The sequence below is a fragment of the Zalophus californianus genome, chromosome 7 (assembly GCF_009762305.2).
Source record: "Zalophus californianus isolate mZalCal1 chromosome 7, mZalCal1.pri.v2, whole genome shotgun sequence".
Lineage (NCBI taxonomy): Eukaryota > Metazoa > Chordata > Mammalia > Carnivora > Otariidae > Zalophus > Zalophus californianus.
In genome coordinates this window covers 61150439-61294617 of record NC_045601.1, presented here as the reverse complement: position 1 = coordinate 61294617, position 144179 = coordinate 61150439, and the positions used below count along the sequence as shown (strand labels likewise).

At 38.5% G+C, this 144179-nt stretch overlaps 1 protein-coding gene across 1 annotated transcript; it reads right to left on the bottom strand.

The window, feature by feature from the left end:
* Positions 1 to 24202: 24202 nt before the first annotated feature.
* On the bottom strand, positions 24203 to 103617 carry FBXL4 (F-box and leucine rich repeat protein 4). Its single transcript, XM_027602465.1, has 9 exons — positions 103483 to 103617; positions 87388 to 87504; positions 86150 to 86733; positions 77092 to 77437; positions 68593 to 68837; positions 61372 to 61585; positions 39518 to 39589; positions 36117 to 36429; positions 24203 to 24765 (listed from the first exon to the last, which is right to left on the bottom strand). Exons 3-9 carry the CDS (start codon positions 86659 to 86661, stop codon positions 24602 to 24604), a joined length of 1866 nt encoding a protein of 621 aa, XP_027458266.1. The 5' UTR covers positions 86662 to 86733; positions 87388 to 87504; positions 103483 to 103617; the 3' UTR covers positions 24203 to 24601.
* Positions 103618 to 144179: the final 40562 nt, after the last annotated feature.

Sequence of the window (144179 nt, the reverse complement as noted above, 5' to 3'; positions counted from 1 at the left end):
AGACGCGTTTGTTCTTTATTATTTCCCTCCCACCCGCGCGGCCGCGTCTCCAAGGCCCGCCGCCCCCGCCCCAGCCTGAGCCCCAGATGCGCGCCCCGCACTGGCCGAGTCCAAGCAGACGGGGATCCGAAACCCGCTTCTACGCCGCCTCGCTGGCCTCCTGCCCCGCTAGTTGCCTGGGTGCGATTACTTTTAAAAGACGCCCTTAAGCATATTTTCCGTGAATCTGTTTCTTGAGCTTTAATGTTACTATTAATTGATAAGATCAGCTCATCAAACATACTATTTCGATAGGGAATTGTAATTAAAACCTTAATCCTGTTTGAGACTTTTTTTCTTTTAAATTCCTTTTTCTTATGGAAGGGGTGCAAAGTTCACTATAAAAGTATTATAACAGGGAGATTAATTCGTTATCTAAATAACAATCTTTGCTATTGATCCAACGTACTTTCCTCCACCTTTTGTGTTGGTCGAGGAGACCCTTAGAAAAGAGACTATGACAAAGCAGAAGATTTGGACCGAGTTCCGCAGACTCGGATCGACTTGGCAAAACAAGGGGTCCGCGGCCCTCCTCCCTTAAACACAATCTGAAGAAGCTTCCGAGGTGGAGGTGGGTCTCGGCCCGCCCGGCGACACCGCGGGGAAGCGCCGCTCCAGAGCCGCGGGACGGGGAGCCGGGCCTCCTCCGCGCTCCTCTCCCTTGGCAAAAGGAGATCTGCTCAGTTTCTAGGTAAATATTCCACCGGTTCTGCTTTTACTGTTAATATTTAAACTCGGATTATCCCGTCTCGAAATGCGCGTTCCTAACCTTTGCCGGTGGCTGGGATGTAATAAACCCAGGCGGGGCCGGGCGGTTCAGCCTCTCCGGGTCTCGGCCGCAGCCTCCCGCCCCCCGCCCCCACCCCGCCCCGCCAGCCCCCGCCCTCCGCCCCTCGCCGCCCGCCGCCCGCGGCGAAAGCCGCGCGGGAATGAAATCAGCGCCTCCCGGCAGCTGACGGCTGAGCATCCAGGACGCTCGCAGGCAGAGGGAGGCCGCCCTTTATCCCGGCTGAAGAGTCCTCGGGGGCTGCAGGCGGAGTTGGGCAACCCCGCAGCGCCCTGGGAGGAGAGAGAGCCCCGGTTCCCGGTGGCGGCAGCCCCCAAATAGGGGTGGGGGGGCGAGGAAGTTGGGCGGGGTAGCCGGTATGTTTGTGGGGAGCAGATCCACTCCTAATCTATCTCCCTCGTCACACGCCCCTTTAAAAGAGGTCGTGGCCCCAGTTTGAGAAGAAGCCCAAGAATTTCTGAAGCGAAGAGGAGCGTCTGCGTTCCTTATCCGTCAGCTCAGTGGTCTGAGATTGTCTTCTTTTCTAAGAGCTTTCCCCCATTCACACCCTCCTTCTTTCCTTCCAACAAAGTCTTCTTCCACCACGCACAGACTTGTTATGTAACAAAGTCTCCCCGGCGAGTTTAACTGGAGAATAAAGGACACCCCAGCCCCACCCCTCCTTTCCTCTCCCTTCCCTCCTTCCTCCCTCTTTTCTTCCCCCAGTGCATCTGTTCTCCAGGACTTCAGTCCTCGCACCTTGCACAACACGGCCGCAGGCCTTAGCCGAGTAGAACTTTGGCGCCCCACAGTGGAATCAGCTCGGAATTACTCTCGATTTTACAGCCTCCTGATCTGCTCAAATGTTTTGTTTCAGATCCAATTGTCTTCCCCTCCTCTTCCTCTCCCTCCTTGCTCTACATTCTTTCCCTCAACTCCCAGCCAAATACTTATGAAGGTGCCTTTATACATATGACTCATACAAAGGTTTCTAAACATCCGGTTCTAGGTAGTTCCTGAGTAGGGATTTGAAACACTTCATCTGGAAAGATCATACATTTTATAACAGAAAGCCTCCCCCCCAAAAGATAAGAAAGAATTGCTCCCCAACCCTTGGCCCAGATGTGTCTGGACTTTGGCAAGTCTTCAGTTTCTCAGAGAAGCCCTGGCCCTTTAGGAGCATCAAGACCAGAATACCAGATTAGAAGCAATGGTTAATAATAAATAGGATACTTCGTCAGGGAAAAGGGTGCTCAGTAAATGCTATTTTAATTCAGCCCAGGTTACACCTGTGGCTTCTTTCTATACAGTAGGTTTGTTCAGTCTTAGGTTTCAAAAAGTGAGTTTCTAGCTAGCTGTTGCTTGAACAGAGACCTATCCATGGAAGAGCTTTCCAGAATAGGGACCCCCCCACCCCAAAGAAATACCTACTAAAAGCATCAATTCAGCATATGGAGCTGAATTTTGCTTCCTTCAGAGCCCAGGGGATTAGTCCTTCTCCCACACGATAGGCCATTCTCACCATGAACGGTGATTTCTCCCTCTGCTTTTATCCCAAGTATCAGGATGAGAAGGGAGAAGGGAACAAGGACCCCCGACAGCTCGCAGCAGTGCTCATGGAGCTGGAAATGGGCCTGCAGTCAGAACACCTGCGTTCGTGGACCCGCTCTGCACTTACGTGTGAGCAACCAAGGAGAAGTCAGTAGACACCTCCAAATCTCAGTTGTTCTCTTTTGCAGAATGTGGATAATACCACTTCTTTCTTTCCAACAGGATTTAAGTAAGGCTCAAATGAAATAATGTACCCAAAAGCCTATAAAGTGCAAGACCAATATGAAGTTCCGTTGTCACCAGCTCCCCTGTAGGCCTCTGCTGTGACTGTCCAGCAAAAGATGCTTTTAGCTTAAAAATAATGACGCAGCCTTGTGTCTATCAGCATGGAGAAAGAAAAAAAAATGCAGGAGTACCCATCTGAATTGCATTATCGAGGAAAGGACCCAGTGATTCTGATTAGCTTTAAATCGGGCTACGACGGCACCGGGTTTTTGTTGTTGTTGTATTTAGGATGTTCAGGTTCGGGCTTGTGGTGAAAGCCATCATTAGGCCTCCAGTGCCCCACAACAGTAATCCCAGCGCTTGTAGCTCCGCTGTGATGCCAGGACCAGCCCAGTACTCCAGCAAACCACTGCCCCCCTCCCCGTTTTTGTTTTTTGTTTTTTGTTTTTTAACATCTTACAACCTCTTGACATTTATAGCATCCTTCTCTGGGTGTCATTTATAGCAGCCTGCATTAGTCAAGAAGAGAAGACTGGGACCATATACTTAAAACCGGTCACACATACACATAAAGCAGCCACAGCAACTAGAGCACCAACCACCAGCAGGTTCTCTTGAATAGATACAGGCCTCCCACCTGTGGAGAGTTCCAGTGGTCGCGGGCCACATCCAGTCACTGAACTTGGAAAATAAAGACAGTTTGGATCCGAAAGGCTCTCTGCTATACCCGGGAGTTCCCCGGAGGGGCGCTGTGGCGGAAGCCGGTCCTGCACTCTGGGGTACCCTTCGCCACTCAGACGATCCCAGCCCACAGGAAGCGTCCTTCCACCGCCCCGAAGTTCCTTCCGCCGCCGGTCCGGGGTCCCTCGGCCACTTAGGCGTAGGAGGAGTGGCCCCCGCCAGTCCCTCACTTTGCCCGCGTCCGGAGGCCTTCTTGGGGCGCCCAGCCGGCCCGGGGTAGAGGGAGAGGTTCTGGGCGTTTTCCCGCCCGCGCGGAAGCCTCGGGCCCGGGTGTCCCTGCGGGGGGCAAGGGGGGGGGGTCCCTGAGCTGGCGACCCGAAGGCGTGGGAGCGCTCCGGGCGTCCGAAGTACCGGCGGAGCAAGGGTTTCGCCCCGGGCCGCTTCTGGGCTGCCGCCCGCCTTTTCTTCTTGTTGGCAACGCGGCGCAGCCGGGGCGTGCCAGGGCCAAGTTTTACACTGTCTCTCAGGAGTTGTGGGGAAGCAGGAGGAGGTCGCTGGCCTGCGGGGTGACCATCGGGTCACCCCCGGGACCCGGCAAAGACACCTCGCGAAGACGAGGACGTGGCCCGGCCGGGAAATGACCTGCGCCTTACGTCCTCCGCCCTGTGGCCCCAGCAGTGCTCCCAGGGCTCTCCCCTCGATGGTTACCTTCTGAACGCCTGGAGGCCCCTGAGGCGTCCCCTGTCCCGGCTCACGGGGGTGGGGAGAGAGAGGCGGCCGAGGCTGCCCAAGGCCCCGGAGGGCAGCGGGCTTTGCCGGCGAAGAAGGGAAGTGAGGCGGCACCAAGACGACCCGGATCCTGCCTATCCGGCCTGAGCCAAAGACTGAACCCTGGGTGCACCTTCACCTGGTTGTCGGAAGAGCCAAACCACTAGCCCAAGAACAGCAGGACTTCTTCCAAATGCGTGGAGTCCCTGAGCCAAGATGTGTTCTGGCACTGCTCCCTGCAACAAGGCGTTGATCATGCAGGCACATGAAAACACACGCATTTCCAAAAGGATAGACCCATGTTCAATCCACTACGATTCTTAGAATAATCGAAGTTGGAGGGGAAAGGTAATTTAGCAATCTTTTTTTTTTCTTTTCTTTTCTTTTTCTTTTTTTTTTTTTTTTTTTTTTGAGAGAGGGTGCTTTGGCAGAAAGAAGGAAGTGGAGTGGGCACTCTAGGTAAGGAGGCGGCCGGCACAGGGCGAGGCCGGGGAAGCAGGAAAAGGCAGAGGGTGCGCAGGTTTGGTCGGCGGGGCCTGAGAACAGGAGCCCGCGCCACCGCGAGCAGGCTGCTAAAGGGGCCTGCGTACAGAGTTAATTGGTAGAGGATCCTGAAGAAGTTTTAATTAGATTCAAAAGGCAATTAAGAGCCATTGTAGAGGAGTGATCCGATGAAAATAATGCTTCAGAAAGGAAGAGAGTTGGCGCGGTGCATCAGATAGATGGGAGAGGATGAAAAGCAGAGAGGTTAGCGAGGGGGCTGCGGGGGGTAGTCCGGACTCCAAGTTGTCGCGGAAGGCGGAGACCGACAGGCAGATGATGGGGCTGACATGGCTGTGGGCACTGAAAGGAGAGAGAAAGAAATTGCCAGCCCATGATTACATTCTTGGGGAATCAGATGGACAAGAAGAGAGAGCCGGGAACAAAGAAATTGTGTTCAGTTTGAGATGTACTCCTTTCGCTAGTCTCTCTCTCTCCTCTCTCTCCTCTCTCTCTCTCACACACACACACACACAGTATCACAAAGTCATCAGGGTAGCAGGTTTTTCAGCAACACTTATCTATTTGTTGAACCTACCTCTAAGGCTAAGCTGGTTAAACAAACTTAATTTCAATAAAGGACATTTTTATTAAGCACCTATCAGATGCGAAACCCTTTCCTAAATGACGTCTCTGTAACTGAGCTGGAAAGAATAGGAAGGGAGAGAAAACGAACATATATCAGAGGTCACAAATTTTTCATACACAGAAGGTGCCAAGCATATGGAGAAACCTTTATAGACCGGGTTCCTGTAACTTCCCGGAGCAAGGCCTGTGAAAGCCATGTCGCTTCCTTTTTTTCATGTATTTTCTATCACATATTTTCATCCAAATCTTAACTTGCTTCCACGGGAGTTAAAGAAAGAAGTCTTCTTTTGAAAAAATTTAGTTACACGTGAAATGTTCCTTATTTAAAATGTCAAGTGTCTAAATCAGTGAGGGGTTAGATTGGGGGATACTATCTTTGTTTATATTTAATGCTACTTTACAATAAAAGTGCTCAAACCCCTCTCCAAGATTTCCTAGCCTTCAAAAAACTAGGAATGGTATACTGGATCACTATGAGTTCGGAAGAAAGGAAGGCAATTTGAATAGAGGGCAGCAGAACATGAGTCTGCCAATATTCCCTTGAATGTGATGTAAAGTCACTGAGAGGGCCTGCTTTAAAAGACAGAGTGTGAACTGACTTCATATAATTTCTTTTACTCTTTCGTATACCATAGACAGTCAACCTACATTGCTTTTACTTTCCACTTCCCGTGTAAATCAAGCTCACCAGATGTCCTTGATTTTTTTCCTTGGACGCTCCATTTCTCAGAAAAGAACTTTTCACCTGAAAGTGTTTGTTATTAATGAATATTTGGGGGAATCCTAGGAAAAAAATGAGAAACTATTTTCTGCCATATTTGTCAGAATAAGATTTAATCCTAATTTGTTAAGGGAATTAAAGTTTCTAGAGTCCTTCCCCAAGCATTTCTTCAGACGTAAACGTTCTACCCCCAGCCCACACCACCCTCTGAAACATACTGCAAAATGCATCCTGTAAAAATCTCTCAGGGGCAATGAAGTGGACAGGTTCTGAGTTAGAGGATGTGCGTGTCGAGTAGAAGAGCTGCCTGTGCTGCCTGCCTTTCTTCTCTGTCTGTCATCAGCACAGCTAATTTGGAAAGAAGAGAAAGAGCTACTTTAAAATAGTACAGCATGGGGGCTGAGTTATCAGAGTTATCTGTATAGTAAAGCAACGTTTTAGAAACCAATTAAACAAGTATTTCTGAGTCTCAGGTGGCGTAGATTTGAATGGCATCTTAATCAGATGATATAGAATTCTCTTCATAATTTTGCAGTATTTTATGTAGAAAGATCAAAGAAATGTATCACAAATACCCGTATACCTACCGCACTCTTTGAGAAAGTGAACATTGTCAGTACGTTACTTACTCCTCAGATATGGCTCCCTCGTAGCTTCCCTCTCTTCTCCACCAGAGGTAACTACTATCCTGAATTTAGTGTTTTCCACCCGTTAATTTCTTTATATTTTTATGCATATATATTTTATTCTTTTTAAGATTTTATTTTTAAGTAATCTCTATACCCAATGTGGGGCTCAAACTCATGACCTCAAGATCAAGAGTCATGTGCTCCACCAACTGAGCCAACCACATGCCCCAACATATATTTTTATTCTTAAAGAGTTTTTCATGTTTTAAAATTTTGTATAAATGATTTAAAACTTTTGAATAAACCACTTTGTAGAAAAAATGTTAAAGATCTCAAATGCAAAAGACGGGCATCTTTGGATGCACTGCTATCCTTTTCAGACTTACATAATGCAATATATTGGTTCAAAGGCCTGTAGGGCTATTCTAAACCAGTTACGCTTTCAAAAATTGAAGCTCTATAGGACATTGTAAAAGGCAGAATGGATAGCAATTGCAATATTTATGTTTTGCCTTTTTCAATAAGCAAAACCTATATATTTTACAAATAATCAGCTTAGTTGTATATATAAGCCAAATACTACCATATGTGTGTACTTAGAAATACTTGTATATCTAATACTTGCCACCTCAGAAATATTTATTTCCCAATGGAAGCATTATTTTTTCACTTTGAGTACTTTTATAAGTATCAAATGGTTCAAGAAGGATTCCACTTACATGTATCAAGAGAATTTGGATGTGAAAAGGTAGTTTTTTTCTCCAATTATGAATAAAAATGACAGGTTGTTTCCAGAGATAGTCCCAACACTAGCCCCCATCCCGCACACCTTCTGCCATGAGGTTTTGCCATTCTCTCATCGCATGGTGGAGTTAGACCACCTACCGCAAGTCCTATCTAAGCTGGGCTGGCCCTGGCTTTGATTAAGAAAATGTGGCCATGGAATCGACTCTACATGGCTTGCAAAACCAAGATTTAAGAGTCCGTGTCACTTCTATTTTTGAACTCTTGGAACCCCCGAGGGGACAGGAGAGATGAGGCACTTCAGCCAACAACCTGGCTGAACCCAAGCCCAGCCAGTCAGCTAGCTGAATGCAGCCACAGGTGACTACAGGCAAGAACAGAAGGATTGGCCAAACAATCCAGAGCCATGAGAAATAATAAATCATTATTGTTTCAAGTGCTACATTTTGAGGGAACTACAATGAAGCAATAAATAATTGAAAGAAAGAGTAATATGAGAATGGGCTTGTGCTATAGGTCTAGCATATTTGCGCTGTAAGGTGAAGTCACAAAAAAATGCTCACAAAAGGAAGTCTTACCAGTTCTGCATCTTAGTGAAACTAAATATCTAAAAATTCTTAGGGTGCCGTTTCTGCCCAACTCACAGTCCTCTGAGGCGTGTCAATTGTGAGCAAAAGAGACTTTACCCTAGATGAAAATTTTCAAATAACCAGTCCAAATGGCACTGCACGTATGGCCAAGTGTGTGGGGAACCCTGAACTCCTCTGCTGGTGTCAGTAGGATTTATAATTGCTGCAAGGAGTTTATAAACTGAGTACACAAATCCATACCAATTTCCAGGACGACAGAAGCATCTGAATTTTATGTGTAAACTGACTCAGACTTAGTTGGAGGAGAACCCAAAGGTAAGAAGAGTAATACAAGAAAACAATTTAGCAGAGTTTAAGACGAGCAGATGTGATCTGGCAGAAGAAGTGGGCTGATACTTTATAGAGGGAACAACCGGAAAAGGCAAAGGAAACTTGCCCTTTAGAGGAAATGGGTGGGAGGAGTGGTCTCTTGAAAGAATATTTTTTTCAGAATACTAGTATTTGGCTATTAGAACTCTTCCATTTGCAAGTCATTGAAACTAAATAAAGCAGGCTTAACCACCCCCACAAAAAAAATACAATAAAACAAAACAAAAAGAAAACAAGGAATTTATTAGATCATGCAACATAAAACTTCTGAAATGACTTGACGCAGAGGGACAAATGACATCAGCAGGTCTGAGTCGGGCTCTCTACATCTCCTGGCAGGTGAACTCATTCTGGTGACCAAACCTGCTGGCTTGATGATCAAAGTTAGGTTTGTATTCTGTACTACAAAGAGCCTAATCTTGAAGACGCCAAGAATTAGTCTTATTACTCATTCTTTTAAAACAGGCAGTGTGTGGTGTGCGCACTTGCGGGCGCGTGCGTGTTAAAAGAGCTGCAATGCTCTGATTGGTTAGTCCAGAGTTCACATGCCAACTTCTAAAACTAAGGAACCAACTCAATCTAAACCATATATCCCTAGTCTGAGAGGGGTGCTTTCCCAAAGAAAGTCAGGGTGGTGGTGCAAGAAAGGTTAAAATGTAGCATGAACAGGAAAAATAGGAATGAAGAAAAATAAAGTGTCTACTATAATCAATGTACTTTTAATACAGTAATGCTTATATTTTAAACATCTCTAGGCTAAGACCTAAAAGTAAGGGTACTTGCAGAACTCTTTTCTATCTTGACTTAGCTACTTAAAAAAAAATGGGTTATATCATTATTTAAGTGAGTTACAAAAGTGAATGTTATCAGTCTCTTAACCTACAGTTTCCCTATTTCTTACTGTAGAGGTAATAGATTTTTCTAGGAAGCTACTCTTAGAAGATTAAAAGATTTCATCTAAAAATATGTTCTTATTTGAAATTCCACAACATTCTTAACGAAAAAATATTATCTGCATAATTACATTAAATGGCTTCTGGAATACATTACCACTAATGATGCTAATAGAGTTAGTCCAGATGCAAACTATAAAAACATCCATTATCTTTTGTCCTTGAAGGAACTTCAAAAATTGCTTTTTTTCTTGTAGCAAGTCTACTAATGCTATAGTCTAATTTCTTGTATGTTGTTTTGTAAACTGTTCTACAGACTCTTGATATCTCACAGAAGCTTCTGAAATGATTCAGAAAATATAGCCCATAATTTTTTACTTTTTTTCTGTGGTTCAATTTCATATGTAATTGATTTAAAGAATGTAGTAGCCAACATATTTAAATCTGATTCTTATTTGTCTTCTTAGTTTGTATTCAGCCTATAGATATTAGGTAGGACCATACACAACAAAAACATTTTCTACTATTTTATAAGAAAAAAATTAAGTTACCATTATTGGTAATACATAAAGTTGAAAATAGATTTCATTGTGCACCAGTGTTAACTTATAGAATTTACAAAAAAAAATGTCTGCGGGGATAAAGTAACCGAAATATTCTGGGTCTTAAGTTCATAAAAAAGCAAAAGTCATACAAAAATGATGCTTATGTAAAAATACTTATTTGTGAGATAGGCAAGTGCATAGTGATAGAAAAACCTATACATTTAAAGCTCAGTGAATGACTAGATCTCTCCAATAAAGTATATATATTACAAACTGCTGCTAGCTTTAAATGATCATATGACATGGTCATTACTATGTATACAATGCTTTGAATCCAGTTAATAAAATGTCTTTATTTTCTCCTGTATAATTAGTAGGTCACAAGCTCTTTTGGCCTTGTTGGGAAGTGTATTAGTCAGAGTCCTACGGAGAAATGGAACCAACAGGATATGTATATATGTATGTATATATGTATAAATATTTATACAATAGTAAAAGGAGTTGGCTCATGGAATTATTGAGGTTGGCAAATCCAAAATCTGCAGGGAATGCTGACAAGGTAAGAGACCCAAGAGAACCAGTGTTCTAGTTTGAGTCCAAAGACAGTTTGCTGTAGAACCAGGAAAAGCTAATGTTGCAGAGAAAGCCCAAAGGCAGCATGCTGGAGAAATTCTCTCTTGCTTGGGGGAGGCCAAGCTTTTTGTTCTATTTAGGCCTTCAACTGACTAGATAAGGCCCACTTCCATTATAGAGGGCATTTTGCTTTACTCGAAGTCCACTAATTTAAATGTTAATCTCATCCAAACACAAAGAATACACCTAGAATGTTTGATCAAATATCTGGGCACCTGGTGGTGCCAAGTTGACACATAAAATTAGCCATCACACGTGTACCCCTTCTAACCTTGGCATCCATACACATGTTCTGAAACTGTACTTAATCTCCAAATAAAAAAATAAGGTCACAATTCCACCTAACATGATACAATTATCCTGCATTCAACCAAAAACCCACTAACGTTTTCCCCAGAAGAAAACGCGTAGTCCTTAGATGATGTTTACTTTTCTTGATATCTTGTAATATAAATGCTATGATGTAAAATTAACAATACTTAGATACTATGATATAAAGTCAATACATCTTATATTAAATGATAAGGAGATGAGAGAGAGACAAAAACAGTTACTCTCTATAAATATGCACGCAAACATATTCATAATGAAAGAGCAAGTACTCATGACAGTTACAGTCCTTACTTCTGTAACTGGTCATGTGGTCATAGCCGGTATTCATGACTACCTCCCTCCACTACCCATTGGTATTCCCTTAGCCTTTAGCAAGCACCTCTGCTGGTCTTGATTATTCAGGTGGTGAGGTGACTCAAACCTTCATTCCTGACAGTGTTCTGGCACATAGGGCATTTCTAGGCACCAGACCAGGCAGTAAGTAACAATTAGGGAAATCTAGACCAGGGAGGGGAAAATGTCCAAATAAGTGGACTGCTTTAATGTGGTCTAATCGTTTCTTTTTTTAAAAAGATTTTATTTATTTGAGAGAGAGAGAGAGAGTGTGTACACAAGTGGGGGGAGGGGCAGACGGGGAGGGAGAGGGAGAGAGAATCTCTCAAGTAGACTCCACATTGAGTGTGGAGCCCGATGCAGGGCTGGATCTCATGACGCCGGGGTCATGACCTGAGCTGAAATCAAGTTGGATGCTTAACCGACTGAGCCACCCAAGCGCCCCTGGTCTAATCTTATTTTACTAAAAATGTTGTAAACATTGCAACAGCTATTTTTTTTCTTCAGTTTTCAAAGTGCTTTGGGCTGATTGTCTCAATAATCTCAGTTCTGTCCCAGTCAGGCTTTTATCTTTATTTTTATTTATTTTATTTATTTTATTTATTTTAAAGTAAGCTCTATGCCCAGTGTGGGGCTAGAACTCAAAACCCTGAGATCAAGAGTCACACACTCTGTGGACTGAGCCAGCCAGGCACCCTAGTCAGGCATATTTTTATGGCATAAATTCTTCCACCAATAGATATGCTGGTTTTAGAGGGCATGTATCAGAGGATGCTGAGAAATAAATTCTCTCTTTAGTTTGTTTTTTAATCAAGAAGATTTCGAGTCTTCCGAGGAAAGTGTGAATGCTATTACACATTCATTTATCTATCCCATATATGTATCACATGAAGATAAGTGCTCAGTTTTATGAGAGTGTAAATCTGGGGCCTTTCACCAGCATTGAATTCATAGTTGGAGTTTCCTATTTCAATTAAGTAATTAAAACTTGCTGAAGTGAAATATCATCTTTAAATTGCCATAATTCAAAATAAAGTATCACACATAATTAAAAAATAGACTAGAAAAAGATGGAAAGAAGAGACTTTGCAAAAGGGATGATAAATCTAAAAGTAATAAATTAAAATGACTTTCAAAATAGATGGGAAATTAAGAGAAAATAAAACTGCCTTTAAAAACATTGCCTATTTTATAAAACTTGGGTCTTAATAGTCTTGCCTTAAACTGGAGACAGGCCAAGCTGTGTATAATCCCCAAAATTTGGGGATTCAACCAATACTTACTGAGTCCCTACTCTGTGCCAGGTATTAGTCTCATTCCCAGGACACAGAGCAGTGAACAAAACAAGGCCCTTGTTCTTATTGAGATAAAAATTATAGAGGGGTGGATACCAATCGACACATAGTCTGTCAAATAGTCATAGGTGTTCCAAACAAAAATGTAGGGTACAAAGCCTAGTGACTGATGGGTGGGGGAGAATATGCTGCTCTATCAGATTGTCAAATAAGGGGCTCTGTGCGCAGGCAGTATCGGAGCGGAGCCCGGAGGAAAGCGAGCTCCGGAGCGGGGAAGAGGCTCAGGGAAGAGCCTTGCAGCAAGGAGCAGGTGCAGAGGCGAGGGCGGCAGTTGCGGAGAGAAGAGCGTAGAGGATAAGGGTTTGGGTTTTTATTCTGGAGAGTTTTAAGCAGAGAAATGACATATGTGAGTATGTTTTAAAAGCAGTTTGTGGGGGCACCTGGGTGGCTCAGTCGTTAAGCGTCTGCCTTCGGGTCCTGGGATCGAGCCCCGCATCGGGCTCCCTGCTCCGCCGGAAGCCTGCTTCTCCCTCTCCCACTCACCCTGCTTGTGTTCCCTCTCTCGCCGTCTCTCTCTGTCAAATAAATAAAATCTTAAAAAAAAAAATAAAAATAAAAGCAGTTTGTGAACGTGGAGATGAGATTGTGAGGAAACAAGGGGAGAAGCAGGGAGACTGGATGTCACCAGTTAACAGTAGTTGTAATTTTGTAGTATTTCAATCTGAGGCAGATCTACCCTGTGGATTTGGAGAATCTAGTACTAATCAAAGCACGTTCACTTCAAAGGAATATTAAGACATTTGGTTTCCACGTTTCTAAAATTTACATATGAACATAATTCCATCACTTACAGAGGTCCAATATACTAAGCATGGTTTTTTAAAAAAGTTAAATTTACGAAGACAAAATACAACCTCCAAATAAGGAATGTGTAATTGAGAAGCATGGTATTAACTATTTTAAATTATTATAGCATATAATATCCCAGCATATGGGGGCTTATCAATATCATTATTATTATTATCAATATAACTTATAGAGTCTGTACTGCTTAGACTACTTTGGACACCTGGAGTGTTTGTTAGAAATGTGGTTTTCTGGGTTCTGTCTAGGCTTGTTATCTCCAGGGGCTTGGGGGCTAGAAATTTACATTTTAAACAAGCGCCCAGATGATTCTTACATATAATGATGTTTAAACTGGCAAATCTCAGAGTAATGGAAGAATATCAGTTTGAATATTAAGATTAAAAACAAGGAGAGTGGGGGGCCTGGGTGGCTCAGTTGGTTAAGCGACTGCCTTCGGCTCAGGTCATGATCCCGGAGTCCCAGGATCGAGTCCCGCATCGGGCTCCCTGCTCAGCAGGGAGTCTGCTTCTCCCTCTGACCCTCTTCCCTCTCGTGCTCTCTATCTCTCATTCTCTCTCTCTCAAATAAATAAATAAAATCTTAAAAAAAAAACAAGGAGAGTTGTCCTTTGCTACTTCATCTCAAATCCTTTTTTTAATAGGGTGGGATATGAATAGAAGAAAATTAAGATTCTATTGCTCTGCCATAATTCTAGGAAAAACGAGTTAAACTATAATAAAAATTGCAGAAGGATATGCTTTGTTAATTAGATGACAATAAAAAAACATTAGAATGAGAGCTTTATAGTAAGAATGACCTCAGGAAGCTTGTGGAACAACTTTCTTATTTTACACATGAGGAAATTGAGAGGCAGAAGAGTTAAATAACAGCCACAAAGTAGCACAGTCCAGACTGTGGATTCCTCAGGACTCTTGCTTTCTTTCCATTGTTTCCATGACTACACCATCAATTAGCTAGGGCCACTTCAATGAGTTTATCATATTTTTTATTTCCTACAGAATTAGGTGATAGTGATATTTGGGGAAATCTTTTCATTTTCCAAAGGATGAAATACAAAGAATGAGGATCCTTCTAAAAATTCTGAACCTAAACCAATGTATCATACCTTCCTTTTTTAAAAAATTATTTCCTTTTATATTATTTTGACATACTTTGGCTACTTATAGTGAGCTCAATTATTTGTGGGAAATTGTGGTACCTGGGGTATTATTGTTCAGAATTAGTTGTTTCCAATACCTTTGGCTATGACTTATCATGGCTCCCTGGAAGAAGAGTGGTCTTGTTGCCTGATGACTGGGCTTGGCCACATGCCTTGCTTTGGCCAACAGAATGTGAGCAGATGTAATGCTTAGTATGTCCAGCTGGACACTATGAGATGCGTTTCACATCGCTGCCAGTTCTCTTCCATCAACGCCCTTTGCCACTAGAAGGGCATATCCCGGTTAGGGTCTTCTCTTTCAGTCTGGGTCCTGGGTGGAGCCGCCCTGCGCCTGAACCACGTCTTGGAGGACAGCTATGGGAACCAACCCACGGTAGCTAACGTGTCACGTGAGTGAGAAATAGATGTTATTGGAAGCCACTGATACTTTTGAGGTTGTTATTCACTGTAGCCTGATAAAGGCTAGTACATAAATGCTTCCAAATCTGGACCAACAATCCGGTTCCCGAGGCAGAAAGATATCAAAAGTAAAAATTCTGAGGTTCCAAGAATCTCTGTGATAAAAAAGTGTACATATCTTATCGATGTGCCTGCATATACATTAGTGATAGAATGTTTTTATGCAGTTTAGAGTTCAGTATGTGATAGGTACATATTTGAGTTATGGTCATTTGTGTTTGGAAAATAGGTGTAATGAATCTCCATGACAATTTCATAACGTAAAATTGCACCAACATGCAGAAAGGAAATGTCATAATTTATCTGGGGATATAATTTTCGAAGTCCATGGAAATATGGGGGAATGTTTTTTTAAAAATTATAATCCCACAAACACACAATGCTCTATCAATTTACATGACTGATGTCAGATTTACATCAGTAAAAATAATTTGCTTCTCATAATTTTGCAAAGTTTTTCTTCTTAGTATTCTTAATTCTTCTCCTAGTAACCATTTGATAATAGCTTAGGAACATTTATTTTAACTTTATTCTTTCAATGTAGTCAGTGGCAAGGAAGAATTTCATTGATTTTGAAGGACCGCTTGACCACAGATAATACCACCTCTGCGGGAAAACCAGCGATAGCTTCTGATGCCTGTTTTTCATCTGGCAGCAGTGAGCTGTGGCCGGTTCACAACAACTCAAAAGAACAGTGTGTGCATCTCATCCCAACTCAGCATTGAGTGACTTCACCTTGAAAGCTTGAAATCAGTCACACTGGGAGTATTTATATGACAAAAACTGGAAAGCACTACAGATCAGGGCTTTTCTCCCCCACCAGAGAGTCGGTGGTTAAACATTTATCAAAAGGCTTAAAAAGTCACCTTCTTTAACATTTGGTACTTTAATGTTCAGAACATCAAAAAAATAGATGGCCTAGTTTGATTTCTGAGGGAGGATTTACAGCTACTGAGTTAAAACCGAAGCTAGTGGCTGGTGACAGAGGTTTAGGACTGTCGGTGCCAAGGAATCAGGCCTAATGATGCTCCGGGAATGCCCTTGCACTCAGACTCTGGGCCATGGTCAAAATGGTGAACCGAGAGTAGGACATGACCCCTGACTTTGGTGAGGAGTGTCTATAGAAAGGGGATCAGAAGATATTTTGAAAGACAGAAGCAGAACAGTTGTCGAATCGTCTAATATTTTTTCTCTTTTCTGTGTAGCTACACATGGTCAGACACACTGCTGACAGATGCTAAGGAAACATATGCTGGAAACACACATTTTCAGATCTTGCCATTTTACGAATATTTCTGATTATAAGGACTTATGAATATTTATTTTAGGTTTTACTGGGTGGAATTATTTTTAGGACTTTTAAGCAAAGGAAACAGGGCTTCAACACTATCAATTCTTTATTTGGGGTATCTGTCAGCAAAAACATCTCAAATAAAAACAATGGTGTGCCGGAATCTGTGTTGGTATTAGTACTTCTCGAGCTTTTGTGGTTGTAATCTTAGCAGCAATTTACAAATATTCTATAGAAAGCACTGCAGAAGCATAACTTCTCACTAAAAAAAAATTAACAAAATTAAACACATACTTACTTGAGACTGAAATGTGTATGTGTTTATTTTTTTTTCTAAGATTTTATTTATTTGAGATAGTGAGAGAGAGAGATCACAAGCGGGGGGGGGGTGGGGAAGGGTAGAGGGAGAGGCAGAAGCAGGCTCCCCACTGAGCAGGGAGCCCGATGCGGGGCTCCATCCCAGGACCCTGGGACCATGACCTGAACCGAAGGCAGACGCTTAACCGACTGAGCCACCCAGGCGCCCCTGTAGTGAATTTTTTTTTTTTAAGATTTTATTTATTTTGAGAGAGAGAAAGCACGCAAGTCAGGGGAGGGGCAGAGAGAGAGAGGGAGAGAGAATGTCAAGCCGACACCCCATTGAGCACGGAGCTTCATGCTGGGCTCCCTCCCACAACCCTGAGATCATGACCTGAGCTGGAATCAAGAGTGGGGTAACCGACTGGGCCACCCAGGCGCCCCTGTGGTGAATACTTTTTATAAGACACCATATAATACTGCTTAGTAGCACTTTCTTTTTATTTTATTTTATTTTATTATTTTATGTTAGGAACCATTCATTACATCATTAGCTTTTGATGTAGTGTTCCATGATTCATTGTTTGCTTAGTAGCACTTTCTTAAACTGTGCCCTGAGAAACTATAGTTTCCAAGAAATGTTGACAGAAAAGTATTCCACAGAAAAGTGGGAAACACCACAAGCCTTACCTCATCTCACCTTCCAGTAGATATTAAAGGTTCTGAAGTAAAGAAAGGTCCAGTAGTAAAGAAATCTCCCTAACTGTGCTGAATCCATGGTACCCCATGCTTAGCTCACCATTGATTTTTTTTTCTTGGCACATAACCACTTTTTAAAATTGCTCTGTGATTATTTATATGCATTCTGTAAACCTGGTCCCCCCCACCCTAATATGTGCCTAGCACAAAGATCTCCACATATATTTGTTGTCCATATACATTATCAATTAAGTAGATGGATGAATGGGTCTTATCTTGTGTTATTCTTTCTATTCTAGCTCACCAAAAATAGTTTGGGCACAACAAGAACTATAGAACCTGGGAACTAATTAGTAATGAAGGGATTGGCTTTTACAGAAACCAAATGCCACAGTACATGATACCTTATAAGTAAACTCTGTGTCAAACTCTGGTTTAAGTAACAAACCAAACAAACTTTGAGTAAATAAATCTGAATTGGGGGAATTACTGAGAAAGGAGAGAAAAGTAAATAACAGCGTGAATGCAGTCTGCAGTTTAATTGAAGACCCGTGTAATTTTAGAGTTTAAAAGGAGCTGATGTCATTTCATAACATGAGGATGGATTGTGAGCGGTTAGCACATAGATGATGGTTCATCTACCAGGCTTATTCTCGTCTAATTTCATAGAGGCTGTGACACAAACCTATTTACCCAAATCTTCCATTATATTCAGCAGTGTCCTGAAATGATCAATTTTGAAAGTGAGCTAATGAGATACTCAAGTTATCGTATTATTCTGAAGTACAGGATAATACAAACAATAAAAATCATTAGACATTGAATAGCATTTTTATACAAATAAAATTTAAAACATCTCCGTTATTGTCTGCACAGATTCTCATTTGTAACAGAAAGAGCTGTTTTATCTTTGGTGTAATCTACTCAATTTATCTGATCATATGACTGCTTTGCTTTTAAATTTTTCCTTAAAAATTTTATAGCTAAGATTGCACCAATTTACTTCGCCAAATACACTGATAAAAATCTTCCTTCCTCTGAAAATGTTAATTTCAACATAATTACCTTTTCCCTTTCAAAATGTAATAAACCATTAATAGTATTCCTACGTACAAAAATTTAAGCCCAAAATTCAGACCTATAGGCAAAAATCTTAAATACACTTTCTGCTGTACCAAAGGAAAAATCTTGGCTTCTATCCACATTTATAAAATATATATAGTAAATCATGATCTCTGATTAATTTATCTTTTACCTTTTGACTGGTTGCTATTGCTGTCAATCATCATCTCATTTGCTTATTGACATTAATGTACTGCTAGAGAACGAGGCTGCAAGGATAAAAATCACAGCTGCTAGAATAGTTTTTTAGCAATAGCTAACATTCTGTTAAGGGTCACTGACAAAATTTTCAGAATAGCTGAAAAGAAAAGTTCTTCTGAAGTATTAATTTAGTATTAAATGTGCTAAGAGAGGAGGAAACTAGATATAACACTGAAAAACGTGTGATAAATGGCTTTGAAGATGAAAGTTACTGTGTCAGAAATAGGTGTCCTTTAATACCGTAAAGTAAAAAATGAAAAGTCAAATATTCATTATTAATTTACATGATAACCAAATGAAATTTATATTTGGTTTTATATCTCTGTTAGTATTACTATACTTGTAAATATGAGTTTCCAGTCTTTAGTTAATTTCTGGGAAACACCAAAAAAAAAAAAAAAAACACTTCTTTAAAGAAATCACTTTTTCTTTGCTACATACTGGCCCCAAATTAATCAACCCACAAGAAAGGAAGAAGAATATTAGCTGTCTAAATGTTTTTCCATATTTTGTGTATTTTTAGGGTCTTATTTCAGGGCAGTTTAAATTAAGAGGTTCCTTTACTTAATGCTCACAGATTTAGAGATGTATTTTAATGTTACTAGTCACTGGGAAGATAATTTATCTTACCAAAATGCTAATAAATATTAAAAAACTTAAGCCAGTTGACAATATTAATAATGATGGGCCATTTGGCTTCAAATTTTAATGGATAGTCTACATATTTTCTTGTGTTAAGGGAACCCTTATACACTGCTGGTGGGAATGTAAGTTGGTACAGCCATTATGAAAAAAATATGGAGGTTTCTCAAAAACTTAAAAATATGATCAGCAATCATATGATCATATGATCCAGCATATGATCCAGCAATCCCACTGCTGGGTATATATCCCAAGAAAATGAAATCAGGATCTCAAAGAGATATCTGCACTCCCACAATCATTTCCATATTATTCATAATAGCCAAGCTATGGAAACAACGTAAATATCTGTCAACAGATGAATGGATAAAGAAAATGTGGGATGTGTGTCTTTATATATATATGATAGATGATATATATATATGATATATGATTTATATCATAACATATATAACACACACATAATATGGAATAGTATTCAGCCTTGAAAAGAAGGAAATACTGCCATTTGCAACAACATGGAAGCACCTGGAGGACACTCTGCTGAGTAAAACAAACCAGACACAGAAAGATAAATACTGCATGATCTCACTTATGTGTGGGATCTAAAATAAACAAATTCATAGAAGTAGAGTATAATGGTTACCAGGGACTGGGGGAAGGGGAAATGGTACAAGGTTTTGGTTATGCAAGATGAATAGGTTCTGAAGATCTAATGTACAACAATGTGAATATGGTTGACAATACTTACTGTGTACTTGAAATGTGCTCAATTGTCACCACCAAAAAAAAAAAAAAAGGTGGTAACTATCTAAAGAGAGACATTATTTAGCTTGACTATGGTAATGACTTCACAATGTATATCAAATAATCACACTGTACACCTTCAATATATACAACTCTTAGTTGCCAAATATACCTTAATAAAAAAGAAAAAATCCAAAATTCTCTCGTTACGGTAAAAATTTTTGTTTTTTCTAAGTCAATAAAAACTGTTCTTCATATTAAAATCTAAATGGTAAAGTGAGAAAGATAAAGGCGGAGAACAGGTTTGAGTGGTGTATAAAATTAGGAATGGGCAAACCTGAGCTTAGTAATGATTTGGGAATATCCAAGAACAAGGGTCAAAGATTTGGTCCACTAGCCAAATTCAGACCGCACTTGAAAATGGCTTTAACATTTTCTCATGGTAAAAACAAAAATTAATCAAAGGAAGAAGGGTATTTTTTGACACATGAAAATTACATGAAACAAAACTTCCAGTGTCCATAAGCAAATAGAGTTTTATTGGAATGAGGCCACATTTGTGTGCTACGGTTGCTTCCACACCCCAGTGGAAGGGGTGAGTGGCCACGGCGGAGACCTACGGTGCTCTCAGTGTACACATTACAAATGGCAGGGATGCAGTTATAACTCTCCGCATTCTGAATGCCACATATATTGCCATATCGCAATGTTTTCTTATTACCAGTGGACACCCATGATGCCAGAACAAAAAGGAAAAGGAAAAAAAGAAATGTGGACTCCAAGTTTCCTGTGTTTAAGGCACAGGTGCAGTATGGATAATTTGGTTACCACAGTAGATGGCAAAGCATTGTGTTTAACATGGAATGACACTGTAGCTGTTCTGGAAGAATACTATACATACAATGGAATTATCAGATGAAGTACTCATCACAGTGGCCAGAAAAATTAGGAATTTTGAAACAATCTCATTACTCATTACAGAATTTCTTTCAATAAAAAAAATGAAAATAAAGCTGCAGCCAAAGTAAGCTTCTGAGTGGTTCATTCATTAGCCCTGCAAGGAAAGCCTTTTACCAATGGTGAGTTAATTAAATTGTTTTTGATTCATCAGCTACAGAGAAGTGTCCAAAGTAAACTTGCTTAAACTATTTAATTAGGCTTTTGGCAAGAACAGTGGCTTGAAGAATTGAGAACATTGGGAACAGCATCAACAGTCAGTAAAAAAATGAGGCACATGATTCGGAGTGGTTTTCCCTGGCTCTTGCTGAGTCAACAGATGTTACTGCTACGGCGTCATTCTTCTTGTTTATCGGATACGTCAGTGCTGAGGTTGAAGTGACTGGAGAGTGAGTTTCTATGAATAGTCTGTGTGGAGCAACTACAGACAAGAGTATTTTCTCAGAAGTTAAGAAAATAGGACTTCGGGGCAACCTGAGGTAGAATCTGCTAAGATGTGTCATATTTGATGGTCAAAATATGTGGGGAGCAAAAAAAGGCTTAGTTGGTCAAATTTAGAAAACTTGTGAAAATGTAAAGTGTTCAAAACATATACAAATAACTGGTTATTTACTGTTATTATTTATGGCAGCTATTTGTGGAATACATGTGACTTGACCTTGTGTTAATGACCTTGCCCTCAGCAGTGAATGTCACTGAACCATCCTCAGCTGTCATCTGTCAGCTACAGAAGCTGAATATCCTGATCTGTCCTACCACACTGCAGTCTGTTGACTTAACAGTGGTAGTTTTATCCTGAGTTTTTGAGTTCAGAGCGGTTATTGCAATTTTTCTGGACCAGAAGAAATACCCTGAACCACTAGTACAGAACACTGAATGGCTTTGGACTGTAGCTTTTGTTGCAGACTTGATCCTGTTTTGTAATGAATTCGAGCTAAAACTGAAACACGGCAAAACAACAGGAACGGTTATTCCCACTGTAGGTGGGATTCAGGAAAAGGCTTCTCCAGATTTAAAGAGCACTCTGGGGAGTAGTGCTTTTCAAAAGGTGGCCCTCAGACCAGCAGCATCAGTGACTGCTCATTAAAATGCAAATTCTACTGAATCAGAAGCTCTGGAGGTAAAGCCAGCAAAACAGTGTTCATATGTGAAACATACACTAAAGTAATTTTGATGACAACTAATGTAATCTGAATCACAAAGTAACCCCAAGCAGCTTTATATATTTCCTGTGCTATCAAAAGTTAAGACATGAAGCAGACTCTCCACTTTCACACGGAACTGCAGCATACATTTTCTGAGCTGAAACCACAGGTCCAGCAGTGGGTTTTTTTGGACCCTGATGCAAATATAAAGGAAATTTCCATTTTTCAAATCCATTCAATTGTGCAATTGAGCTCCACCCAACCTTCAACTGGAAGTGATTAATCTGCAAGGTAATAGCATGCTAAAAGGAAAATACCAAGAGAAGAAATAATCTAATAGAATTCTATCAATGCCTTCCAAGGGATAAATATGCCCAGTGAAAATATTCTCATGGATTAACATATGTACTTGGCAATACTTATCTGTATGAAAAGATATTCTCAAAGACAAAATATGTAAAATCATACTAGAGAGCAACATTAACAGATGAATACTTAAAATCAATTTTGATGACAGGAAATAGTAACTTTGAATCCCCACTAAGTGAAATATTATCCTCCCCAAGAGTATTTCATTCCTCCTGTTGGTAGAAAACCGTATCACAAAAAAATGGTTCTCAATTACTACGTTTTGAATTCTGGCAATAAAAATTTTGTGGAAATTCATGTCTCTATCATTTTATAATACCCATACGATTTTGCCTCAGAGTCCATTACAGGAAATATGTGCGGACCCATGCACCACTAGGGATCACCCTAGACACTTACAACACGGGTTGAAAGCACTGTCCCTAAAGCCAGATGTCCGAGGCTGTATAATGGCGCTGCCACTAGCAGTGATGTGGACATGCATACATTCTTCCATCTTTCTTTGCCTCAGTTTCCTCAACCGTAAGTGGGAGTGAGTAATGGTATCTATCTTACAGCATTGTGGTGAAGATGCACTGGCTTAGGAAACACAGAGCACACAGAGCGTCTGGCACAAAGTAAGCACTAACTCCATGCCAGTTGCTAATTCAAGATAAAAGTACTACTTCACCCAGTTGGTAACTTATAAATCTCATCCTCCTAAAAGTTTCACCAGATAAAACATTTAAAATGTCTACATATATTTGTGAGTGAAAAGAAAATCCGAGTGCTTGAAGGTAACAAGGTAGGTCAACCCAGCCCTTTCCCAACGCCCCTTGTTTCCACCATGAAACGGAAGATAGAATGGGTCATACACATGACAGCAATCCTCATACCGATGGTTTCTTACATGGAGGAGACTGTATTACGATTTTAATATTTCAAATGTCACAATATTACATTCTTTATATTCTATAAAAGAATAAGCACAGTACTACTAGTAGTAATAATTTATAACCGTTATATTTTTAAAGTTTGACATATTATATGGCCTAACTCAGTAATATATTCTTACTCATTCAATAAATATTTATTGAATGCCTAATATTTGTCATATGTATAAATTCACTAGCTTAACTACTTTGAGGGGGAAAATGCTTTCATATACATATTGTTGAGAATACCCTCAAAAATTGCCTAGAGTCATATATTAATCATGTTAATTTTTTTAGCTGAATGTGTTTCTTCTTAAATGACTACAAGAAATTCTAGAGTAATGCTGTCTGATATAACCACTAGCTTCAGGAGACTACTGAACACTGGAGATATGGCTAACACAACTGAGGTACTGAATTTTTAATTACATTTCAGTTAACTACAATTAAATAAAATAGCCACACATGGTTAGTGGCTGCCATATTGGACAGCAGAGTTCTACAGGATTATTCTAGGATGTGCAGAAGTTGGAATTTAACATTTTGCTCTATGTGGGAAAATAAATTTTGTTACACCATATACTTAGTATTAGTTTGCTACTCAAAACAGCCTTGTCTTTTCATGCCACAGAATATTTTGTTTACTTTTTTAGCAGCAGAATTAAATCAATTCACTATTTAACAAAACAATGTTGTTTGTTTTTCCTCCACTGTAACAGATTTCTAATTATTTAAGGTGCTAGGGCACAGAAAAAAAATATATATATATACATAAATGAAATCCACATATATTTCATAAGTCTTAAACCTCTCCCTATGGCAAATTTTTAAGGCATCTGCTTAACAGTTGAAAAGCTATTTTCTTTAGCAGTTTACCTCTGTTCTTGATCATGCTCGTATTTTAGGTATGATCCACTAGTAAAATAGGTAAGTATGTCACAGTAAAAATGGAAAAACTAAAATTTTCAAGTCAAAGAGTTAATGAATCAGCTTAAAAAATAACCACAGCATGATTAGTTTCTCCAACTAACTCTGGAAATTCTGTATATACCCAAACAAAACACTGGCCAGGTCATAAGGCTTATTAATAAGACATCCTTACATGGAGGTGTGAAAAATTAATTTTATTTTTAAATATCACGATACTTTCTGGTTCAACATGTTCCTTTAAAAATGTTAAAAGGTTTCCATATTACTCATTTATTACACATGTAATTACTGACTGAAGAATAATATTACTGATTAACATAAGGCAAAAATAATGCGAGCCACTCACATACTCTTCAAGGAAAGTGCTTGCAATATTTTATGAAAACACTTGTTTACATTTTTACTTGATTTAATGGACAATTTCATATTTTTCTTCAAAATCTACAAATGCCTTAATGGAACATTAAGACATTCCCACCATTGTAAGAACTAAACAAAACCAACCCTAAAATAAAACCCTACAAAAGCACATTGATTTTATTACAGAACACATATTAAGTCACTGCGTAAAGCTCTTTTTTATGAACACTTTTGGAAAGCTCACATTGAGTTCCAGCACAGCTCTATTATCAATCTGTGAACAGAAGGACACATCAAGCAAGGAAAGATCTTTACAAGATTCCAGAAGTTTTCTTAAGGATGCTGGACTTACCATTCTTGTTCCTGTTAAAGCAAAACAAAACACCGTAAATCTCATATTTATATAAAGTCCTGATAAAAAGCCCCTTTACTATTTATTGTTTAAAATGCACTTAAAATAAATTGCCTTTTAAAAGGAAAAAGCATTTCTTTAAACCGAAGACATACTGCAATAATCCTGTAAAAAAATACAAACTGAATTTTCCTAGCCAATTTGGCATCTAGGACCTGGATTTTGTCAATATTCTACCCACTATCTTCATTTCTACCTCCAACTCCTTCTGGTCAGCTCCTCCAGACCTTCCTATTTCTGTCACCCAAGTTTTTCTCAACCCGTGAGTCAAATCAGACAGCAATGCTTATAGTGATCCCCCCTCATATTCCATGCAATGCAATTACTGAGCAACCACCCTTGGAGAAACTTCTGTGTCAGGCACTAGAGATGCAAAGGTGAGTAAGACATGTGTCTGCCGTAAGGAGCTCACTGACCAAAGTTGCAAACAAGTAACTACAATACAATTGGTAAGTTTGACAGTAAGTGGTGGGTACAAAATGGCATGACTGGAAGTCAGACCATGGATGCTGGATACTGTGTAGCCCACGTTAAATGTGAAGACACTACAGGACGTTCAGATAGAAGCTCAATTACATACATTATGAAAAGCACTTGCTACCTAGCAGGTACTCAATAAATACCAAATATCATTAGGCTTTAGGACATCGTCTGTTGTAAAACAAACCTTGCTTTAACTACAGGTTTTCTAGGGAGAAAAAAAAAAATCACAATCCTATCACATATACACTCCTACGGTTAGGGGGACCGAAGTATCTGCAAAGTTAACCTAATGCCTTTTTCCCTGAGAAATCCTTTTGACTCCCTTCCCTGCCACGGGCCCCAGAGGTAGCAGCTATACTGCCACATTGACTTTGGCTGCCCCCCAGATTCTCCTGGGAATTCAGAATGGGGATTCAGTACAACCTTCAGTGTCCATAAATCTCTCTCGAACTAAAGACACGAAAAACTGATTGGGGCTGTTAGATTTAGCCATGTGTACCTAGAGAGACAGAGATGGCCAGCATGACAAGAAAAGAACAAGGCAAAGCCAAAGGGAGAAGCATACATAAGAGTATCTGTGAGTTTACAGGGGCAGAGGGGGGAGGCGGCTGGTGCCTGAGCATGAAGGACAGGAAAAGAAAGAAAAAAGAAAAAACAGCTTTCTTGCCTTTTGATGGTTTTCTAGTCTCTCCTGAGGTCTGACCATAGCTAGCTCCTACCTATGGATCTCAGAGAGACACCTCTATCTTCATCATCATTTTCTTTCCCCTATATATACGTTAGCTTGAGTGGTTTCTGTTACACAAGCTCAGAGAACCTCAGCTGAGACACCCAGCTATGTGGTGTTTTTCACCTATGCATTTTCTATTTGGTCATTAGAGTATGAGTTTCCTGATAAATTAGAAGTTCCTGAAAGCCTAAGAGAATGTCAGGGAAGGCAGTCGGGAGATTGAAAATTGACCTAGGCTAGGGCGCCCTGTCTTATGCTTGCAGACGCCATGTGCTTTTGTTTTTTTATCCACTTATGACACAGCTATGTTCTCAAGCTCGCTCCTTCAGGGCTGGGGCAGCATCTACCTTGTTCAGTGACCCAGCTCCAGTGTTGGCAACAATGCCTGACACAGTATATGTTCAATAAGTGTGTAATAAATGAAAGAATGAAGGCTGGTGTTTAATTTCCCAATACCATCACCCGGGTTTAGACCCTTATTAGATGGACTACCGCAGCTAATCTCCCTGATTTTGATCTCCTCCAATTCACCTACCACTTGTTTCTAGATTAATATCCCTAAAAAGCTCTAAATATATCACTCATCCCCTGAGTTAAAACCTGATAATAGCTCTTCCTTGTTTAATTCTGTGCAGATTCCTCATCCCAGTGTTCAAAACTCTCCATGAAAGCCTCCATTATACTAACGTTCTAAGTCAAATTAGATTGTCTATCCTCTGAAGATACTCTGTATTTTTAACTCTGATGCTTTTGTTTCATGCTATTCATTCTGCTTAAAATGCTCTCCTCCCCCTATTTCCTATTCACTTTTCAAGGATACTTTTCAAATACCTATTAACCTTTTTAATTAAACTTTTTCTTATTTTTCTAATCATATGTACTCTCTTTTGAGCCCCAAAATGGACTTGCTTCTGGCTTGCATTTAAGTTCTTTATATCCTGTTTTACTTTTTTTCTTTTTTTGGTCACGTTATAAACTCTCTGAAGGTAGGGACTGTACCTTGCTCAGCTTTGTACTGATCAGTAAGCATTTTCGGTATGAAGAAGGTATGCCACCTAACGTTCATACATGCCAATCACAGAATGACAAAATAATCACTGTCAGCTTGGGGTTTAACTAAGAATTTTTTTTTTTTTTTAGTGGATTCAAACACTTAAGGATAAAAGGAAACCATAAAACAACAATAAAAATGAAAATATAGCATTAGTGGTTTAGGAGCATAGACTGATTCAAATTCAAATTTCCTTACTAGCCATGAGATCCTGGGCAAATCACACAATTTGTTTCAGCCTGTTTCCACTTCTGTGGCTATAATATACCTCATAGAGTTGTTGTGAGGGTTAAATCGGTTAATATAGGCTCACAACAGTATAAAGCACACAGTAACATTGCTGCTAACATTATTATTATCAATATTTGTACTGTGTTCTTCATATTTGAAATAAGATGTTCTAATAAATACATAGGCATGTATGGCCCTGTTTCACCTCTAATTTGTCTTGGCCTAATAATGATACTACCTTGCTCTTCTTTTCTGAGTGTAGTTGACACACAATGTTACATTAACTTCAGGTATACAAGGTAGTGATTCAACAAGTTTATATGTTACGCTACATTCACCACAACCGTAGCTCCCAACTGTTGCCATGCAATGCTACAATAGCATTGACTAGATCCTTCTATGGTGCCTTTTAGTCCCATGACTTACTCATTCCATAACCGGAAGCCTGTGTCTCCCACTCCCCTTCACACATTCTGCCCATCCCTCCACCACCCTTTCCTCTGGCAACCATTAGTTTGTTCTCTATAGGTCCGATTCTTTTTGTTTATTCATTTGTTGCTGTTGTTGTTTTAAGATTTCACTTATGAGTGAAATAATGTTATTTATCTTTCTCAGTGTGACATGTCACTTAGCATAATACCCTCCATGTTGTCATAATTGGCACAATCGCATCCTTTTTTATGGCTGTGTAATATTCCATTGCATATCTATGTACCATATTTTCCTCATCCATTTTTACTGATAGACACTTAGGTTGCTTCCATATCTTGGCTACTATAAATAATGCTACAATGAACATAGGGGTGCATATATCTTTTCGAATTTGTGGTGGTGTTTTTTTTAATAAACACCCAATAGTGGAATTACTGGAACATACAGTAATTTTATTTTTAATTTTCTGAGCCACTTCCATACTGTTTTCCCCAGTGGTTGTACCAATTTACATTCCCACCACGAGGGTTCCTTTATCTCCACATCCTCACCAACATTTATTTCTTGTGTTTTTTATTTTAGCCATTCTAGTTAAGTGTAAGGTGGTATCTCATTGTGGTTTTGATTTGCATTTCCCTGATGATTAGTGATGTTGAACACTTTTCATGTGTCTGTTGGCTATCTGCATGTCTGAACACTTTTCATGTGTCTGTTGGCTATCTGCATGTCTTCTTTGAAAAAATGTCTATTCAGGTGCCCTACCCTTTTTTTAATCATATTGTTTCCTTGGATTTTTAAGTTCTTTATGTAGTTTGGATATTAAGCCCTTACAGGATATATCATTTGAAAGTATCTTCTCCCATTCAGTAGGTTGTCTTTTTGCTTTGTTGATGGCTTATTTTGCTGTGCAAAAGCTTTTTATCTTGATCTAGTCCCAATAGTTTATTTTTGTTTTTGTTTCCCTTGCCTTAGGAGACATATCTAGAAAAATCTTGCTACAGCTGATGTTAGAGAAATTCCTGCCTGTGGTCTCTTCTAGGACTTTTGTGATTTCAGGTTTCACATTTAGGTCTTTTTTTTTTACTTTAAATTTTTTTATTGTTATGTTAATCACCATACATTACATCATTAGTTTTTGATGTAGTGTTCCAGGATTCATTGTTTATGCATAACACCCAGTGCTCCACGCAGAATGTGCCCTCTTTAATACCCATCACCAGGCTAACCCATCCCCCCACCCCCCTCCCCTCTAGAACCCTCAGTTTGTTTCTCAGAGTCCATCGTCTCTCATGGTCTTTAATCCATTTGGGTTTATTTTTGTGTAGGGTATTAAAAGGTGGTCTGGTTTTATTATTTCACATGTAGCTGTCCAGTTTTCCCAGCACCATTTGTTGAAGAGACTGTCTTTTCCCATTGTATAATCTTGCCTCTTTTGTTATAAATTAATTGACTATATAGTCGTGTGTTTATTTCTGGGCTCTCTATTCTGTTCCATTGATCTATGTGTTTATTTTTGTGCCAGTAACATACTGTTTTGATTACCACAGCTTTGTAGTATATCTTGAAATCTAGAATTTTGATACCTCCAGCTTTGTTCTTTCTCAAGATTGCTTTAGCTATTTGAGGGTTTTTGTGATTCCATACAAATTTTAATACTATTTGTTCTAGTTTTGTGAAAAATGCCGTTTGTATTTTGAAGGGGATTGCACTGAATCTGTAGATTGACTTGGGAAATATGGACATTGTAATTATACTAATTCTTCCAATTCATGAGCATGGAGTATCTTTCCATTTATTTGTGTCATCTTCAATTTCTTTCATCAGTGCTTTATAGTTTTCAAGCACAGTTTTTTCACCATTTTTGTTGTTTATTCCTAGGTGTTTTATTCGTTTTGGTGCAACTGTCAATGGTGTTGTTTCTTAATTTGTCTTTCTGCTACTTCATTATTGGTATATGGAAATGCTACTCATTTCTGGGTACTAATTTTATATCCTACAACTTTACTGAATTCATGTATTACTTCTAATAGTTTTTTGGTGGAATCTTTAGGATTTTCTATGTATAGGATCATGTCATCTGCAAATAGTGAGGGTTTAACTTCTTCACTAATATCAGTTCCTGTTATTTCTTATCTGATTGCTATGCCCAGGACTTCCAGTACTATGTTGAATAAACGTGGTGAGAGTGGACATCCTGGTCTTCTTCCTGGTCTCAGAGGAAAATCTCCAGTTTTTTAATTATTGAGTATGATGTTGGCTGTGGGTTTTTCATATTGGCCTTTATTACACTGAGGTATGGTCCCCTCTTAATTATTACTATTATGTTGAGGTAAGTTCATTCCACTTTGTTGTTTTTATCATAAATGGATGTTGAATTTTGTCAAATGCTTTTTCTGAATCTACTGAGATAATCAGATGATTTTTATCCATTTCTTCTAGGTGGTTCAGTTTGTTGGCATATAAGTTTTCACGGTATTCTCTTATAATCTTTTTATTTCTGTTCTGTCAGTTGTTACTTCTCTTTATTTCTGATTTTATTTCTCTTCTATTTTTGATAAGTCTGGCTATGGGTTCATTGATTTATCTCAAAGAATCAGCTCTTGGTTTCAGTTTTTTTTTTTTTTTTTTTTTTTAGTTTCTATATCATTTATTTCTGCTCTGACCTTTCTTCTATTTCTTCTACTCACCTTGGGCTTTGTTTTCTAGTTCCTTTAGGTGTAAGGTTAGATTATTTGAGATTTCTCTTGTTTCTTGAAGTAGGCCTGTATCACTAAAATTTCCCTTAGAACTGCTTTTGCTGCATCCCAAAGATTTTGGACCATTAGGTTTTCATTTTCATTTATCTCCATTTTTTTTTATTTCTTTTGATTGCTTCAGTGACCCATTCATTGGTTGTTTAGTATCATGCTGTTTAGTCTTCAGGTGATTGCATCTTTTCTGTTTTTTTTTCTTGTGATTTATTTCTAGTTTCATACCGTTGTGATTGGAAAAGATGGAAAAGATGCATGGTATGACTTTAATCTTCTCAAATTTTTTGAGGCTTGTTTTGTGGCCTAATATGTGATCTGTTCTGGAGAATGTTCCATGTGCAATAAATATATATATTGTTTTTTTCAGATGGAATGTTCTCTATATATCTGTTATGTCCAGCTAGTCCAATGTGTCATTCAAAGACATTATTTCCTTGTTGATTTTCTGCCTGGATGATCTATCCATTGATATAAGTGGAATGTTAAAGGCTGCTACTATTACTGTATTACCACCAATTTCTCTCTTTATGTCCACTGATATTTGCTCTATGTATTTAGGTGCTCCAGTGTTGGGTGCATAGATATTTACAAGTGTTACATCTTCTTGTTGGATCGATCCCTTTCTCATTATGTGATGCCCTGTCTCTTGTTATAGTCATTGTTTTAAAGTCTGTTTTGTCTGATATAAGTATTGCTACCCTTTCCTTTTTTTTTTTTTTTTCCACTTCCATTTGCATGGTGAATGTTTCTCCATCCCATCACTTTCAGTGTATGTGTCTTTAGGTCTGAGGTGAGTCTGTTGTAGTCAGCATAAAGATGAGTCTGGTTTTTTTTTGTTTTTTTTTTTTTGTTTTTTATCCATTCTCCCTCCATTGGAGGTTTTGGCCATTTATGTTTACATTTAAAGTAATTATTGATAGGCATGCACTTATTGCCATATTATTATTTGTTTTCTGGTTGTTTTTGTAGTTCTTCTCTGTTCCTTTCTTCCTTTGCTCTCTTTCCTTATGATTGATGAGTTTCTACAGTGTTATGTTTGGTTTTCTTTCTCTTTATTTTTTGTGTATCTATTATAGGTTTGGATTTGTGGTTACCATGAGGTTCATGTATAGCATCCTAAGTATATAGCAGTCTATATTAATTTCATGATCTTTAAGTTCACATTCTAAAAACTAAACAGAAAAATAAAAAAAAACCTTTTTCTTTTTCCTCCTGTTTTATGAATATGTTGTCCTATTTTACAACTTTTTACTCATAACTTTCTTATGTCTAATTATGGCCATTTCTTTTCCACCAAAGAAGTCCCTTTAACATTTCTTGAAAATCTGGCTTAGTGGTAATAAACTCCTTTATTTTTTTGTTTGTCTGGGAAACTCTATCTCTCCTTCAAATACGAATGACAACCTTTCTGAGTATTCTTGGTTATAGGTGTCTTCCTTGCAGCACTTTGAATGTATCATGTCATATCCTTCTGGCCTGCAAAGTTTCTGCTGAATTAATCAGCTGATAGTCTTGTAGGTTTTCCCTTGTAGGCAACTTTTTGTCTCTCTTTTGCTTTTAAGATTCTCTCCTTATTATTAACCTTTGACATTTTAATTATTATGTGTTGTAGTGTGGACCTCCTTGGATTCATCTTGTTTGGAACTCTATTCGATGTGGATGTCTGCTTCCTTCCCTAGGTTAGGGAAGTTTTCAGCTATTATTTCTTCAAATAAGTTTTTTACCCCTTTCTCTCTCTTCTTCTGGGACCCCTATAAGCAAATGTTTTTTGCTTGATGTGGTCCAAGAGATCTCTTAATCTATCCTCATTTTTAAAAAAATTCTTTTCTCTTTTCAATGTCCATTTTGGGTGCTTTCCATTACCCTGTCTTCCAGATCTCTGATAAATTCTTCTGCATCTGCTAATCTATTGATTCCCTCTAGCGTGTTTTTTACTTCAGTTATTGGATTCTTCAACCCTGACTGGTTGTTTATATTTTGTATCTCTTTACTGAAGGTCTCACTGGGTTTTTCCACTCTTCTTTCCAGCCTAGTTATCTTTATGATTATTACTTTACATTCTTTTTCAGGCCTACTGTTTATTCCTGTTTCACTTAGTTCTTTTCCTGAGTTTTTTTTTTTTTTTCCTCTTTCTTTTGGAACATATTCCTCTGTCTCCCTATTTTGCTTGACTTTCTGTGTTTGTTTCTACAGATTAGGCTGAAGAGCTGCTTCTCCTAAATTTGAAGGAATGGTCTTGTGTTTGGTCATTCCCTATGTAGACTGTGCTTCACTTTTGCTGGCTGGCTGGAGCTGCAGCTGGCATAGGCTGGGGGGTCCTGGTACTTTCCACATAGTGAGTGCTCTGTCAGGATAGTTAAACTGAAGTGGATGCAGACCAGGGTGCCCAAAGGTTCTATGCACTGAGGGCACCCTAGCAGGACAGCTGAAGCTGAAATGGGTGCAAGCCAGGGTGTCCCAGGGTGCTCTATGCAGGGGGTGCCCTGGCTAAGTGGCTGAAACTGATGCGGTGTGCAGGTCAGGAGGTCCCTGAGCTCTCTGCACAGAGGGTACCCTAGCAGGATAGCTGAAACTAAAGTGGGTGCAAGCCAGGGGGATGTGGGGCTCCACACATAGAGGGCACCTTGGAAGGAGAGCTGAAGCAGAAATGGATATAAACTAGGGGTGTTCCTGGATTCTTCACACACAGGGTGCTCTGAATGGTGGCTGTAGTTGAGATGGAGTGTAGGCTGGGAGGTCCTGTGGCATTCCACGGAGGGGGCATCTTGGCAGGACAACTAAAACTAAAATGTGGTCCCTGGGCCCTCCACACAAAACATGCTCTGGCAGGACAGCTGAAACTGAATTGGGTGCAAGTTGGGTTGTCTCATGGTGTTCCATGAGGCAGGTGCCCCGGTGGGTGGTTGGAGCTGAGGCTGGCAAGGGTGGAAGTGTTCCAGGGTGCTCCACATAGGGGGCGTCCTGGGATGAAATCAATGCAGGCATGGGCCTAGGGTACCCAGGGTGCTCCACACAGGAAGCACCCTGGCAGGGTGGCTGGATCTGAAGCAGACGTCAGCCAAAATGGTCTGAAGTACTCTGCCCTGGTGGTGTCCTAGAAGTCATCTGAAGCCAAAGCAGTGTGGTCCTGGCGTGTTTTGGAGTGTTTTGCACCTGAGTCACCTTGGTGTGAAGGTTGGGGCCGTAGTGAGAACTAACCAGGGGTGTCCTGGTGTGCACCACTTTGTGACCACCTTGGTAGGACAGCTGGGGCTGGTGTGGACTAAGGGCCCAGGGCTCACTGAGGCACCAGGCCAGTTAGGGTGCCCAGACTATGCAGTGGTCTGTGCTTTCAAGGTGGAGGGGGAGTGCGGACCATGTCCATCAGCCCTGCCCACTCTGAGAGCATCCTAGCAGGGCCCCCTCCCCACTGTTTGGTGGAGTTCTAGCGCCAACTCTTTTATATACTAGTTGTTCTTTTAGACCACAGCTTTCTAGAGAAAGAAAATAATAATAAAAATAAAAATAAATGAGAAAAGAAAAAAACATAAAAATGAAAACAAAAACAGAAACAAACAAGACAAAAAAAAAAAACACACAGCTTATTTTCTATGCCCCAGCACCACCGCCCCCAAGGTGTGGGCTTGTGGACCCTGGTCTCACTGAGGTCGCCAGTTCACTGTGATGACCAGAATCACTGGTGTCCAGATTCTGCTGGGGTCTAGGCTTTTAAGGTGGGGTTAGAACATAAACCGTGTTGTTCTCCAGTCCCTCCAACCCAGAGAGTAAGCCCTCAGCTCCAGCGCAGTTTGACAGGGTTCATGTTGTCTCTTTTATATGCCAGTTGCTCTTCTACACTGAGGCTTTCTCTGTCCAAGGACAGAGAGACCTGTTCCCGTCCCTCAGTACTCCCCCTCCCCACTGCTGTTGGCATTGTTGGGGGGGGAGGGGGGGGTTCCTTCTGTTACTGTGTTTCAGTTGTTCTTGCTGTTCTATCTCTGGCCTTGCAGAAGCTGTTCAGTCAACCCTCAGTTCTTCAGGATGAACTGTTCTATAAATAGGTATTAACTGCTGTGTTCCATGGAGGTAAGTTGAGGGTCTTCCTATGTTGCCATCTTGGACTGGAGCTGTCCATATATCCTTGCTCTTATGTTTAGGAAAGTCACAAATGTCTTCAAAAAGAAGCCATTATACTTCTTACCTATTTTTCTTTTATGTCTCTGTCAAGTAATTCATACATTTGTTGGCCACAGTTAGGCCACCTGACCACCAAACCCATTGTTCACCACAATTGTGCTTTTGTTTTAGATCAGTGTTACCGACTCTTTGCGGTTCTGTAGCATCTCTTTCAGATGCTGGCTACTCTTCATCTCTACTGTATGAGGTTTTGAGGGGGAGAGTTGTAATACAGGTATTAACCAACAATACCACCAATCCTCTGAAGCGAAGCCTAGTGCAATTAGTGATCTAGTTTTAAAGGCCCTGGCCACCTTTCCTCATTCATTCTCATTTTCTTGAACTTCCCCAAATATTTCTCTTATAAAAGGTCTAGACTAATTCAAGGTGGAAGGTGGGTAGGATGGAAAAGAAATAAGCAAGAAAAGCAGTTGTGATGGGATGGAAAGGCAGTACTCACTATGCTGGGGCCCCAAACCTGGCATTGAACCACCTTCTGCCATATGCTAATTGCTGGGCTCCAGTCCTCCTTCTATGAAAGACAATGATATCCAATTCCCTGAGCTATGAAGAATGAAGAAAATACAACATAGATGAAGTAGCTAGCCCAAAGTATACATGCAACAGGCAAGAATTCCTCCCTCAGTTTTTAGGCAAGAATTTCTGCCTAAAAGGAGCTTGAACAAGTAACATGCAACCATATAAGCAACAACCACAAATGTGTCATAAATCTGGACTGTGCATTTTCAAGGAAACCACAAACTCAGATGCTGAAAATCTTCAGGCTTTCCTGTTGTCGAATGTTTAATTAACAGGAAAGGATATAATTAGCACTTTATGAGCTAACCTACTAACACTCATAGATTAACAGAGAACACAGTCCAAGTGTTATGTGAGTTCACAAAGTACCAACCGTATGGGCAGTTATAACTCTGGTGTTGCCAGCAACACCTCATAGGGCTCCCAGTTGATGGACTGCAGTATGGACACAAGGAATCCCAGAACTGGGAAGGATTTTCAATAGATCTGCCTTGGGGTAGAACTATTCCTAAAATCCAGAATTATCAGGGATGAAGATTTGGCAATATTCCTTAATCACGAGTTTAACATCAAGAAGCTTTATGTGTGTGTGTGTGTGTGTGTGTATGTGTAATTCATTATACAAATGGATTTCTTTTCTGTCTTTAATAAAAATGGAGAACATAGCTCATATAAATTCTCACTCTTCTTACTAGACCAAGAATTAGTGTTTATTTATAAGAGCTTTCTGATAGGTTCAACTACAAAATTCTGTTATTATCCTTATTATTCTCTGTGTCAATTGGCCTATCTTGCACTTCCTCAAACCAAGCAGTCTTATCAGGACAAAATTTTATTGTATCCAAGAAGTGTTTTTTTTTTTCCTTGCAACAAGTCTGAGATTCGCTTCCACATCAAGGCTTTAAAACAAATTTATATACTGGGCCTTACCTAGTATGTCCAGTTGCCGTAACCTGGTACAATTACATGCCAGTTCTTCAATGTCCGTGTCACACACAGACCTGTTAGCTGTGAGGAAGAGTTTTTGCAAGTTGGGGAGCTGGCGTGCCAGTCTGGCGAAACACCCGGTACCACTCTGCAGTGTAGGGCACCAGCCAAGGTCGAGTTCCTCCAGTAGCGGGCAGCCAGAAGCCAGTTCCGCAATCCCGTTCTCAGTAATATTCTTGCATCTCCACAGATCCAGAGTGCGGAGTTTTTTACACTTGGCTCCTATCATGCTGGCTATCACATCATAGTCTTCAATCTGGAAATCAAATCATTCCAGTCACTTACATATTACACTCAGAAATACAAACTGTGTAGAACAAGTTAAAAAGTTCCTTTTATTTAAGTTAAAACATTCTTAATCATCTCCTATTGTTTGCTTCCACGTAAACAGACCCACATTCTTGTTAATACAAATCTACCCACTTGTCTTACGGATCTGCCACTGTTTCATAAAACCGCAAGAATAATCACTTACTTAAAAATGCATTTAACAGAACTCCAGACAGAGGACTTCGTGAATTAAATCCCAAAGCAGTATGAAATCCTCAGTCCCTCATAAAGAATGTGAGGATTCTGTGTTGTTCTTGTATGCCTTCCATTTTGACCTTGCTCTGCTACTTGTTGACAGGGCTTAGTTTCTTCTATTTTATATATAATTCATCAACTTTCGTGGGTATAGAAGATCTCCCTGACAAAGATGTGCACTTCATCGGGCTCTAAAATAGTATGTGAATATGCTGAGAGTACTAATAATGATACTGGTCTGGAGTGAAATGAGGCACTTGGGGACTGAATATACAACACGAAAATAACTTAGATCATGATATGTTAGTGCCAGTTACTGCACTGTCCACAGTTTACTTCCTGATCACAGGATAATCCCCCACCAGACAAGAATTAAACATTTCAGTTCATGGGCTTTGAAATGCTTTCATAATGTTTCTTTGAACAGCTTTCTTTTAAGAGTTTCATTGGTTTTATAATCAGGTGCCAAAATGATCACCAGAAGTCAAAAGGAAACGAAAGAGCTAACACTTCCAATCATTATTTCCTTTTGTTCATTTGTTTCTTCGTATTTTCAACTACTGTGTGCCAGCACCACTCCAGAGGCTAGGAGCAACAGTGAACCAAAACACAAAGACTTTGTTCACATTTTTGGAAAAGACATACAAATGAGCAAAATAAATTTAGAGAGTGATAAGTGGTATGAAAATAATAAAACAGGGTGCTCAGAGTGTCAGGTGTTGTGGAACTGGGGGGAAGGAGGGAGGGAGGGAGGGAGGGAGTGGTGATTGCTGGGATTTCCAGGAATGAACCTGGTGCATTCAAGGAACAGAAATAGGACCGGGTGTGGCCCAAGGGGAGTGAGGAGCCTCAAGGGGTGTAAGGAGAGAGGCGGTGAGGGCCAGGCCATGAAATCAATGGAGGGTTTAAAACAAATATGATCTACATTAAAACAAAAACCCCTCTGGTTTCTGTCTGGAGGATGGTCTATGGTGGGTAAGAATAGAGAGAGGAAGCCCATCGAAGAGGCCTGCATGAGCTTGGTGTAGAGAGACAAAGGCTTGGATCAAGTTTGCAGCGGTGGAACTGGAGAAATGGACAGATTTGGGGCTATATTTTGAGTCAGAACTAAGGCCTCATGGTTTAGATGTAGTCATGATGATTTCTAAGGTTCTGGTCTTCAGGAACTGTGTGTGGGAGAATCACGCAGGAGACCATGAGAAACAGATTTGGGGGGAATATAACTACTTAAGTGAGTATACCCCAACTATACAAACCTGTAGCTTTGAAAATTAGTGCAGCCAATTAACTTCTTTACAAAGAAGTACTGTTAAAAACTTTCACAAACCCATGATTCTGATTGCTATTATTTTGATAGTCAAAACTAAAATCAAGGGGCGCCTGGGTGGCTCAGGCGGTTAAGCGTCTGCCTTCGGCTCAGGTCATGATCCCGGGGTCCTGGGATCGAGACCCGCAATGGGCTCCCCGCTCTGCGGGAAGCCTGCTTCTCCCTCTCCCACTCCCCCTAGCTTGTGTTCCCTCTCTTGCTGTCTCTCTCTGTCAAATAAAGAAATAAAATCTTTAAAAAAAAAAACAACTAAAATCAAATGAATCATCCTGCCCTCTGGTCAACTGACAGAAAAGCAACTGAAATAAACATGGTATTAAAGTGTCAACAAAGATCTGTCTGTGTTACTGTTCCAGTGAACCCTGAATCTGCTGTGAAATGTGAGCAGTATTTCTATGACAGGTGCGGAATGTTCTGGCCACAACGTTCGTAACGGGATCAGCAATATTAGTATGTTTGAACTTCAATGTCAAGTCCTTAAAACTTAATTTCCTGGCAAACAAATATCAATAGCAACCACATTTTACTGATAACTACATACTTTAATTTAAAAATAGCCTACTGGGGTGCCTAGGTGGTGCAGTCGGTTAAGCGTCTGACTCTTGGTTTCACCTCAGGTCATGATCTCAGGGTCGTGGGATCAAGCCCCATGTCGGGCTCCATGCTGAGCATGGAGTCTGCTAAAGTTGTTTCTCCCTCTCCCTCTGCCTTTCCCAGCATTGCTGGCTCTCTCCCTCTCCCTCTCAAACAAATAAATAAATCTCTAAAAAATAAAACAAATAGATAAAAATAGCCTATTTATCTTAATGCTTAAGAAAAGTCATGCTTAAGTAGCATTTTCTACAGTATTTCATATATTAATAGAAGTACTATGGAACCATCGGTTTCGTAGTCAGGTAAAGCTGGAAAACACTGGCTTACACAAGGCACAGTTTCTTTGTTGCAGGACATACCACTGAAAACTCCAGGAGGAAGATAGAGTAGCATCATTTCCTAATTTTGACCAGGAATCCCTACGTCACTGTCCCCCAATACACATCCTTCCTTAATTGAGTATCTTTTAGGACTAATATTCCATGGGTCAATTTGAAAATGCTGACCTAAGATACAGGAAATAATTTCACAACTTAAAAACTACAATTAGCTTTGTGACAACCTTACAGCACTACTGGCATGTGGGTATGACTGATCTCTTATTTTGTAAAGAAATCCAGAGCAGTAAATAGCTTGTCTGAAATAACATCTGGCTTGAGGCAGAACCAAACTCTTTGCCACGCACACTTCTTTCCTTGCTCTCACAGATAAATAATGTCGATGTTTCAAAGACATTCTCTCCAATTTAAGAAAAATGTTTGAAAGCGGGGGACAGAGTAGTTCACCGTAAACCTGAAGAGCTGCGGGTGAGTGTGGAGTGGGCAGGTCAGGCTAACATTCCCCCATGGGAAGAAAAAGAGAACAAGCGATGGAGCAGAAAGAATTTTCAAATACTTACCATTACACAACTGCCCAAACTCAGGTGCTGAAGCTCTGAACAGAAGTTCAAAACACTGAGCAGCGCTGTTTGCTGCCATCGGGGACCACATTGGCGGCAAATATGGAAAGTGAAAGAGAAGAGGTCAATTAGACATTAGAGGCTGTCACTGCTTTTCCTGAAAGAGAGCTCAAAACCCAGGTTACAGACACCACAAATGCCATTTAATGAGTCCCCAGGTGCTCCCACCATTGATTGGCTTGAAGTCAAGGTAATCATTACTAGTTTCCATGTGAGTCGCTGCTTGGTATTCAGTTTTGCATGCCCTACCGATACCTATGTTCCCTGTGACCTCTCAGCCCATCTCCCAAAGGTATGCAATTTGAAAGTCTGGTTAAGACTGAACAATAAGAAAAGCTAAACAGCCCCTCCCTCAAAAAAAAAAAAAAAAAAAAGAAAGGAAAAAAAAAAAGCCAAAACCCAGAGAGGGCTGGTGACACTCTAAAGAACAGCGGCAGCTCTGACATTCACTGATCAGCTGCCGCCTGATGGAGCTGCCAATAGAGTCACCCTAAATCAGGATCGAGCTGGTGACTTTAATGTCAAAGGATTCTCTCTGCTGACAATGATACCAACAACCATTGAGTACCTGTCACTAGCAACATGCTGACTGGAACATATATAATGTGCACTTTCTAGTCATGTTCCTGCCATTTAAGTCCATCTATTCTGTGCAATGAAAATGGTCTCACCACTAAAGAAACCCAAAGGATGCTGGACTGCTACATAATCATGGGACCTAAAATCTCTCTAGTCCTAATTGCCTTTGATGAAATGCCTGCCATGAAACATTATAAGAAACAAATAATGCAAAGCATTTAAATTTCATTAGAAATTTAATTTTTTTTGATTCCATAAATTGAGAAAAAAAACCTACTCAAATTTATGTGGCAAAATTTCTTTCTAAACATTTTAACTCAATCCTATCTAATTAAATGACAATGAGACTGGACCACCTCTGTTTAATTTGTTCCAAGTGTTCAGAAACTGAAAAATGTCAGTTGGGGAAAGGATGAAGAATGTGTCAATGACAATACAAAACATGAGTTCAAACCCAGATAAGATTCTCATTGAGAAAATAATGAACTATTTCAGATAAAATAAACTTAGATAAGGCAAAAATAAAATAATAGGCCCAGAACAAAACTAGACTTAAGGTTAACTGTTTCACTGTTGGGTATTTCTTTAAATTTAAGCAAAAAAATAAAAGTTTATATTGGTTTTATGATTTTATGCTTAAGTTTCAACACCACTTATCACATTTATAAGACAATCCTATGTAGCTCTCAGAATGTTGGCATTAAGAAGAGACCTATGAGGATTATTTAATTTTCAGATTCTCTATAATACTCAGCTATTTTAACTTATTAATAGATGGGAAAACAACATTAGGTTTGTTTTATTAAAATACCAGATCCTTATGACAAAGTTGTTTGATAAGATTTTCCCATGAGCAAGATCAGAACATATTAGAGAATTTTTACAGATAAATCCACATATTTTTGTGGATTACGAATCATAAAAAAAAATACACATACTTCACTGAAGGAACTTGCTGGTAATTTATTTTTAAACTATTTACAATGGTAAATATCAAGTATACAGACAAGTACAGAATCCAATATAATGAATACCCATGTAGCTGCAACTCAGATTTATTAAATCTTAACATTTTGCTTTCTTTGCTTACTCTTCTCTATTTGTGAATCCCTCCAACCATTCACATACTTCCTTAGAGGTAACCTTTATCATGACTTGGTGTTTAAAAACCTGCTTAAAAATTATACAATTTTATTATAAATTACAGATCTATAAATAGAATATTGTTCTACATGGTTTCTATACAAAGGATATTATATAAATATACATAGACTTTTGCATCTTCCTCAGACGTGTTTGTGAGGAATTTGGTCATGTTGATACAGCTTTAGTTCACTGAGTTTTTAACTGCTGTATACTATTCCATTATGCAAATATATTACAAAATACACTGTCATTTGATGAATATTTAGTTGGTTTATAAGTTTTACCATAACAAAGAATGTTAAAATAACCATTCTTATATGTGCTTCCTTGTACATTTTATTGAAGAGTATTTCTCTAGCGCACATACCAGAGGAAGAATGTCTAGATTTTTAGTATGCTTTGACTGTATTCGATTTTGCAAAATAGCTTTCCCGAGCACCTGCATCCATTCATGCTCCCACCAGCAATGCAAGAGTGCTGGGTCCCCATGTCTTTGCCAACAGAGTCTTTTCATCCTTTTTAACGTCTGCTATCTGATGAGCATGGAATGGTATAATATGCATTAGTGTGATTACTAGTCAGGTTGAAGATCTTTCCATATGTTTATGGGCCACTCATATTTCTTGCCCCATAAATTGCTTAATCATATCCTTTGCTGATTTTTTCCATTAGGTAATTTCTTCTTTCTTGACTTGTAGGAATTTTTTTTCTATGCTGGATACCAATCTTTGCTAGCTGTAGCCATTACAAATACCTTCTCTAAATGTGAGATTTGTCCTCTGCTTTGTTTATAGAAGCTTCTGAGACATGAAATTTAAAATCTCATATAGTCACATCAATCTTTTTCCTTTATGTTTGTATTCTGCTGTCATTTCTAAAAAGTCCCTCTTTATCCAAGGAAGAATATTCTTCTTTTTAAATGACAGCATTAAAGTTTTTCTTTACACTTAGGTTTTTAACCCAACTGTAATGGATTTTTATACATGGCAGGATATCAAATTTCATTTTTTTCCTTAAGAATAACCACTTTTCCCGGTTCAACTTATTGAAGATTCTACCATATTTACCTATTTGCGGTGTCTTCTGTTATATTTCAAGTTCCGTATATGTATGAATCTACTCCTGGGTCATTTTGTTCCTCTTGTCTATTTGCCTCTCCCTGCATCAACACACTTCAGTCTTAATTATGATACCCTGTAATAAGTCTATAAAGGTGGTAAGGCAAACACCTTTTCCTCATTCTTCAAAATTCTTAACTGTTCCTGGTCCTTTGCTCTTTCATATGAATTTTTGAATCACCTTAAAGATTTTAGTTTACCTTTTTAAAAGTAATACAGAAAGATTAGTTTTTCTTTCTTCCCCCGTGGTCATTACAGTTGATCCTTAAAGAAAATCAGAGTTAGGGGTGCTGACTTCTACACAGTAAAAAACCCATGAGTATAATTTTTGACTTCCTCAAGTCTTAACTATTACTAGCCTACAGTTACCTGGAAGCCTTACCAAAAACTTAAGTCAGTTAAACACACATTTTGTATGCTGTATTATATATTGTATTTTTACAATAAAGCAAGCTAGATACAGGAAACTGTTATTAACAAAATCACAAGGAAGAGAAAATGCATGTAGAGTACTATATTTATTGAAAAATACAGTACCATATTTATTGAAAAACACATAGAACTGTATTTATTGAAAAACATCAGCTCATAAGTCGACCCAAGTTCTTCAAGGGTCAACTGTATTTAATTTATTGGCATTTTTATCAATTTCTGTGTCATAACTGTTGACTTTATCTGATACCTTCTCACTGAATTTTTCTTCTTGTTGAAGAATATTAATAGTTCTTTTAGTGAGTGTGAGTGTAGTTATGAACATGGCAGGTACTGCTATAAATTATACATATTAATCCACACGACAACCCTATTGTTTATGTTTAGTCCTCACAACAACCCTACACACTCATTTACTCATTTAATAAATATTTATTGAATGTCTACTCTGTGTTAGGCACTGTATAGACACTTGGGATATATCAGTAAACACAGTAGATAATAAACCTATAAGGTAGATATTATTATTTCCATTTATTTATTTATTTATACAGATTTTATTTATTTGAGAGAAAGAGAGAGAGAGCAAGCACGAGCAGGGGAAGAGGGACAAGCAGAGTCCCCGCTGAGCAGGGAGCCCAACTCGAGGTTTGATCCCAGGACCCTGAGATCATGACCGGAGCCAAAGTCAGATGCTTAACTGACTGAGCCACCCAGGCGCTCCTATTCCCATTTATTTATAGATAAGGAACTTACAGACAAGGAATGTGAGTCCTAGAAAGTTAAATACCTTATTTAGTCTTTATATTTTCCTTCAATCTTGAATGAAAATTTAGCCAGATTTAAAATTTTAGGATGACAGTTACTTTATTTCATCACTTTGAAAGTGTTACTACATTACCTATTAGCCTCTATTATTTTGATAAGAAGTCTACTGTCAGTCTAATTGTCTTCCTCTGTAGGTAATATGTCTTTTCTCTCCAGTAGCTCTTATTCCTTTATCTCATATTCTGCAATTTCATCACAATGTACCTAAAGATTTATTTTCACTTACGCTGTTTGGTTTCCTGAGTGAACATCTGATTCAAAGACTTGCATCTTTCATTATGAAAGATGAAGATTGTTAACAATTTTCTCTTCAAATACTGCTTCTCTGTCATTTGTTCCTTTTTTTTTTTTCCTTCTGGAACACCTACTAATGAACACTGGAGTCTCCCAAGACCAGTGCCTATAGTAGTTTAAAAAATATGTCCACAAACTATTCTATACTTCTTCCTTCCAGGGATGGAGCTTAGTTCTTCTCCTTTAAAAGGGGGCTGGACTCAGTGACTTACTTCCAACAAAAAGAACATAGCAGAAGTGATGGTATGTTAGGTTTTTGTGATGGTTAATTTACATTAATCAACTTGACTGGGCCACAAGGTACCCAGATATTTGGTTAAAAATTATTCTGGGCATTTCTGAGAGGGCGGTTTTGGATGAGATTAATATTCAAATCAGTAGACCGAAAGCAGTTCACTCGTAATGTGGATGGGCCTATCATCAAAGATCTAAATAGAACAAAAGGCTGACTCTCCTCAAAGTTAAGAAAATTCTTTTTTTTTTAAAGACTTTATTTATTTATTTGACAGAGAGACAGCGAGAGAGGGAATACAAGCAGGGGGAGTGGGAGAGGGAGAAGCAGGCTTCCCACTGAGCAGAGAGCCCAATGCGGGGCTCAATCCACGACCTGAGCTGAAGGCAGACGCTTAACGACTGAGCCACCCAGGCGCCCCAGTTAAGAGAATTCTTCCTGCCTGATGGCCTTCAACCTGGGGCATCAGCTTATTCCTGACTTCAGACTGACACTGAAACATCAACTCTTCCTGGGTCTCAAGTTTGCCAGCTTTCAGGCTGGAAACATTGGTTCTCCTGGTTTTCAGGCCATTGGACTTGGACTGAACTATACCACTGGCTCTCCTGGGTCTCCAGCTTGCTGACTCACCCTGTGGGCCTTCTGACTTGGCAGCCTCCATAATTATCCCTCTCCCGCTGCTCACTCGGGAAAAGCCAGCTGCCATGTCATAAGGATACTCAGAAAGCCTAAGGAGAAGCCCATGTAGAGAGCAACAGAGGACTCTGGCCAACAACTAACAAGGAAGTCTGCTGATGGCCATGTGTATAAGTTTGGAAGCTGGTCCTCCAGCTGCAGTCAAGCTCTAAGACTGCAACCTTGTTAGAGACCCTGGGCCAAAACTCTCCAGCCAAATAGCTCCCAGATTCCCGACCTACAAAAGCTGTGCGACAACATGAATGTCAGCTATTTTAAGTCACTCAGTTTGGGGGTAATCTATGTACAATAACAAATAAATAACATAGTGACTGGCATATAGAATAGACACAATATATATTTATTAAATCAATGAATAGGATTACTATGAGGATTAACTGAGGGGTGTGTGTGTGTGTATTTTATACTACGAACTACATGTAGTGGTGCCTGGCATTCAAACCTTTTACAAGTTTAAGTGCATTCCTCAGACCTCTTCTTCTAATTTAGTAATTCTATCTTTGTGTCCAATATAGAATTTAATCAATTTTTATTACAATAACTATTGTTTCTTTCCTAGATTTCCAACTAGTTCTTTTCCACAACTACTTGTTCTTGCTGTTTCAGTGTGTGTTCCATAATTTCTTGTTTCATTTTAAAAGATGCTTTCATTTACTTCTTTGAACTCCCATTCCCTGACCTCACTCTTTTTATTCTTCCATGGCTAATGGTCTTCCTGACTGCCCCCATCCAGAACCAGGACTTCTACTGAAAGTGCAGTGGGCCTGCTCTGCAGCGGTCCTGGGGATACTGCAGAATCAGGAGAGGCTTGGCTCAGTTCTGATCACAAGGTCCAGCCGATGCCAGGTCACTAGATACTTTTTGGTATATGTGCCCAGACCCAAATCCCTCCTTTCTCTAAGATTTCCATCCAATCCCTGGGGTGGCTTGGACAGCCATCTAACATGGTCACTTAGCTCTGACTACTCCCATGTTGGGACAGTAAGATTCTCTTGATAAAGTCTGAGATGAATTCCTGTTAAATCAGTTCTTCTAATTAAAATTAAGAGTAAGGCAAAAAATTTATTGCAAAGAGCACCATATTAACCTGTCTGGACTGTTCCTCAGAGGAGCCGTATCTATTGCTTACTGTCCAGCTTAAAGATTGTAACTTTGAGGCACAGACAACACCCTTTTGAATTAAAATTCTCATAATTATATATCTAAAAAACATTTTATGTAAGGGTAGATGCATTCTGGAGGAATTTCAAGCCACAGAAGAGGAATTCATGGCATACTGTACCTACTCATGCAAATATTTTACAATAACTTACATAGACTGCACATTAAACTGGGAATTAAAAATTCATTTAATAGTAGAGAGAACTATTATTTTCATTCCCGCCTTAAAGAAGGAACACAGAATAAAAGAGATTCATGTCAAATGATATCACACAACTTCGCTAAATAAGAGATGGGAGATGAAACGCCGAGACCGCCATACAAGGGAATGGAGGTGATGGCTACGGGAGACAAGGATGACCTTGGGAGAGATGCTGCGAGGAATGCAACTAGGAGTCAAACAGAGATAAATGAAAGGGCTGACAGGTAGCACTGAGGTGAACAGGTACAAGTTTACAGTTTCATGACTTTCTCCAGCAGAGCTCATGAGAAGCCAGAGACTGTGGGAGTACCCAGGTTTAGAGAAGACAACAACAGTTTACAATCTCTCTAAGTCCAATTAACCAATTTCCTCCTAGAATATCTTTAGGATATTCTTCCTCTATGCTGTTAGTGTTCAGAATTAAAGTACTGCTAGTGATGCTGAAGCAAAGAGGAGACACTAAAGAGAAATGAACTCTTTGTTTCCAGATATAAAAGGGCCTGATTTGGTGGGGAACCACAGACTCAATGATTTAGAGGAGTTGACAAACTATTGCCCACAGGCCAAATCCAGCCTACTGCCTGCTTTTGTAAATGAAGTTTTATTGGAACAAAGGCACACCCAATCAGTTCTGTATTGTCTATAGCTGTTTTTACACTATAACAGCAGGGCTGAGTAGTTGTGACAGAGATCATATGGCCTACAAGACCTAACGTATTTACTATCGGGGCCTTCACGAAAAAAGTCTGCCCATCCCTACCTACTTAAGAGAACAATTCTACCATAATGAGTACTTGTGCCAATTCTACATGTCTAGAACACACAAATGGATGGATTAAACCTACATTATCAAACGTGCTATGCAAAAGGAATTCAGAAATAAAAAGTGAAAAATTATATGACTCTCTTATTTAAGATTTAAGATATTATTAGGTCTCAAGTCCACAAATTCTGCTGGTTAGTTCTGTAAAATTCAATAGAAGCAGAAGAGTAGCTCTATAAAATTAAAATAGAATTTAAATAGTTATCAGCTTTAATAATGCAAGACAGAAGATTCATTTTCAATTGAGTTTGTAATTTTTAAACCAAGGTCCAACCTTATTTAAATCACCATGGAAAGGAATTCACTAAGGAGTGACTAGATCCATGTTAATTTCTCCTACAGAATTACCAAACCATCTCCTAGGTGAATGCTGGCCTCTGGTAGTACAATATATGCTCCTAAAGAAAGAATCCTTTTGCATTCCACCTAAAATCTGCCTACTAACCTGTTCAACAGCTTCAAAATCCAATGATAACTATACGTAACAGAGAATTATTAATGCCTCTCCTTGTTATAAGGACATTTATTAAGAGGTAAAAGGAGGGCGCCTGGGTGGCTCAGATGGTTAAGCGTCTACCTTCGGCTCAGGTCATGATCCCAGGGTCCTGGGATCGAGTCCTGCATCGGGCTCCCTGCTCCTTGGGAGCCTGCTTCTCCCTCTGCCTCTCTTTCTCTCTCTCTGTCTCTCATGAATAAATAAATAAAATCTTAAAAAAAAAAGAGGTAAAAGAAGGAAATTCAAATTTTCATTCACAGTTTTTTTAAGAAATGCTACCCATAAACTACATAACCTTCCATCCTCCAGACTTCTAAAGTGCTAAGCAAAAATACTTAATAAGATGATAACTGATGTTTATTATACTCACATATAAGTTTTAGACAGTCCAGATTTATGGCTTAAAAGAATCATATTTATGCATACCATGTACATTTTATAATACAGTAAGACATTGTTTAATCAGTGTGTGCAGTACTGTGGTCACCTTTTATATTAATACAGGTTTATAGTTATTTTAACTAGTTTATGACCTTTGTTGGTCAGCTAAAATTAGTTGTTTATTTTTAATAAAGAATGCAATCCTTAAATACAACATTCTTAATAAAGGAAGGTAGGATTTCAAATCAGTATTCTCTACTCTAAAAAATGATTCTTAGAAAACATTCTAAAGGAACATTATAAGTTTATATATTACAGCCATATATTAGCTAAAATATAGACTAGTGACATCACCTGATCACAAATGTACTTTCACTTATCATTATATTTCAAATACATCAGAATAATATCTATAACTAAAGAGATGGGATTTTCAAAAGTATATCCACAATGTGAAAATTCATAAATTTACATAACAAACAGCACCAAAGAAATCCCAAGAACACAATCAATCAGCAGAATTTAAAATACATCTATATGTATGGGGGCACCTGGCTGGTTCAGCTGATAGAACATGTGACTCTTGATCTCTGGGTAATGAGTTCGAGCCCCACGCTGGGCATGGAGATTACTTAAAAAAAAAAATACACATATATGTATGAATCACTCTTTCTCTAATTTTAATTTTTTTTTTTTTTTTGCCCCAGTGCTCCAATCTCAATAAATTTGAGGAAGGGGAATATAGAATAAAAGAAGAATTTTGTGGGATGCCTGGGTGGCTCAGTCTGTTAAGCGTCTGCCATCAGCTCGGGTCATGATCCCAGTGTCCTGGGATCAAGTCCCACATCAGGCTCCTTGCTCAGTGAGGAGTCTGCTTCTCCCTCTACCTGCCGCTCACCCTGCTTGTGCTCTCTCTCTCTCTCTCTCTGACAAATAAATAAATAAATAAATCTTAAAAAAAAAAAAGAAGTATTTTGAGAACTGTTTAAAGCACTTGCAACTAACTATATGTAGAAACAACCATCATTCTAGAATATTTCAATTCAATTACTTTACAGAGATTTGCTATGAACCATCTACTACAAAGTGTTATCTTTTATACAGTTTAGATATACAATATGGTATAGGTTATATAATCTGATAATCACAACTGAATATCAGAATATGATTCCAATAATTTGTTAAATTCCCAAAGTGCAAGTGTGTGACAGAACAAAATCTTAGACTAAATCACACATGTTGACCCTGCCCTCGAGCCTCATTCAGAAGATATTTTTACCACTGTAGTGGATCTTTTCTATAATCAGTTGACTACAGCTTTGCTCACTGATGACTAAACTGACCAATTTCCATTATCAACCCATCATGGGTGATGGCAGAGATCTGCAGTCACAAAGTCATGGCAGTTCCCACACCAGCTGGACTTGACAATAGCCTTACTGACTACATAAAAAAAAAATGTTTCAGTCAGAGGGGTAAGGGTTGGACTGTCAAAGAAGCACATAAGAAGAGCCTGAGGCATATGCTGGTTGACACTGTTTGTTTAAAGAGAGCACATTAGTCCAAAGACTTTATCTATCTTCTTTCCTGTTAAGATGAAAGTGTCCACCTGTTCTGTGCTGATGCCTTTAATCATTTAAGTCACATAACTAACTCTCAGTGTTCTCACTCTGAACTCACCACATAAGTCTAATAACTATAATTTGGTTTCCCCTGTGATATGCCAACAGTGAGAGAATGTGCTAATCAGCTACCTCTAACGAATGACATCCTTGCCAGGTAGGTTGCTTACACCTGACTTACTGGTGGATGATAATGAGTCTGATCCCCAAGAGATGACGCTGACCCCACATCCCACCTCACTGAACTGACAAGTCAGGCTTCTTGGCCCTAAATGAACCCTGACCCTGAACGAACCACAGACACATACACTCAACCCCAACGGAAGCCTCATATTCCCACTGGAACTTCTTTAAAGCCTATCACGATAAAAAGAAGTATAGACATATCCTTGCCTGGAGACATATAGGAAAGACTTCAAAAGCTGTTAACTTTTAGTATATGATAGTAAGTTAAATATATTAAAAGTTATTAAAATTCTTAACTCTTAATTCTGTTTAAGAACAGGGGTGCCTGGGTGGCTCAGTCGGTTAAGCATCTGTCTTTGGCTTGGGTCGTGATCTCGGGGTCCTGGGATCGAGCCCTGCGTTGGGCTCCCTGCTCAGCGGGGACTTTGTCCATCTTCCTCTGCCCCTCACCCCCGCTCATGCTCTCTCTCTCTCTCTCAAATAAATATTTTTTAAAACTCTGTTTAAGAACAAAGTATTAATATCTTTTCATTTTATGTGTTATCTAGCCAAATTAATCTGTCTGAAGTGGACTGCATTTAAATGGCAGTTAGCCAATGACCGCCTGCATTAGTCAATGTAGGTGACCAAAGTAGGTTTCTCCTGTATCAATTTCTCCTCTTGTTCTCGGTTACCACTCTGGCTCTGTTAAGTGAGTGGCCATCCCTTTCATTTGAGTCTGTTAGCTGCACTGACTCCATCAAAGGAAAGGCCATCCCTGCTTCTACTCACTAGTATAAAATAATGTGTTCTTTAACTCAAATAAGAATGCAGTGAGACCACCATTATCTCTGTTTCAGAAAGCAAATTCATGGCATTAACTCAAATCATACTGTTTTCAAAAGACAGTTTATGTATCCTTTGTGGGACAGCTGAGGCACAGGGTGGTATGCATTTTTACTTATATATCTCCTCGCTGCCAAATAAACTGGCACAGAAAAAAGAAAATATGAGGAGAGTGCTGATATCCAACAGAAGTAAAGATCGACTACTTTTGTTGTCTTCTAGTTGATGAAGATGAAGGCAGCGGGGTCCTTGAAACTGTCGTCTCTGCCCTGGTAGGCCAAGTAAACAGCTGCTGAACCATACTTGCGGATTACTGTCATATACTAGTCCCCCACAATACCTATAATCAGTTTTTTCACTTCTTCAGATTCTTTCAATTTATGCTCTATCATTCTTGAAGTGAGGCAATCAAAATTGGATGCAGGTGTTCCATTTATAACTCCAACTTTTAAAAAACACACTTGGTTTTCTTGTCTGCTGCTAAGCAACAGAATGACATTCTTACTGAGCTACTATCATGCCCCATCTCCCACCCATTCCAGATTTATATATATATATATTTTTACAAACAAAGAAAAAGTAAACAGGCTCAAACTTCTAACACTAATGCGGATTGTTTTAGTAAATGCACAGGACTGCTCTTAAAGACACTTTATATGCAAAGTTATTGTTATGCCATCCTCTACAAGTTGTATTAGTTGGGTTATATCTGCTATAACAATATCCCAGAGACTAGGTGGTTTAAACAACAGAAATTTATTTTTGCACACAATTCTGGAGGCTAGAAGTCTGAAATCAAGGTGGCAGCAGAGTTAGTTTCTGCCTCATTTCTTGGCTTGAAACTGGCCGTATTCTTCCCCTGTCTTCACATGCCCTTCCTTCTGTGTGTGTATCTGTGTCCTAATCTCTTCTTCTTTTTTTTTAAGATTTTTATTTATTTTTGACACAGAGAGAGTGTACAAGCAGGGGAAGCAGCAGGCAGAGGGAGAGGGAGAAGCAGGCTCCCCACTCAGCAGGGAGCCCGACATGGGGCTCAATCCCAGGACCCTAGGATCACCTGAGCCAAAGGCAGACACTTAACAGTCTGAGCCACCTAGGCGACCCCTAATCTCTTCTTATAGGGACACAAGTCATACTGGATCAGGGCCCACCCTGATGACCTCATTTAACCCTAATTACCTCTTGAAAGACCCTTTCTCCAAATACAGTCACATTATGAGCTACTGGGGATAGGACTTCAACACATGAATTTGGGGGAGACACAATTCAGCTCATAACACAAGTATTTAAGAGTCGGCTGCAGATATATGCCCCTTTAGAAGCAAAGAACTGTATCTTCCACTTATTTCCAAATGGTTCAGGAAAAAAAAAATTATGCATATGGTAGGGGAATGTATTTTTTATTCCACTTTTCTTTAAGTCTAAAATCATTTCAAAATAAAAGGTTTCCTTTTAAGTATTTAAAAGTCTATTTAATGAGTTAAATTTTTACAGCCCTCCTCTCATGAAAATACATCATCATGTATGATGGAAGAAATGCTTGTAATCAGTGCTTATCATACATAGTAAGAATCTTGTGAACAGAGAAGAAAAGGACCAATCGGACTGAAACAAAGTCCTTCCTATCATTATATCTCTAACTCTATTATAATTACCTCTTCATCATGAATGGCAGAAGATCCTAGTTCAACAAGTTTCTTTCCTGTCTGCTCTAAGTTCCCATCTTTTGCCTAAAATGTTGTCTATACAACCTAAAAGATCCACCAAATTCATTAAAAAGAAAGTTACTCTATTTACCAACCCATTTCACTAGTTACTCTGGGATCATGTAGTAAACAAGGCCCAAGTCCTGGCTCAAGGGCCATTTCTTCTCAAAAAGGTTGCCCAACATGGACTCCTCTCCGACTAAGCACAAGCTGGTGACATTCTTAGTATGCATCTGGGCTTACTGCACACCAGTCCACTTTGCCTCTCTTTATCGCAATACTATCTTGTTCTTTACAAGGCATATGTTTACTGCTTTGTGTCCACTGAAATTCAACAAATGTATACTACTAACTCTGCAAATAGCTTATTCAGTGATTTTTTTTTTGGTTGAGTTATAAGAAGACATTTGTTATTTCTCTGATGAAACAATTTTTCATCTCAAGCCTAAACATCTAAAAAATGAAAGAAGAGCTCATGAAATAAATGAACAAAACAAGTTGAACTATATTTCACTATCTTTTAGAGCTAAGAATTCTGAACAGATACAGTTCAAATATTTTCTTACAAGTTTTTCAAGTTCAGATCTAACCATCCATCTGCTTAATACATGTGTTTATCTGATAATGAAAAAAAATGAATTGATAAGAGCTAACTATTATTCATGCAACACAAGTTTACTGAATACCTACTACATATACTCATTATAGTGAACACCAGACACTGTTCTATGTACTACTCGTGAAGAAGTATACAGTCAAACATGGTCCTTCCAATTATGGAGTTCGCAAATTAGGAATGAACATTCCTTTCACCAGAAATAAATCGAAAGGGTGAAAGAGATAATTCAGCCTAAATCTCCCTTAGCACATGATGGGAAAGATACTCCTATTTAGGAAGATCTATAAGAATACTTCCCAGAGGTGGAAATATTTGTGTAGGATCATGCTGAGTAAATCTGCCCTACCATTTTCACATTTACACAAGTTCATCTGATTTATAAAGTGTGTGGTTCTTTTAAACATATAACCTAATTTGGTCTTCTCAATAGCCTATGTGATAGGGTAAGCTTGTTGTTTTTTTTTTTTTTAATAGACAAATAAACGTTTAGCTTAGTACAAGTGACTTCCCCAAGCACATAAATCTTTTAAGTGGAAAAACCAAGATAAGGACTAAGTTATATGACTTAGGTCCATGATACAGACTAAACAACAAACATCTTCCCAGTTTTTAAATTATCAAATAGTGTGTGAATCAGATACCTGAACCCTACTGCTAAGCAAAAGTTTTAATCACAGCTAAAGTCTCAACAAGATCCTACTGCTGCTTTCTCTCACTGTAAGTACCAGCTACAGTATTAGCCAAAGCAGTGGAGCTGGGCAGAAAAAAAAATTTTTTTTTTATTTGATAAATTTGATGTGTGGCACTCTGTAAATTTAAGGTGTATAGCATGATACTTTAATACCTTTATATACTGTAATATGATTGCGATTGAAGCAATCAATAAATTATATCATTACAGTGTAATATTATTGTCTATATTCCTTACACTGTGCATTAGGTCTCTTTGGCTTATTTATTACACGGTACACATTTGTACCCTTAAATACTATTCATCTTATCCTCCCCCTACCCCTTATCCCCTGGAAGCCACCAATTTACTTTGTTTTTTTTCTTTTTATAGGTTTGACTTTTTAAATGAACTAGGCCAGATAAAAAGTTGGGTTCAAAAACTGGTGACAATGACAACTAGGACTTATTTTAAAGTTGCTCTCATTTTAGTTTATTACCAAAGCAGCAATCAGGCAGTACAAAGGATATGCACCAGGATACAACCCCAGCTCCCAACAAGGTTACGCATGAGGCTCGGTGGTCAATGCAGCAGCCCTAATGGTAAAATCTGTCAGGGAGAGAGAAGCCCACTGCCCTGTGCTCACTGCCTGTTTCACCACTGGCTCAGGAAGGGGCCCCATCAGCATGCCTGGATCTACCTACCAGCATAAAAGGCAATTCTCACGCTATTATGCTTTCATTCTCCCAGGTTCTCAGTCTTCTTGAGTAATCAGACCTGCAACACTCCTGGCTATGCCTAACCACTGAAGAACATACCACTAGACATCAACAGCATATCATTTTACATGCCAATATTATTTGTGGGATTATCTATCCCAATGCTACTCTCCATTACAGTATAATATTGAGAATTGGCCTATATAAACTATTTGCTTAAAGCAGTTTATTACATATTGATTCCACAAACTATTACTTAAATGTAATTTGAATATATATAAGTTAAATAACTTATTTATAAGTGCAGAACAACTAAGACTTCAAAGTAAGTTTGTTCATAATAAAAATAAAACATCGGGGTGCACATACCCCTTCGGATCCCTACATTTGTATCTTTGGGGTAAATACCCAGTAGTACAATGGCTGGATCATAGGGTAGCTCTATTTTCAACTTTTTGAGGAACCTCCATACTGTTTTCCAGAGTGGCTGCACCAGCTGGCATTCCCACCAACAGTGTAGGAGGGTTCCCCCTTCTCCACATCCCCGCCAACATCTGTCGTTTCCTGACTTGTTAATTTTAGCCATTCTGACTGGTGTGAGGTGATATCTCATTGAGGTTTTGATTTGGATTTCCCTGATGCCGAGCGATGTTGAGCACTAGCAGCACTGTCCACAACAGCCAAACTGTGGAAAGAGCCAAGATGTCCATCGACAGATGAATGGATAAAGAAGATGTGGTATATATACACAATGGAATATTATGCAGCCATCAAAAGGAATGAGATCTTGCCATTTGCAATGACGTGGATGGAACTGGAGGGTGTTATGCTGAGTGAAATAAGTCAATCAGAGAAAGACATGTATCATATGACCTCACTGATATGAGGAATTCTTAATCTCAGGAAACAAACTGAGGGTTGCTGGAGTGGGGGTGGGGTGGGAGGGATGGGGTGGCTGGGTGATAGACATTGGGGAGGGTATGTGCTATGGTGAGCGCTGTGAATTGTGCAAGACTGTTGAATCACAGATCTGTACCTCTGAAACAAATAATGCAATATATGTTAAGAAAAAAAAAAGAAGAAGAAGATAGCAGGAGGGGAAGAATGAAAGGGGGGAAATCGGAGGGGAGCCGAACCATGGGAGACGATGGACTCTGAAAAACAAACTGAGGGTTCTAGAGGGGAGGGGGGTAAGGGGATGGGTTAGCCTGGTGATGGGTATTAAAGAGGGCACGTTCTGCGTGGAGCCACTGGGTGTTATGCACAAACAATGAATCATGGAACAGTACATCAAAAACTAATGATGTAATGTATGGTGATTAACATAACAATAAAAAAATTTAAAGAAAAAAAACCATAATAAAAATAAAAGACAAAACTTCCACTTCCCTGTAGTAGTTTCAACTAGAAAATATTTATATAATATAACTTAGTAGTTCATATATTACACTGGATTGTGATGTTGTGTGTGCTAGTTACAACGTCATACTTCCTTACCAGTTGCAAACTAGAAAAGGAATAGGTAGTAAGGAAAAATCTCTGGTTTAAATAGAGACAGCCAAGTTATTAGAATAACCACCATTCTATGCTTTTATATATCTTATAATTTTAATTATAACACTAAGACCACCAAAGCCAGGTTCAAAACCTGACTCTAACTTATTGCTCTGTGCCCCTAGGAAAGTTACTAATCTTTGGGACCTCCATTTGATCATATGTAAGATGAGAGTGACACCACTTTCACTGGACTAGTGTAAAGAATTAAATTAAATGCAAAATGTCTAGGACAGCAAACACAATATATTCAGGAAGCTTTCCCAAACTTTGGGACTAAAACCCAGGTCTCCAATATCGCCTAAAGCTTTGTTCACTATGCACACAGACTTACTTAAGTCTTATAAAATGGCACAGATGTATTATGTTTATTAGTGGAAATTATATATAGACACATAAAGTGTAACTCTACTAAATCATAAATCTAACCTCTGTGAAGTTAAATGCTATAACAGACTCAACATTTTATAATATTCATTTTTGCTTATTTTAGAACTTTGTAGAATTTAGAAAAATGGGTAAAAGTGGCACTGGATAATTTGTATTCCTTGTTTAAAAAAAAAAAACTCTCCCAAGAAGTTCAAATTTGTATATTCTTTTTCTTCTACATATTTCCTTAGAGCAAACAGAGGCGTTTAAGATTTAACTGCTGTTCCTTCTTTTCAAAACAGTTTATAACATCAGAATGTACTGCCAATGATTACATGGAAGGCTTAGAGAGAAGCCAGGCCCCTAGATCGTGTCTTCTTATTCTGTTTGCTCTTCCTCCACCAACACCACTGAGTGCAGGATAGGAAATGTACATGCATGGAAGAAAGAAGGGGTGACGTAATGCTTTGCTTAAGCGAAGAGGGAAGTGTTTGCAGATTGGTATGTATACCAGTGTTACAGCTTCTGCTTGTTAATAGAGACCAGCTGATCATGCTGCCTTCTCCCTTTATTCCTGTGAGCTGCTTAGTACCCACGTCAGTGTCTGAGATAGAGCCCAAGGATGAGAGGACGGTAGAAGTGAGTACAGGTAAAGAGCACTGAATACAGACTTGAGAAGCAATGAACGTAAATACTGCCTGTGTTTTTCCCAATTTTGGATTTTCCCTTTTATATCACTGAAATGGCATTATTTTTTATTTTATTGTATGTCAACTGTAAATCATTAAAATTTAATTTTATGAACTTTTTTACATATTCGATGTCAGAAAAATTATATAAAACAAAGTTATAGATTATTTTTATAATATTTTAGCAGATGTATTAATAAAAATAAACTTTAAGAGGTAGTAACACAGGGTACAATACATATTTTATTTAATGGATTCATAGAATAATTTTACATCTATATTGAAGTAACTGAAACAAGCTGGAGCTGATGCTATCTAGACTTAGATACATATGTATAGATCTCCACTCTCGAAATAGGAATCAAACTTTTTAAAAAATATACTCTTATGTGGAATTTAAGAAACAAAACAAAGGAAAAAAGAGACAAAAAAACCACTCTTAAATAAAAAGAACAACTGGGTGGTTGCCAGAGGGATGGTGAACGGGAGGGTGGGTAAAAGGGGATCAACAGTACACTTAACACAATGAGTACTAACATACAGAATTGTTGAATCATTATATTGTATACCTGAAATTAATAAAAAATAAAAGAAAATGATTTCAGAAATATATAGTCATATTCTATCAGTTTCTTAAGGTAAATTAAAGAAAACTGGATCGTTTAATGATTTCCTAACATCTAGATCATGTTAATACAGAACATTTCAAAAGCATCCCATGGGATATTTCTTTTTAAGATTTTATTTATTTATTTGAGAGAGAGAGAGCACAAGCAGGCGGAGGGGCAGAAAGAGAGGGAGAAGCAGGCTCCCCGCTGAGCAGGGAGCCCAATGCGGGACTCGATCCCAGGACTCTGGGATCATGACCTGAGCGGAAGGCAGAAGCTCAACAGACTGAGCCACCCAGGCACCAACCATGGGATATTTTTTTAAAAAATCATCACAGATGTAAGATACCTAGCAGGTTAATATAATTTCTTGGTTCTTACCCTATTTTTCTTCCCGATGATTTATTCAATAATTAACTGCTATATTTCTTCTTAAAGTTAAATTTAACCAGAAAATTTTTGAAGGAGGCATTATCTTGCTCAAAGGATCTCAGAGTTTATAGTACACAGACCAATGAAGTAGTAAAAATACCAATAAAAAAAAGATATGGTATAATTTAAGAATGGACAGACCTACCCAAGAAAAGATAGCTGACAATTTTATACTCACAAATGGTTAAGTCATTTCACGACAGAATGAAAACAGGGGCTAATATTATCTTTAAACTGGCATTCAGGGACAATAGCCCTTTCATATTACAAAGAAATCTGGGAATTTGAGACTATGTGACTCACCCTAGATCATTAAGCTTGTCACTGGGCCAGAACTAGAATCAGTCTCCTTTCTAACATACTAGGTCACCAGTTAAACTCTAGCTAAACATTTTGCCCCAAATTGAAAATAACTGTATTAAACAGAAGCTCTTATACTCACATACTCAGGCTTCCATAGATTAGAAAAAAAACCATGTCTGTAAAAAGGTATATACTCTGATCTACCAATAAAAAAGGCTATATACCGAGATGGTTTTATAGGTAAATTCTATAACAGGTAATTTCCATCTATTCAAGTTATGCCAGATCAAAGAGAAAAACAGGAGCTTCCCAAATCATTTTGCTATGCAGTCACAATCCTAGCCCCAAACCTGATAAAATAGCATGAAAAGGAAAACCACAACTCAATCTCACTTATTATAGACACTGTTATAGACACTGCATGTACATTAAAGCATTTAAGCCTCACAACAACTCTTTGTGATGCATACTATTATTATCTCCATTTGGGTCAAGAAACTTCCTCAAGGTAACAATTCATAAGTGATAAGGCTAGAATTCAAATTCAGGCAATTCAGCTCCAAAATATTAGGAAACTAACCTAGTTTTCTATTAAATTAAAAACATGGAGGGATGCAAGGACTATTCAACATAAGTCATTATACTCTTAAGTAAAATAATAAAAAAGATGAATGCAGTAATGGAGGCTTAAAAATAATATAATTTTTAATAAAATATTCTTAATCAAACAAGAATGATAAAAACTACTTAGCAGAAAGCAACATCAAACAACATATAAAATTAGTAAGCTGCATTAGAAGCTGTCTGTTTAATTCGATACTAAAGTTCCAGTGCCTAAAACAGTGCCTGGCACATAATAGGTAGTCAAATATTTGTTGTATAGATATTTTTGAAATGAAATAATAACATATCCCCACTATATTAAAAATAAGACTGGTGTATCTGTTATGATTCTATTATTCCACACTACTTATTAAGTTCTATCTAATGAAGCAACACTTCAAATACTGAAAAAGAAAGAAAAAGTGTATTAATTTTGAGGTTATATAATTGTATCATTAGAAAATCCAAAAAACATAAGTAAAAAGTTATTAGAACAATTATGAGCATTCAACAAGCTGAGCAGATACAAGATATATATAGAAAAAACAATAAACTCTAAACTAACAATAGTCAATCAAAATTAAATAGAAGAAACAGTATCTGAGACTATAAAAGGCAAAAGATAAATCTTCTAACCAGGATATAAGACCTTAGTGAAGAAAACTATAACATGCTCTTGGATGTAAAACAAGGCCTACATGAATGATAGGAAGCCTTATTAAAGAGCAAAATGAAATATAATGTACTTCTAATAAAATCCTTGCTGAAAGATACAACCAGAAGAAGAATATACAAGGATTAACAAAAATTTTTAAAAAGAATAGAGATGAGATTTTCCCTACCATAGAGTAAAACATACTACAAAACTGCCATGATGATATTATTAGCACTAACATTTATTTATTGAGAGTTTACTATGTTCTAGGTACCTTCTAGGCACTTTACATGTAATTTGCACTTTACATGTAATTTAATTCTCACAATGACCCTGAGATATGTATTTTTATTCTCTCCATTTTAGAGAAAAGAAAACTGAAATACCAGAGGTTAAATACAAAAATTCAAGATAGTCAAGGGTTCACTATAGCGGGAAAGCATCTGGTATACCATTTTGGAAAAGTAATTTGGTTATCTTATTCATTCACTTAATAAATATTTATCAAATGACCAATCTTACCAAGTACCATTCTAGACATTGGAAATATGGCAATGAAAAAGATGTACAAGGCTCCTACCTTCATGACATTTATATCCCAGTATAAGGAGACAGATATCAGGAAGAAAACAAAATCACTTCAGATGCTAAGAAGGAAATAAAACTGGATGATATGAAAGAAACAAACCAGAAAGTGGGGGGGCTACCTTTTTATCAATGTCCAAAAAGTGATCTCTGAAGAAAAAAAATACTTGAACACTGAGCTAAGAAAAGGGCAGCCACATAATAAGCTGGAAGAATATTCTAGACAGGCAGAAAAGCAAGAGCCATGAGCTGGGACCAGGTCAGAATGTTCAAGTAACAGAAAGGTCAACATGACTGGAGTAGAGGAAAGGAGTATATGACAGTAAGTGGGTGTTTACTACAGGGGCCCAGGCACATCCTCTTTGATCCAGCAATACCACTTACAGGACTCTATCCTACAGCAATAACAGCATGTATATCAAAACTCTGCACAAAAGAATGTTATTGCTAGATAATTTGTAAAAGGAAAACAACTGGAAAAACCTGAAGGCTGATCACTTGGGGAATGGATGAATAGATTATGGTATAACCTATACTACACAGTTAATGAAAAGAGTCAAATGTTCTATGTAGTGATCTGGAAAGAAGTCCTAGAGATACTATGTGAAAAAAAGCAAGTAGATCAATATAAATGACAAGATTCCATTTTTCATTAATGAGACTCCTAAACTATGGTATGGAAAAAAAATTTTTTTAAGATTTTATTTATTTATTTGAGAGGGAGAGAGAGGGAGAGAGAGAGAGCGCAAGAGCAGGGAGAGGAAGAAGCAGACTCCCCGATGAGCAGGGAGACTGGCTCAGGGTTCGATTTCAGGACACTGGGATCATGACCTGAGCCTAAGGCAGATGTTTAACCAACTGAGCCACCCAGGCGCCCCATGGTACTGAGAACTTTAACTTCTAAGTCTAGCCCTGGATAAATTCCACTTTGCTTCCTCCTCATTCTACCTCCTTCTCTAATTCATTCCCTGCCAGCATTTCAGCTCCCCTCAACCCATTGCTTATTTTTTTACCTAGAAACATGAACAACCTTACAAAAATTTTAAAACACAGAGAAGAACGTTTTCCTATAATTATACAAACAATACAATAGACTAAATAATTTTGAAACGACTGAATCAGCTCTATTAATTTTAGAATAGTCAAGTGGCATCAAAATCTATTTAAAAATCAGAAAGCATATTATCATGAGCAATTACAGGCAACTAAATATTCAGCTGGCTATCACACTAGCAAAGATGTAAATGATGATTATTCTTACCTCTACTTTTGTTCTATAGAGAACAAGTCGTCTAAGACCGCATAACTTGGCAATGTGGTTGAAAGCTTGAGGTGGTAGTTTATCACAGGATGAGAGATTTAAGTCCTGTAGATTTGGACACATCTCAGAAATAATCTCCAAGCAAGTTTCATTAAGAAAGTGGCTGCAAGATAATTCAAGGCGCACTAATTCAGATCCACAAACCTTCAGAAACCTGTAAAAACAATGTTCCGTGTGAATTTTGTAAAACTAAAAGATACTTTTGCAAGTACATTGGAATTACCTCAACTCTTAGTAGATACCTTCAGAAGAATGGATTTCTATTACAGAAAATGTAAAACTTGTTTCCCTTAAATTCTCATTTACTACTTACCAAAATAGGCATGATTAGGCTAAAATAATTCAACCTGATATGATAAGATGTATTCATATCATATAAAAAGTCAGCTAACGCGAAGTGAAAAATTAAGAAAGTAGAGAATGTATTTTCTCCTATCTAAAATTCACATCTGAATTGGTAGAGCCCAAAAACCAAAAACATAACATAACTCTTAGAAGTATTTCCCCCTAAACAATACCCATACAGTACTGGATAATTTATTTTGAATGTGGCACACAAGGTGAAAGCTTTAATTAAATGACCTCAAAATAAATCAGACTAGCCTCCTCTCAACTAAGGAAATGTCTGAACTGGTTTAACTGTCCTATTGTAATGTTCCTTAAAACTGTTACTATTTACTAGACTGATGTTGAAATTATTACAAGATATTCAATTACAGCTTCACATAAATACACAGAAATAATTCAACATGGCAGACATAAAACTCTGTATCAGAGTGGTAATAACAATATTTATTGTAGTTGCATTACAGATGGGGGAGGACAGTCCTGTCTATAATCATCATCTGAAAATCATATAAAAGTAAATGTGAGTCTAGGAATATTTGAATCCATGAAACTTCATCAACTAAGCAAACTGAACCCTTAAGTGCACCAATTACCCCTGTCCAGGTCTCTTGACATTTTCTTGCCTAACACAGTGCCACGGTGCATCAGTAACATACTGTTAGTTTATTTATGCCACGTCTTTTTTCCTGAATGGATTAATTAGCTTCCAAATAGACATATAAAGGAAAATTAACTAAATCAATCCCTTATGAAAATAAAAGAAGTAACACTGGACTTCTAAGTCAAACGATTAATTTCTTGCCCTGTTCCACTTCCTGGCATGTGACCTTGGAAAAGGCATTTACCCAAGTCTCAGCACTTTCTCAGCTGTAAAAGGCAGACTAGAATTACATAACAGCACTCACCAAACTGCCTCATGGTTTTGAACATCAAACAATATGTGAAAGCAGTTGGTAAAGGTCAAAGCACCCCACAAACATGAAAATACAAGTTGAATCTTGGCCAACTCACATTCAAACAACAATAAAAAATTCAATTGCTACAAATTTATTTTAAATGTTGAAAATAACTATTGCCCACATATCTTATTTATACCTGAACACCCATTTATTCTTACTCCATTGCAATATGTGTTTTGCTCTCCCTAAATTTGCCCTTTCCTTTTAAATGCCAAACTCAATGCCCTTTCTTTTCAGTGCTTGAATTACTTGACTTATTGTGGCATTTCACACAACTGCCCACCCCTTCCTTAAAATTCCCTGACACTCCTCAAGCTACTCCCTCTCCCAGATTTCTTCCAACCTGTCTCACTACTGTTACCTTTGCTAAATTGAATTAGCTAAACTGCGGTTTACACCAAGCATGTTCACTTATTCATTCAACAAATATTTACTGAGCTCCTATTATGATCCAGGCATTACTCTAGGCCCTGGGGAGTTAGCAGTGGACAAAACAAATTCCTGGCTCTCATGGAGCTTACTGATATTTTAGTAGGAGAGGTAGGCTATAAACAAGTAAATGAGTAAAACAAATAGTATTAGAAAGTGAAAAGTGTGGAGGAGGAAATAAAAGCAGGGAAGGGCAATAGGAAGTATCAAGGGTAGGTAGGGTTGTCAGAGATGCCTCACCGAGAAGATGAGTCAAGACCCAAGACCCAAAGGAAGTACGGCAGTAAGCAAAGCAGGTATCTGGGAAAGAACATTCCAGGCCGAGGGAAGGGCAAGCACAACGGCTCTGGGGCAGGATACCACGTAGAGTGAGGAAGCGTAAAGAGACTAATGTAGGAGGTACAAAGTGAGGGAGAGATGAGGAGCAGGTCAGAGAGGTTAAGAGGCAGTTCATATAATGTGTGTCCCATAAACACTTCGGCTTTGAGGGAGATGGCATTCTCAATCATGAGAGGGCTTTGAGCATAAGAGTGACACAACCTCCTTGTGTCTCAGCAGGATCACTCTGGTTTCTGTGTACAGCATAGACTGAAGGGGAAGAGGAGTAAAAATAAGGGGACAGTCAAGACACCACTAAAATACTCAGGAAAGAGAAGATGGTGCACTGGATCCAGATGGTAGCACTGAATGTGGTGCTCAATATTCAGATTCTGGATCTATTTCAAAAGTGGGCAATGTATACTAAATTATGACACACCTTCTCTACACTGAACTGAACTCAGGCTCATCTATTCCTAAACCACTACATTTTTTTCCCTCTTAACTACAATGTCCTTCCCTACTAATTTGTAGGGAAGATTGAGATTTATAAGTTGCCTCAAATCCTTTGGCAACCGAAACAGATTTTTGGCATACCCAATCCTTAGCACAATGTCAGGCATGGAAAAAACATTTGATGAGAGTTTACTGAATGTATCTTCCAATTAAGAAAATTCACTTGAAGAATTTAAGTTTCCTCTACTCCAGAACAGACTAAGTTCTATGGGCTCAGGGTATTTTTCCCTTACTAGGGTTAAACTATTCCCAAGAAATATGATGAAATTAACAATTTTACCTAACTTTGAGTATAAATAGTAGTTACAAGTAGTTCTTCATATTTTTGTAAGCTAGCAACCTAGAAATGGATGTAGGGTTTCAAGAACTAAAAACTATTCTATTTTGATTTGATACTTGCAACACTTTGACATCTCTTTTCTCCTTACCTCATTATTGAACTTTTCTCCTCTAAAGAATTTAGAGAGAAGCCAGTCAGCAGAAAGCTAACTGTTAACAGACTAGAAAAGTTCCCAAATTGATTTAATGAATGACAGAATTTGAAAGCACAATAAAGATAATGATCATGCCTACAGTACCTTTTGGACTTTCCCTCTCTTTTTCTATATTGCATATTTTTACTCTGAGCAGATTATTTAGTTAATATCCCTATACTGTGTCTTCCTAAACTTATAGGATCTATACTACCTACTTCTTCATGATCTCTGCAGTTCAAGAAGGCAGACGTAGTAGCAGACTCAATTAATTAGCCGAACACAACTCTTGTTTCTTTCCTTAATGCTCCTCATGTAAGTTTTATGTTACTGCATAATTACATACATGTTTTTGTCTTGGTCATCTATGTATTCGTCTCAATTGTGATACTGGTCACCTAAAAGGAGAACTACAGCTTCTTTATTTCCTACAGCCTCTTCATTCCATGATATGAATTCTCATAAAGTATTTCCTGATATTGAGGGTATTATGAGAAGACCTAAACTAGGTCTCTTGCTATGGGAAAAGAAAGAAATGGCTTATCCTTATGTGGTGAAGTAATTTGTCCAGAGTAATATAGGCACATAAGAAGTAATTTACTACATGGTAACTTGCACCCTAAAATGATAAAATCATATGAATAAATCATTTAATCTGAGTTTACTCATCAAAATAAAAGGCACCAATCCTCAGAACTTGCCTGATGTATAAAGGTAAGGGGGGGAAAAAAGGGAAGGGGAGAATGAGACGTAAATGTCTATGGCTTCTGATTCCTAACGGTACATTTTATTAGCTGATTCTGAGTTTTCTGAAACAGCATATTTAAGATAAATCTTTAATCCCTTATAATTTGGAACATTTTTTAATACATCTGATCCAAAATAAAGCCATTAAAAACAAAACTCCTTGTTGGCAGGAGAAAGAAAGTCTTAAAATTGCCTTAAATCTCTGGGAATTGACATTCTAAAAGAGGTAACTGTATAAAGCATAGGTAGGCAATTGAATAAACAAACAAACAAATAAGCAATAAGCTCTTTATCCCATAAAATTGTAGCTCTGTGTCAAAACACCTAATAAAATTCTTGAATCTAAAAAGCATCCAAGAATGTTTTCTGAATGAAACAATTAGAGGAGTCAGGGATAAAAATCTCTCCATAACTGAGGTGGAGATCAAGGTGATTAATTTGGGCAACTATCCAAAGAAAAATAGTAGTGGAAAAAATAAACCTAAGGCTTTTTGAGCATCAGAGTGATACGATTAAGCCTCAAAGCACAAACAGGTGGGGTGGGGGTGGGGGCAAAGAAATATCAAAGACTAGGGAACTCTATTATAAAAGAAAAGTGGAATTATAAAAGATGTGGTTCTAATGAGTAATGATATGCATGAGCAGTACTTGAAGTTGCAAATCACAAAGCTGGAGATAGAATAGGATTTTGATAACTGATTAAAACTTTTAAGTTCTTGTTATTCCAATTCAACCTACTTTCCTACTCTTTTGAATAATATCAATTCCTAAAAAGTTCTTTGAAATCCAGTTAAACAGTTCCAACCTGTGAGGAAAGGTTTTTCGGCAACAAAAATAAACCGTATCAAACTTTTCCCAAAGACTTGCTCAACAGCAGCTCATCATCACTGGTCTCTAGTTTAAAAATGTACTTTTTTCTTTAAAGTATTATAAATAAGTCTTCTTCACAGTAATGAGCATAAATAGACCATACTTATTCACAGATTATTCATTAATAATCAAGCCATGAATATGTATTGTTTATTCTGGGAATGCTGCCTACAAGCCATAATGACTATCAATTCCTCAGTCAAGTCAAGGAGGCCCACAGCAATCAGTAGGCAAGACTCCAGTATCTCCCACCCAAAAAGAGAATTCTCTCTTCCTGGTATTTAAACATTTTATTTTCTTCATGGGAACAAGGACTATGCTTAAAGGAATGTTATCAAGATTTATAGTTTTAGTGGCTGAAATACTACTGTAAAATATGGAAAACTTAAATTTATGTATGTACCGTTGTGATTATTCAAACAGCCCCCCAGCAACTAACATGGCTGAATTGAAAATAGAAGAGAAATTGCTGGTGAGAAAGTAGACTAGAGCTTTAATCTTGCAAAAGAAGATCTTTATCCATTATGATTCTAAAATTTAAAAGTAGCATTACTAAACTTTCTTCTCACAACTTATGCCTCTGCTCATGCACCAGAATGAGTGAAACAAAGGGAGTTTTAAAACAGTGATTTAATACTACTGTTCCATTTTACTCATTATATCATGGTCATATGCAACGTTTTGCCGAAGAAGCTGGACTTCAGCTGTTCACTACCAATGTTTTAAGGTCTACACTCATTAGTTATCATCCGGTTATTTTATTAATAAAAATACAGGAAGGATGTTTACATGTTTATATCTTTATTCTTCCTATAGCCTGACGTAGGAACTATGTTAAACATTTCTTTACACAGTCAACACTCACTATAATTTCTTAAACACTAAGGATGAAAACAAACAATAAATTCCTAGTAGTGGGAAACACTGAAGAAAGAGCTCTGAGAGGAATTAAAATAACCTGCAAGATCCTTATAATGTAAAATAATGCTTACTGACACCAGTCATTCTATCTATGAGTTAGTCAGTCTTGATTTATGAGCCACAATGCATGCTCTAAACACCCACAGTCATCATTAGCTTCAGTCCTTCTTGGTCCTATTAGCAGGGAAGAAAATTTTCAGATGAAGGGTGGGCAGGGGGGAGGGAGCAAGTTTCACTGGATAGCTGTCAAATGTCCAGCAATTTTTAAAATGTGGATTCTATAAAAATTCACCAAAATCAAACTGCCAAAAAAGAAATGCCTATTTTTTTTACCTTAGATATCTCCTAAGCAAATTTACATAACAGAAAATATTTTGTACACACAGCAAGTTATAAAAAAAATCTTTATACTCTCTGACCCACAATACCATAATGTTTTATGTAAGATCTCCTTTCCCTGGCTCTATTTTTGGCGGGAAAGAAAGGAACTCAGTGCACCCAGGGTTTCAACATGTGCTATAAGCCATTACTGCTTGTGTTTATTTTTTTACTTTGTTGCATAAACTATCAATATTGGCACTATGAACACAGTTACTCTCCCAAATATTATTATTTCATCCGAATTTTATGGCATCAAATATTTATTTCTGGAACTGCATCTTTATTTTTATAGTCTAGTCAAGGGAAAACAAGGCTCAATATACAAATTTCTAATTCATAAACCACTGTTCAAGAATGTATCCACTGATACATGTGTGAAGAAAAAGCTGTTGTTCATTTTTAACTTCTAAAAACCGAACAGAAGATTATGCATTAATCAAAAATAACAGGTAATTTCCCCAGTTTCTACTCCTCCATTATTTAACTTAATGAAATGATGGGATTATACTGTAACGTACAATGAGAATAACCCTCATCAAGGTTAAGAGAAAAACACCTGTTTGTATCATAAGCAAAATTAATATGGCATTACTAAATGAATATGCACTTGTGCAAGCTTTCAAAATGTTTAACAGGTGACATTTAATAGTAAGAAAACGAAATGCTTAAATAGAAAGGAGCAGAAACACCTGGGCAGGTCTGCAAGTGTGGTCGCCTACTTAGCATGCAATTGCATTTTCAACATAATTAGTTTAAATGAGCTTCTAAATTTGGGTGATGTATTGCACATGTAATTAAGATTTAATTAAAAATGTTCTATAATAAATTGTTTTCCATTTCTGACAAATCACATTAGAGAGGTGGATTTTGATTTGGAAATAGTTTTTAAAATGTGTTAATCATCTGTGTTGAAAATATGAGAAAAAAAAGGAGGTATGCCGAAAGTTACTTGGGATTTACAAAATTGGAGGGAAAGGGCAGAGTTTTGTTTCATATTGTTGTGAAGTTTAGCTGAAGAGGATGGTGAAACTCACTCATTTTGATAAGTAGAAGCATTCTGAACGTGACGAGACACAAAATGGGTTTCTTTTTTATTTCTGTAAAGTATACAGTAGATACTTTCAAACTGTTCCTATGCAAACGACTCAACAGTAAGTACTGTGTGCCGGTAAATGAGCGCAGCGAGGCTTGGTACTAACCTGCTAAATCCCGCCACAGAGATGAAGCCCCTATTGCCAGTCCAAGATAAATTAAGCCACTGAACAAGGGTGCAGCGAGGCTGCAGAAATTCCAGAGAGATATCATTTAGTTTTGCCCAGTACGGCTGCAGATTGAGATGGATGTATTGTAGAGGATCACAGCAATGCTGGTTCAGTAGTTTGCAAGTCTGGGCTAATCTACACAGGTCTGGTAGTGTAAGATGATTCAGAATCAGCTGAATGAGCTACATCAAACAGATTGAAAAACAGTATCACTTAAGTATATTGTCCAGTCTAATACAGAACAATAGTGTCACGTATTTCATAACAATATTTTCACATATGACATCAAGACTCCACAGCATTACTCAAATCAGAAGAAACCATACTTACATAAGACAATATATATTACATTTCAAAATTGTTTCAAGTATACTCGGCTCATGTCGACTACTCATTTTTTTTCACAGTACAAACATCTATTTTGGTAATCTGTTGAATAATAGTTTCTCCTAGACTCAACATTTACTGAACATCTACTACACCTCAAACATGGTGAAAGATGAAGAGTTGCCATCTTCAGAGTTTTGCAGAGTCCAGTGGGAACTGGTAAGTACAATGACATGTTTTAATAGCTTTGAAAGACAGGAGCAGGGGCTGCTCTGGAAGATACAGGCCTAACCTCAAAGGGAGAGTGTAATTGTACCAGGAAGGCTCAGCTTTAAAGGGTGAGAGGCAAACTAAGTGAAAGACTAGTTAGTGGTTAAGGACTGGGTTACGAGGAGCCTCACAGAGGAGCGTGAATTTATTCCGAAAGCAATAAGGAGTCCTGAAGGGCTTTACACTGCAGAATGACATGGTCAGATTTGCATTTGGAAAGCTCATGGCAAGGGGTACTCCTCATGGCAGGGAGGCAGGGAGGAAAACCAGCCCAGGAGCTGCTACAGAATTCCTGGAGGAAGGAGAAAACAAGGGCCTACTGGCAGTGATGATGTAGCAAACATATACAAAAAGTATTAAAGAGGAGGAATCCAAAAGATTTTTTTAATCTCTAATTAAAATAGTTTCCTTGAACTAGCCCAAGATTTTTTTTCCTTGACTATGAGCAGTTTGGGGCTTCTAAACTAATTTTTCTAGAACTACTGTTAAATAGCCTGTTCTGGACCAAGAAACAAAGAAAAAAAAAAGATCAAATATTTGCTAAATGGTAAAAATCTTTAGATGAGACAGAATATTGAGTTTCTTGCTTAATGCAGCATATTTGTCTAGCTGCACTTTTTGTTTTGCAAATATACCCTTTAAACTTAAATGATGTTCTTCAATTTATTTGACTACGTAAGCCCAATATTCACTTCAGGACAGAATTTCACTGTTTTAGGCCAAAAACTTACAAAATAGTGACAACGTAATTTTTAAAATAAGCTTAAAGGGTACATAAAATATGAGCATTGCTGACTAATACATAGATTGTGTTCAGTAAGGCTTGGGGTATTTTTGCTCTTTATTTTTAAGACTGATCTGGACTTTAAAAACTATTAAAGGTGTCTGACATAAAAAATTGGGAACGATAAGGAAATTAAAAATTATCCTAAAATCCCATCATCCCAATAACATGTAAACTGCTGACATGTAAAATATTATACAAACAACAAAAGAAAATTGGGGTAAAACATTAGAAAACTCAAACACTGAAGAAAGGTAGAAAATGAATAGTTTCTATCATCAAATCTAACGAACCCTCTCCCTACTGGTAAGCCCTTACGTTTTTCTGATCTCTTCCAATAATTATGTACAAAATTCCATTTTGGATTTGCACTAAGAGAATGATACTATATACACTGTTCTTATACCTTGCTTTTCTCATTTAATGATGTATCTTATAGGCACCTCTTTATCTGCACATAGAAATCCACCCCATTCCTTTTTTATAGATGTGGCATACTGTCCAACTGATTTCTCACTGACATAATTCCTGTTTTAATACTGCAATAATGTTGTGTGTGTGCATGTATGTATATCTTGGCAAACTTTGCAAACATACCTAAGGGTAAATTTCATGCTTTTAAGTTTTGACATAAGCACAAAACTGCCCTTCAGAGTGTTTGCATCGATTTACTACAGTGTAAAAAAGTACCCATTCAGGGGCACCTGGGTGGCTCAGTTGGTTGGGTGACCCACTCTTGGTTTTGGCATAGGTCATGCTCTCATGGGTTGTAGGATCGAGCCCTGCATCGGGCTCTGTGCTCAGAGGGGAGTCTGCTTGAGATTCTTTCCCTCTGCCCTTCCTCTCACAAATACTCTCTCTTTCAAATAATTTTTTTAAAAAGATTTTATTTGACACAGACAGAGAAAGAGAGGACAAGCAGGGGGAGCAGGAAAGGGAGAAGCAGGCCCCCTGCTGAGCAGGGAGCCTGATGCGGGGCTTGATCCCAGGACCCTGAGATCACGACCTGAGCCGAAGGCAGATGTTTGACTGAGCCACCCAGGTGCCCCAATAATTTTTTTAAAGTACCCATTCACTTATGTCCTAGACAGCGCTGTTATCAATAAATTTCATCATTCTGAAAGCAGAAAAAGAAACAAAAACAAAAACAGTATGGCACTGTTGTTTTGTATTGCTGTTCTTTTTTTAACTACAGAAATGTAACCCTTTGCCAAGGGAGTTGCCAGTATTTCTGTTCTGTTGGTCTGTTTCTGGACTCTATTCTGTTCCATTTATTTACCCATTATTTCTCTCGTATCAATAGACCTCTGAGTCAAATGAGTTTTGTTCTGATTTATTTAGAGTTTATGCATTGGAATGCACTGGATTGTTTGGCTGCAAATGAGAATCTATCTTCATTGTTGATGCACAAATATCATTCCCATAGCTTCAGAATATGCTTTATTATCTGGTGGGACTAGTGCTCCCTCTATCACTCTTCTTTTCCAGAATTTTCCTGAGTATTTTCATGTTTTTTCAGGTAAACTTTCCAATTAAAAAACAATTAAAAAATTCTGTATTTTAATTGGGACTTCACTGAATACACAGATTAAGAAAAGCTGACACCTTTACTTTATTGTGTCTTCTTAGGCAAGGGCATGGTACGATTTATCATTTAATGATCTTTCATGTTCCTAGAGTTCCTAAAGCTATTGATTTTTGTCTATTAACTTTGTGACCTGCCAACTTATTGTTCCTAATAGTTTGTCTATTTTCCTAAGAATTCTAGTACATAATCATATCATCTGCAAATGATGATGATTTTATAGCCTCCTTTCCAAAAATTATGCCTTTTCCTTCTCATATTTCCAGCATTGGCTAGTGTTTCTAGAATAATGTTAAGTAACACTGTTGTCTTGTTCCTGGCTTTAATTTAAATGTGAGCCACAAATGTGGCACATATGTAATTTTTAAAGTAAATACCTTTTTTTAAAAAAGTCAAAAGACTGCAGTTAATAATACTGTATTGTACACCTGAAAGTTACTAAGAGTAAATCTTAAGCATTTTCAACACAAACATAAAAAAAAAAAAAAAAGCTATACGAGGTGATGTATGTGTCACTTATCTCGATCTTGGAAATCATTCTGCAATGTATATGTATATGAAATCATCAGGGGCGCCTGGGTGGCTCAGTGGGTTAAGTGTCTGCCTTCGGCTCAGGTCATGATCCCAGCATCCTGGGATCAAGCCCCTCATCGGGCTCCCTGCTGAGTGGGGAGCCTGCTTCTCCCTCTCCCTCTGCCTGCCTGTCTGCCTACTTATGATCTCTCTCTAATAAATAAATAAAATCTTTAAAAAAAAAAGAAATCATGTTGTACACTTTAAATATATACAATTATATTTTTCAATTATTCCTTAATGAAGTTAAAAATAAAGGCAAAAGAACAATGATATTAATTTTAATATACTTTATTTAATAATATATTAAAAATGATTTCAACTTGCAATCAACATAAAACTACTGAGATATTTTTTCTTTTTCTTGTATGAAGTCTTTGAAATCCTGTACTTTATACTTTCAACACATTTTAATTCAGACTAGCCATATTTCAAGTGCTCAATAGTACATGTGGCTAGTGGCTACCACATTGGAGAAAGAATTTCTAGTGTTTGATAACTAAATGTGATGTTAGCTTTTGGCTAATAGTATTTGGTAGTAAACAATAACTATCAAGAAGCTTAACAAGGTACATGTATTTTTTTAATGGCGATGGATAACAGATTTGGATATCTATCCAGCTGTCATTTGTCAACCAATTTTATGTATCCACTAAGATGGCATAGGATTTTTCTCCTTTTGACCTAGTACTGTGGTATAATAATTCTCTAATACCAAAAACAATTCTCTAATAGCAAAACACCCTTGAATTCCAGGAATGCGTCCTGAATGATTTTGTTGTATTATCTTTTAAAATAATTATATTTACTCTACTGTATTTGTTTACAGAAGTAAAACTGGACTGTAGTCTTTTTATGTGCTACCATGTTACCCTGGCTTCAAAGCTTTCCTTTTTCTTTAAGCCATGGAAGAGTTTAAATAATATAGGATTTATCTGTTTCTTAAATGTTTGAAAGAACCTATGAGAGCCATCTGGGCTTGGCAACAGTAGGATCTTAAATATTTGTAGAATGAATTAAAAATCTGTTGTTTTAACTACAATATTAAAAATCATATCAGGAGAATTTTTAAGCAGTTAGTGCAAGAAGGCATTAAAAATTAAATATATCCCTGTATCAGAGGATCAGTAATTCACTTTTTCCAGATGATTTGTAATTTAAATAACACCCAGCAATTTCTGGCATCGTTCCAAACAAAAGACACCAATGTTAAAAGATGTGTATTTTGTGTGAAAACATTCTATGATACTTAATATTACATTTTAAGCAAATGTCAAAATAGAAAAATAGCGAAAAGTCAGAGACCATGACATTGACATGTGAAAAAGCACTTTTGGATTTTGATTAAATGAGAGATGACAGACAGTTTCAGGCCTACAAGACAATATCCATTAATCATTACATATTTAGTATCTATTACAACGTGTTTTTATATTTGGGGTATCCTAGCATGAAGTACCATTTGATACTACAGCGAGTGTAGGATGTGATGGTGGGGAGGACTCCCCAAACAGAATTGATCTACCTGCCCTCAAAACCCACTCTACTCATAACACAATTATCTTCAACTATGAAAACACTGTCATTTGACACATTTCTATACGGGTTTTTTTTTTTTTCCACTTTAAATAATTTGGATTATCTTAAAATAATTTGGGTAACTTTTTTTAAGTTTCTCTTTTTTAGTCACTGAGAGATCATTCAGTGTTCTCTCTCTCTGCATGGTGCTTGGCTTTCATCAGGCCTAGGCCGTGTCCTCACACTACAGACTCTGTCTCCCAGTTTCTTCCCCATGCCTCTGTGGTACTGGTCAAACCCCTTACCTGTACTGGAAGCCTTCCCTCTCTGCGTTCCTTCAGCACAGAAACATGCTGAAATCTCTCCCAGCCTGCATCACAGATAGAAGTCTTCCTACTCTGCCGCTCCCTCTACCATTCACTTGTCTTTTCTCCTTTTAGAAGTTAGAACAGATAATTCCTATAATTCATACTCTCCCTCATTTTGATATGCCTTTTTTGAGTGCCACACAAAGGGGTGAAGTGTTAGGCAAGATGACAAAGTAGTATTCATTACTGGTGAACAGTCTTCTCCATGTTACAGCCCATAAAGAGAATATATTCACAGAAATATTTTTCTGCTTATACTCAAAGTAAACAGTTTTTGTCTCTGCTTCTCTCACCCTCCTTCATGCCTTAACCAAACATGGCAAGGTCTTCTCATTCTTCACCTATGTTCATGGCTCCACTAAACCGTTAAGTGTAAAGGATTATTAAAGATCTCCCAGCAACCAAAACCTGTGGGTACTTGTAATTTAGCTCTCTGCAGCAATGTGGCTATGTCCTTTTTTATGTTTTCTATGCCTATTGCTTTGCTTTTAAGACTCTCATCTTCATCTCAAGTGCCTTTTCTGACGGGTCTTCCTCTATGGGACTCCTAGATGTTAATATTCCCAGAATTCTGCTCTTGGCCCTTGATTCACACTCGATAGACTTTCCCGTTAATTTTATCTACCAAGTGCCCCTCACCTCTTTCAAGTAGACTCACTCAAATATAAACTCAGACCTTCCTCTTGCATTTCAAACTGAAATACTAACTGCCTACTGTCCTCAACCAGTTGAGATGCTTTGGTGAATCACAGGCACCTCAAAGTCAGCACATCCTTCCTACCTTCACCCACTGTTTTATGATTAATGGCATGTCCATCCACCTAGTCATTTCGATCAGAAACCTGAAAGTCTCTCTGATGGTCTGCTTCATCTAGAGATGAACATTTACTTGTTCCTTTCAATTTCTACCCTCTGAGCTCTGAGAATATTTCTCTTACTCATCTCCTTTCCAAATCTTCCAATATCCAGGCTTCATCATTTCTTGCCTCAATTACAGCAGTAATTTCCTAACTGGTGTCCCTGACTCCCACCCTGACCTCCTCTTGGTCTACTCTTCATTTGCCAGCAGAGTAATCTAAGACAGAAATCTCATTTTCTTATTCTCATTTTTTAGATAAATTAAATAAAACCTTCAGTGTTTCCCCACTGACTACAGAAAAGGTTCACAATCTTTTTAATACCACGACACATACGAAAGACAAAATTTACATGAAGGCCAAAAACCTGGGCAATTATTCTTTTGTACGCATGTACAAAAATGCCTGCATATTATGGGTCATTCCTGGAATGTTAGCTATTCCACACCTTTCCCTCCCACTCAAAAAAGCATTATGAAGAATACAAGAGAGTACAAGAAAGTGAGTGTGAAACTATTATAGGTATATCATCTCTAATTTTTTACCACAAGGTATTTATATAAAGTCTCAAGTATCTAGGACTTTGCCCCGATTAATTTTGCTGGGTACTGAAGAAACACAGCACCCTGAGGAACACTGGCTGAAGGGATAAAACGCAAATCTCTCAGTAAACCCACAAGCCCTCTCGGATGCAGGCTGCGCACTGCCAATGCCAGGATGTCCCAATCACTGTCATCTCCACGAACGGGGTGCTGCAGAGTTAGGCACCGAGGCTGTTCTGAGCCTCCACCCAGCTTCATCTCTTACAGCCTCTGCTATCCAATCCTCTCCCAGTCACCCTCTCCCAGTCACCCTGGAAGACCAGAGTTCCCAAACAGGTCACACAGTTTCACTTCCTCTCACCTCTGTACATTCTCTTCCTCCTGCCTGAAGTTCCCCTCAGTTAGTCATCTGAATGTTCTGTGTCAGCCTTTTCTCAGGTCTGGATAAAATTCAAAAACTGCTCAAAATATATTTGTTGAATTTAAATCTCTATTTTGTAGTTTTAGGAAATGCGTCAGAATCAAAGAAGTGATTTCCTTTCCTCCTGATGAACTGCTCCCACTGTCAAGAGGACAGATGCTCCTTGAAGCCCTGGGGAACAACGCTGTCAGGATCATATCCTCCTCTTTCCCCAACTCAACTCTTCCTTCGCCTTTCCTCAGTCCTCCCAACCAAGAGCCAGAAGTTCCCATCCAATCTGTGAAGCTTTCTTTCTATAACACAAGACCTGACCGAGATGGCTGGGTGGGACCCTGGTCCCATGGCTTACTGACTAAATTACCTTGAATCCTTAACTTCATCTTTATGTGCCAACTTGAGCTACTTCACAGGATGTATGACAGCATTTTAACTGCAAAATGTTGTACGGGCATTGTGGTGACCGTTAGGCCTTCAAGAGGCCATCTTACTGTTCTCTGCAAGTTAAGCTACTTGTGTTATTACAATGAAACCTAAAATACCCAACAAGTTGGAAGGGGATAGTCTAAACTGGCTGAAATTTGTTTATAAATTTTTCTTGAAAAGATTTGGTTATATTATTCTTAACCCCACATAGCAGTGGTCAGTCTTACTAATACTCTAATGCAAGACAAAAGTGGTAAGATTACTTAACATAATTTTGTCTTGTTTTTTCAGAATCGAAATACAGTCAACCCTTGAACAACAGCAAGGGTTAAGGGCGTCATCCCCCTCCACAGTTGAAAATCCATGTATAACTTCTGACTCCCCAAAAAGTCAACTATTAAGAGCCTACTGTTGACTTAAGCCTTACAGCTAACTTAAACAGTCGAGTATCACATTTTGTATATTATATGTACTATGTACTATATATTCTTTCAATGACATAAGCTAGAGGAGAGAAAATGTTAAGAAAATCCTAAGGAAAATGCATTTACAGTATTACACTGTAAAAAAAAATAAGTCTATGTATAAGTGGACCCACACAGTTCAAACCCGTGTTGTTCAAACGTTAACTACACATAATACATGAGATTATGTACACTTTACCAATGCTTCTATTTCTCTGATACCTAGCAAAATAAACATTAATACCCAAACATTTAAAAATTAGAGTGTTATGTCCAATACTGCTACTGATTATCTTTGGCTTACCTCATAAGGCAGTTTATCAAAATATCCATTATTTGGCCCTTCCCTGAGGGCAGTACTACTAAACTTTTTGTTAAGACTGTCCATTCCACAACCATCCGTTTCTTCATAGTCGTCATCTTCTAGATCATTCATGTCAATAAGTGAAGTCTTGAGAGAAAGCACTGGCTTGTCCTTCGTACCATGTAACACGACTGCATCTAATTCAGTGTAATAATCCAGAAGAGAACTATTTACTTCCAGCCGTATGAGGTTTGTGGGAAAATTTATCTGCTTAATACAAGGTTTAAATTGGCGAGCCTGGGAAGCATTCACCTTCGTCGGTCTCTCTGACCAAAGAATCTCCCATCTGCCAAAGAAAGAGATTTACCTATAATACACTTTAGAATGAGATTTACTGTTACCTTAATGTTATGGCCCCATGCCCAACATGTTACAGCGTGATGCACAAAGATATTAAATAAGGTGAACAGAATCAAACACAAGTATTATTTCCAGTACATAAATAAATACACTAAATGTCATAGACCTTGAAATATTTGTACTACTTAAATTATTCTTATAATTTCCTAGAAAGTCCTTTCTGGCAAATTTCACATTGGTCAGTTAGAAACTGGCACAGCTGGAGCTACATGAGGAACACCATTCGGTCCTACAGAAAAAGGAAACCCAAAGTCAGAATAAGGCATACAGGATGAATAAAGCTCTGCTGTGTGCCTGTCCTAAACCAACTGTGGAAACTACACTGAGCATCTTGTCACACCAGGGTCTCCTTTTCCAACTTTTCCATTTCTGTTACTGGCATCATACAAACTCAAAACTTTCGTTATCTCTGATTTTCTTTTATCTGGTCATTAAGTTTTGTCAAATTTTTCATGAAACTGTCGCTTTTATATGCTCTTCCTCTGAATTCCTATTATTCTCCTCTTTTAGTCATCTGTGTATGTTCCATATCTAGCAAGTATCTAACACATACCAGGTAAATAACATTTTCTCCTACTCCTCCAAAATGAACCCCCACCCCTTTCCAGCCAGATTAATCATTACCTTCTGGATAATAAACTCATTTCTACCTTTGTGTCTTTGCTCACATTGTCTCCCCACAACGAAATGTCCAACCTGCAATTATATGCCCATCTATTCTTCAAGGTCCAACTCACCTGCCATCTCTTCATATAAGTCTCCTTATAAAACTATTTTCCAAAATTATTTAAAGATTTTCCATAATGTAGCATCATTAGATATATAATATTCTCACATATGTGTTATAAGTAACCATTTCTAATACTCTTTCCAAATATATCAGAGAAAATTACAGACAAAAAATACTTCAGTAAACATCTTTCCATTTCTAGTTATTTAGTTAGAATTTTTTAAATACAGATTTTATGTCAAAAACTAAGCATTTTTAAGTCTCTCAATACATACTACACACTGCTTTCAAAGAAGCTTATGCCAACAGCATATAAGAATGACTACTGAGGGGCATCTGCCTGGGTGGCGCAGTCGATTAAGCCTACGACTCTTGATTTCGGCTCAGGTCATGATCTCAGGGTCATGAGACTGAGCCCCGTGTCCAGCTTCACCCTCAGCATGGAGTCTGCTTGAGATATTCTCTCTCCCTCTGCCCCTCCCCCGCCCCCTGCAGCAGGCACGCACGCTCTCTCCCTCTCTCTAAAATAACAAATTCATAAATCTTTTTTAAAAAAAGAATGACTAAAGTTTTATTTATTTTTAAAAATAATCTGTAATTTCATGGTAAGCCCAATCTCCATAGAACATAATTTATAATTCACTGATTATTAATCACACTTAAAATGTTTTCATAAACTGATGAATCATATGAGGTTTTTTCTAATATACTGTCAGTTCATTTCCTTGGCCCAGTGACCTATTAAGATTTAAGTAAAAACTGATTACAGCAAGGCATTTAGGAAACTGAGATAGACAAAAGAGTGAGGCAAAACTATAGAAGTCATCAACATGCAGGTACCCTAGCGGCCTTTAGGCCAAGATAGCAGCAAGAAGGGCATAGAGCACCAACTTGGAAGCATAAGGCAGAAGCTCATGAGGATTATAGTAAACGTATCACTAACCATTATAATAGGAACTTTTGCAGTTACTAGACCCTTTATAATCACCTCATATTTGCTACTCTTGCTGATTCTCTCCTGAAAATTAGGAATAAAACCCATCAAACATAAAGAGCCTATGAGACAATTAGGAATAAAACCCATCAAACATAAAAAGCCTATGAGACAACACGAAAGTCAGAATGGAGAGATCAGTCCCACTCTCTAACCAACCTTGGGAGACTAGGGAAAAGTTCTTACTAAGGAGTACAGCAAGTTGTGGCAGGTTCAAAGAGTGAAGGAAAGCAGGCTGGGCATCTTGCTTTTCCTGTAACAAGGCAGTAAAGCCCACCTGGAATGCCAGGCTAGACCTAAGTAACCCTAGAGCTTAACTGCAAAAATCTTGAAGGTTCCTAACAAAAGAATTGATTTGAACACTCTAATGTAAACCTACACAGTTAAACAGAGCTAGCCATACAGGTACAAGGTACTGAAGTATGAGTCATTTAAAACCATGTTGGTGGGAAAATGCATTCCTAATTTTGGACAGTATATTTCCAAGAATCATGAGGCAAATGGTTTTACTATTTATAAATAGTAAACTCTTACTGTATGTTGCCACAGTAAAATGACATCAGACGATGTTAGAGGAACGTCTAGTGTCTAGGAAACAGGGACTGCACAGGACCCTGTGAAATAACTGCCTGTACTGGGTCACAACACATGTGGTCTAACCCTATCTATTTTATGATTTAGCTTCAGTGAGTTTTTATGAGACTTAACAGAAACACTGAAAATGTGATGTAGAAATCACCTCTGCCAGGTCCTTTGCAAAAAATAAATACACAACTAACACATGTTCTTCATGTACAGTTTGAACTGCATTATAATGCAAATTACATTATAAATCTACAAACATAAGTTTAAAGAAAAGCTCTGACTAGAGCAGAAATATTCTATTTTAATAAGGTATTAATCCACTAAAGTCCTCCCTACTTACCTTGCAGAATGGACAAAGTTAGACGTTGCTTTAAATTGACTTCCTTAACCTTTCTTGTATATTTAAACATATCAGGATTAATGCTATTTTAGCAACATTTTTGCTTCTTCTATGTAGCATGAATATTATATATTTACTTACACATATATCTTAAGTTGTAAATATGATGGCATACTTAAAGAAAAACATCAATATCATCAGTTTTTAGAAATATTTTAAAATGTCTAAATATAAAAAACTTACATGTATCTAAATTAGTTATTCATATTTTACTTTTTCTTGATAACCTAAAAAGTAACAAAAATTATTTTATAGGTCTGTGGCCATCTGAATTAAACTAACATTAACTATAAGACCAGTACAAATTGATCCTGAGGGGTCTGCATTAAAGTGAATTTTTATTTAAAATTTCCTAATAGAACTAGAATATATTATTTCACAGTTAGAGAAAGGTATCTATTTTATCCAACAAGAGAACATGCCAATATTATTTTATTCTGGAAAACTAAAGCCAGAATCTTAAAACCTAGTCAGTGAAAACAAGCAAGCAAATACAAACAAATGTACATGTGCACACATGTTGGCGCATGCGCACACACATGCGCGCGCACACACGCACACACACACTTTCTGTGAGACAGCTCCAACTCTTTTAATCCTCTTGACCCAGGGCAGTGTTAAGGAGAGTAAACTGCTTTAAGTCATGCCCTCTGTGGTCTGTACATTTATCTGTTTACTATATGTGCTCACACACTGTATATATGTATGGGACAAGTCTGACCAACTCCAACGTCCTATGTAAGTATTTAAATCTACAGTATCACATATGAAAAATCAGCTTGGAGTTCCATTCTGGCTGTGCTTAGAGCCCTTAATTCTGAAATGGTAACCAACAGTATTCTCTTCATCAGCCCACTTATTTCCCTTTCTGTTGATTATACTGAATGCTTACTATGTGTCCAGTTCTTAGAAACAAATCCCTCTCTGTGATGTTGATCTGTTGCTTCCCCATTGAGAAAGTCTCTCTAGGGCACCCCAGAAGCAACTGGGAAACAGAGAAAGAGAGATGTTCACCAATGGAAACCAGAGAAACAAGTTTTCCAGCATATTTAGGTTGGACCCTGGCACATGGATGCAAAAAGCTTTCCTAGAACCAAAATTTCTCCTGGTTAGTAAGCATATCTAGCAGCCAGCACAAAGAAAGTTCTCTTGCCAACACTGTTCCATTCCATCAACTGAAAGTAAAGGGATAGAAGAGGAACACCAACAAGAATAAAAGAAAACTATTTAGATAGTGTACCTACTCACTCCTTGCCTCCCAGCCCATCCCTGATTGGAACTAACTAGCATGTGCTTTAACAAAATCATGCTTCTTGGCCTACAAAGTCAGGACCAGACAATGACCAATTCGTGAAACTGTTGCTTAAGCAACTTCCTTTGGCAGCAAATTCTCTCTGTGACAGCCACTGTCTTTCTCCCTTTCTTAACTTCAGTATTATGTAAGTGTTTTTATTTTATTTTTTTAAAGATTATTTATTTATTTATTTGACAGAGAGAGAGAGAGAGAGAGACAGCGAGAGAGGGAACACAAGCAGGGGGAGTGGGAGAGGGAGAAGCAGGCTTCCCGCAGAGCAGGGAGCCCAATGTGGGGCTCGATCCCAGGACCCTGGGACCATGACCTGAGCCGAAGGCAGATGCTTAATGACTAAGCCACCCAGGCGTCCCTAATTAAGTGTTTTTAATGCTCAGAAAAACCCACTAAATTTTATCCCCAAATAACTTTATTGCAATCGGTTTCTTTAACATGACCTCAATTTGTCATTTTCTTTCTCCTCTTTTCCTGTCTCTTTTTTCCAATGTGTAACCCTGTGCTAGCCTATCTTCTGACTCTTACACAAGCATCCATTAAGATCTTATCCTCAGGACTGGGACACTGGATACCACCTGTTTTCTTTTCTCTGAATCGGGCACTAGACAAGAAGTAAGAAGACCTTGAGATCTTATAGAACTACCTGTAACTTGTCTACTTCACTTGCTCAACAACAAAAAAAACGCAACCAGAAAAAAAGGGGAAAGATTGCTTTTTAAATTTTGAATGTTCTGGGACTACAAGTCCATTTCCTGCAAACAAATTCCTGAGCCACTCCAACTCACTCTCTTGCTTGCTAACTCTTAAGGTGGGCATAAAACCACGTGCTCAATTAAAATAATAGGCAGTACAGTCCAGGGGTTCCCAAACAAGAGCATGTGATGGAGATTTCCATGACTAAATGTGAAAAATAAGGAATGTATTGTTATACATAAAAATATGCACACATATACATGTAAAATCGCCAGCCATTCTTCAAGATTCTGATCATGCCAATTTCCCAGTATAAACTGAGGTTTCTTGTATAAAGTGATAAATGATGTTAGTATTTCACGGGTTTGTCTTTTTAGGTGTACTTATTTAGCAAAGTAAATAATGTGACAACCTGTATCAGTTCTCTAATGTTTATTATCATTATTATTATGTTTCCTAGTTTATGACAGCCAACGTTCCCTACCTGTACTCCACTTAGACCTCCTGGGCAGTTCTGTGGGCCCACTCTCCACACCTCCCAGCTTTGCTGCTAAGGGCTTCCCCCTGCAGCCTTCTTCAGAGAACCACTTGGGCTCCTAGAGCCTCTTTATCCAGACGGTAGCACGTGCCTGGAAGATTTCCATTCCCCTTCCCACTCTCCTCACCCACAGTCCAAGACAGACGGGTGCAGGATTGTAAGAGCCCGGTTCCCTGACAACTTTTCCTCCAGGCTGACTGCGACTTCTTAGGAAAGTGCATCCTTGCCTGACTTCTTCCCTTCCCCACAGTGTTCTCTCCACTCTCTTAGTGCCTCCTCCAGGAGCCCTTCCATGGCACATCATCTGCGTAACAACAGTCTTCTCAAGGTCTGCTTCTGGGACGTTGGGTCCAAGAGCCTGTGATTCCCAAAGTCTGGAAACCACTAGTCTAGATCTTGAGAATGGCACTTCCACGCCTGTGGTCCTTCGCTTGCTTGTTCTCCACACTTTTTCACTTCTTTAAACACCAAGACCTCACCTCATGACTTCACCTTTGCAGCATGCTGTTCTCTCTCCACCTTTCCCATCCAAACTAAAGCTTCACTCAACTTTTGGGTCTCAGTAAAGTCACTTCCTCAGGGAAGACCTCTCTGAGCCCCAAAGACTAGGTTTGCCCTCCACCACCACACGTTCCCTGTGATCTCACGTTCTTCTTCCAGGCTGGCCTGTAAAACACTCAAAGAACAAGAGCCATGTTCATCTGGTTCTTTGTTTTGTTCCCAGCAGTGAACTGGCAGAGAGGGTGTTCAATGTTTCCAACTGTTTAAAGAAATTCACCAAAATGTTAACAGTTACTGAATCTGGGGAGAGTTGTGAGGTATTTTTTTTTCTTCCCTGTGTATTTTCTTTCTTGATACCTTAAAACAAGTTTTTTTAAACAATGAAACATCTACTGATTTCATAATCAGTAAAATTTAAAAGGTCCTTTTTTTATCCTACAATAATATGTATTGGTTAGATCCTTTTTCTCTTAAAATTTAATGGTATTTTCTGTGGAATAAAGCTAAAAGTCAGTTAAGCAAATTAGAGATACATTTGTAAATAAAGGTGCCACTTTAATCACAACCATATACTACAACTCTCAGCTAGGAACCCAAGAGCATGATTCATATTCGAAATCAGTTATGCACACATTATGGTTTAGATTAAAGATATTACATGTTTCATAGATCTCACTCCCAAATTTATCTAGCTTTTCAGGGAAAAAGTACATAACCTTGTAGGAAAGAGACAAAGAATGACAGAATCCAAAAAAAACAATTCTCACATAAAGGATCCTGCCCAAGGTACTTTTTCTCTCAGAAAAAAATTAAACAAATCTGTATATTAAAGGATGCTAGTTTTCTTTTATAAAAAATAGATTCATTAATAATATTATTCATGATGAATTATCAAGGTCATTCTGAAAAGAACAAAGATCATCGCGGCAGTATCCAGCTTGAGCTGAGCTGTACTCTGCATTTGTTTCCTGACACTGGGGAGGAGTTTTGAGGGGACAAGGGCCCTCAAGGAAGCAGTGTGTCAGGTGGCTAAGTGATCCTTGTCCCCACTCCTTCTCCAGTGGCAGCTGGGGACTGACAGTTTAATAGGTGCCCAAAAACTGCTCTGGGGTTAGAATAAGCTCAAAAGGGCAGGGCTTTTTGTCTACTTGGTTCATTGTTCACTGCTATATCCCCAGTATCCAAATCAATGCTTAGCACATGGAAGACACACATATATTTAATGAATGAATTAGCAAAGTGATAGAAAGATCACTGATATCAACAAGTAATAGAAAAATGAGAAAATAATATGATTAGATAGTTCAAGGAGAAGGAAACATAAATGGCTCTCAAACATGAAAGCCTATACAACCTCAGAGACAATAAAAGTATTTTAACTTAAGGTTTACATGAGATAACATTTTCACCTACCAAAATGACAAAAATATTAAAATTTATTAACACACTCTGTAGCTCACATGAGGCTTGGACAAAACATGTATGCATATACAATGCTAGCAGGAATATAAATAAGCAGAGCCTCTTTGAAGAGAAATTTGGCACTATCTATCAAAATTGCAAATGCATAAACCCCTTGGCCTGGCAATTCTTTTGGGATCTTAACCCACAGACATACTTGCACATATGTAAAATGATTTATGACAAGGTTATTCATTGCATTAATGTTCATAATAGCAAAAGCATGGAAAAACTAAGTACCCATCAAAAGGTGACTGGTCAGTAAGTTGGAATACATATACACTGTGCATTACTTGCAACCACAGAAAAGAATGAGGAACCTCTTTTTGTACTTATATGAAAAGATACAGTATATACTACTAAACGAAACAAGGTATAGGGCGACGTGAATAGTAGTACACTTATTTTTTGTGTATAAAGAAAATAAAAATACATTTGTATTTGTTTATATCTGCATAAAGAAACTGAAAAGAAATAAGTGGATAAAAGTGATTTCTTTGAAGATGGGTGGGTCTTAGGCACATGGAGAACAGAGTATATGCAAGACTGCATTATGTACTTTTTAGATTATTGAACTATGTGAATACATTACCAGGTCAATAATTATATTTTTTAAAAAAGAGGAGGCTGAACTACAAAAAGAGGAGGCTGAACTACAAAAAGAGAGAGAGAGACAGTGGCACTACTATGCAAATTGATGTAAGTAAATAGGCTTTTAGAAAGAATGCACGAATTTCTCAAAGCAACATTTGTTTTTAAAAGAATATGCTTGTTACAAAGACATTCCCCTAACATTAAAGCTAATCCCCTAAGTACCCCTCCTAAAGTATCACTATAGATCTACTTTGAGTTACTCACTGTGTGTAAAAGCAGTAACGTGACGCTTGTTTGAAAATATGTTACAGGTCATATCTCCTACTAACTTCTCAGATTGGCCCACATCCCAATTAACTGAAATCACGCTTTTTGTTTATAGTAATTTGTGATGCACAAATCTCACGATCTATGAATATTACGGTATAAGGTGTTACATGTATAATGAATGTATTACAGCTTTAAATATGTGATTTTTCTCTCCCTATCAGAAAACTAAAGAAAATTTTAAAAATCCAATTTGTTCAAATTACTTAGAATAAGAAAAGACCTCCAATATTAAAACAAACATAACCTTGGGCGCCTGGGTGGCTCAGTTGGTTAAGCAACTGCCTTCAGCTCAGGTCATGATCCTGGAGTCCCGGGATCGAGTCCCACATCAGGCTCCCTGCTCTGCGGGGAGTCTGCTTCTCCCTCTGACCCTCTTCCCTCTCGTGCTCTCTATCTCTCATTCTCTCTCTCTCAAATAAATAATAAAATAAAATCTTTAAAAAAAAAAAAAACAAACATAACCTTTCAGCCATATAATTTGGTCATTAAAAAATGAGCCTTACCTTACTTCAGCTGGTGGAATTGGTGAATAGGGATTTGCCGAACAAGCCAGAATTCTAATGACTGCTCCAGGATGATAGGTTTCCAGAACATGAACGGCGGTCGGATACACCTGTTGTTCAAAACTAAGTTCCACGTAGTCTTGGCTTTGAAAATTAGGCGGTGTCCTCTTGAATGGCAAAGAAGCGCTAGGACACTGATCCCACCATATTCCATAAGTTCGAAATACAGCTGTCTGAGTGAAGTCACCAGAACTTGGAAATACATTTGGTACACCTGCCAAATTCCACATGGTATAGGACATACTGTTTTCACTTCCATAATGGGAACTGAAATCCACTACTTCTTTGGCATACTGGACCACCTCTGCATTGAGAGGGGAAGTCTGGCTGTTTGATTCTATAGTTCTACGGCTGTTCATCATTTCTCCTCTTGTAGCTGTCCTGGCTTGGCGCCGAAGGCATATATAATAAAACATGGTCAGAACTGTTAACATGGGAAAGACTGGTGACATCTAGGTGTGAATTATGAAGCTTTAAAAGGTCAGGTGTCCTCAGTAAGACGCATGAACTCTTTGAAGGATGTTCTAAAAAAATGAATGGCTTAGTAAAGTAAAAATAATTCAAATATACAGAAAAATGCATGGATAAGGTAATAATTAGGCTTTCCCCCCAATGTAATTTCCCAGAATGAAACTGAAAAACCAAAATTCACTGTAAGTGTAAATCTCTGGTATAACTTATCGAATGAATTTTTAAGAAACCTATATATTGATAATGTACACAATTTTAAGCTATATGGGAAGCAAAACTGATACTATAAGGCAATGGAAAGTACATGATCCAAAAAACCCTATTTTATACAAAATTATAACTATCTTTCAAAAAATACTAAAGTCCTTGAACTTCTAAAATGAAAATTATTTAAAATATCTAGCAAAACACTAAAACACTGCTTTAAATCCAAAAGAACTTTAAGGCATTTTATAATTTCACATTTTAACAAATGATTCCCTATTGTTAATTATTACTCACCTCCAAACATGCTAAGTACAGATTTCACATTATGGGAATATAGTTTTGTGGAGCTGATAGTTAATCCAGACCAACTAAATTAACTGCCTTACACATCACAGATCACCAGACAGTGTTTAATTTATAACTCTTAGCAGTATTTGTTAGGGCAGGCCATGGCTGACTGGCATCTGGTTTGCTGCCAGATACTCTTAGAAATCACTCACCCCAGAGAGAATGGTCACAGGATACACACAGGAAATGCAAAAGTTGGCATTCATCCATGTGGCCTGAAAATTGCATGCTGATTTCAGGTTCAAATGTTGAAATGTGACATTCTTTACCTATGTAAGACAACAGTTTTAGAAGATCTTTTTATTTCCAACTTAGGAAGTCAAGTATCTCAAAAAGATTATAGATCATCTTTTAGATAAACAGACAAACATAGATAAATAGCTACCTATTAAGTAGAACTTTCAAACTGAACAGGTCACGTATTTCTGTTTTGTGGACAAATCTAAATAATATAATTTTAAAATTTCAATACAGAATGTAATAAAAATGTAATAATGACCCCTTTTTATATAAACAACACAAACCTATAGCTATGGGTCCAAGTATGTGGGTAGACATATATTATGGGGACCACACAGTATTTTTTATCTCGTTTTATTTTTATTTTTTAAAAAAATTTCTAAATATAGTTGACACTCAATTTTACATTAGGTTCAGGTGTACAACATAGTGATTTAACATCTCTACATGTTATGCTGTGCTCACCACAAGCGTAGCTACCATCTGTCACCATACAACACCATTACAGTATCATTGACTGTACTCCCTGTGCTGTGCCTTTTATTCCCACGACTTATTCATTCTATAACTAGAGGCCTGTATCTCTCACTCCTCACCCATTTTGCCTATTCCCCACCCCCTTTTCCTCTGGCAACTATCAGTGTTCTCTGTATTTATAGGTTTGATTCTTTTTTATTCATTTTGTTTTTTAGATTCCACATATAATGAAATCATAAGGTATTTGTCTTTCTCTAATTTCAATTAGCATAATGGCCTCTAGGTCCATCCATGTTGTCGCCACACGTAGCAAGATCTCATCCTTTTTTATGACCATATAATATTCCTCTGTGTGTGTGTGTGTGTGTGTGTGTGTGTGTGTGTATGTGTGTGTTTACATCTTTATCTATTCATCTATACACTTAGGTTGCTTCCATATCTTGGCTACTGTAAATAATGCTGCAAAGAACATAGAGGAGGGTATCTTTTTGTGTTAGTGTTTCTGTTTTCTTTGGGTAAATACCCAGTAGGGGAATTATTAGATCATATGGTATTTCTATTTTTAATTTTTTGAGGAACCTCCATACTGTTTTCGACAGTGGCTGCACCAATTAGATTTCCACCACCAGTGCACGGGGTTTCTTTTTCCCCACATCCTCACCAACACTTGTTATTTCTTGTCTTTTTGATTTTAGCCATTCTGACAGGTGTCAGGTGATATCTCATTGTGGTTTTGATTTGCATTTCTCTGATGATTAGTGATGTTGAGCATCTTTTCATGTGTCTATTGGCCATCTGTATGTCTTCTTCAGAAAAATGTCTATTCATGTCCTCTGCCCATTTTTTATCAGACTGTTTCTTGAAGGCAGGATCTAGCCAAAGATCTTCATTTCTCAAAGTACTCAGTACATGGTAGGCACAAAATATCTGACATGTTGACAGAAAGGTGATGAACAAACAAAAAATACTACAAAAGTCCAAAATAATTTAAGATTATACAACAGCATTCTTGTGCCTCTTAATCCCAGCCAGATTCAAACACACTGAAAGGCTTGACAAAATATAACCAGTAAAACAGTAAATAAAGAACTGAGCTTGAAACAAGCGAGGAAAATCCACAGTTGTGGGAAACAGACGAAAGAGAGCAGGAGCTGAAGCTAATACAACTCCTAGAACCAGGTACAGGCCTTAATCGTTATAAGGGGACTTTCTAATACCCATAGAGAGAGGTTATTTCAAGCCACAGGTCATATGTGGAAAGATCTTCATAAAGCCAAAAATAAGGAAAGATCATCCTATCTGTTAAAATCAGAAATATGAAAACTCACTAGCTAGGAAGCCTAAGGAGACATGACCTCAATTTGGGTAATGGGGAAAAGTTGCCAAGGGAAATCAGAACCCTATTAGGTGTACATTATGCATAGAGCAAGGGCCTAAATTCACACTACTTTCATGAGTTAGAATCTCTACCCCATACCCAAGCCAAAAAAATTTAAAAAGATAAAGTAGCTCTGAACTGGTAAACTTTAGAACCTGGTAGGGGCAGATGTGAAACCTCTTTGAAGAGATACTTCCATGACACATGACACAGGACAGACTATAAACCCTTACTAAAGATACATCACAGTAAAGACAGACTCCAAGAGAAAATGAACCACAATGAAGTTCAGTCAGTAGGCAGGCTCACTAAATGGAGGAACTTGCACCCCAAGAACAAGAAATAATAGAAAAATCTGAACAAGACATTTTTCTAGAGGAGAGTAATAAAACATGTATTAAAATAACTAAGGTGTTTCTGCAGCACACATTCCTAGAGCTGATGTACCATGAATCAACAAATCAGATTCACCTCAGGAAATATAACACCAAGTGCTAAAGTATAGGTCATGTTATTAATGTGGGAAAATATTCCATTGCATATATGGACCACATCTTCATTATCCATTCGTCTGTTGAAGGGCATCTCAGCTCCGTCCACAGTTTGGCTATTGCGAACATGGCTGCTATGAACACTGGGATGCATATGGCCCTTCTTTTCATTACATCTGTTTCTTTGGGGTAAATAGCCAGGAGTGCTCAGCCATCAGAAAGGATGAGTACCTAACTTTTACATCAACATGGATGGGACTGGGGGAGATTATGCTGAGTGAAATAAGTCAAGCAGAGAAAGTCAATTATCATATGGTTTCACTTATTTGAAGAACATAAGGAATAGCAGGGAGGACATTAGGAGAAGGAAGGGAAACATGAAGGGGGAGGAATCGGAGGGAGAGACGAACCATGAGAGACTATGGACTCTGAGAAACAAACAGGGTTTTAGAGAGGAGGGCGTGGGGGGATGGGTTAGCCTGGTGATGGGTATTAAGGAGGGCATGTACTGCATGGAGCACTGGGTGTTATACGAAAACAATGGATCGTGGATCACCGCGTCAAAAACTAATGATGTACTGTATGGTGACTAACATAACATAATAAAATAAAATTTAAAATAAATAAATAAATGCGGGAAAAAATAATTATCTAGTCTATCACTTCTTTATTCAAATATTTCACCTACCACAATATAAATCTGTTGCAAAATAAAAAATACAACTGCACAAATCTCAAATCTTTAATGCCAAAATTTAAAATGATATAGCTCTTTTACCATATACACTTTATTTCAAAATAGGCCCCCAGGTATATTAACAGGGGTAATTGCCCAAAGAATTTACTTGGTCCTTCTCTTTCTTAAAAGAATAAAATAAATTGCAAAGATGAAATTTAGGAAATAAAGAACAATTTATAAGTATCCAACTCAACTGACAGACAATTAGAAGACTCTGCATGTTTTATTCCTGGAAACCTTCAAAAAAAGGACAGAATTCCATCTGCCAAAGTGGACAGATGAGTTTGGCTATATAATCTTTTTTTTTTAAGATTTATTTATTTATTTGAGAGAGACAGAGGCCGGAGGGGCATGGCACGCAGGGGAGTGGCAGAGGGAGAGGGAGAAAGTCTCAAGCCGACTCTGAGTAAAGCGCAGAACTGGAAACAAGCGACAATCCCACGACCCTGAGATCATGACCAGAACTGACCAGAAGAGAAACCAAGAATTGGAAGTTCAACTGACTGCACCACCGAGGTGCCCCTGGCTGTATAATCTTTGGACATCACTTCTCACTCCACAATCTATACAAACTGCCTCAAATAAGCTTCTTTCACTTTCTTTATAAAACTGCTTTTACCAGAAAGTAAAAATTTTATAAAACCAAGGAAATATCTGCAACATAAGATACAATCATTCACCTGAACTTTCATGATCATTCTTGCCATAAAGATCGAGACAAACCGTGAAAGTCAATTCTATTTCACACACCAAGCCACAAACTTCCTGTTTCCCAGCTAGCTTTTACTATTATAGATTATGGGATAATATCAAAAGCAGCAAGAATGCCATATGAGCAATATCATCTTTAAGCTGCATTAAAGTTAAATTTTACACTGAAGCAACATATGTAAAAGTGAGTTATAAACTGTAAATGTATGTATTATATATTCAAACTTCTGAACAGGAGAAGAGAAATGTAAATGGATGCTTTATTTTTCCAACTATGAATAACAATAATCGTTATTTTTGTAAGATAAAGCTAAAAATGACAAGTTTCTGAAAGAAGGAAAAGCAGTGTACATACAGTACACTGAAAAAGCAAATATATTTACTCTTTTCCAGCAATACTATTCAGAAAAACATAATAAAATTAAAACCTGTTTTTGAAAATAAACAAGGCATAGAAATAAAAAAGGAAGTGTGCAACCAATTGTTAACACCCTTTATTGATTATAAACTCCTTTCCAATCAACTGATGACACTATAAAAGTGTTTGGGGGGGTGCAGAAGAACATATGGAGAAGAAAGGATAGCTCCCTTTACTTTTTCCTGGGAAATGAAGCTGAAAAAGGGAATAGAGCCATAGTCTCAGGACTCATGTGGCCAGCAACGGCCAATGCTGAAGTCCAAATTGTCCATGTACTGTCTGGACTTTTGCCAAGGCATGGAGGCAATTTGTGATAACCAATGAACATCCCAATGAGCAATGAACCAAATGCAAAAGATACAATAACTCTATTTTATGAGGAGAATGGGATTCAAAGACAAAATGGCTTTTCCCACCTGGTGCAAATAAATAAATATTAGTCTGGTACACTAAAGTGGTCCAAAAGGGTGATTATAAAATATACCTTTTGAGAGACATTTCTCTTCCAGTTCATTCAAAATGCTACTTTAATTTTTAAAACTCTCACAGCATATAAAAACATTATTTTCCATTTAACAAAAAGTCACAATTAAAAATAGGGTCACCATCATTTTATTAGTTGTTTAATCCAATTACTTATCAACAATGGCTATGAGGGGAGAAATTCTCCACAACACACGGAACTTTTATACTAGCACAATCAAGGAATACAGAACAACAGCCATTTTAACTTCTATCCTGAGACTTTCATACTCCTTGGGAAACAACTTGCTTTACACGACATGATTTTATTATAGTACAACTTTATTTTCAACTACATCTTTCATATTATAAAATGCTTAACAAAGTTAAATAATACAATTACAGAGAAAGCAATAACAGTGGAAAAGAGAAATTAAGAGGTATAGACAAGGGAGAACATATGTTTTCTACTGAGATTTGAAGTGAGATGGGGAGTCGATGAGGCGGAGAGAAGCAGGATGGCAGGAACCGCAGAGAAGACGGCTCCTGCTCTGGCACCGCAAAGAGGAAGGCAAAGGACTTTCCATAAAATAAACAAAAGGAGGCCATCAAAATGAACTTGAACCAGGACCACGCCAAAGCCAGGTTCACAGTGGGATGAAAGAACCTAGAAACAAGCTTAAAAGCCCAAGAGGATTCTCAACTTAAAGTGAAAAGATAGAGAAGCAAAAAGGACAGGCGACGAGGCACAGCCAGATACTGAAGGCAAGTGACAACGCAGTCCTGCCGCAGAACGGCCCACAGACACAAGCCGAGGAAGTGATGGGGAAAGACGACGGTCTAGGCAGCTCCGCAGCATCACACCAAAATGTAACAGAGTGCATAATGTGGTAAGAAATCAAGATAAAAAGGCCAAACCTGGTAATGTTATCATTTCTGAATCCTGCCAAAACTGATCGAGAGATGCTATTTTGAGGAAGGGACTTTTCTGGACAAGTCTAGAAATCCAGACATCGGTGAATGGAGGAAAATATCAATCAAGAAGAGGGGAATCATATTTGAATTCAGCGGCAGCTGCCCCTCACAACCAGCCCTCTTTCCTGGCCTGCCCCCTCTACGCTTCTAGACCACCGCAGGCTCTTCTATCTCCTTCTGCCTGTCTGATAACCTCTCCTCCCCGGGCCTTCTTCCTCTTCATTCTCAAATATATAGAGGTACCATTAAGAGAAGGCCGTCTTTTAATAAAATGACACCCAAGAATGTTCCACCTACCTTGGCATGTCTTCTCCCGCCATCCCTTCCATTTCCACACGCCCCACCTTTGCTGTAGAACATCTGCCTCACCCCCAGCCACACTCGTGCTTGCACACCTCAACATCCTCAAGTCTTCCACTGAGGCTGGGCTGCTCTGGAATGCCCTGTTCTTCCCCACTTGGCAGCCTCTTATTCATCCTTTAAGGTCACGTACAGACTTGGTCTACCACTCACTTTTTCTCTGCTCTTACATTTTTGTGTGCCACTTCTTATGTGGTGAGATTTTCTTCTACCCCAACAGACTATGAATTCCTCAAGTTCAGAGAAGGTGATTTAATCATAACTACACCCTTAGGGCTTAGCACATGCCAAGATATGCTCAATAAGCATTTGTTCTGGTTTCTTTTTGAAGATGGGCAGAGAAGATGGCGGGACAGAATTAAAATAAACACAGAAATGAAACCAGGGACTCTTCAAGATAAGAACATGAGACCGAAAAATGAAGCAAAAAAAGTTCCATATCTTGATACAGAGCAAAAGAGGGGGAAAATGGATAATAAAAACCGAAACACAATAGGTAAGAATCAAATGTATGACCTTCTTTGAAGCCATCCAATAAGGAATAGTATACATATTGAAATTTTACTGTTCAAAGAGAATGTAAAAAATAGTAACCTCTGTTAGCACAAAAGCAGCCCCTGAACACATAAAAGAGACTTGACCTTGGCTACAAAGAAACTCTGATTGAAATTAAAGAAAGATCCATGAAAGAGATGATTGGAGAGGTAAAAGGGAACTATTTTCTCAAATACAATGAATTTTTTTAACACTCCAAATCTCTGTTAAGACCATAGAATGATTAAGAAGAACTGAAAAACTATGAGTAGAAAAGAAGTTCTTAGAAAAAGTGATAACCTGGGGCGCCTGGGTGGCTCAGCCGTTAAGCGTGTGCCTTCAGCTTAGGTCATGATCCGGGGTCCTGGGATCGAGCCCCGCTTCAGGCTCCCTGCTCAGCAGGAAGCCTGCTTCTCCCTCTCCCACTCCGCCTGCTTGTGTTCCCTCTCTCGCTGTGTCTCTCTCTGTCAAATAAATAAATAAATAAAATCTTAAAAAAAAATAAAATAAAATAATGTACCAGTGTTAGTAAGGAGACTACTGGGGATGGAATATTACTTTACATGCCTCTCTTCCCCTAAGTAAATTCTCCTCCAGTTAAAACACTTTTATTCAGATTACAGTTTTTATTCAACAAGGCCCCAATATAGAATAAACATGTAAAGTTCCTAACTCAGCCAAGTGTATGGACAGGGAACACAGAGCTTCCTACCTAGCTTCAAAGCTTCTTGAAAATCCAGGCAAATAGAGCAAAAGAGAGCAGGGGAACCACTCAGGAAGAAAAAACCTAAAGGCCGAGGAAAAATCCTGAAAACCAAAAGGACAAACAATACTTCTTTCTCTTCCAGGAGTCAAAGTAGGACTTAAAATACAAAAAGTATGGCAACAGCGGGCATTTCAAAACTTTTGCTGAGTTAATGAACAAATGGTGAGGACCATGTAAAAAGTGCATAAGAAGTCAAATCAGGAATAAACTTGTCAGAACACAAGGGAGAAGATTTAGAATCAATTTAACCTAGAAATTATGATAATTATGATAATGGTTAGTTATCTTTCCTTTCTTTCCAAAACTTTCTTTAACAAGCATATCTCAACTTATGAAATATTTCATGACCATTCTTTAGTAGAGAGAGAAAGGAATCGAGGAGTCAATGTTTTCTTTTTGTTTTAAAAAGCAGAGCTGTAGGGATAGATGTCTGGTGATTTAATACAATGGACCTGAAAACCCTCTTCCTGCGCAAAGTGCTATCTCACAAAGGGACAGGAAGGACATGTTTCTAATAACAAAGGTCTGATATAGAAAGTACCTTAGATAAGCTGCCACCAATGGCATATTCTCTATATTTCACCTTCTCTTGTTAATGATGGGTAAGAATAAACCATATGAATGGGAAGGACTGTGAATTTAGAATAACTCTAAACATTTGGCAGATACACAGTATCTATTTAACTAAAATCTAAAATATTAAGGACATCTGGCTAAGGGCAATTTTAATGGACTCACTGAAGAGAGAAAACAAATCTCTCTAGCTACTAAAACCATAAAGTATATTGAATTTACTTTGTTCAGATACTAACTATACATTTTTGTACAGTAAAATAAAGAGCTTTTACCTAATAGAAATATATTGAATTTACACTTAGCCTTCCTAACAAAAATCCAACTACAAGATCATAGGTATGTCACTGCTAACCATTGATGCTAAAAGAGCAATTAACTAAAATGGTATAATACTGTTAAATTAACTTTGGTGTGTAATTTACATTCCAAAAAAAAATGTACCCCATTTTAAGTGTGTAGCTTAATGAGTTTTGACAAAGACATATACCAATGTAACCACCTCCAGAATCTAAATATGGAATATTTCCATCAGCCCAAAAGGTTCATTGCTGCTCCCTCCCAATCACCCTTCTACTTCCTGCACCAGATAAAAATAACCTGCTTCTTATCACTACAAATGAGATTGTCCTTTATTCTAGAGTTACACATAAGTGAAATAATATGGTCATATTCTTTTGTGTCTAGGGTATTCTGCACAGCCTATCTTTAGATTTATCCCTGTTGTTATGTGTATCACTAGTTTGTTCCTTTTTATTACTGAATCATATCCATTATATGGACATATCCACTCACCTGTTGATAAACATTTGGGTTGTTTCTTGTGCCAAAGTGTTTCTAAAATGGCTGCCAACATTTTACATTTCCACCAGCAATATATGAGACGTCTAGTTGTTCCACATCCTCATCAGTAGTCAATGTTGTCAGTCTTGAACCATTCCAGGGGGTGGGTGGTAAATATCTTGTTTTAATTTGCATTTCTCAATTGACTAGTAATGATGTGGAGCATTTTTTCATGTCTTTATTTGCTATTTGTATCTTCTTTAGTGAAATGTCTATTTTACCCATTTTTTTAGAATCAGGTTTTTTTGTTTTCCTATTATTTAGTTGTAAGAGTTCTTTGTACAGTCTAGATATAAGCTTTTTATCAGATATACGTTTTGCAAACTTTTCTCCCAGTCAGTGCCGGACTTTTCATCTATTTGACAGTATCTTTTAAAGAGAAAACTTTCCAATTTTTATTAAGTCCAATTTATCATTTTTTTTCCTTTTATGGCAAATTTTTGTGTATCCTAGCGAACATTTTACTTAAGAGCAATGTCAAGTATAATTTCAAAAGGGTAAACTCTGGGACAGATAACATTTAATACCTTAAACCTGGGAACAGTTAATTACAGATTATTGAAATTTCAAGATGATACCAAATTGGATGCTGCAAACACTTCCAGTGGGAATGCAAAATGGTATAGCCACTTTGGAAAACTTTGGCAGTTTATTATAAAGCTCAACATACCCTTACCAAACCATCTAGCAATCCCACTCCTACATTATTTATCCAATTGCACTGAAAACCTATTTGCAAACAAAAACCTGTACACAAATGTTTATATATTTATTCACAATCACTCCAACCTGGAAACATGAATGATGTCCTTCAACAGGTGAAAGGATAAACAACCATACATCCATACGATGAAATAGTACTTAGTAATAAAACAGAATGAACCACTGATTCAGCAAATAGCACAGATGAATCTGAAAATGATTTTGTAAGTGAAAGAAGCTATACCCAAAAGGCTATATGTTATAGAACTTCATTTACAGGATACTCTGAAAAAAGCAAACTACAGGGAAGGCAAATAGATCAGTGATTGCCAGGAAGTTAGAGGAAAAGACGGGTTGACTCCAATGACTACAACAGGCCCACACAAAGGAATTCCTTGGGTGATAGAACTGTTCTGTATGCTTTTTGATTTCAGTCTTTGTTTTGGACCAAAACAAAGTCAAGTTGGAGATTTAATATCCTCATACTGGCTTATTTATAGGGGTCCTACTTTATTAGTCTGTTCTTGACCAGCACACTCTGAAAGAAAGTTATGTATTAGTTGACATGTCCTGCCCACTCATTGTGTCTAGGACAAAGCCCAATCACAGAGGCCTTTCCATTCACCTGCCTTTAGGGAACTACCCCTCTGGAAGAGAGAACAGTGACCTTCATGACTTCACAGAGATTCCCAACCAGGAACAAATCAGCCAACATAGATCTGCATTTATATGTAGGAGTAGAATTACCTATCTTAAATACAAGGAAACAAGTTGGGCAATTAGAGCAAATGGTCTCCAGTAAAAGTTAGTAAACAATAGGAAAGTAGTTTTAAAATCATAATTGTTATCTTTAGTGTGAATTAATAGAGTATAGGATTCACAAAACAAGGAGAAACTATTTTTAAAAAATTTTAAGGTCTTTGAAATTAAAAACATGGTGGCCAAATTAAAAATTTTAATGAAAAAAATGATGAGTAACTTAGAACACAGATGCAAGAAACCTAATGCCTATATAAAATGAATGCAAGAGACTGAAGCTGATAGAAATTCAAGGAAATGCTAGAAGATAATGTAATATTTCAGGAATTCTAAAGAAAAAAACTGACTCAAACTCTTATTCACATAGAAAAACAAAAAACACAATGAAAAATATTTCTGGACATACAAATATACTTTCCGTAAGTCTTCTTAAAAAAATCTTCAAGAAAATATTCCAGTCAAAAACCAAAGAAAGTATTTTCAAAAGGGAAAGATGTAATATTCAAGTTACTAGTGACCTTACAGTCAAATTTAAATCTTTACAGATACAGTACTGGTGAAGATGAAAAGGATGGTTGGGGGAAAAAAACACAAGTAATGTTAAAAAAAAAAATCAAATCAATAAAACTAAGCATGTAGGGAAGGCAAGGAGTTACAGCCTCACGTTATTGAATGGAGGTATAAGGGAACAGTTATAGATGATTTTAGAATTTCTGAACTTGTAAGAGAGAGAAAAAAAGGTAAATATGAATAGATTAAATTATCCTATTAAAAGATAAAGTCTTTTGCACAAGGGATCTTTGTAATGGAACTGTTCTGTATTTTGACTATGGTGGTGGTCACAAGATCTACATAATATTTGCAGAGAATTAAATGCAAACACACACAAGTGCATGTAAAAGTCATGAAATCTGGATAAGGTCTGTAGATTGTACCAATGTCAATTTCCTGGGTGTAATACTGTCCTATAGTTATGCAAGATGTTACCACAGGAGGAAACTAGGTGAAGTATACATAGGATTTCTCTATATTATTTCTTATAATTGCATATGAATCCATAATTTTCTTTTTTTTTTTTTTCCAGAGGGAGTAGAGGGGCTGAGGGAGAGGAAGAGAGAGAATCTTAAACTGGCTCCACACTCAGCACAGAGCCCAATGTGGGGCTGGATGTCATGACCCTGAGATCAGGACCTGAGCCAAAATCCTGAAATCAAGGGTCAAACACTTAACCAACTAAGCCATCCAGGCGCCCCTCTATAATTATCTTTCTAAAAAAAGTTTAAAAATGCAAAAAAATAAACTTTTGAATTAGGAGGAGGGAAAACTAGAGAGAGAAATAAAAGTCCAGCTATATGATGTTTGATGTTTAAAAGAGGCAAGTAAAGCAAAATGATGTGGAATGACTAAAATTAAACATGTGAGCAATAAAGATCTGGTACACACAAAACTGACAGAGATGACAATAGTAATATCAGGCAGTGTTGACTCCAAGGCAAAAATCATTAAACAAGGCAAAAAGGATATTTTATACTTTGTAAGATTAAAATCCAAACAATTACACATAGGATGAATTCAACCAAATTGATAGTCACAGTAGGAAACCAACATATTTTGCTCAATTTTGAGGGAAAAAATAATATAGTATAATAAATGTGTCAGTAAAAACAACAGGGAAAGGATGGCTTATCAAAAAAAAAATGTTTTAGAAAAATGTCCAGATACTTAGAAAAATAAATTTGGAATATTATCATAGCAACCATTTTTTAATCCAAATTTATGATACAAAATTCCAATTAGGGGAATTTGTACAAAGTATTTTAATAATCTTGGGGTGGAAACTTAGAGGTCATAAAGGAAGAGAATAATAGAACTGACAACTTAAGTATTATAAAAATTTCTGTAAAGCAAAAGTTCCCAGAAAAAGCATTAGAATAGACTATGAAAAAAAAAAAAACTATTAAACGGTGTACCAAGTCACTAGTAGCCACAACATGTACAGAGCTATTACAAATCAATAAGAAAAAGAGAAACACTTCAACAGAAAACTAAGTAGATGATGAACATGTAAGTTACAAAAGAATGCAAATGACCAATAATTTACAGATATTTAACTCCATCAATAAACAAAGAAATGCAAAATTAAAACAGTAAAAACATACCATTTTTCATCCATAAAACTACTAAAATGTTAAAAATGATTGTATCACCTGGATACAATTCTTCACAGGTCTCTCATGTTTCTGCATGTCTTATAAGCCGGAGCACCGATGGCCTTTGTTCCAGACTATCTTTTCAGGGAGGTCTATATAGCAAACATCCATGGTAGATAAAGAGAGGTTTCCCTTTGGAGAAGAGGGCAGGTTTGTTTATCATCCAGTATAATAAATACAATGCTTCTCTCTAGCACAAAGGTTAAGCAAGTTTACTTGCAGCCCATTATGGAAGACTCAGGGTTCCTGTCCTGTAATGTAATCTGTGTGTGCTAGAGTCATCTCTTCATTATCACATCACCCAGTAGAAACTGGGGTTCAAGGAAGCAGCACAAGAAAATGATGATACTCTGGCTACCGCTGTTGCTGTGCTTTGAGTCTCTGGCCCGGGAGTCTCATGTCTTTTGCCAGTATCCATCAAACTGCTGGCTTGCAAGTAGGGTAAAATCTCAAGACCTGTAACAATCCATGGCAATGATATGGAAGCAGCAGCATTCTTATAAAGTGTATAAATTTACTCTTCCAACACCTTTTGAAGAGCAATATGGCACAATCTATCATAATTTAAAATGTATATAGCCTTTGACCCAGCAATTGCTTGTCTAAGCATTTACACCAAGGAAATAAACAAATGTGCTAAAATATATATACAAAATGAATAATAGAAATAAATTTCTATTCTGTAACAGAAATAAATTTGAAATTGCTTAAATTTCTATTCTGTAATAGAAATAAATTTGAAATAGCTTAAATATCAACAGGGAATCAGTTAAATAAATTTTAGGTTATTCCTACATTGAAATACCAGAAAGTCTTTCAAAAGATAATGTTATATGCACTGACAGAAAGATGTTCAATTATTACTAAATGGAAGTTATAGAAAATTATATATAGTACACTGCCATTTATGAAACAAATGTAGACTTATACACATGTATTTTTTGTGTCTGGAAGGAGAACAAATGATTAATGATGATCTCTGGGAAATGGGGTTATTGAATAGGTGGGCACACAACACTTTCACTTTCTCCTTTGGCTACTTCTGTATTACTTGACTTTTTTTTTTTGAAGAATGTATATATTCATTTTATAATCTAATAAAGTTTCTAAGCATCTGTTATGGCAGCACTTGAAAATTCATTACATTTAAGATGTCCAGTTGGGACGGTAAAGTACAAATGGACAAGGGGCTGTCCTGGGTGTCATTTCTATGGGCACTTATCCCTCAGAGCTGCTGAAACCAGGTACAGAAAGTCCTGAGTCATAGCTGAGAAGAGACACACTACACTTACTAATAACACAATCCAAAGTTAAAAGATATGCAGATTTTGAACAGCTGCTTTTTTATGTACAACTCTGAGGAGCAACTCTATGTGGCAAGTTCTGAGGTACCAAAAGAAGGGATTTATTTAGCAATGGTTAATGATTCAACATACCATGAAATAGGTTAGGTAAAAAAATAGTAATTTCAAGCACAGACAAGAAATTTTAGAGGGGCAGGGGAGGGGTTGGTAAGGTGACTTAGTCAGTTAAGCGTCCAACTCTTGATTTCGGCTCAGGTCATGATCTCAAGGTCTTGGGATGGAGCCCCTGCTCTGCGGGTTGGGCTCTGCGCTCAATGCAGAGTCTGCTTGAATCTTGAATCTTCTCTCTCCCTCTCCCTCTGCCCCTCCCTGCTGCTCATACTCTCTCCAAATAAATAAAATCTTTTAAAATAAATAAAAAAAATAGAAGGGAGGGAAGGAAGTCAATTTAACCCCATTAAGTGTTGTCATTACAAAAATATTTAGTGGTCTATGATATGCCAGACACTGAATCACTAGACATTAAACACATTATAAAGCTAGAGTAAGAAAAGCAGCATGGTATCAGCACAAGAAGCCAGAAATCACTGAACAGCAGTTGAGAAAACGTCTTTAGAATACGCAAGAATTAGGACCTTGGATAAATAGAGTATTTATCAGTAGGGAAAACAGAATCCAACAAAAGAGGCAAGTAAAGCAAAATGATGTGGAGTGACTAACTTAAACATATGAGCAATAAAGATCCCATCCCATTGATGAGATCAATGGCTAATAATTTTGGATGGGGGGGAAGTGCCTTACTTCCTTTCTCACACCAAAATATACTTGAGGTAGGTTAAAGATTTTTGGATGAAGTCTAAGATCATTAAAAGTACTAGAAGAAAACAGGTGGATATATATATTTACAGTTCATGTGGCAAAAAGTCCAAGAGGACACCAAAGTTAGCACCATGAAGTTAAGACAGAATGTTGATCACAGGAAAATTATGATGATGAGGCAGAGACTAAGACAGCAAAGAACAAAGGGGCAGTTTTTGCTAACTGACCATATCTGAAAGTAAAAGACAGCAGTTAACATTTTAAGATGTCATGTACACAGTACTATAACTGCATTACTTGATCACAGCATTATAAAGAAGAAATTAACCATTTTACATTGAGATGACCTCTCTGATTTTCAAGTCAGTAACAGAAGAGAAGCGCAGTAAATTGCAGGGTTCAGAAAAGCCAAAATTTGAGACAGTTTAAAAAGTTGATAGTCAAAAAAGAGGTATGGAAAGAAGAATCCAATGCAATGAGCAATTAGAGAGAGCCTACCATAGGGTGATGGACATTGCTACTAGGAAAACAAGAACGCTGTCTCTTTCCCCCAATAACTTAGTATCTAATGAAGAACTGTAGGATAGTTGATGTATTAAGAAAAATCTCCCTTTACTTAACCAACAGGTATAATATGTAGTACAGAACTACAGAGGCATTAAGTGAGCTTTTTAAGGACAGAATGTGCCTGAAACCAAGGACTACACGCCAGGAAGCAGTAAAGGCAGCTTGTGTCCTCAAATTGGAACAAGATCACCACACCTGGTGTTGAATCCTCCAGGGCACAACGCCAAACATGGGATCTCGTCAGTGCTACTACCGGACCACAGGTTTATATCACCTTTCTATTTATTCTATTCTATTTATTCTATTATTCGTATATTTCAACTAGTGACTGCATCCCGAGGCTACGTGGCAGTAAGCATTTGGGAACCATCAAGGCAATCCAAAACCACTTCCACTGTAAGCATGTTGACAAGGAGGCCAAGTGGATGGTCACCATCAACACTACACTCTAAGGACACCCCTAAACATAGAAACAAAGTTGCTGCCGGTATCTTGTGGCAATCCTGAAGATATGGGCCTGGTTAGTCAAAAACCATCCATGCCAGAGGGAAACCAAGGCAACACGCACAGGAGCAACACAGGCGGGCAGGTGGCCGACGCGGTACTGCAGGGTCTGCACGGCCCGCTGATACCGCGGTGTAAACAACCCTGGGCAGGGTGGATGCCGGGACGACGCCTCACGCCGTGCAGAGTGGGGCAGAGAAGCACTACCCAAGGCACGTAAGCCGCTCACAGGTGCCCAGCAAGTTCCGGAAAAGCGGCACAGGCTTGGGGGGGGCGGGAGGCAACCGGTGGGGGACCTCTGCCCCGCGCCCGGGTTCCCCGGAGCACGGCGCTCCGCCCTAGCCCGGCCCCGCCCCAGCGCTGAAGGAGGAAGACGGAGACCCGCAGGAGGAAAAAGTATAGGTAAGGGCCGTACCCTGCAGGGTCCGGGAGAGGTGCACGCCGCGGGGGTCACCAGCAACCCAGGCGGCACCGGGAGACGCGGGCGCGGACGCGGCTCCCAGAGTCCCGCGCTCCGGCGCGGCGGCGGCGAGGCCGGCCCAGCGCGACCCGGAAGGAAGACGCAAAGACCGCGAGGAGGGGCGGGGCCGAGCCAGAGGGGAGGCGGGGCGCCGTTCGCGCTGGAACCTTGCGCGGCGTCTGGACCGCCCTCTCCTAGGCCGAGGGGAGGAGATTCCTGCGGACTTCCCAGCCCGAGTCGTGCCCTATAAATCGCTCAGTTACTACCCAGCGGGCAGTGGTTGAAACCCACTGTGGGAGTAATCCGTTCCTCGCACCAGCTTGCCATCTGTAGTGTAGTCCTGCTAGGGCTTTTGCAGTCCAGAGTTGTGGGTCAGGTAATGCATAGGGATTATGGGTAGTAAGGTCTTCAGAGCTGAAGTGGAAAATAAATTATAGGTGCTCTAGAGGCATAATTCACCAAGTTTGCAAGTCTCTTCTGCCTCAGATACAAATCCGTCCTGCAAGCTCATTTCTCTCACATGTGGAAACCGTGACCATGATCTCTCAGGAACGAGATGGTCTCACGTCTCCCTTACTCAGTTACTTTTGTTTATTTTCAGTAGATACAGTATCAACTTTTTAAAGTTTGCATTATACTGATCTCGTTACAAGATTTCTACTGAGATGAAAAAACATTGACTAATGAAGAGATGATAACATATTACTTGCTATCTATTTGCCCCTAAAGAGCCAAAATAATAAAGATATTTATTTATAAATTATATATATGAACTGAACTGATATGTGCAATAAAAATTGTATGCAAAACTGGACATTTTTAAAAAGAATATATGATGTGCAGTATAAATTGCATGCAAAACTGGACATTTTAAAAAGGACTTGAAGCTTAATCCCCAATTTCCCTTGAGTGTGGGCAGCTTAGTGACTTGCTTCCAAAGAATATGGAAGGGAGGAAAAAGCAGCTTTATTGTGGAGAAACCTGGTAAACACTACCTTGGCCAGATGAAAGATAACACCATCAGTGATAAACCAAGTTAATAGCATGCACCCTGATATGGTGTAATGAGAAAGGCACTTCATCTTCATAATTTTCTTCCTCAAGACCCATAAACCCAGTCTGACCTTGAGGCAACATTAGAAAACCCAGAAAAACCTACAAAATACCTGAACAAACTATCTAGTTAATGGAAAAAATATAACAAAACAAACAAAGAAAAACTGAGAAACTGTCACAGACCCGATGGGGACTTGGGTGATAGGACCACTAAATGTAACATGGTATTTTGAATGGGATCCTAGAACGTGAAATGGATGTTAGTGGGAAAACTAGTGAAATTGGAATGGAATTTAGTGAACAGTAATGTGCTAATGTTGGTTTCTTAGTTGTAGCAAGTGTACTATTATAATATACGATGCTAACAAATAAGGGGCAAATGGATGAGTGGTATGTAGAACTTCTGTACCACCATTGCGACTTTTCTGCAAATCTCGTCTGTTCTAAAATCAAAAGTGAACTACAAATAATTTATTAATGAGTAAATAAATGCTCTTTTATGATTGCCAGTGAGACTTAATTGAGTTGATGCCTTTAGGGCACTCAGACCCAGTCTAACTAAAAAAGTTTCTCATTTCTAATTTTTGAAATAAATAATTTTGAAAAAATTTTTCATTAAGGTATAAAATATATTCAGGAAAGGACACAAAATATGAATGTAGAGTTTGGCGAAAAGTGAACACACCCACGTATTCACCACTCAGATAAAGAATAGATAATTACTAGCACTCAGAACCCCCCCCCACTTGTTTTCTTAAAACTCTATCCTTCACTCCTCCCCAAAGGTAACCATTTTCCTGACTTCTAATACCAGAGTGGTTCTTGCCTTTTTTTTTCTTTTCTTGTCTTTATGTAGTTGGATTCATACGTTACGGTCTGGCTCCTTTCTCTCAACATTAGGTCTGTGAGAGCGATTCATGTTGTTGAGTGTAGTGGTAGTTTCTTGAGTTTCTATTGTATAAATACACCATAACTTATTTATTCTATGTCCTGGTAGACATTGAGCTGTTTTTTTGTTTTGATTATTACAAACAATGCTGTTATGAACATTCTTATTCATATCTTTTGTTGCATATCTTTAGCATGCCTCCCATACATTTTCTCCTCCTTGGTGTAGAAGAGATATAGTGGTTGGTGCTATTATTTGTTTTGTTGAGTGTTTTGGTTTAGTTTTGTTTTTAAAGGCACTTAAAGTGCTGCTTGGAAAGTATGTAAGCTTTTATTTAAGGAAAGGGAAATACTAGGGCAAAGTTTCATTTCTGTGACTAGATGGAATTTTGGTCATCATTGCTCAATCTACCCTCCCTCCAACGTTCTCGTCTCAAGTGCCGTAACATTGCCATGCTTCATTTACTGAGCAGAAGAGCCAAGTGGGGCCAAGGAACAGGGCGATACTTATCAGTTAGTGATGGCACTGATTTAATGGGTGAACTAATGCCTACTTATTAAATGGAATGTTGTTTGGAGCTGAATAGCATCCCACGCCATAACAGCACTATTACAAATAAAGAAAGTCCCAACAAAGCTTAATTGTGCATAAAGAACCAGCTCAGCAAGCTGGTTATGATCCATTCTGTGTTCGCTTCAAAAGTTACAATGTTCTACTCAGATGGGGAGGCGGGCAAAGAAGCAGCAGGTTCAAAACTCTTCTTTGTCTCTAACTCTTAAAACACTCACCATCATACCATCCACTGTTTTCAAGTGATTTGTCTTTATCTTAAAATGAAATGTGTACCAATTATAAACTTCCACAGTGAGGAGTATGCATGACAAGAAGACACTATATCAGACGCAGAAATAGTATATATTCCGCACACTGCAGAGAGGACCAAAAATGTCTTCACCTTGAGCTCCCTTAGGTTTTCTATCATTGGTTACCCAGTAAAGTCTTCTGTCAAGTCAAGATCTCTCAGAAAATGCAACTCTATACATTTTCCACTAACTCAGCCAAAATAATTTGCCTCTTGGTGAAATCTTAACTAGTTAGTTGAAAAGTGGCTTTCCATCAATAATATTAGTCCAAGGTTTTTAATATGCCGGTGGCCAAAGAGCATGAATAATAGCCAATAGGAGTGATCTTTTGGTGTAATTTTTTTAACCTCTTAGATTCTGTGACAAGTTTTATTTTAATATTAATCTACCACAATATTCATCTAGAAACAGTCACAGCCCTACGAAAAAAAAACTAAAAGAATTTTAAGCAAGAAGTCCGCCCAAAAGTCATGTAATTACTGATGAGGAAGCTAAGGCTCAGAGAGATTTACTTCTCCAAATCATACTGTCAGACTCTCAATGACACATGGTTCTCTGACTTTACATCCAGAGGGTTCTTTTTTAACAATGCCACATTACCTTATGATTTAACAGAAACTTAACTAGTCCTATTACCATAACCTTGAAGTACCCTGAATACAGTAGAAGAAAACCGAACTTGGGAGTAGGAAGACCTGTCTGTCCAGCTCTGCTATGTAAGTAACTCTGTGATCTTGGATAAGTTACAACTTCTCTGAGCTTGTTCTCACTTCTATGAAATGTGCCTAACTCACAGGCACCAGAGGGATTTAAAAGAGATCATATATGTGAAAGCACTTTGTGAGCTATAAAGTAGAATGCAAATGTATGAATATTATTAATATTTATTAAAACATGTGAAAGATAAGAAATTAAATCTTTCCAGCACAAAATGTCAGAATAGAACTTTCACATTCATTCTAGTCTAATCCCTTCACTTGTCACCAGAGGAGAGAAAAGCCTAGAAAGGCTGGGTAATTTATCCAAGACTTATGGCAAGTTGCTGACAAACCAGGACTTGAATTAGGTCTCCCAACTTGCAGTTTCAATGAACTTCTCATATGTTTGATAAGTGAACACTAACTACAAATCAGCAAGATGATTTAAAATAATCTAATAAAATTTTAGACCGAATTTACACAGGTCTAGAAGGGATATCTTGAAATACCTTTTTAAAGTATTTTTAAAAAATAAAAACTTCTCTAACTCATAAAACTGTGCTGTTTTGCCTTGTATTATTCCTTTTTCTGTAGCCTGGATCATTTACTTATTCCTTTTTCTATAGCTTGGATCATAACTAAGCATTAATAAAACATTGTTGATGGTTGAGGCCTGGGTGGCTCTGTCAGTTAAGCAGCTGCCTTTGACTCAGGTCATTATCCCAGGGTCGGTCCTGGGATCCAGCCCTGAGTTGGGTGCCCCGCTCGGTAGGGAGTCTGCTTCTCCCTCTCTCTCTGCCCCTCCCCCTGCTTGTGCTCTCTCTCTCTCTCTCTCTCTCTCAAATAAATAAATAAATATTTAAAAAAAGAAAAACATTGTCAGTGGTTGAGAATAATGTAGGAGAAAGACCGCCTAGATACAGAGAACAAAAACAGATCTCTTCCTGAAGTAACTTCCTGCCTGTGGTTCCATGAGGATGGAAAACACAACCACGAAAATGACACTCATGGGCAGGGTCTCAGGTAAGGCCAGTTGCTACAATCTCTGTTCTTCTGACTTTTTCTTTTTTTAAGTGAAGATGCTTTTGGAAGAGTTGCTGTGTAATGTGTTAGACAGAACCCTGTGGTCTATTCACAGAGTGACATGGCAATCAATAGAAAAAAAAGCAAAGATTTTCTGTCCATACAGGTAAAACAAATACCGGGGAGTTTCAATATTAATGTTCCATATAATTCAGTCTTCAATGGAAGATTTGAGGGGACTGGATTATCCCGATAAACACTCATTATTCACCTATTTATTTGTGCCCTTACACAACTGTGAATGTCCCTTCCCCACTGTAATATAATCTGTGTATTTAAAACAAAAAATTGAAAATACCATTTTCTGGGTAACCCAAATCCTTTGGAATACAAACAAGTGCATCCTATTTTTGTTATTGAGCCATAAATATGTTCCCAATCTAGTTAATGTGAGTAATAAAATGTCTACAGTAAATACAAATGACTCAAGAATAATATATTAAGCATAATTTAAAATGAAATCTTTACAACTTTTGAAACTTTATTATAAAGCATCCCCCAAACCCAGAACCCTTTGCTGATGGACTTCTTTCATCCAGCAATCCTGCATCTCTCATGGATATTATGTGAAAGAACAAAGATAATCTGGCAGAAATCTCCCTAAAAGTACAGTTAGAAGTATCATTCTTTGAGGTGCGCCTGGGTGGCTCAGTTGGTTAAGTGGCTGCCTTCGGCTCAGGTCATGAACCCGGGGTCCTGCGATCATGCCCTGCTCAGTGGGGAGTCTCCTTTCCCTCTGCCTCTCCTCCCCACTCCTGCTCATGCTCTCTCTCTCTCTCTCACTCTCTCTCAAATAAATAAATAGAATCTTTAAAAAATATATAAATACCAGTCTGTGAGATACTCTGTTTGGGGTTTTTTGGTTCGATTCCTCGGTGCTTTATTGGGAAAAATTCCTCTATTTCAAAGTCATTTAAAAAGAAACACAGAAAACAAATTTACTAATAGACTTGACTCCCCCCCCCCCCACCCCGGTTATAAATTGGTAGAAAGTTTCCAGAATTTTGAGGAGAAATTGACTTTTCTTTAATACGTTTCTCAAAATGTTACTGAAGATAAAGCTCCCTATTATATACTATTCTCTAGCTATTTTTCTTCTTGCTTATCTTTTCAGCCTTTAATGGTGAGAGATTTGATAGCTTTCGAGTAGAGGTCTTTTACTCCAGATCAAATGACTCATAAAGCAAGTCACTAAGAGAAGAGGGCGAGAAGCCAGGATGGCCTGCTGGCAGCGTCCCCCCTCCCACCCGCCTCCTGGCCTCTTGCCCCCTGATAATGCCTCTGGCTGCCAGGACAGCCCAAACAACTTGGCGATGGGCCAGACAAGATTTAACAATGGTCAGTTGGGATCGATCTGTTATGGAACTGGGCACTTTATTTACTATTTACTAAGTAGATTGTTATTCGTATAGTGTAGGACTATTTTATAGGAGAAGATGCCTTGAGCTAATTTCATATTTCTATGTCCTATTTCCCTAATAATGAATATTTTTCCGTAGCCTTTAATGCAGCTGGAAAACGAGCTTAATGCAATCACTCAGAAGCACCTCCTCAGAGAACCAACACAAGTATTTGAGACTCAGAAGAGTGGGTCTTTGAGCTACTTTCTTTGAAAGTCATATTTTGAGGATGGGAGGAGCCACCTTAATATTTCTATGGTCAATATTAGTATTTTACTCTTCCACTAATAATTGATGTTCATTTACACTGAGAGTTGGAGTTCACATACAAATTGTGTTTGGTGTTTTTTTTCTATTCCAATTTTGTCTGTGCCTCCAACTACAGACAGGAATCTAGGCAGGCATTCTTTTACATGGAATACCTGACTAATACAATTTAGGTAAAAATGGTAGAAGTCCTATAGGCCAATACTTCTAAAACTTTAATGGAATATTATTCAGCCGCGAGAAAGGAAGGTATTCTTTCATTTGTGACAACATGAAAGGACCTTGAGCACATTATGCTTAGTGAGATAAGTCAGGCTGAGAAAGCAAGTACTGTATAATCTCACTTATATGTGGAATTTTAAAAAGTTAAACCTGTAAAAAGAAAGAAAAGAGTAAAATATTGGTTACCAGGGGATGGGGTGGGAAGGATTAAAATGCTGTTGTTTAAGGGTACAAACTTGTAACAGGTAGGAAATAAACCACAGAGAGCTAATGCACAGTATCATGAATATAGATAATAGTGTTATACCATAATTATGTAATGGGATAAATATTGCTACATTGGCCATCATATTATAATATATAAATGTGTCAAAGCAACACATTGTACACCTTAACCTCACACAATGTTACATATCCAATGTATTCAATTTAAAAAAAACCCTTTAATGTGCATGTGAACCTCCTGGGAATCATGTTAAAATATGATTCTCATTGTGGGTGGAACCTGAGTTCTGAACTTATCACAAGCTCCTAGATGATCCAGATGTTACTGAACCTTGCACTCCATTTTCAGTAGAAAGCTTTAGGCCATTTCCCTTGCAGAGTATTATATCTAAACTGTGAAGACTTACCATGAACAGGTACTAATGTTACAAAGCGATACCTCAACTTCAACTGGAGACTCGAATACAGTAAATTGATAGAATCTTGTTAAACATTTGTGTTGACTCCTATAGATGGTTTTGGATTTCCTTGGGAGTAGGGACAGGTAATCCATATTCTCTTTCGGTTTTACTGAAAAGGCAGGTACAAGAGAAAAATCTATGAAGTGTTGGCATAAGTGGGCATCTCTTTAGTCTTAGAAGACTGTGGCAAGCCCATCTTGCAAGGTAATTGAGAAAGCCAGAAGCCAATATCAGAATAGTTTGGGAGATAAAATTCTGGCATATGCCAACACTGCATGAGCTTGACCAATTTAACTTTCTATATGTCAAAGTTCCCCACCAGGAACATCACGTCTCCAGCTGCTGTTCTGCTCCATCCTGCCTTTGTTTTCACCCAGCTCAAGTGCAGCAGAGAAATGAGGGCATAAGAGAAACATCAGATTTGTTATTCACAGCAACAGCTCCAAGCCCAGACAGCTCCAAAGTAAATCTGAGCAAGGTCTTGCTGTGACTTTGTGACCAAAGACTTAATGTTCTCATACCATTAGTGGGCTCTGGCACTTTATCAAACCTGTGATATTGACTAACTACCAGTAATTGCTGATTTATGGGCAAAGTTTTCTCAGCCTTGTTTTCTTCAGGACTCTAATATACCTTCGTCTTCTGGAAACGTGTTGAATCAGTCAGTTCACGTTCTCTATGAGATTTGCCTTTGACATATCTAAATAGAGAACATCTTGTCCTTTTACCTGTTGCTGTTGAGATGACTTTGTAGGACTTTACTTGCCTTAAGTTTACCTCTTAAGAAAAAATCCACACTTCTGTGCATTCAGGGAGGGCAATTAATAGAATAGAGCATGTGGGAAATCAATTTTGTCATTCTACAACTTTTTAAAGCTCTTTACTTAAGCAGGATAAGATAATGATATAACTAGAAGGATTTCTAAAAGAGCATCTAGTCCCAGATAACAAATGGGTTTCACTTCCAGTGTCATAGGACAGAAGAATGAGGGCAGATGTGCCTTTTACTTTCTAATCCAGAATTAGTATCAACCCTAACTTCTGTTCCATGCTTCCCTTCTTTGGTTCTCTCTTTTTTTTTTTTCCTTTTCTATCTTTCTTTCTTCATTATCTGGCACTCTCCACCTAGATACAAGTACCAACCAAACCTCAAAATTAGATCCATGGAGGAATTAGGGTCATATCAAGAGCCTAAGACAATTCTATCAATTTCACCTCCCCTTCAAACTTCTATTATTCATTCCACTATTAACCAGCACTTGGGGCTCCCCATCAACCACTTCCACGGCAGCCTTTGTCCTTTAAAATTTCCAAAGGAGTCCATGTTACTATGGGTGCTTTGTGCCTGAAGGATCATGTTACAGAAACCCTTGAACCATACTATAAAATGTTTATGACCATGCCACAGCTCACAATAGTTGGACACATAGATAAATCTCTGGTTTCCAGTTAATTCATTTTCCAGAATCAAAACCTCCCATCAGCTGCCTCCTTCATCTCTTTCTCCACTTGCTCATTCATTGCATACAGCACTGGGAGGGAGGCAGAGGTTGGTAAAACCAACTGAGACCTTATAATATCTTGGAAGTGTCCAAGTATAGAAATATATTTTGTCCTGTTTATTTCTAGCTTCAGGAGAGTGCTAATTGCAGCCAAGACATCTAGAGTTGATTTAAATTTCTCTCTGGCAGTGTGACCTTGGCTGAGTTACTTCACCTTTTTGATATTTTGTCAAGTGTGGATAATGGCATCTCCTCTTAAATGAGGTTAATCAAAGAAGATACGCAAGAGAACTTTGCTCTCTCCACAGCAAAGGTTCTAGTCTATATAAATCAAGGAATTATTAAGATACTGATATTTTCAGGCTAAGTTAAGTGTGATTGAATTATACACCATTAAATGTGCATGTGATTTCTTTATTGGTAGGCTGATTCTTAGTATGTTAATGAAGACCTATGTATAGTTTTCTTGATTAACTCATGGCTCAGGACTTGTTACTTCAAACACCAAACAAGATTCAGTTTTTTGAGGCATTGCATCCAGTATCTCAATTATTCATCTTAGGAATTAGTGTAAAATTAGCACAGATCCCTGTTCATATGGAAATAGATGGGTATGTTAAATGGAATGCTGTAGCTGGAAAAAATCTTGCATAATGAAAGGATTAATATTAATATCTTTGAATGGAAGATGTATACCGTATTATTAGTAAGAAATAATTCATTCATGTGTACTTGTCATCTAAACAATTATTTTATGTAGTTTATCTCACTTCGAAAGTACAAGCTATTCAATGTATTGAGGAAATATTTTGAAATGGAAATATGCAAACACATTTTTAACTTAAAGTAAAAGCTCTGTTGAAACACTGAAATTTCTTCCTTGCTCCTTCTTCTCGTATTTTCTATCACTTCCCATTTTCAAATTTTCACATCAGTCACTGTAGGGTTTATTAATTCTTAATCAGAACGAGATAATTAAGTACACTTCCACTAACTATACAGATAAAATACTAGGTGTATGTGATAGTTTGCCATCACTAAAATCCCTTAGTTCTTTCAGGTAAGTCTCTCAGAGCATTTTCTGAGTTTATCTACAGAAGTAAACCCAAATAGTGGCAACAATAATTTATGGACATGCTGAAGGAAATGAGATACCAATGTACATCACGTGTGTGTGTGTGTGTGTGTGTGTGTGTGTGTGTGTGTGTATACACTTATGTATAAATGTACACACACTCACACACCCTGGACTCAAGTTGAGGCCTTTAATCAGTGTTAAGTTTCTGAAGCTTTTCACTATTATAATATAGCCTATTCTAATATTTTGCCATTCCTTTTCATTTAGAAATTAACTCAACAATCTTATATTGAGGATCTATTAGGTGAAAGGCACTTTGTTAAATGTTGTGGGGGAAATAAAAACTAACAAGGACCTCACTATCTAGGTGTACAAATATCCATGTGTACAAATATCTTAATCACAAGAGGACAGCTTAAAAGCATTATAAACAAAATTCTGTGTGAGCATAAAGTCGGAAAAAATTGTCATTACGCACGGCTGCTTAAAGGAGTTGGCATGTTTAACTGAGCTAAAAAGATAGAAATTCAAGGGATTTCCATGCAAAGGCAACAACAAGAAAAAAAGCCTGCAGGGGGAATAAAAAAGGCAGGAAGTGGTTTGGGATTGGTGATGGGAGAGAGTTGCAAAGAGTATCAAAGTATCTCCCATTTCTTTGCTACCCAGGGTACTTTGTGATAATCTTACCTCCTTTTCATCAATGCTGTAAAAAATTGTTTTTGAATACAGATTGATATGTGAAGAAATTCTAAAGCAGAAAGTGATTTCCCAGGGAGAACATACACAATAATTTCACTGTTCTGAATTGCCAAAGACAAATGAGGATGGCATTAACTAACATTGTAAACATTCATGGGGGCCTAGGGTGTACCCAAAAGGAAAAAAGAGTCATCTGATAATACAATGTTAGCAACCATGTGACAGGCCCAGTGCACAGACAAGATGGCTGGCAAAGCCTAAGAGGTCACCGGGTGAGAGTCTGTCAGCTGAGATGCAGGTCCAGGCAACAAGAATCACTTCATACTCCAGTTCAAGTCCCGTGGTAAAGGGGCCTGGGAGTTTGGGATGGCATCGAGCAAATAATCCTGAAATGGATGGGTTGGTTTCTTCAACCATTTCTAACTCAAAATTCTGGAAAGAGAACCCCCAAACATACTATTTATTTAGTTATTTGTCCAAAGGGCCTATTCCGCTTACTATGACTGTAGAACAAATTAGTTTAGAACTTCATGTAGAAAAATAACTATTATGTTCACAGATTCTGTGGGTCAGGTTTTTGACAACATAGTGGTGTCAGCTTGCCTCTGCTCTCTACTCTCCGGGCCTCAGCTGGAAAGCTTGAAAGTGGAGGACTGGATCATCCGAAGGCTCATTCTCTCACATACCTTGCAGTTAACACTGGCTGTTGGCTGGAGAGTTCCTCTCCACCTGTGCTTCTCATTGAGGTCTCTCTGCATAAAAGCTTGTTTGACTTCATCACAATATGGCGGCAGAGTTCAAAGGGCAAGCATCCTAAGGGACAGAGCCACATGTGGCCACATGTCCTTTCTGTGCCCTCGCTTTGCAAGTCATATAGCATTACTCTGTCCTATTTTACCTGTGGAAGTAGTTTCAAGTTCCTGCCCAAATTCAAGGTAAGAAAACAGAGACATCACCTCTTGAGAGGTAGAATGGCAAGGTTCTGAAGAGCATGTCAAACTAGAAATATGGCTATAGCCATATTTGGAAAATACAATCTGCCACAGGACCCTAGAGAGCTCATAGAACAAATACTGTTGCCCCCCTCTCTTTCCCTCTCCTATACCTTTTGTAACTGTTGTGGTTTCTTAAATGAAGAGAGAGGCAGAGGATTAACAAGAAGTCTGGACTCTGATTAGGAGAATTATTAATAAAGTTTATTATGGGTTTTCAAAATTCAAACTCAATATAGATTAATATTCCTGGAGCATGGGAAGGATAAAAGTATTTGAAGAGGTGGCTTGGGATAAATCATTGAGAACTTTAAATGCCACGCTGAGAATTTAGGTTTTATGCTGGACTTGGGACTTTGTTTTGTGGCAGTGGAGACATGGCTGCACAGTTTTGATCAGGTGAGTGACATAATCATTTAGGAAAATGACTCATTCTTAAAAGCCCTAGGCAGGATGGCAAGACATGAGAAACTGAGAGAAAACAGAAGTTCTTTCTTTTTTTTTATTCAAGTATTATTAGTTTCAGGTGTATAATATAGTGACTCAACAATTTTATACATTACTCAGTGCTTTTTGTAATAAGTGTACTCTTAATCCGCATCACGTTTCACCCATCCCTCCACCCACCTCCCCTCTGGCAACCATCAGTTTGTTCTCTATATTTAAGTGTCTGGTTTTTTGGTCTCTTTTTTTCTTTATCCATTTGTTTTATTTCTTAAATTCCACATATGAGTGAAATCATATGGTATCTGTCTTCCTCTGACTGTCTTATTCCACTTAGCATTATACTCTCTAGATCCATCCATATTGTTGCAAAAGGCAAGATTTCATTCTTTTTTATGGCTGAGTAATATTCCATTTTGTATATATACCACATCTTCTTTATCCAGGCATCTGTGGATGGACACTTGGTTTGCTTCCATATCTTGGCTAAATAATGCTGCAATAAACATAGGAGTGCATATATCTTTTCAAATTTGTGTTTTTGTTTCCTTTGGGTAAATACCCAGTAGTGGCATTACTGGAACATATGGTAATTCTCTTACTGATTTTCTGAGGAACGTCCATACTGTTTTCCATGGTGGCTGCACTGGCTTGTCTTCCCACCAGTTCATAAGGGTTCTTTTTTCTCCACATCCTTACCAACACATGTTGTTTCTTGTGTTTTTGATTTTAGCCATTCTGATAGGTGTGAGGTGATATCGCATTGTGGTTTTGATTTGCACTTTCCTGGTGATGAGTGATGTTGAGTATCTTTTCATGTATCTCTTTGCCATCGGTATGTCTTCTTTGGAAAAACTGAACAGCTACATGCAAAAGAATGAAACTGGACCACTTTCTTACACCATACACAAAAAAATACCTCAAAATGGATTAAAGACCTAAATGTGAGACCTGAAACCATAAAAATTCCTAGAAGAAAACATAAGCAATAATTTATTCAACATTGGCCATAGGAACATTTTTCTAGATATGTGTCCTCTGGCAAGGGAAACAAAAGCAAAATTAAACTGTTGGGACTACACCAAAATAAAACAGAATTTCTCTTTACTGATCTCCTCTTAACAGAAATGCCTCGTTATTCCTAGTTCTCAATGTTGTCTCCAAAATCCATGGACTGATTTGCAGGACACCCTAGATGCTGAGCCAGTAAGACACATCCTAACCCTCCTTTGTACTCCTACTCCTTCCTGATGAGTTGCTTGCTTACCAAGAGTCAGGATGTTTGTTTCCAAATCTGTCTATGAGCTTTAGTTGCAATTACATAATTTAAGAAAATATTTTAAGACGAAAGTAATGATAAGTGTAAAAGCAAAGACGGTTGTTGTTTCTGTGAAAACCAAACTACCTGCTTTGGGAAAGACTAAAAAAGGGTCTAATAATTGCTGTAGGATTAAGGGTGGATGGAGCAAAGATAAAAGATTGGGGGGAAAAATGAAAATCTGGAAAGATTCTATAGTCAGTCTTGTATTTTCAGAGTAGACAACATAGTGTGGCACAGTGGTTAAGGGCCCATAGAGCTAAAATTAATGAAACCAGTTCCAATTCTACCATTTGCTATCTGTGTGACTTTGGGTAATTTACTTAACCTTATTTACTTAACATAAATGTGCCTCAGTTTCCTTATCTATAAAATAGAGTTACTAATAGTACCTACCTCATAGTTTGTATGAGGATTAATAGAGTTAAAATTAATAAAGTGCATAAAAGAGTGTCTGCTACATAGAAAGTATTAAAGAAGGCTATTATTATTTATTCATTATTATTATACACTGTGGATATAGTTTTTAAAAAAAGAACAATGCAGGGGCTCCTGGGTGGCTCAGTTGGTTAAGCGTCTGCCTTCAGCTCAGGTCATTGTCCCAGGATCCTGGATCGAGCCCTGTGTCAGCCTCCCTGCTCAGTGGGGAGTCTGCTTCTCCCTCTGTCCCTCTCCCTGCTCCTGCTCTCTCTCTCTCATAAATAAATAAAACATATTTAAAAAACAAAAAAATAAAAGAAGGACAATGCAGAACACCAATAAATGGATCAATTCAGGAAAATGCTATGGCTACATTAAAAGATGAGTGCATGAATACACATTCATATGTTCACAAGGTATACGTGTATCATTATTTTTATAATTCCCTGCTGAGACAGACTTATAAACAACACTGACAAGCCGTTGGTTCCAATGATCTGAGATAAGAGATCTTTCTCTGTCTGGAGGGCTCTTGCCAGGTGGGTGATGTTAGGAGTTTATGGCAGGAGCAGGGAGAATGGAGAGTAAGGAGCAGAGATAAGAGACTTGGTAGAAAGAGACTCTATAGAACTTGAAAATTGCTTGCACACCAAAGGAGAGCAAGGACTCTGATCGCAAAGCTTGATCCTGAGTACTTAAAAAGAAGTTCATCAGACGAGAGAACTTGATTTGGGAAGGGAATAATGAAAATACTTTATTTAAATATAATTGGTTTTTAAACTTTGATATTCCCCAGGATTTGGTCCTGGGCCCTCTACATTTCTTCCCCAAATTCTCTGTCTATGTAAACTCATCTCATGGCTTTGATTAGCATATTCTAATCATGTCATAATTCATAATCCAGCTCAAATCTCCCTGCTGAACTTTAGTATATATAGCAGGGTCCCAAATACAGCTCTTCTCGAATGTTCCACAGAACACTCATTGAACATTCAATGCATGCCAAGCAATTTATCATCTTCCCACTAACACCTGTTCCTTTTCCAAATTACCTTAACTAATGATACCATCATTTACCCAATCATTCAGGCAATGGGTGATCAAGAAACCAATCTAAATGTCGCCTCTTACCTTACCCTTACATTTAATTGGTCTCTAAAACTTGCTGTTTTACCTTGTAAATATTATTTTAATCTGTCCCTTCTGCCTCCTAACTCATTTCCTTGCCTTCATAACTGGTTTCTCTGCCTTCATGCTTTCTCCCTTCTACCCCATTGCTACCAGAGTTATATTTGTAAAATGCAATATGATCATATTGCACAAATGGTTAAGACTCTTCAGTGGCTTTTCATGGTCTATAGGATCTAGCCCAAAATTCTATAGATGGTACACAGCATATATGTCATATTGTGATCTGTTCTCTGCTTCTTTCTCCAGATTCATCTCTACCCCTTGTACTCCATGATCAGTCATATGGATTTATCATGAAAATAATCCCCCTCCCAGAATTTACCCTTCAAAAACTTGGCATAATGAAATTTTTTAGACAGAAGATTTTAACCTGATCTGCAAAGACCATCGCTACTGGCTTCAAGAAACAGAAAAGAAACTATTGCAATCAAAACTTTCTGAATTCTTTTTAAGAAAATTTACCTAATATTAAGCGTCTGACTCTTGATCTCAGCTAAGGTCTTGATCTCAGGGTCATGAGTTCAAGCCCTACATTGGGCTCCAGAAAGAAAAGAAAGTTTACCTAGTATAATTCCACAGGGAAAAAAAATCCTCCAAAGGGTATGTTTTCAATCTACATTTTATTCTTAATATTTGTTTTTTAAATTTATAAATATTTGCTTCTAGTTAACAACTATATTTTGTATTTTCCTATGATTAACATTGGTATTTTTATAGTATGAATAGGACCAGAACTCTGATTTGTGACATTTTATCTATAAGATGGAAAGAATTTGTCTAAGAATGACTGGACTTATAACAATCATATAAGAACCAATTATGCTGTCAGAAGTGCCCTATACACAAAGTTAGAAATGAAAAAGAGAACAAAGAAGTTATTAAAAGAACACCAAGAAAATACTTTGCACAGCTCTATAATAATGAAACCTAAAAGAAATGAACAGTAGTCTAAGAAAATATAAATTTCCAAAATTGGCCCTTGAAGAGGTAGTAAATCTAAATAAATCAATTTTCATGGAAAAAAATAAAGTTGTCACAGAACTACTACTTAAAAATGTGCAGGACCCAGATGGTTTTACAGATGAATTATTTCAAACTTTCCAGGAACAAATTGTTTCTATGTTATATAAACTGGTCCAGAACATAGATAAAGAAAGAAACTGTTTCTCTTCCTTATATGAAGTTAGCATCCATTTAACAAGGAGAACACAAACTTCAGACCAATCGCCCTTGAAAGAACTGACACAAAACTCCCAAGTAAAAGATAAACCCATTTACTTTAAATGATAAAGAATGACCCAGCAAAGTTAATTTCAAAAATGCAAGGATAGTTCAATAGTGGGAAATGTATTAATAGATCAAAAGGAAAATCATATTATTATTGTGTACTGCAAAAAAAAGAAAAAAGAGGAGGCATTTATTTTTATAAACTTGAACTAGGAAAATGCACAGATACTTTATGGTTGGCATAACTATCATCTGCTCTTAAAATGGTATGAAATAATGAAACGAGATGCCCTGAGATGTCACGAGGTAGCAAAAACTCCACATATTCTGTGCAGTGAAGGAGCCTGTTTCAATCCAATTCTGAGTACTCCCTCCTCCCAGAAATGGAGACTGAAAGGCCAAGTCCCTGGCACAGCGCTGCCCTGGAGAAGAGTGGGTATAGATAGAGGACGGGGGGTTAGCACAGGAAGCCACGGCCGGCACTTTAAAGAGCATGCTGTCAGGGAGAAATACACCCGACGGAGCAAATGCCAATGAAAAAGCTGTTCCTTCTCTGGAAGGGACATTACAGCTCTGGTGTGGAGAGGTGATCCTTTCATGTAGGTGAGAGAGAATCCAAACGGTGGGGAACAGAAAAAAGTCATTGATTCAACTCAACAGAAGAGGAGCAGGCAAACTGGGGCAGGACCAAAACCATGACCGTAGCCACACCCGGAACCGCACTGAGTATGTGCTATAGTTTGGGGTATTTCCTTCTAATTAGGTGCATCCTACAGATTGGAAGGTAAAGAGAGAGAGAGAGATGTGCAGACCAGGTTACATAGGGCCGTGAAGACCTCAGGGCCTGCAGGCACACTGCCACTTTCTAAGGACGGTCTCCCGAACTGCTTTGTTTCGTTTGGTTTTGTCTTTCTTTCGAGCTTGGGGATGAGATGTGCGTCCTGCTTCAGGGGAAGCCCACCTGCCACTCTAGCCCGTGCCGATAGGGGAAGAGGTTGCTGTATGAAGCAAAGCAGCCTGATCGCGGAGCCTGCAGGCATTAAACGAATAGTAGATGATGAAAATTTTTTATAAGGCAAAGATTGAAATTTAAGTGAAAAAACGATGTTTGAAATCTAAGCACGTGATTACCTTTTAAAAATATACTTGCGGAGGGGGCGGCGCCTGGATGGCTCAGTCGGTTAAGTGGCTGACTCTCGATTTCGGCCCAGGCCATGATCTCGGGGTCCTGGGATCCAGACCCGTGGTGGGCTCCCTGCTCAGTGGGGAGTCTGCTTCTCCCTCTCCCTCTGCCACTCTCCCTACTGTCTCTCAAATAAATAAATAAATCTTAAAATATATATATACTCTGGTGGTTTGCACGCACAGGCAGCTATTTCAAGAGTCCCAAGACCACTGTCAGGCTGAATGATTCGTTGAAAGGACACACAGGACTCCAGAAAGCTTTTGTCCTCACGGCTGTGGTTTACTACAGTGAAAGATACAGATGAACATGAGCATAGGGTAAGGTCTGAGAAACACCAGGACCAAGCTTCCAAGCGCCCCTCTCCAGTCAAACTGCACAGGGACAGACCTAATACTCTCAGCAACAGTGTTTGACAGCACATACCAAGTGTTCCCAAATAAACAACTCAGTGAGTTTTGGTGTCCAGGGTTTTTACGGGAAGTCAGTCAGGTAGGCATGCATTGCTGCATGATCACAGCTCCTCAGAATCCACCTACCTGCCCAGACGAAAAACAGGTATTCATCACAAATCACATTTCATTTTTTTAAATAGTCTTTTTTTTTAGGGCTATTTTAGAATCACAGCAATATTGAGTAGAAGGTACAAATATTTCCCAAATACCTCCCGACCCACACGTGCACAGCGTCCCCTAGCGGAGTGGTACCTTTGTGACAATGGATGCATCTATACTGCTGTGTCTTTAAAATCCCCAGGAGTCCATAGTTTACACTAGGGTGTGTTCTTGGCGTTGTACATTCTATGGGTTTGGAAAAATTTGTAAATAACAAGTATTCACCATTATAGTATCATACAGAGTAGTTTCGCTGCCTTAAATATTTTCTGTGTCCAGCCTATTCATCCCTCTGATCCCCCAACCCCTGGAAACTGTTGATATATATACTGTCTCCAAAGTTCTGCCTTTTCCAGAATGTCATATAGTTGGAATCATTTGGATTTACCCTTTCCAGATTGGCTTCTTTCAGTTGATAATATGCATTTAACTTTCCTCCATACCTTTTCATGGCCTGTTCATTTCTTTTGAGCACTGAATAATACTCCAGTATCTGGATGTACCACAGTGTATTTATCCATTCACCTACTGAAGGACATCTTAGTAACTTCCAAGTTTTGTCAATAATGAACAAAGAAGTTATAAACATCCACATACAAGTTTTTCTGTGGAAATGTGTTCCTCTCCTTTGGGTAAATACCAAGGAACACAATTGCTGGATTGTATGGTAAGAAGATGTTAGTTTTCTAAGAAATTGCCAAACTGTCTTCAAAATGGCTGTTTTATTTTGCATTCCCACCAGCAATGAATGAGAGTTTCTGTAGCTCCAATTATGAAGCATACTTTTAGAGTAAGCTTATTTGGTCAAACAGCTTTAGACAGCCCAAGGCCTCAGGCACACAAAAACACTCTGATCAGGCAGAATATTCCAAGGTGTCAGAGGTTATCCCCTAGCAGTTAGCCCAGGGCCAGCCCTGAAGACAGGCTTTTCTCTGGAATGTGATGAGTATGAACAACTGGTCTGCTGAGTTAACTCTTTTCTGCCCCCACAGCCCAAGTCCTGAGCACCCAGCTGCTCTCAGTAAGTACCTGGTCTACACCACCATGCATTAGTATGAGAAAGAAAAGAGCACCCTGACTTTCTCCCAGGCAGTCTTAAGTAACAGGAAATGCCCAGTAGCTGAAATGCTGACCCTTCTCTGCTCCGACTAGGTGTTTTCATCATTCCTGAGGTAACATCACTCCAACTCCCACTTGTCACCCTTACTTCTAGTTAGCTTTGTATCTTGCCTGGAGGGATGGGAAATGAAGCTCTCTACTATCCTCTAGGCTAGAAATGCAACCACTCTTCATCCACTTGGTCTGGGAAAGCTGGAAAGAAGCTTGCCTGGGCTTCATCAGGAATTGGTGAGTTGGAGTTCTTGTGAAAAGATCCATTTGGTTAGAAAAAAAGAACCTGCTCTCAATTCCTTCTTTGGAAGTAAGCAAAATATTAATCTTTAACTAGACTACTTTAGACACAATCCTTTGCAAGGCTGGGATTCGACCCTACAGAACAAAGAGTGTATTCTACATTGGCAATGCCCCACCTCCCTCATAACCAGAATATTTGAGTTCAGGACACAGAGGGTGAAGTTGATAATGATGACACTCTTAATGACACCCAAAGGCCCACTCTTGATATTTCAGGTTAGACAAAGCCAGACCAAGAAAAAAAAGTGCATGCCATTTTAAGGAAGTTGGGTTTATCCTGGAGTTAATGAGAAGTCATCGAAGGAATTTACGTGGGCCATTGCAGACTAAGGTTTATATTTTTAAAATATTGCTCTGAACACAGTGAGGATGGAGGGAGACAGGAATGGATGCCAATTTAGGAGGTTGCTGCATTAATTAAGGCCAACACTGAGTACTGAACAAAGACAGTAACCGTAGGAGGGGAGAGGAGTTTGGATGAGAGATATTCAGGGAGTAACACTGATGTGCAGGAAAGCATCTAGCACAGTGGCCACATTCTGTGTTAGATGAGAGAAAGACAGAGAATGCATTAGTCCCAGGCTTCCAGTAGGGATACATGGGAAGGTGTAACATCTGCATGGTAGACAACACATAGAAGGGGTTAATAACATCTTTATTAAGTTGACTTTTGGAGGAGGAATTTTAGAAAGATTATTCTGAAAGCAATAAGTCATAGGCCCCAGATATAGGGGAAATCAAAAAACCTGAGAAACCCTAATTAAGGTGTGACAGAATAGAAAAGGCATAAGCACTAGTGAACTTTCAAAAGAAAGATCCATAAGTTCCAACATTTGATTAATAGAATACAATATGAAGTATGAATATACATACATGAATATAGAGTATGAAGGGGGAAAAATGAGTTATACTTCCAACTTTTAATTCCTGGCAAAATATCAAAGTTACATGACTGGAGTCCCATGGATAAATAATATTATTAATTCCAATAAGAAACCTCAATTTGAATTTTATTGTATGGCTAAATTATTTCTCTCCATTTGGCACAAAAGTCTCATTATACTTACAACCATTATCCCCATTGGGAACAGAAGATTTCTTGCCCAGAATTGAGCTGATTGCCAAATTCCTGTTTGTGCTGATGTTTAAGTGCAATAGCTTTTGTTTCTAGGTTACTCTTGCTCCCTGATGAATGGGGATTTAGTTTGTGTAACCATTTAATGCACCAAGTTTTAAAGCCTGATTGTAACTTCTGGTTCGAGATGTTTGACCTTTTGTCCACATTTAAATATCTGAAAAACATTTGGAAACTTCAGCTGGGAGATCAAACAAAATTCTGTCACAAAGGTTCCTGACCTTTCTACATCTCTGAGAAAGGGAATTAAGACTTCAGGCTTTCTTAATACACATTTGAAACTAAGCTCATTGATTGAGAGCTTTCTGTTCTGGTTGTGGCTCCTTGGCTTCCCCCAGTGTCAACGTGAAATCTGTCACTCTTTATCCGTTACATTCTCTTTTTTCCTCTGACCTCTATAAAGTTCAACTGACTTTCAGATGAATAAATACAAGTCCAGATTGTGTTCAGATATTAGTAGGTATTGCCAAAATGGTCGGAGTCTTAAACTGGGAAGCTAAGATGTCAATAATCCAAACACTGGCTGGCAGAGTGTTGACTTAAATTTGAGACCTCAGTATTGTTTTTGTTTGAGTAAAACCAAATATTTTCCACTGCTTCATTTATTCATTCAGTAACTCCTTTTTGGGGCATACTGTGTGCCAGGTACTTGGGAGGCGTCAGTGAATAAACCTAAGACCTTTCGCTCACAAAGCTTATACTTGAGTGGGGATATAAAATTATAAGCCTAATAAATAAGTAAGTATATGTACGGTATGTGAGTAGGTGATTAGTTCTCTGAGAACAAGAAAAGTGTAGAGCAGGCTAGGGAGGAATTAGGAGAGGAAGTGGGGTGGAGAAGTTGCTATATTAAATATAGAGATCAAGGGGGACTTTGTGGAGGAGGTGAGACAGGAGCATAAGCCTGAAGGAGGTGAGGGAAATAACCAGAAAGATATCTGGGAAAAGAGCATTCCAGGCAGAGGGAACAGGAAGAGCAAAGACCCTAAGGCAGGATGCTGCCCAACATGTTCCAGAAGCAGCAAGTAGGCTGGTTTTAGGGGGGTTAGCAGAGGATGTAGGCTGTTGCAAGCATAGGCATGGATAGGTACTCTGAAATACGTGACAACTTCAAGACCAAAACTGGCTTTCAATCTGACCGTAACTATGCAACCTTTTCTTTACTCTCCCATTCCCCAAATGAATTTTCTGCTTCTTAAGCTCATATTTGCACCACCCTTCCAAGCCGTTCCTGCCTACTTCTACCACTATGCCTTTGTACATTCCTCATGGCACCACATTTTGGACCTTTATCCTGGTAGCAAGATCCTCGCCTTTGCTAAGGTCTACCTCATGGTTCATCCACCCTCAGTGAGGTTTTCCTTAAATTCACTTACTCATTTTCTTTCATCCACTCAGTGCCACACATTTTATCCCTTGACTATTTGCTATCTTGTGTCATGCCTTTATTACATCATGCATGTAAGTCTTTTCCTAGAGTATAGGCTTCTTAAAATCTGAAATCATTTATCTTTATTTAAGTAGCCTTTGCAGTTAAATATAACTGGGTATGCAGACATGAGTAAGACTCTATCCCTATCCTGGAGGAGTTTAATCTTGAGAGAAAATGGCTGGCAAATCATTAACAGTGATACTCTAGGATCTATACACAGCTGTGATTCTGAGAATAACAGAGCACTCTGAGCAGAGAGGAAAAGAGGAACCAATATACATTAGATGCCACACATGATCTCATTTAATTCCTACAATAGTCTGGCAGACAAAGGTTATAAGCTTCATTTTAGAAGATAAGGAAATTGAGGTCCAGAGAGGTGAATTTTCTTGACCATGGTTACTCAGGTAGATATGATCTGTCCTGGGACAGGATTTAGGCCTTTGATTTTCATTTAACTACACAATTATTCCACTTGCCTATTATCCTTTACCAGTCCAAAGAACACAGCAACTAAGAAATATGTTTTATACCAAATAAAATAGCGATTTCTTTCATTTTTCCTTATGTTGTCTTTCAAATATCAGAGGATGTCCATGGTAAACATACTTTTCTTTATTATATAAACTTCAATCTTGTCTCTCCTCAGACTTTGATTTAAGAAAAATGAAACCCAGTTCTAGCTATATTTTTCTCTTACAATTCCTATTATATGTTTGTTTAAAGATCAGTTGTGAAACGAAAATGTCAAGTTTGAATTCTAACTCTGCCTTTCATTTATTACAGGTTACTCAATTTAGCAGTTTTAGGTCACTCCATTTGTAAAATAGAGATACCAGTGTGAGGATCCTGGTAGAATTAATTAGTATTTTCAGAACATCTGATACTATGCAACTGAAAAATACTAGTTCAGTGAACACAATTACAGTTTTCACTGCATGCCTAGAAAGCATTATAGGACACATGCATTAGCGTATTAGACAATTAGGTGACTTCTCAAGTTAACTGTTATGGATAAAAAAAAGACCATCCAAATGAGAACAAACAGAGGCTATATGTTCAGAACTTGCGATCACAAGGGAGTCAGGCACCATCACTTGCATTGTGGCAGAGACTCGAAGGCAAGCAGAGGAGTGGGAAAATTTTATAGTAGAAAGAAGGGAACTTTTAAGTGTACTCTAATTGGAGACTGTTGGCATGGGGAAGATGTAGATAGGCTAACTAGAAGTGGGGCATCCTAAGTGAGTGGTTTAGAGTGCCTATCTGATTTTCTCTTGTTGGCCCTTAGTTGGGAGCAGAGACAAGAATTAGGGAACCTGTCAGTTATTAATCAAGTCCTGGCCATTTTGTTATGAACATTATTGTTCGGCTTCCTGGATTAGTTCCTAGCGGTAGTGGTCTGACTTTCCACAAGTCTGACTTACAGCAGGTTGACTTCCTAGGCTAGTTACTGTAGGTCATGGATTCATTTCCTGGGCTGGTTACTGCACATTGCGGGTCAGAGTTCTATTTTTACATATGGCTTGGCCTTTGCCTGTTTGTACATTCAGTCTCTCAGTGTAGGTCTATCAAAAGTTGACTTAGCAGGTCTCTATGTTTTACAGGACTCTATATGCACTTTAATGAATTGCTGTTTTTAAAAATTTAGTTCTAGAAGCATCTAGAGTACATGTGCTAATTTTTCTGAGCATTAACCTCATTAAATTTGATATATTAATAATTTGGGCATTTCCTTCTCTTGTCAAAACTTCTAGCAAATATTCCAAATGTGACCTAAAATTTCTATCATGATTTATTAGAAGATATATGTAGGATAGTAAAGTCACTGTTAGGCTTTAAATAGTTTATTACCATTGTTAATTACATTGTCACTCTTGTTAATTAGTCCTCCAAAAAAGTTAGATTGACCATATATGTGTCCTATTCTTTGAAGGCTTATAGGAAAAGAAACAAACAAAAAAACAAACCTACAACTGGGATTCAAGACACTATACACTAAGCAATAGGAAATTTCTAGAAAATAAAATCACACTTAAACTCTCCATGACAAAAATCATAGTAGCCAACACAGGAAAGGTAAATCAGGCATACGCTGAGACAGTCATAGGACTGCTAATCAACACTGTGGCTTCAGTAAATATTCTCTTGGTCATTTCAAATGAAGGGGGCCAGAAAGACAGAGTAGACATTTGTTCACTGCTTGCTTGGATAATTTTTGATTAATGATGCATCTCTCCTCCATTCTTAGTTCTCTTATCAGAGGTGAGATGAGACCTCTTCCTAACCCTAGGGGGTAAACCCAAGCCTCAGCTAATCAATATGTAAATTTCATGACTACAGTGATTGGTTCAAAGGTGGGCTCATGACCTCACCCGGTCCAATCAGAGTGAATGTCAGGACTTTTAATGAGAATGCTGGAACAAATATTCTCATACTTCCCTGGTGGGCATGAGCCACAAAGACTATTCCCCAAGGGCACCTGCAGCTAGCTTGCAAGCACAAGAAGAGCACAGGTCCAGGAATAAGATCAACAAAGATGAAACACAGTTCCACAGTGCACTGGAGAAACTCAGTGTCCTACCTTCTTAAGCAGAGAAAAACCCAGTTCTTCCCTACTACGAGATTCTGCCCTGGTGAGTCTCCTTTACTACTCACACAGAACACTCTACTTCTGACCCTTCTGGTCATCAAATGTGTAGAGGTTTTTCCCCCACAATAGCAGGCAATATTCTGGGACACCAGCTGGGTATCCTACAATTTAACTCAACGCTAACACTATCAACCTGGAGATAGTGTCTGATCCTAGATCCCACAGGTTAAAGATTTAGTCCCACAAGACAGTACTTTCCTCCCCTCCCTCACCCTCGCCCCCACTCCTTCAGAGGCCAGTTGCAAGTCCAGGCTGTTGCCTGTGCTTCTGACGAACTGGTTATAGGTTGCAGGGTCCAACAACCCCCTCCTTGGGGTCAGTTAATTTGAGCACCTCACAAAACTCAGGGAGGCACTTACTTATCTTTACCAGTTTATTGAAATATATGATAAAGGATACAGAGGAACAGCCAGATGGAGAGATACAGAGTGAGGTCTGGGAGGCTCTGGAGCTCAGAAGCCTCTGTCCCTGTGGAGCTGGGGGTGAATCACCCTCTCGGATATAAATGTGTTTGCCAGCCTGGAGGCTCTCCAAACCCACCTCTATTGGGATTGTGTAGAGGCTTCTCCTGTAGGCATGATCAATCATTAACTCCATTCCCAGCCCCTCTCTTCCCTGGAGAATGAGGAGCAGGGCTGAAAATCATGGCTTTTCCCAGCTTCTAAACAAGGCTTGGTCTTTCCAGTAACCAGCCCTTATCCAGGAGCCATCCAGGAGCCCACCCACAGTCACCTCAGTAGGATGCTCAGTAAGATGCTCCTAGTGCTCTTACCACTTAGGAATTTATGAGGGTTTTAGGAGCTCGGTGTCAGGACCTGGGAGCGGAGACCAATATATGTATTTCTGTTATCTCACAAGCCGTAAAGAAAAACCAGAGAGTACCTGATGATATTGTTGGAATCTATTTTCCTAATTATAACTTTATAGTCCTTTCCCAATTATAAAATAAACATAAAAAAGCATAAAGATAACATAAACAAAGCTAAAGAAGTAAATAACCCACTTCCCATAATCCTATCATCTAGAGACGACCTCCTGAACATTTCAGAGGGCAGACCTCCAAAAGACAGGCACGTGGATGAAGACAAGCTTGTAGCTAGAAACTGGGGGATATAGTTGGGGAACAAACCAGAACAGCAACACATATCCTATTTATCATCAGTAGCAGTAGAGTGCAATTGCCATGCAAGATGGGACAATGTTTTTCGGCAAAAGCCCCGCAGCAAAGATGGTTATTTCTTGCAAGGAGCAGCTACCGCCCTGCAAACCAACAAGCAGCATAAGAAACATGGCTGGTCCAACCCAGGTCCAATTTGACAAACTCACACAGATAATCTCAGCATCAGAGAAAAACGGTGAAGTCCCTAGCTGTAGCTGAGGCAAAAGTCACCGCTTTGAAGAGGAGAGACCTCTTCCAACCCCTAAGGCTTCCCTGTCCTCGGGAAGCTTTCCGTCAAGAAATGTGCTTTAGAGCCCCCGGTTGGGAAGGGAAATGAGCAGCCAGGTGCTTAGAGTGATTTCACAACTCGGTCTTCATTTGCTTGGAAAAGTGCCTTCACTTCAGGCCTTTAATGCGCCCTTCTCCTTAAGGCCAAAACTCCCACTCCCAGAGACATTTCTGTGCAGTAAGAGAACAAAGCTTGGTGCCTTAGTCCTACAGAGACATTTTTTACATGCAACAGAAACAAAATGTGACTGAGCTAGAGTTATGAGCCAGAGATGGCCCCTGTTAGCCGAAAATGGCCCCATGGCTATTTACTTCCTCACAGCAGGCTAAGACCTTTAGCCCCAAGCCTGCCAGTGCCAACCTCAAGTGTTCACACATCGAATTGCTTTACATAGAATCCAAATAAACATATTTTTAGCCATTTGGAGCCTACCTACTTTACATACCCTGTGGAACTGCACCCAGTATCTGCTAAGCATAGATTAAGACAAAGCCTGTGGCTATAAAAGAGGCCAAGTCCTTGTTGCCCTTCAGAGTTCTCTTACCCAGAACCGCCCCCCCTTACTGCTGAACCACAGCACCTAATCAGAGCCCCTCATTCTGATTTCCCCTGACTTCTATAGGACTTCCTCTGCCCTATTCCCCTTCTGGGTGGTGGCCTGGCGGTGCTGTTTCTGGAAAGTCTTTTGCCAGAAGGGGCTTCCCCCACCTCCCATGCTGCCCCGACTAAGCCCTCCCCAGGCAAGCTGGTTGTGTGTGACCGTGGCCGTCTCTACTTTGTTCATCCCTGGCGTCTCCGAACTTACCAGAGCCAGTCGAGTCCAGCCTCTCTTAATGTGTTTGTGTTACTTAGTTCAGAAGAAATGTATTCCCCAAATCTTATCAATGAAACAAATTTCATGGTATATTAATATTAATATACTTCTCCTGCTCCCTCAAGTTTTGAACCAACTGACAGATAAAGGAGTCAAGAGGAAGGTGATCAAACTTCTGAAAAAACTATGAAGACTATGGCATTGGTACGTGGCAACAAAGGGCATCTCCATGCTGCCCTACATTTAGTCATTCGGTCTCAGGAGTGGCTGGAGATCTCACGTTCCCACTCCAGTGGCAGATTGGAGCTCACAGTTTCTCCAGGAAGCGAGGCAGACGCATCCTTAAGTGATTGGCAGCGGATAGAGCTTGGGTTTTCTCAAGTGCCCCAGCCGGAGAAGCCACCGAGTGACAGGGCAGAGAGAGGCTGAGCTTCCTAATGGATGGCCCTCCACGTAGAAAGAAACAGCAGGATTGAGAGTCGGTGTTCTCCAATAGCACATTCTCTTCGGTGACGGCAATTACAAAAGTGGGAATGTTGCTGTGGAGTGAGTTTAGATCCCAGATGATATGGTTTTACTTGAGAACCACCACTTTCACAGTCCTCCATTTAAAGGAGGAATACTACTATTTCTTCTGATAAAAACGCTCATTCGAATGCTCAAGTTCTGTCAGTGGAAAGGGCTTCCTTTATTTTTATGTTTAGGGTAACAACGTACATGCCTAAAAATATGTCAGCTTAACTAACAGTTAAGTCAAAAGTTAATCAAAAGTCTTTAAGCACTGGACTATGTAACTAGGGGTCATTGACTGAGAACCCCTAGCTTGGGGTTGTGAAACTTCGGATTGTCTTTGCTAGGAAAACATATCATAGTTCGGGGTTGGTTTAGAACCTCCTCTAGTGATTACTTTCTAGCTTTTCAAAATGAACAGTTCCATCTTGGTTCTAAGAAAGAAGAGGCTTTAGACTCCAGCAGTGGTGACAGCCTAAAATATAGGAAAGGAAAGCGTGTGTAGGAACACATCATCGTGTCTCGAAGGCAGGTTGTCATATGATGTTTAGCAAAGTCACAACCTGGATGACAAATTCCATAGGCTCACATATCTGCCTGGCATGCTTCTGTATTCTGAGGTATGCTTGTAAATAGTAATCCGGCGGAAATGAAGTATACAGGACTCCAGTGACAGGAAATAAGGACAGAAAAGTTTTGAGTCCACGAGAACAAGAGGTTATATGAGGGTACTGTGGCTTTAAGTGTGAGCCCTGAAACCCTGAGTGTGTTGTGACACTGTTGTGACATTTAAGAAGAGTTACACCAGACAATTTAGATTTCACTGTGACATATGCTGTATAAATTCTTTAATGTTTAGCTTATCTTGCACTAAACAGCAGAAGAATACTTAGTAAGTGCAAGTAGGTCAACATCACTTTAATTTGCATTATCAGTTCAGAAGAACATTTTACACTATATGTGTTGTGATAAAACACTGTGTCATTTCTGTCACCCGATGCGGAGTATTTTTAGGTCTTTGCACATTATGTGTAGAGATATTTGGTATTGCCTTTAATGTAACTTGCCATCTGTGTTCTAGTTTCTAAGCATTGGCAGAAGTGAGCTAAAAGCATTGGCCAAACTTCAAGGGGTTAAGATTTTTGCTAACAAATATGGACTATTTGATATGAAAACCATCATTGTTTGATATGTCAAATAAAACATTTGTCAATCAAAAGTCTTTAAGCACTGGGCTATGTGACATTTACTCTTTTATAAACCAACAAAGTCCCTGGTGGCATGCCTTTTTTCCTCTCATTTAAATAGTAGTAGGAGAACAAATCATACTTCAGAGCAAGTTGATAACTGCCAGTCACGATTCCTGCCTTGTTTACTATAATGAGGAGGGTAATAAATGCATCTGACCATTTCGGCTGGCATTTGCATAGATGAATGATTTGTCCAGTCAGTCGCTCTCCAGTGATTTGGGTCTTTTTGTCAGCACAAAGAGCATTCAGTCTCTCTGGAATTTACAGCAGCCAAGCTCTCATTAGCAAACATCCTTTACCATGAATGATTCAAATAATTACCACTGAAATAATAAACTGTTTCACAAAAACATTTTATTTGATGGCTCCAAACATCAACTTTTCTGAATTGTTGACATTCAAATAAGCCAGAGAGCTTCATTGTGAAGGAACAATGGCTCTCTTGTTAAAGGGTGGGCATTGTTTTACCTCCAATAGACCTTTAAACTTGGCCAGCTATCAAATGCGTCCCTCAAACTGCCAGCCAACATTCTGGGTAATCAGAGGGCATGTACCAGATGGAGCTGTTAAAACTTTACATATTCAAACTCCAGGAAATTTTCTTTAGATTTTCTTTTGAGGTTGCAAACCTAGAACTCCAGATTAATTAGCAGCTGCTACTTTGTATCTTTTTGCACCTAGTGGAGCCAAGTATTATTAAATGTCCTCACTTATACTAAGCTATTCAAGTGCGAGCTCTTCGCCGTAATGGTATTCTATGTGTATAATTAAGTGTTATTTGATATAGTTTTGGAGTTCAAACAAATGAGCAAGCAACAATTATACCTTATTATGATCTTCTCTAGTGCATAGCCATAGGGTTGCTTTCAGTGCATTACCAAATTCATAGCACCAGGCAAACAGCAGTTCCTGTTATCAACTTTTTTCACCCTCTGCGCCATGCATAATTTAGAGAGTTTTATTAATTTTGAGCTGGTTTAATGTATGCGCATGTTCTAAAGATCTAGGTAGATTGTATGACTAAGTTTAGCTTTCATAGTGCAATTGTTTATGCATGTAAATGTCTGAAAAATGTTTTCCCTCAAAGCTTAAAAAGCTATGGTTTCATTTAAATAGATTAACTTGCACATTGCACCTTCTTCCTTACCTGCAAGGAAAAATTCAGGAAGGGAACGAATGGAATATATTTCTGTGCTTTGCAAATTTCCTCATTACTTTGCTTTCACTTTCAAATTTAGACATGTTATATATAGCAAGAATGGAAAACCGTCAACAATACTGAAATACCTTGATGTTCCTACAAAATTACAACATGATGCAAGAAAATCGTGATCATTGGGACGCAAAATTTTTTAATGTTAACTTTGAGGCACAGCTTAAGGATATTAATAATACCAAGTAGATTTTATAGGCTCTATAGCCACTATCTCCTAGAAGTCAAGGGTATCAAAATTACCCTTTCAAGATGTTCTTGATATAGGTGGCCACTTAAAACGGCATACCAGTCCTGACACTTCCATTTCTATCCCACAAAGATAGATGCAAACTAGAAACATAATTTGTCATACTTAAAATAATTTACTTTATCGGGACTTTGTGTCCAAATCCTCGAGTTTCTCCTTTGCTGCTAGCTCAGAACCTTTGCCTCCGAACGGTGTGGCTTTTTTGTTTTCTATTCCTTGTGCTGCTTGCTCCGGTTGGTAATCATGGTCAAGCCTACAGAGCCCATTTTTCATTTTGTTATTTGGCTTGTCAAATCAAAGGTCAAGAGATGATGAAGAAACCCCAAAATAGCCCAGGATTGGCAGATATTCCCCTAAGTTTTCTAGTGGAATTTGGTGCTTATGAAAGTGAGAGAATAAAGAACTGGCTCTAGCCATAAATCATGCAGGCAAGAGCTTTCCAAGTTTTGCACGGTTTCAACTGCCTAGTGCCCAGGGGCCCAGAAAAGAAAAGCAGGCATCCTACCATTAATAGTGCCATCCTCAGGCTCTTAGGGCTGAGGGCATGTGAGGAGAGCTTTCTGACATCAGCTCATTGTTTATGATTGGAGATGTGGGCCACAACTAAGTGCAGCCTTAACTCTTTAGCTGTGACATGACATGATATACGAGGCACGACTTGATATATGCGGGATATAGAATCACAGAATGTTAGTGCCGGGAGCAACATCAAGATCACAGTAGGCAGCAGAAATCGTACTTGAATCCAGGTCTCTTGACAGCCAAGGTGGAGGTCGTTCTCGGAATTAGACCACAGTGATAGGCCCCTGAGGCTCAAACCTTACTCGTGAAGACCTCTCTCATTACAAGCTGACGCAACCAACTGCCCTATACATGCACGGATTTTCTATCATGTTAATAAAAATGATCCCGCACAGTGCTACTCTTGGTCAACAGGTCTTTTCATGATGATGTCACTCTAAGTGCGGGGACAAAGATCATTTGTGGTAGTGTTGTCAGTCCTTCCCCAGAGATCCGAAAGAAAATTGTCTTCTGGTATTGTGCCAATAGAGTAAGGGAATATGTATGCTGTTTTTAAAAGGCAAAGATGTTTGTTTGTTTGTTTGTTTGTTTAACAAAATATTCCAGGGACTGCTACTATCAAGTTGCTGAAATGTTTAAGCCCATATCTTCAACTCACCTGGGCAGAATATTGTTTTCGGTTCCATTTGGCGGGGAGAAGAGAATGGCCTATGGTTCCTTTTGAAACAACTGATTCAGTCTTTTGAATGGTCCAAAATACTGATATATTTGACATTGTGGTTTGGTTGTTGAATTTATGCAAGTGTTCTCTCCTTAATCAATGAACAGATAATGTTAAATTTTGCTTTAAGCTCTGTTATAGGCTGAATTGTGTCCCTCCCCTTCAAATGCATATATTGAAGCCCTAACCTCCAGTGTCTCAGAATGTGATTGTATTTGGACATAGGGTTTTTAAAGAGGTGATTAAAATGAGGCTGTTAGGATAGGCCCTCATCCAATCTGACTGGTGTCTTTATAAGAAGAGGAAATCTGGCCCCGAAAATACACCAGGGGTGCACCCACACAGAGAAAGGACCACTTGAAAAGGGAGCAAGAGAACAGCCATCTACAAGTCCAGGAGAGAGGCCCCAGAGGAAACCAACCTTGCCAGCACCTTGATCTTGGACTTCCAGCCTCCAGAACCGTGAGAAAATAGATTACTGTTGTTTAAGCTGCTCAGTCTTTGGTATTTTGGAACGGCAGCTCTCACAAATGAATACAAGCTCCTTGAATGTATTACTTTCCCTTACTTCTAAAATGGAGCCCTCTAGCTGAGCCATATTTCCTCCACATCTTTTACCTGGCTAACTCCTTTCTTATCCTTCAGTTCTAAGCTTGGTTAACACCTCCTCCAGGAAAAGACTTCCTTCACTGTGCCGCCCTGGTCCTGGGTTCCTCCTTTGGGTTCAGTTGCTGTCCTAACACTTACCACATGGCCCTAAGCAGTAAACCCGAGTTAACTCTGGCAGGCAAGAGCCCAGGACCCTGCCTTGCATAGTTTTAATAGAAAAGTGCGTTATGTTACAACTCCTAGTGGCATCGCTGGCTTGTGTCTCTGTAAGAAAAGCAAGAACGTTCCTAGTACATGTGCCCTGTACTAGCTTTGGTGAAACATGAGGACTGGTTTAAAAAGTATAAAGCAAAAAGAGTTAGGGTGGGCAGGAAAAGTTGCAACCAAAGGGTTTTGTAAAGCAAGACATATGTCAACACATAAGTGGGAACAATATAAGTTAGAGAGAAATGTGGGGAAGTTCTGTTGTTAGAACGCATATGCAATGGAAAATTACCAACTTGAGAAATAGAATAAATAGTAGTGTAAAAGTAGGATGGTTAAAGTCCTGGACTTCGGCCCTCAGACCTGCAAAATGCCATGCCGTACTACTGCTGGTCTACTAGAGGCGTGTGTACACATATGTGCACGCTCATGTGCTCACAATTACACACCTGTACACACACGTACGTGTACCTGCACACACATGTCCATATGCATTTAAAGGAGAAGCAAACTGGACAGTCCCAGAAGCCAGCTGTCTCTCATTAACATTTTACCTAATAATGTGTGTTTTTCCTATCCAGCCTTCCTTAGCTGCTTTGGGACTGCTTTTCATCTCCAATCTGATGCGGAAAGTCTTCTGATTGCACTTAACTAAAGCAAGAAATTCACCTGCTAGAACTACCTCCTTACCCTCAAGTTCCATGGCATGGTCACTGCCCATGGGCACAGGATCTGGAACTCAAGTTCCCCCTTAAATATTGTTCTTGAAGTGGAATGGACGGAATGAAGGAGAGAGAAAGTAAAGTCAAGAGTGAGATGAAGCGGAGAGGAAGCTTTCTTGCTCTGGTTCATTCCTCAACGACTTGCCTCAGACCTAAAAGCCTCCGGTGTTTGCATTTATTCACTCTTTTTGTACCTGAACCTCTCTTAAGTGACTTCACATATAATTTTTTTTTTCATTTTGAAAGGGACGAATCCAAGTTTTCAGAGTCAGAATGACAAATTGTGCCCTTCCTGGCTTACTAGATAAATACACCACCACGACCCTTCTGATAACTTTTCCCATTTGACTCTAAGTAGTTATCATGAAATAATTATAGATGCTCTCTCCTGTTATGTGGGATAATTGTCTCCCCCACCCCCACCCCTGAACTTGTTCACTAGGCTTTAATCATCACAAAAAATTTATTTATGCAAGGAAATAGCAAGTTATTCACTCAGCTCATTTTATTCACCATTGTCTTCTGATTTCTTCACACTACTTAATTTAGCACGTCAAGGTGAAACGATTAGTTTATCTCACCTTGACACTGCTATAGTCCACTGACAAAACACGTTTGTGACATTCTTGTTGGCTACTTCCTTTCTAGTGATAGCTACCTCCTGAATTACTTATCATTGGATGATATTTCCAAGTCAGAATAAGTATGTGACCAGCAGGTAAATCTGGTCGATAATAAATCAGAACAAATAAGGGCATCAAAGCAAATGCCATCTCTTAGGACCACTGCACACAATAAGTGGTTGTTTCAGATCAACATCTGCTTTTACTTCTCTTGACGATAAGAAAAGCCCAATTAACACCCGCAGTTTAAAAAGATGCAACTTTTTATTTATCTAAGACTCTACTGCTAAAAACCTTGCCAGATTTACAATTCTAAAGACAACAGCTTTTTGTAAATGTGTTTTATTTGCAGTTATAATATCTATAGTTAAATCAGTTCATTAAAAATAGAGTTGTAAACTATCTCTCAAACTGCCATATTTGCGTGTTTAAAACAAAATGATTAAATCATATTCTTACACCGCATTTGGGTAGAACTGTGAAGTTGTCTAGTATTCAAAATAACGTCCTTAGTTAGGAAATCCTTTCTTAATTAGGATAGAGGTTAGGACAGTGAAATTTTATATTACACATCTAGTCACTCAACCCAGGATTAAATAAGCACTTCACCTTAAGCACTTCACCACGGTAGTATTTGCCACACTTAAGTTGGAAAGAGCTGTTACCTGTCTATCTCAGGGCAAATGAGCAACTGTATAGAATCAGTAGAAAAAGTGACACCATCTTAAGCCCAGAACAACCCTGTACTACACCAGAGCCTTCAGTCTTGGTGAAAACACTCTGTATCTGGCTTTTTGAATTATATTATTTCTTGCAGCCCTACTTGGCTTCATTCTTTTCACAAGAAAGCTGGGGGACGTTTTTCTTTTAATAAGAGCAAAAAAGATCCTGGAGTTTCCACAAGGCTCTGTTGTGGAAGAGATCCTGTGAGTGAGGGCGCACGGGCAGAAGGCGCTCTGGAAGGAGAGCCAGAGACCTGGGTCCCAAGTGCAAGCCCGCTCTGCTAATTGTGTGCTGTGGGTTCCTCTCTTAATCGCTCTCTACCTTTATGTCTTCATTGTTAAAACAGGAATACTAATAGCTGCCCTGCCTGCATAGTTGTTATGAGGATCAAATGAATTAATAAATGTGAGAGTGCTTTGGAAAAGTTAAAAGTGCCACTCAAGCGTTAGTTATTCTTATTTGGCTTTCATATTCTTCGGAAACCCCATTTATAATAAGGCCCTCCTGGAGAAGTAGCTGTTTCTTGAAATCCCATGAAAGCTTTGTCTTTGTATTCTCTCTTACGGGTTCCTTTGGAAGTTCAGCAAGTCAGGCTGTTCCCTACTGTGCTGTGCATACATTGCCCAAAGCAATTCCAGGGCCGGCCTCCACAATGGGCAGCCTGCTCTGCGCATGGTCAGCTCATTGAGGCTCCATGCTATGGTGATGAGATTAAAAATACATATGCTATTTATTGTGTTTTTCTGATTACAAAAGTAATACTTCTGCGTGGGGGTGGGGGGGGAAGGAAGTGTTTGTTTTACTTGCAACAAGCATGGAGAACCCGGGCAATGGCTCCTTGAACAACAAAATTGGGGAAGTCTTAAGCTAAGGAGACACACGTTCATTCATGAAGGGGCTCAGCAAAGGACAGTTCAGTATAGAATTGGGGCAAAAGTCATCCTAAGTCAACAGAGTCCAGGGTCCTAGTTGATTAAAGTCTCGAGGGCCTTCAGGGGTCAGTATCAAAAGTTCTCAGGCTCTAGTTAGTCCGGTGTTCAAGTACTCAAAGAGGTTTCGGTCCACCAACAGGATTCAAGAATATGCGTTAAGTCAGTCTTTACTTTTGAAACAGCACTGGAAGTTTTGCCACTGATTTATTGTCTCTTATATGGGTAGGTTATCTCCTGGCCTGGTAGTGGCTGTTTTTATATTCTTTTGTTCCCTTAAAATCCTTAACTACAGAGGTCTCTTTTTCCGCAACTTTAACGTATCCCAGGGGTTCTGCAAGAAATGTACTTGGGCAAGTAGTGCAGGTCTTGAGAAAGGGGAACAATGCTGGAGGTATCACAATCCCAGATTTCAAGATATACCATAAAGCTGCAGTAATCCAAACAGCATGGTACGGGCACAAAATAGATACATAGGTTAATAGAACAGAATAAAGGCCCAGAAATAAACCCACACTTACATGATCAATTAATCTACAACAAAGGAGGCGAGAATATACAATGGGGGAAAAGACAGTCTCTTCAACAAATGGTGTTGGGGAAACTGGACGGCTGCATGCAAAAGAATGAAACTGGACTGCCTTTTAACACCATACACCAAAATAAACTCAAAATGGATTAAAGACCTAAACCCATAAAAATCCTAGAAGAGAATAGAGGCAGTTATTTCTCCGACATCAGACATAGCAATGTTTTTCTAGATAACTCTTCTAAGGCAAGGGACACAAAAGCAGAACTAGACTATTGGGATTACATCAAAATAAAAAGCTTTTGCACAGCAAAGGAAACCATCAACAAAACAAAAAGACAAGCTATAGAATGGGAGAAGATATTTACACATTCTTAATAGAACACTTTGAATTGACAGAAATGCACAAAGAAAGAAAGAATATAAATTACCTACTACCTAAACATCAATCCTTCAATCCTACTACCTAAACATAAGCATTGTTAATATTTTGATACATATCATGTATAGCCTTCGGGCCTCTTTCCATATACATATATAACATATGTTGTGTATTTGGAAATATACATGTTGTTATGGACCAGATGTTTGTTACTTCCTCCCTCTCCCCACTCCTATGTTGAAGCCTGAACTCCCAATGTGACTGTATTTGGCAATAGGGCCTTTGGGAGGTTATTAAAGTTAAATGATGTCATGACGGTGGGGCCCCAGTCCAATAGGATTAGTATCCTTATAAAAACAGGCAGCAGAGAGACTCTCCCCTCCGTCCCCACCCACCCTCCTCTCCTTCTCTCCTTCTCTTTCTCTCTCCCCACCGTGTGAGGACACAGCAAGAAGACAGTAGTCCTCTGCAAGCCAGGAAAACAGTTTTCACCAGATACCAAATTGCCTGACACCTTGATCTTGGACTTCCAGCCTCCAGAACTGTGGGAAATAACTTTCTGTTGTTTAAGCCACCCCGTCTATGGTGTCCTGTTATAATAGCCTGAGCAGACTAAAACATGCGTATCATACACTGCTGTATCATTTGTTTTTTTTAACTTAACTGTAGATGATGAACATTTCTCTGTGCATTGACTATTGTACGCTGTGATTTTAATGGCTTTAAAATATGACAAAACATACCATACGATCCAGCAATTGCACTACTGGGTATTTACCACAAAGATACAAATGTAGGGATCCGAAGGGGTACATGCACCCCAATGTTTATAGCAGCAATGTCCACAATAGCCAAACTGTGGAAAGAGCCAAGATGTCCATCGACAGATGAATGGATAAAGAAGATGTGGTATATATACACAATGGAATATTATGCAGCCATCAAAAGGAATGAGATCTTGCCATTTGCAATGATGTGGATGGAACTGGAGGGTGTTATGCTGAGTGAAATAAGTCAATCAGAGAAAGACATGTATCATGTGACCTCACTGATATAAGGAATTCTTAATCTCAGGAGACAAACTGAGGTTGCTGGAGTGGTGGGGGTGGGAGGGTTGGGGTGGCTGGGTGATAGACATTGGGGAGGGTATGTGCTATGGTGAGCGCTGTGAATTGTGTAAGACTGTTGAATCGTGCAAGACTGTTGAATCACAGACCTGTACCTCTGAAACAAATAACGCAATATATGTTAAGAAAAAAAAGAAGAAGAAGATAGCAGGAGGGGAAGAATGAATGGGGGGAAATCAGAGGGGGAGACGAACCATGAGAGACGATGGACTCTAAAAAACAAACTGAGGGTTCTAGAGGGGAGGGGCATGGGGGGATGGGTTAGCCTGGTGATGGGTATTAAAGAGGGCACGTTCTGCGTGGAGCACTGGGTGTTATGCACAAACAATGAATCATGGAACACTACATCCAAAACTAACGATGTAATGTATGGTGATTAACATAACAATAAAAAATAAATAAAATAAAATATGACAAAACATAGATGCGACCTAAATTTTTAATAGTCCCTATTGGACATTTTAATGAGTTTCAATTTTGGGTTACTATAAATAATGTTGTATGAATATCCTTGGATATTTATCTTTTTTACATAGCTCTCATTCCTCACAGTAGAATGGCTGGATCAAAAAGAATAAATATCTTAAAAGCTTTTGATACATGTGTTAAAATGTCCTCCAGAGAGATTGTATCAACTTATACTCCTACTGATGGTTATCTGAGGTTTCCTATTATCAAGAACTCCCGCCAACAAGAGGCACTATCATTGTAAAATGGTATTTGTTGATCAGAAGACAAAGAGGTATCTCCCTGCTATTTTAATTTGTACTCTTAATTCCTAAATTAATGAATTATGTTTATTTTGGACTTACTCTTTAAGGATACCAAGGAAAGAATGTCACTCTTAAATATAATTATTAGCAACTTTATTATTAAAATCTTAATGTTTCAATATGACATTTGTTTTATGACCTACACTTTACCACTTGTAGAGCATACTTACTTAATGTATTCACCAATCCTGCAGCTTCTGACACAACTTCACTGCTTTACTTTTCTTGATTCTTTGAAGAAACATGGAATTTTTATAGGTTTTATGGAAGCTGGAATTTAAGTCTGATTAGCCCTAGAAAAACTTCTAGGAATCCTTAATACAGAAGATAATGGCATGCTTCCAGGTAAATGATGTGCTGGTAATAGGACCACGGGATCTTTAAAATAGGTTAGTTTAATTTTACTACCTGGCTATTTTTTTCCATAATGAATGGATATTTAGCACATAGCAGATGGAAAGTAAATATCTGTTAGAAGATTGAATAGATTAATGAGGGAATCATCTACTGTTTTCTCATTTTTAAGTTGAAGCAAATCTTATCTATTCTAAACCATTTAAATTAATGACTATAATTCTACCCATTTCTATCCCCAGTGCAATCCTCCTTTACGTTCTTCTATGTTACGATAAATTCTACTTCTTTTCTTGCAGGATCGCCTGAAAGACCATCTTTCTAGAAGCTACTGAGCGGCTCAGGAGTCAAGGAATTGTCCTTCTAATGCTCTAACTGCATGACCAAGCCTTTTGCAGAGTTTCAGTGTAGCAAAGGATAAAATTAAGGAAAGCATGAGTCATGATTTCTCCAAATCATGTGGAGAACAAATGACATGTCAAGTCCCCTCTTTACTCTTTTGTTTAAACAGAAATTACCATAGAAAATTTGCCCTAAATGGGCCTTGGAAAATTTATTGTTTATTTTTTTTCAGTCCATTACCCCAGGAGGTTTTTTGATCTTTATTTTCTTTTACTGAGATTAACCTTGATCTACCCTCCACTTTTGTCCACTCCCAGTGAAAATATCTTTTCTAAAAATTAGTGTCTATTTTACAGTCATTTGTGAAGAGGCATTTGCTGAGAGATCTGTCGTAATATTTTTTGATAGAGTTAAAAAAGAGTTAAAAGAAATTTTCTTCAAAAAGACCAGTACAAAAGTACTCCTACATGTACTAGGCTTTTGGATGCCTCAAATATTTTCATGAATGAAAGCCCTTTTGGTTATTTTCATTATAGGAGAAATTCTTTTATGGAAAATTCAAACCAACAAAGAAAGCTCAGATTGCAATTCTAACATTTTTCAGCAGAGTTGACCAAACATGAGTCCTAAATTGACGTATTATGAACACAACAAATAAGGTTTTAAAGTCTGGCTAACACTGCAAAGCTTTTTGAAACAGACCTCTCCTTTATGTATCTATCTTTCTGGGAGTTCATGGATCATGAGAGGACATGGAATTCGAAGGCCTCTGGTTATTCTTACAATAGCCACAGCTAATGGACAGCTGGGCAGCAAGGGTCGGTCACTTCCTGTAGAATCATCTATGATGAATCGTCCCCGTGGCCAGCTTGGGAGTGGAGGAGCCCTTATACCGCCGACCAGAGTTATTAAAAGACTGCACGGGCGTTGTTAAAGGTTAATTGCTGATGGATAAACAATTCAACTCCAACCATTTCTGTTGAATTCCTACTTTGTACAAGGCACAAAGATAGTAGTGTTGGCAGCTGTGACGTGGGCAGTAGTGGTGGTGGTGATGGAGGTGGAGGTGTGTGTGTATGTGTGTGTGTGTGTGTGTGAGGCAGAAGAGTTACAAAGAGGAATGACCTAGCCCCTGCCCTCAAGTATGGAAATGCTATAATGGAAGAAAACCTACGGGCTGTGGGAGCAAAGAGATGGGAGCTACGTAAAAGATAGGGAACAGGTACGAATCACCCAGAGGAGCCCAGTGGTTCTAGTATCAGGGTACAAGAGATCAAAATTGAACTCCATGAAGTGGGTCAAGAGGAAGTGAATCGTTTTAGAAAGAAAGAGATCTTATAAGTGGCCAAAAGAAACACAGCTTCAACAGACTAAGAATTAATCGATGAGAGCAAGAAAGATGACAGATACGCACACACACACACACACACACACACACACAGAAAATGGCAGATATCTCATTGTAAAAGAACCAGAATCTGGAAGAGCCCAAGTCATGTAGGGAGACTTAATTTCTTTCATGTTCTTTCCTGTAATAATCTACCTGCATAGAGAATGGTTGCCCCATCGCTAGAGTGCAAGCTGCAAGGAGACAGTCAATTTGTCTGTTTTGTTAATTGCTCCCCAAAGAGCACATGACACTAGTAAGCACATAAAAATATCAGCAGAAGAATATATGAACATATGAGATAGATGACTTATAGAACCACAAGGGAGGCCTATGTTCCAGAAGCTGGGTTTTGAGGAAATACACCCCCCACACGCACACCATTATCAGGTGGCAGCATAAATCTGTGAACAGAAAACTGCTAGAAATGTGTAGGCTATAGCAAGATATGGATTAGAATTTTTTTTTATTCTCCTGGATTCTCCCACATTCAGGACCCAAGACTGATGTAAAGATGAATCGATGATACCCCATTATAAGGAAAACAGAAAGCAAGTAGAAACAAACACCATCCTTGGAGCTTGTTAAGAATTAGCCCAATTGGTTCTACTACTACAGGGATGGGGATTAAAGGGAACACCGGAGTCAGAAGTCATCAACTCTTTGGGGAGTGCTTCGTGCGGATTTTATCTTTCCTCCTTCCTGCCAGTCCTCAACACTTCTGCCAAGTCAGGCAGGAAGGCTCTAAGAGCATGACT

Bases quoted from the DNA above. Each gene is read 5' to 3' on its own strand.
- FBXL4 (XM_027602465.1), bottom strand. From the start codon at position 86,661: ATGTCACCAGTCTTTCCCATGTTAACAGTTCTGACCATGTTTTATTAT. The intron at 77,438-86,149 runs GTAAGGCTCATT...TTTCTTTGGCAG, and splicing joins ATTCCACCAGCTGAAGTAAG to ATGGGAGATTCTTTGGTCAG. The intron at 68,838-77,091 runs GTAAGCCAAAGA...TGTTTGATGTAG, and splicing joins TTGATAAACTGCCTTATGAG to CTCATTCAGCTGATTCTGAA.